The 144,179-nt window shown below is 42.3% G+C and overlaps 3 protein-coding genes and 1 long non-coding RNA gene across 16 annotated transcripts; 3 read left to right on the forward strand and 1 right to left on the reverse strand.

Annotated features, from left to right (window-relative positions):
* Window positions 1–5,830: 5,830 nt before the first annotated feature.
* On the forward strand, window positions 5,831–10,093 carry LOC139577162 (putative nuclease HARBI1). Of its 8 annotated transcripts, none has more exons than XM_071404051.1 (11): window positions 5,831–6,709; window positions 7,039–7,109; window positions 7,197–7,373; window positions 7,464–7,525; window positions 7,608–7,694; window positions 7,782–7,823; window positions 7,892–8,065; window positions 8,145–8,180; window positions 8,279–9,018; window positions 9,115–9,226; window positions 9,321–10,093. In XM_071404051.1, the coding sequence occupies exons 1-8, from the start codon at window positions 6,552–6,554 to the stop codon at window positions 8,178–8,180; spliced, it is 807 nt and encodes a 268-aa protein (XP_071260152.1). In that variant the 5' UTR covers window positions 5,831–6,551; the 3' UTR covers window positions 8,279–9,018; window positions 9,115–9,226; window positions 9,321–10,093. The 8 variants fall into 8 exon arrangements, with proteins under 8 accessions (XP_071260152.1, XP_071260150.1, XP_071260151.1 ...); XM_071404047.1 differs by having other exon boundaries at window positions 5,832–7,109; window positions 8,279–8,833; window positions 8,903–9,018; XM_071404049.1 differs by having other exon boundaries at window positions 7,892–8,180.
* A 6,127-nt stretch (window positions 10,094–16,220) lies between these two features.
* Window positions 16,221–16,889, forward strand: LOC139577163 (uncharacterized). Its single transcript, XR_011675227.1, has 3 exons — window positions 16,221–16,310; window positions 16,408–16,481; window positions 16,622–16,889. It is a non-coding gene; the product is annotated as an uncharacterized lncRNA (long non-coding RNA).
* A 1,207-nt stretch (window positions 16,890–18,096) lies between these two features.
* LOC139577166 (cyclin-H-like) lies at window positions 18,097–20,962 on the forward strand. Its single transcript, XM_071404058.1, has 4 exons — window positions 18,097–19,279; window positions 19,540–19,753; window positions 19,955–20,118; window positions 20,345–20,962. Exons 1-4 carry the CDS (start codon window positions 19,218–19,220, stop codon window positions 20,445–20,447), a joined length of 543 nt encoding a protein of 180 aa, XP_071260159.1. The 5' UTR covers window positions 18,097–19,217; the 3' UTR covers window positions 20,448–20,962.
* Window positions 20,851–66,951, reverse strand: LOC139577164 (ras GTPase-activating protein 1-like). 6 transcript variants are annotated; one of them, XM_071404054.1, is made up of 29 exons: window positions 66,351–66,951; window positions 65,492–65,972; window positions 44,477–44,629; window positions 42,559–42,694; window positions 40,695–40,765; window positions 39,137–39,254; window positions 38,819–38,850; window positions 38,187–38,239; window positions 37,800–37,950; window positions 37,421–37,499; window positions 37,172–37,295; window positions 35,341–35,497; window positions 34,927–35,014; window positions 34,750–34,830; window positions 34,248–34,405; window positions 33,974–34,050; window positions 33,654–33,826; window positions 32,805–32,964; window positions 32,439–32,581; window positions 31,580–31,695; window positions 31,271–31,375; window positions 30,805–30,888; window positions 30,549–30,616; window positions 30,351–30,439; window positions 29,976–30,053; window positions 29,716–29,850; window positions 26,191–26,270; window positions 24,440–24,479; window positions 20,851–21,475 (listed from the first exon to the last, which is right to left on the reverse strand). In XM_071404054.1, the coding sequence occupies exons 2-29, from the start codon at window positions 65,827–65,829 to the stop codon at window positions 21,074–21,076; spliced, it is 3,489 nt and encodes a 1,162-aa protein (XP_071260155.1). In that variant the 5' UTR covers window positions 65,830–65,972; window positions 66,351–66,951; the 3' UTR covers window positions 20,851–21,073. The 6 variants fall into 6 exon arrangements, with proteins under 6 accessions (XP_071260155.1, XP_071260154.1, XP_071260153.1 ...); XM_071404053.1 differs by having other exon boundaries at window positions 65,492–66,014; XM_071404055.1 differs by having other exon boundaries at window positions 21,236–21,252; window positions 21,394–21,475; window positions 65,492–66,951.
* Between the last annotated feature and the right edge of the window lie 77,228 nt (window positions 66,952–144,179).

Raw genomic sequence — 144,179 nt, forward strand, 5'->3', positions numbered from 1 at the left:
GCAAATTACAATTTGTATGATATGTTACGAATTACAATTCATATGATATGTTTAGAATTTGAAAAATGTTGTGGCTAACGTTAGCTGGGGCAAGGTGGCCAGTGGTGGAAAAAGTGCCCAATTGTCATACTTGAGTGAAAGTAAAGATACCTTAATAGAAAATGACTCAAGTAAAAGTCACCCAGTAAAATACTACTTGAGTAAAAGTCTACAAGTATTTGGTTTTAAATATAGTTAAGTATCAAAAGTAAATGTAATTCAAAAATGCACTAAAATTACAAAGGTATACGGGAAGCAGGGGCACACTCCAATACAGACATATTTACAAACGAAGCATTATTGCTTAGTGAGTACGCCAGATCAGAGACTGTAGGAATTACCAGGGATGTTCTCTTGATAAGTGCGTGAATTTGACCATTTTCCTGTCCTGCTAAACATTCAAAATGTAACAAGTACTTTTGGGTGTCAGGGAAAATATATGGAGTAAAAAGTACATTATTTTCTTTAGGAATGTAGTGAAGTAAAAAGTTGACAAAAAATATAAATAGTAAAGTACAGATACCCCAAAAAACTACTTAAGTACTTTACACCACTGTGGATGGCTAACACTTGCGTTAGCAAGGTGGCTAATGTTACCTAGGCAGCTAACGTTAGCTAGGCTATGTATTAGGGCTAAGGGTCGGGGGAAGGGTTAGCTAACATGCTAAGTAGTTGCTAAGTTGCTAATTGGCTAAAATGCTAAAGTTGTCTGTGATGAGATTCGAACACATCTTCCAATGTGGTTGCTCAGTGGGAGGGATGTCCTTTCTTCCAGCTTCTGTCATTCTGTGCGTATTATTGTTGTTTTGTTTATTCATAATACAAAATGTTCAATAACTTACCTACATTAGACATGTCTAACAAAACAAAACTAAGGTTTAAACAAGGAAATACATACAAAAAAGAAAAAATATAAATAACAAAAAATATATAAAAAAATATTTAAATATTATTTAATATTTTATTTAAAAAAATAATGACAATTCTAGTGTAATTGTATATAGTCAGACAAAAATCTCATTATAATGATTCAGGAAGATGTTATTCTTTTTGTTATTCTTAACAAGATGATTAAGTTCAATCAAAAATATTTGTAATTTTGTAATAGAATTCTGCAATTTTTGTTTGTGTATAAAGCATTTGGCAACAATTTTTAAAAAAGGCACAAGAATTTCAATGGTCTTGTTATCATTGCAGTAGTAACATATTACAGTATATCCTTCATGTCAAAAACATGGGTAGTGTTCAAAAAGGTAAATAATTATTCTGCAAGGTTTTCACAAAAATCTATCACAGTTTTACATTCATAGAACAAGTGAGTCAGATTTTCACCTTTTTAGCAGAAAACGCAGATATCATCAATAGCCACAAATTGGGAAACATAGAATTACATGGATATATCTTATGTTGAATCTTAAAGTGCACTTCCTTAAATTTGTTTGGTAAACAATATTTGTATGGCATCAACCAAGCTTTTTTCCAGACAATGTCCTGATTGTGTGGTGTTGGTCGTGTCTTACTCTTTAAAATACATTACACAAATTCTTGATATTTGAGAATGCAACTGAATTAACTTGAAAAAGATGCCACAATAACAGGGTGGACCAAGGTATAACAGGGTGGACAGCTATAATGGGACAGAACATAAATGAAACCCTGAACCCTGAACACTGTATAGACATGTACATAGTAATAGATGTAGTAACAACACTGAAACTGCTATTTAGTTACATACAGTTGAAGTCGGAAGTTTACATACACCTTAGCTAAATACATTTAAGCTCAGTTTTTCCCAATTCCTGACATTTAATCCTAGTAAAAATGTGCTGTCTTCGGTCAGTTAGGATCAGCACTTTATTTTAAGAATGTGACATGTCAGAATAATAGTAGAATTATTTATTTCAGCTTTTATTTCTTTCATCACATTCTCAGTGGGTCAGAAGTTTACATACACTCAATTAGTATTTGGTAGCATTGCCTTTACATTGTTTACTTGGGTCAAACGTTTCATGTAGCCTTCCACAAGCTTCCCACAATAAATTGGGTGAATTTTGGCGCAGTCCTCCTGACAGAGCTGGTGTAACTGAGTCAGGTTTGTAGGCCTCCTTGATCGCACACACTTTTCAGTTCTGCCTACACATTTTCTATAGCATTGAGGTCAGGACTTTGTGATGGCCACTCCAATATCTTGACTTTGTTGTCCTTAAAGCCATTTTGTCACAACTTTGGAAGTATGCTTGGGCTCGTTGTCACTTTGAGAGACCCATTTGAGACCAAGCTTTAACCTCCTGACTGATGTCTTGAGATGTTGCTTCAATATATCCACAAAATGTTCTCCCTCATGATGCCATCTATTTTGTGAAGTGCACCAGTCCCTCCTGCAGCAAAGCACCCCCACAACATGATGCTGCCACCACCGTGCTTCACGGTTGGGATGGTGTTCTTCTGCTTGCAAGCCTCCTTCTTTTTCCTCCAAACATAACAATGGTCATTATGGCCATTTCTCCAAAAAGTACGATCTTTGTCCCCATGTGCAGTTGCAAACCGTAGTCAGGCTTTTTTTATGGCGGTTTTGGAGCAGTGGCTTCTTCCTTGCTGAGCGGCCTTTCAGCATGTCGAAATAGGACTCGTTTTACTGTGGATAAAGATACTTTTGAACCGGTTTCCCCCAGCATCTTCACAAGGTCCTTTGCTGTTGTTCTGGGATTGATTTGCACTTTTCGCACCAAAGTATGTTCATCTCTAGGAGACAGAACGCGTCTCCTTCCTGAGCGGTATGACGGCTGCGTGGTCCCATGGTGTTTAAACTTGCGTACTATTGTTTGTACAGATCAACGTGGTACCTTCAGGCGTTTGAGAATTGCTCCCAAGGATGAACGAGACTTGTGAAGGCCTACAACATCAATACATCCACAGGTACACCTCCAATTGACTCAAATGATGTCAATTAAGCTATCAGAAGCTTCTAAAGCCATGACATCATTTTCTGGAATTTTCGAAGCTGTTTAAAGGCACAGTCAACTTAGTGTATGTAAACTTCTGACCCACTGGAATTGTGATGCAGTGAATTATAAGTGAAATAATCTGTCTGTGAACAATTGTTGGAAAAATGATTTGTGTCATACACAAAGTAGATGTCCTAACTGACTTGCCCAAACTATAATTTGTTAAAAAGAAATGTGTGGAGTGGTTGAAAAACAAGTTTTAATGACTCCAACCTAAGTGTATGTAAACTTCCGACTTCAACTGTATTCATTGTGAAAAACAACAACACAAAAATACATTGCCGGTAGAAAATCATTGGAATTAGCATTAAAATACATTCCTGTCCCTCTCTTCCTCTCCCCCTCTTTCCATCTCTCCCCCCTTTCACCCCAAATGCTCTTCCACGTACTTCCAGGTGGATTTTTCCATCTGCACAGAGTGTTCATTAACAGCCTATGTCTCTGGCATCTGACAAATTATCTGTCCATCAGAGTACCAACAAATATCTTCCTTTGGACTTGGCCAGAAGAATTTGTTGATGGCATTCCGGTGCATGCACTGCACCTTAATGTGATGTTCCTCTACATCCATGATGATGCCAGGGTACTCTTCATGGTCATAATTGACAACACACCACTCCCCTACGTGATTAAGTTCAATGGTGCCAGGTCGCCATGTGGTGTCAGCCTCGTCATGAGATGTAGGGAGCTGGTTAGATGCTGCAGGGTCACCAAGGGTTGCCTCTTTGAGCTGAAAACAAGGACAGTCCAACATGCCACTATCCTTCTTGCACAGACAAGTAATGTCCCAGTATTTTGTCTGGCCTGGTGAGACACTGATAACCTGATTAAACTTCATTGTTCCTTTAATGGCATCTAAGGCAGGCATCTGAGGTGAGAATAGATAGCATATGATAAGATATAAAGAGTAACAAACACCTTATACATTTCAATACTCAACCAGCTACTGTACAAGAAAAATGTATGTATGTGTGTATGGGGAGGAAGGAGGGTTACCTCTGCAGACTGCAGACTGAGTATCCTTTTTTAATCTCTCCATTTCTTCCTTTCTGCATGCTGCACTCTGTCACTGAGTTCAGCTATTGACTTCTTCTTCCCTGCCTCTTTATCTTTCCCCCATTTCTCCCTCTCTTTCTCTAGATACTCTCCTTCTTTCTGGGTCAGCATTATGTCGTTCTCTGTATTGCCGCTGTCTTTCAGCTGCACTAAAATGAGGTGCCATTCATTCAGAAAGACCTGATTCAATTGATATTTATTTATTCTTAAAATACTATACATGCTATATATACTGTAATTATGTAATACAATTTATGAACAAAAACATATTTTGCAACACATTACTGCAAGATATCCATTTGTCCACCCTGTTGAGTCCATGTCCACCCTGTTACGTGTACATGGATAACAGGATGGACAATAACAGGGTGGACATTTTGAGCAAAAATGTGCAACTATGCTCCAAGTGATTGTGATGACGCTAGGATAATGGCTGCCACTTGAAAAGGAATTTGCATTGTTTGACAAATATATTTAGAAATTATGAAATTTGATTAACGTCTTTTGTAATTTTGCTTAACAGGGTGGACATGTTATGCTTTCCCACATCACAACACCAACATATAATGAAAATGTAATAGTATGAAATCTAGATACTCACCAGGTTCACCACAGTTGTTTTCCCGCCAAGGAAGTGACATAATTTCCTGTTTGTGATCTCATTGTAGAAAATATATATTGTATTTTGATGTCAAAATATATAAAATATATATAAGTGCCAGTAACCACAATGTAACAGGGTGGACGACGACTGAGGATGTACAGAAAATAGTCAATATTCTTATAAAAAGTGCAGCATTTAACACAAAAGTCTATACATAGGATAACATTTAATGAAGAAAATTAGAAAATTAGGAAATGTTTTTTAAATGTATAATTTTTTCTCCAAATTATTCTCGTTGAAGTTGATTGAGCAGCACTTGGGACATTGCTTCCTTCCACTGAAATAAAATAGTCTAAAATGTATACAATTTAGTTTGAAGTCTATGTCATTATGCTTCGATTGTCATGAACGCATACACACATAAGGATCCTTTTGAAATCTGATCAAGTGTATATTTTTTATATACAATTTTGAATGATTTATCTTGAGGACAAAAAATAACACTTTTAGTGATATTTACCCACAAGCAAGAATATTACCCCTGCTGTCGAAAACATCAAGAATAAAGTCAATATTCCTCTCATGCCAGCTAGGGTAGAACAATTACTTATGTCTGAATTATAAAAAAATTAAAAAAAGCTTTATGTGGGGAAAAATTGTCCAGGAAACATATTTTTTTCCCAGGACATTAAAGCTTGTTGGCTAGCCAATTTAGCGGGTAATCTTTCAGGAATATAATTACATTTCGGTAAAAATTGAAGACCTCCAACTTATTAAACACATTGTTTGGAATGACATACCAAATTGATTATGTATTGACCAAACATCTTTTCAACCAATTGGTCTTGAAAGTGTTACTTACGTCAACAAAATCCAACACTTCCAGATGAAGTCAAGAAAGGTCTTGTTGATGTCTTTACAGGTAGAGGGATTTACAAATAAAGATAATGAGGGGTACAAAAAGCGAGACAGTCCCTCTGCCCTGGACAGAAGCACAGAAAGGAAGGACAGAAAGATCCCTTTGTAGCCAATTATTACATATTGTCTTGGTTTTCTTAATTTTAGGAGAGAAATGCATATGTTGTCTCACGCACGAATATATTTTTGCGCACTTTACCATATATTACGGTCTAACTACGTCATCATTAATAGACATGTTGACAATGAGTGAGAAAGCTATTTGCTATGATAGTTAAGGAAGACATCCTGCAAATATGTGTAGTTTAGTTATTGAGCTAGCAAGTTAGTTCTATCATAACGTTTATACGGATCATCTGGAGTTTGATTAGATAGCCAGTAGGAGCTTTGTTAGCAAGTCGACCAGCTAACGACTAGCTAGCTCGTACTAGCCTGTTGCCTTTGCTAGCTAGTTAGCTACCACCTAACGTTACTAGCTAGCCACACTTAGCAAGATAAAATGTATTAAGGTTGGAGCATCTTTCTTCAATGTACAATGTCACCAACCAGGTCTGGCTTCCACAAAAGCATCGTAGCACTAAGATCATGTTTTGTCCATTTAGTTTCAATGGAATTAAGAACCGAGGTAAAGCCAGTTTCAGGTTGGATATTCGCCTGTAGTTTTCCTTTTTTATTTATTTATTTATTTCACCTTTATTTAACCAGGGGCCTGTTGCACAAAAGTAGAATTAAGACATCCGGGATAAATGACTCAGCTGAGCTCAATGAAGCCAAAACATGTGCGTCCAGACTTAATTGGTTGCACAAAGACCAAGCCAGGATGAGCAGACACGGATTCATTAAGCCAGGTGAAACCAATCCTGGATAGGTGCGCGCTCACGGCTCACTCAAATAGACCCCGCCACAGATCACAGATTAACTGATTTACCATGGCAACTAGAGCCGCGTACTTTTCCCCGTCGGAAGCACAAATCCTCATGGAGGCATACGAGGAGGTAAAAGATATAATTAAGAAGAAAGGCAACACCGCCACAGTGATAAAGCAAAGAGAAAAAGCGTGGCAAAGTATTGCAGACCGCCTGAATGCGTAAGTAGTGCACAATTACACACTCACCGCTCCGCTGAAACATCACAATTACAATTCAAATATTTAATTCACATCTCCAAAAATGCAGTTGTACTGTAATTATGAAACGGTTAAATTTTTAATTGAAACGCACTGCAGATATGAGTGAAATTGTGTAAAGTAACTCCATCACACTGTATAAAGCTATGATAAATTTTTTGATATTTTTACTGAAAACAAGACAAAAATACCAAGTAATTTTTTGCAGTGTGACTCCATTAAATGTGTGTGTGTGTGTGTGTGTGTGTGTGTGTGTGTGTGTGTGTGTGTGTGTGTGTGTGTGTGTGTAGATTAAACATGAACGGGCCAAAACGGACATGGCAGCAGGTCAAAATCAAATACAAGAACATTCTGCAGAATGGTATGGTCCCTGACTAATATTTAACAAAGCACAAGCATATATTGTACCCAGAAGGTGCCTGCTCACACATTGTCTGTACTGTTTTAGCAGTGAAAAAGAATACCCACAGACAAGGCACGGGTGGTGGGTCACCAAAGGCTGACCTTACCCCAGCAGAGGACATGGCCTTGGAGCTAAATAAAGGCAGGCCCGTCTTAGAGGGGATCCCTGGGGGGAAAGAGACGAGCATAGGTTCCTCCCAAGATGCCACCCGCTTCATTCAAGGTATGTCCTTCCATCTCTACATGGGATACAACCACATTCATATTGAATCAATTTGGACTGTCTGACTTTTGTTTACCTATTGCCTTGCAGTGTCTGGCAGCACTGTGTTCCTGTTAGAGCCACCAGCACAAGCACCAGACGATGCTGATCCAGTGAGTACTCCATCAAAGGCATACTGTAGGCCTGGCATGTCTTGTCTACTAGCTTCAATATGAATCCGATTAAATGTGATAGGGTGAAGGCCCCAGTGCAGCAGCAACAGCACATGATGGAGACGATGATGAGGAGGAGACCATCTCTCTGGATTCCAGAAGGCATGAGGTATCATGTTAAGACTGTGAAAGTACTATTTACTCTACAATGGTGAGGAGTCCTCATCAAAATCAAAAAATCTAATTTCTTTTACAGGACCCAGATGCTATACAGTGGGAAAACCAGCCTGGCAACATAGTGCGTATTAATAAAAGGACACCACATCCTGCCAAATTCCAGCTGCGCTAATTGTATTGTGTTCACAGAGCTCACAAGCTATCAGAAAGTTGTATGGCAACCACCTCCGGCGCCAAATAGAACTGGCAGACATAGACATTCAGTACAAGAAGAAAAAGATGGAAAATCTTGCACTGGAGTCCGAAATAAAAAAGAGGACAATTAGGAAACTGGACCTTGAAATAAAAAAACTTGAGAGGGAGGTGAGATATGCCTTCAATGTACACTGTATGCTAACTGTAACACAAATGTATTAATCATTATTTTTCTTTCCTCCCCCAGCTCCAAGAAGATGACACAGCTCAAAATAAAAATTAGGTATATTCTCGTAAAGTCAAGTGAGCCATGACATATGAGCTCTTATTGTGAGCACACAGGACGGTGGCATCTTTCTAAGTTTTTTTTTATTTTCCCAGCAATCAGTACAACCAAGTCATCGTTATAAGGCATCGCCCTCTTTTGCCCACCCCCCCAGCACCAGGTGTGGCCACTAGCCTATATGAAGGCCCAAAATTGTGTGTTCCTTTCTGCTCTGACAATGGCATGCCCATTCGTGCGAGATGTGGTGGATGAAGAAGCACTTGTGCTGAGGAGAGCCTTCAGGCGAGAAAGGGTCTTCAGGGACCGGTTGGACCCACTGGCCTTCCCTGATGACCATCTATATGAAAGATACAGGTTTTCTGCAGATGGCATCAGGTATCTATGCAGACTACTGGGTCCCAGGATTAAGCACCGCACTGCACGGAGCCATGCACTGAGTGTGGAGCAAATGGTTTGTGTGGCCTTGCGCTTTTTTGCTAGTGGAGCCTTCCTGTACTCAGTGGGGGATGCAGAACAGCTGAACAAGGCCACAATTTGCCGCACAATAAGGAGTGTGTGTCTGGCTATCAAAGCATTAGCAGATGTCTTCATCTCCTTCCCTGGCCACAGAAGACTCTGTGACATCAAAGAGGAGTTCTATAGGATTGCAGGTAAGAGGATCTACAAATTACAGGACAACTGTTAACACATAGTAGGATACTCATTACTTTGTGTGACAGGTTTCCCCAATGTCATTGGTGCAGTGGACTGCACACACATAAGGATAAAAGCCCCCTCAGGTGCCCATGAGGCCGATTTTGTGAATAGGAAATCCTTTCACAGCATTAATGTTCAGGTGAACATAACTTTTTGATATTGTCCATTGACGAACACTCTGCATTGCCAGTGATGTGCATTGATTGGTGTAATATTCCTCATCTTATGATTTCAGATGGTCTGCAATGCTGACTGTGTGATCAGCAATGTTGTGGCAAAATGGCCTGGCTCAGTCCATGACTCCAGAATCTTTCGGGCCTCTGAAATCTATCAGTGCCTATCACAAGGTAAGCCACACAACCCCTATTTATAACCATCATGGCTGTGTCAAGAATATCACTGTGTTTATGAGGTAGTAATGATGAGATTTTGTGTTGACAGGTGAATTCTCTGGTGTGTTGCTGGGAGACAGGGGGTATGGCTGCCAGCCTTTTCTCCTGACACCTTTCACAGACCCCCAGGAAGCACAGCAGGCCTACAACCATGCCCATGCCAGGACCAGGGCCAGAGTTGAAATGACCTTTGGCCTCCTGAAGGCACGCTTTCACTGCCTTCACAAATTAAGGGTCAGCCCTGTTAGGGCATGTGATATTACTGTGGCTTGTGCTGTCCTCCACAATGTGGCCTGCCTGAGGAAGGAGAGGGCCCCCAGAGTGCCACCAGCCATGGACTGGGACAATCCGGCAATCTTCCCTGATGACGACAGTGGTCGGCTGCTGAGGGACCAATATGTGTTGAATTATTTTAGTTAGTATGTGTGCTTTCAATTTTGGTTAAATATGTCCTGCGGTGGCAGAGGAATTTGGTTTTTTTTGGGTTCGTTTTTTGACGAATTTGGCCTCTTATGATGTTTGTGCGGTATACTGTGTGTAATACAAGGCTGCAGGGAGGCTACTGCATCCATTCATTTGTCTGTTCAGTTGATGTGTATGGATTTGTCCTGCATTTATTTTAGTGTGCAGACATGCAGGGTGTGTTATATACAGACCTTTGAATGTGTATGTATCATTTTGTATAATATGCTTGGATTCTGTGCTTTCCATCTTGTAGAGTCACTGTGACTTCAGTTTCGAAAGGAGCTGATGGTTTACCTGCTTTGTTTTGTCCTTATTCAATAAAGGAACATAATGTTACACATTGTGTTTTTATATTCATATGGAATGTGTATTTGTTTATATGACAGAGTACTAGGGCCACACTGAAGAAAAAGGATAAAGTCATAAATTTATGAGGCTGGTTCTTTCTGCAGAAAAGCTACATATTGTTTTTACAGTTTTGATACTTATGACAATGTGATACTTAATATTCTGGCACATCAGCATGTCTTTGTTTATGAAACCATACTGAAGTACAATTTCACGAAATGCCCCACATCTGTCATTTTAACAACTGTCCTCCTTTAAAACAACTGGTTACAATATTATGACTTGTGTTTTTTTCCCCTCTGTGGCCCTAATATTCTATCATTTTATATATAGCCTTATAGTCTATGGGAAACTGTAAATTATCTAATGATAGCAACATCATCTAAAAATCATTTTTTATCCAAAATCATTGAAATTAATGATCACAAACGTTTAAATAATAACAGTGGGTCTAGTTATATGTGATAACAATGTATAGTGAGCAGTGAAATAACTATTGGTTTCCATTTGTGGTGACTGCTGACTGACATTAGGGATGAGATTAAATAGATCCTGGAATTTAGCCTGGTCTGGAGCAGGCTAGCTCCACAGAATAAATCTCCATGGTAATTTATACCATAACATATCCTCCTGCCCCCTATCCATCTTTAGTGCAACCGGATTACGGATCAATTGAGCCAGGATCACCAAGATATCCTGGCTTAATCCCTTATCCTAGTTTTGTGCAACAGGCCCCAGGTAGGCAAATTGAGAACACGTTCTCATTTACAATTGCGATCTGGCCAAGATAAAGCAAAGCAGTTCGACACATACAACAACACATAGTTACACATGGAGTAAAACAAACATACAGTCAATAATAAAGTGAAAAATAAGTCTATATACAATGTGAGCAAGTGAGGTGAGATAAGGGAGGTGAAGGCAAACAAAATATATATATAAATAAATAAAAATATAAAAAAGGCCATGGTGGCGAAGTAAATACAATATAGCAAGTAAAAAATAAAAAAAACACTGGAATGGTTGGTTTGCAGTGGAAGAAAGTGTAAAGTAGAGATAGAAATAATGGGGTGCAAAGGAGCTAAATAAATAAATAAATACAGTAGGTAAAGAGGTAGTTGTTTGGGCTAAATTATAGATGGGCTATGTACAGGTGCAGTAATCTATGAGCTGCTCTGACAGCTGGTGCTTAAAGCTAGTGAAGGAGATAAGTGTTTCCAGTTTCAGAGATTTTTGTAGTTCGTTCCAGTCATTGGCAGCAGAGAACTGGAAGGAGAGGCGGCCAAAGGAAGAATTGGTTTTGGGGGTGACCAGAGAGATATACCTGCTGGAGCGCGTGCTACAGGTAGGTGCTGCTATGGTGACCAGCGAGCTGAGATAAGGGGGTACTTTACCTAGCAGGGTCTTGTAGATGACCTGGAGGGCCTGTTGTCCGGACCTCTGGCAGTCTCTATGGGGGTGCCACAGGGTTCAATTCTCGGCAAGACTCTTTTCTCTGTATACATCAATGATGTCGCTCTTGCTGCTGGTGATTCTCTGATCCACCTCTACGCAGACGACACTATTCTGTATACTTCTGGCCCTTCTTTTGACACTGTGTTAACAACCCTCCAGGCGAGCTTCAATGCCATACAACTCTCCTTCCGTGGCCTCCAATTGCTCTTAAATACAAGTAAAACTAAATGCATGCTCTTCAACCGATCGCTGCCTGCACCTGCCCGCCTGTCCAACATCACTACTCTGGACGGTTCTGACTTAGAATATGTGGACAACTACACATACCTAGGTGTCTGGTTAGACTGTAAACTCAACTTCCAGACTCATATTAAGCATCTCCAATCCAAAATTAAATCTACAATCGGCTTCCTATTTCGCAACAAAGCATCCTTCACTCATGCTGCCAAACATACCCTCATAAAACTGACTATCCTACTGATCCTTGACTTCGGCGATGTAATTTACAAAATAGCCTCCAACACTCTACTCAGCAAATTGGATGCAGTCTATCACAGTGCCATCAGTTTTGTCACCAAAGCCCCATATACTACCCACCACTGCGACCTGTATTCTCTCGTTGGCTGGCCCTAGCTTCATATTCGTCGCCAAACCCACTGGCTCCAGGTCATCTATAAGTCCTTGCTAGGTAAAGCCCCGCCTTATCTAAGCTCACTGGTCACCATAGCAGCACCCACCCGTAGCACGCGCTCCAGCAGGTATATTTCACTGGTCAACCCCAAAGCCAATTCCTCCTTTCGCCGCCTCTCCTTCCAGTTCTCTTCTGCCAATGACTGGAACGAATTGCAAAAATCACTGAAGCTGGAGACTCATATCTTCCTCACTATCATTAAGCATCAGCTATCAGAGCAGCCTACAGATCATTGCACCGTTACATAGCCCATCTGTAAATAGCCCATCCAACTGCCTCATCCCCATATTGTTATTTTATTTATTTACAGTGGGGCAAAAAAGTATTTAGTCAGCCACCAATTGTGCAAGTTCTCCCACTTAAAAAGATGAGAGAGGCCTGTAATTTTCATCATAGGTACACTTCAACTATGACAGACAAAATGAGAAGAAAATCACATTGTTGGATTTTTAATGAATTTATTTGCAAATTATGGTGGAAAATAAGTATTTGGTCACCTACAAACAAGCAAGATGTCTGGCTCTCACAGACCTGTAACTTCTTCTTTAAGAGGCTCCTCTGTCCTCCACTCGTTACCTGTATTAATGGCACCTGTTTGAACTTGTTATCAGTATAAAAGACACCTGTCCACAACCTCAAACAGTCACACTCCAAACTCCACTATGGCCAAGACCAAAGAGCTGTCAAAGGACACCAGAAACAAAATTGTAGACCTGCACCAGGCTGGGAAGACTGAATCTGCAATAGGTAAGCAGCTTGGTTTGAAGAAATCAACTGTGGGAGCAATTATTAGGAAATGGAAGACATACAAGACCACTGATAATCTCCCTCGATCTGGGGCTCCACGCAAGATCTCACCCCGTGGGGTCAAAATGATCACAAGAAAGGTGAGCAAAAATCCCAGAACCACACAGGGGGACCTACCTCCCTATCTTTGGAGGGAGTTGAAAGTCTGTGTTGCCCAGCAACAGCCCTTGAAAATTAAGGAATTTAACAATATACTGTAGGTACAGCTTCCTTTTTAGTCACCATGGATGTGGAGTCTCTATACACCGCCATTGAGCATGAACAAGGTTTGGCAGCTATGCACCATTTCTTGAGTACCCGACCTGAAACTGAGATGCCTCCTACAGAATTAATTGTCTCACTGACTGGACTCTTAATCATAACATCTTTATCTTTCAGGACCGTATTTTTAAACAGGTCAAAGGATGTGCCATGGGAGCTTGCTATAGCCCTTCCTACGCTGGTTTGTACTTGGGTAAATGGGAAAATGACTTCATTTTGGATCCTTCTAATAACCATTTCTTTGACCGGATTATATGGTGGGGACGCTATATTGATGATGTTTGCCTGTTTTGGTCCGGCTCAGAAGAACTTATTTCCTTCCACCAATACCTTAACAGCATTAACCCTAACATCAAACTAACTATGGAGTACAGCAAGGATAACATACATTTTTTGGACCTCGACATTAGTAAAAATGACAAAGGTTGTTTGCACACATCAATCTTTAGGAAGCCTACAGATGGGAATACCATTCTGAGGGCAGACAGCTTTCACCCCAAAAGGCTAAAAGAGAATATTCCATATGGCCAATTCCAAAGAGTCCGCAGAATTTGCGATCAGGAAACAGACTACAGTGTCAAATCTGCTGAATTGAAGAATCGCTTCTTGAATCGGGGCTACAGCGTTCAGGTCCTGAAAGATGCAGTTATAAGGGCTGGATTACTTGACAGAGAGAATTTGTTGTGAAGGGGAGTGCCTCGTGATACATCAGAGAGAGTGTATTTTCTTACAAAATACAGCACTGAAGCAGAGAACATTCAAATAATCATTAAAATTAATTGGGGAATCATCCAAAGTGATACGCTTCTACGCCAAGTCTTTCCTGAGCCACCAGTCATAAGCTTTAAGAGATGTCCTACCCTAAATGACAAATTAGTCCACAGTTATCTTCCGGGTGACTCTCAAAAAACTTGGCTTGACCACAAACCCAAGGGCTCTTTTAAATGTAACCATTGCAGAAATATTGCACAGAAGAAGTATTTTGTTGACACAGCTTCCAAAATGGAGTATTACGTCAAGCATTTCATTAACTGCAAAACCACTCATGTGATGACATATAGATTGGAATGTCCACAGTGCAAGGTGTTCTACATTGGACGGACAAAGAGACGCCTTCAAGACCGCTTAGCGGAACACAAGTACGCCATACGGGTAGGCAATGAAAAGTACGCCATACGGGTAGGCAATGAAGACTACCCCATGGCAAGGCACTACAAGTCTTACACCATGGCAACCCTGCCTCCCTACAAGCTATGGGTATTGATCATGTTCCGGCCTCTATTAGAAAAGGGGACCGTCTTAAACAGTTAAACCAAAGGGAACGTTTTGGGATTTACAAACTACAGGCCACTAAATACCCTGGTTTAAATGAAGATATGGATTTCTCACCCTTCCTGTAGGGTTGTGATAGGTCCATTTGCTGTCATCCAGTGGACATTTTGCTCAATTGCCCTCAGCTATGTTTAGACTGTTGTTGTTCATGTTTTGCTGTGTTCTAGTGTACTATGGAATATATTGCTTTCTTGTTCTTGACACTTCTCCCAGTCATATTTAAGGTTAGAACTACCTTTCTAAGTGTCCTGATACTTCTAGCTTGGAGTTGTATTTTTATGATAACAAAGCTACAGTATTTCACTTTTTAATGTGTATAGTATTGCTTACTAGGTGTGTCCAATCAATTTTGTAACCACTCCCTCTTCTAATTAGGGCTAATTGGAAAAGCTGTTCAAAAGAGGACATTGTATTATTTTTTTGTACTTCCTGGCGAAGGCCATGCAGCCGAAACGCGTCGGATTTTTAAAACTTTGTTTCTATTGAACATGCCATACTAATAAAGGCATTTTAATTAATTATATGACGAGTGCCTTGGTCCTCCTTTCTTTTTGATCTCTACTTTCACATTCATCTTCTGCACATCTATCACTCCAGGGTTTATTTGCGAAATTGTAATTACTTTGCCACTACGGCCTATTTATTGCCTTACCTCCCCAATCTTACTTCATTTGCACACACTGTATATAGACTTTTCTATTGTGTTATTGACTGTATGTTTGTTTATTCCATGTGTAACTCTATGTTGTTGTTTGTGTCACACTGCTTTGCTTTATCTTGGCCAGGTCGCAGTTGTAAATGAGAGCTTGTACTAGCCTACCTGATTAAAGAAAGGTGAAATATATATATATATATTTTTTAAATACTGTATGTGGGAATGTCTTATTTTCATCCTACATGTAGTGTTGGTACATGGAATATTCCTCAACTGCATATATCATAAATTGCTATTGCAAATAGAAGTATAATGTTCAACAACTGATATTTTCAGATATTATTTTGACAAACACACTTTGGTGCTTACAATTCATTCTCTATTGTCATAGATTTGGTGGGCACTGTTATCTGTGATCTTTGTGATATGACTTTCTTTAAGCACATAATGATGAAAGTGTGACTTAATATTTTTTTCTTAAAGTCTACAACACTACATTTTTTCACTCTGTGATAGGGTTGGATCCTTTATGCTACTTTTATTTCCTGTAAATGGTTCAGTGCCTATAATTTAGGCTGTTTGTAGAATGGGGCATAAAGGAAATTACCTCTACTACTAAATTACTACTAGATTATAGTGATAAGGAAAACAGCATACAAATTTGGCCTGTGTATTAATTTGCCTATAACTAATCAGAATTCCATTATGTTTACATAAAAAACAGAATACTTCAAAATGAGAAGATCCTGCCATGGAAGAGACGACTGGGTGGACATAAAGTGGAAAGGAGGGGAAATAACTCACACCATGCAGCAGGACACCTTCAGCTGCGTGGTCTTTGTAATGCAGGTTTGATAGTTATATTTTCAATAATGAATGTTTAGCTGTTATGTGACAATTAGGTCAAAAACTCTATTTTATTCTTTGGTGTAGATGGCCAAGGAAGTTGCACAGAACTTCCCCAACATCCCCTACCATGGAGCAACTGCGAAAAGAAATGGCTGAGGGTATACTAAAAATGTCTGGTATGTAATGACATTTAATTCAAAGTAAATGTAAATTCTTTATTTTTATGTAGTTGTGTGGGACAGCCACATATTCAGTTCATGCCTATGATTTCAGAGTTCAACAAAGCCAACAACTGCTTCATGTGTGCCACTGATAAAGAACCTGGATGTGGCCCAAAGACTGACTGGGTTAGTAAGTTTATTTAACATGTTTATAATCTTTTTACAGCAATTCATGATGTAACACAATGGATGGCTAATTCGTCATTCGTCAAACTGCATTGATATTTGATATTATTTATAACGTGTTACGCTTTGTTCTGTTTTAGATTGAATGTTTTGCATGCCAACGGTGGTTCCATGTGCTGTGCCTAGGAATGAAGACAAAAGAGTTCAACAGAGTAAAGAACACAAACTGGAAGTGCTGTCTTTGTTGTTGAAATGTATGCTATACCCCATCCACACTGAAGAGGCTCTGAAATGTACATCAAACAGGGATAAAGAGAAAGTTAACACTGCGAAATGTTTCATACTTATTTGAAGTTAAGTGTCTGTTGACATGTTGGAAAAGATTAAAGGTCTACCATTTCTGTTTAATTTGTCAATATAACATTTTTATTCATTGATTTACTGGCCACCATTACTGTGATTACATGTTCAGTATATGTATTGACCAGCAAACCCACTGCAGCCTACCTCACCAGCTCACTCTCCATCCCTGCTTTGGACAATTAATAGCATGACTTTCGTACTTTGCCCTTTTCCTTTATGGTTGATATTAACGACGAAAGGAGATATTATCTGTCTCTCTCCTATTGTGTACCGCTGTTAAATACTGTGTGGCAAAAAAATGGGAAAATAAGTACTTAGAACTACCAATTATTATAGATAAATATTAAAGAAAAGGGTAAACACAACACTGGACTGAACCCCCTAATTGTCAAACTAATATTAATGTACAACAATATAGAATATACATGACGAGAGGTTATATCCACTGCACGCTTTTTAGGTGTGTAATTGACATGATCAAGGAGCTAAATGTATGTTACACCGCGTGATTTTACAGTACACAAAAAAGGGTGTGCAATATAGAAGGGTAGTCAGTGGACATTCTGAACCTTGATTGAATTCATTGGGTCACATGACCAAGGAGCTATTGACATTTTAAAACTTGAACAATTAATGTAAAAACGTGTGAGATGAAAATGGACAAACTAAATGGTGTGCAATGTTTAGGCCCACTCAGTGGATATTCTGAACCATGTTTTAAGTCACTAGGTCACATGACCAAGGAGCTATTGAAATTCTAAATTTCGAAAAATTTATGTCAAATCTTGTGAGATGAAAATGGACAAACTAAAGGGTGTGCAATATAGAAGGGTAGTCAATGGACATTCTGAACCTTGTTTGAATTCATTGGGTCACATGACCAAGGAGCTATTGACATTTTAAAACTTGAACAATTAATGTAAAAACATGTGAGATGAAAATGGACAAACTAAATGGTGTGCAATGTTTAGGCCCACTCAGTGGACATTCGGAACCTTGTTTGAAGTCAGTAGGTCACATGAAGGAGCTATTGAAATATTACATTTGGAAAAATTCATGTAAAATCTTGTGAGATGGAAATGGGCAAACTAAATGGTGTGCAATGTTTAGGCCCACTCAGTGGACATGCTGAACCTTGTTTGAAGTCAGTAGGTCACATGACCAAAGAGCTATTGAAATTTGAATGTAAAAAAAGTTTGTACTTGTTTATGCTCCCTAACTAATTCAACGAGGAATACAAAATGCTGCTCACATTTCCACATGTTTATTAGCTTTGGAAAGCGAATTAATGTCCAAATCGCGAAAAATAAGACCTATGCAATGTTGTGCGCTATTTTGTCCAACATCATGACACTTATTTGGAGTCTGTGGCTCAAGTGGTTTGAAAGCGCGAATATCCAATTTGAAAACTGTTTTTACCTCGGTGAATTAAGATTATTTTAGTGCTACGATGCTTTTGGGAGACCCAGCCCAGTTTGCTTATTTGAACTATCTAATAACGTTTTCAATTTAATAGGCAACAGTGGATGTCCCATGCTATTGTAGGTGGCTAAAGAATTTGCTAGCTTGCTAGGTAACTTACCTTGAACATGTCATGTTTGGTGTCAGTATCTGCGATTCAATGACATCCTGACAACCTACATGTTCTGTTATGTGCAGAGCTTTACCATGTTTCACAATAGCTCACAGAGAAAGTTCTGGACATTCGACAAAGAAGAAAGTATGAAACTGAGATATGAACCCAACCGGGAAATATTGCAACAAAATGCTCACCAGTGGGAAGGTAAAATTATTTGTAGCATGTTACATTACATGTGATAATGAGTCACAGTGTTTCGTTTTTTTTGCACTACAACTTTATGATTATATTTGCCACCTCCCAACGTTGTCGTCTCTCATCCTTTCCTTTATCCCTTCCTTAAAAAAGCCTGGGGTTAGTGACTCCTTGTTCCTGGAGGCTCATGAGGAGGACGTCCTCTTCAGGCACTATGAGAAGAGACTGCTTGACCTCTGTAATGCTTTCAAGCCTGTGATGCCCAAGTCTGTTGTATGTATTTTGTAAAGGTACACCTAATCACTCATGGAAATATACTGCATGTGAACCGAGAGAATCTGTAGGGACTGAATGGGATTCATAGGATAAGGCAGCAGTAGTTCCGGTGTTTGTGTTTTTCGTCACTGGTTATTTGGACAAATCAAGATTTCGCAGTTGTTGGCATCTTTTGAATTTTTAAACATGTATGGACCCAGAACTTATTTGAGCAGCTGACCAATTATGTGAGACTTTAGTTCTCAGTTAATCGACATTAGGGTACACCGTAAATCCGACCTAACCGGTTTTATGTAAGAGATCATCAACAGGGTACAGCCATCATGTATTTCTGGAGATTTTACCTGAACAACTCACTAATGGAATACCACCCCAGAACAATCATGTGAGTAGTCAAGGGCTTGATTTTGACTAGTACTCCTATATTCTTATATTAAGAAATACAGTATATAGGCTCCTCTGATTACTCCTATTCAGGTAAATACAGATACACTTGATTTCTGAACTAACTGTACATACCCTCAATGTCTCTCTCCTCATGCTCTCTTCACAACTTTTCCTTCCTCTGCTCTATTGTTTTGCTAACTTCCCACTCTTTTCATCCCACCTCTTCCCTGGCTTACCTCTTTCTTTTCTCTCTTTCAGGCTGACCTGTGCCTACCTGTCCTTTAAGGTGGATGACTTTAACGTGTCCAGCACCCAGTTTGTGGGGGATCTTGTGCAAGAGAGTGCGGCCGGACAGGAGAGGGCTCTGGAGCAGATCTTGGAGTATGTGCTCCTTCTCATTCAGCAGCTCAACTTCCACTTGGTGGAACACACCCTTTACAGACTGATGGAGTGCCTGCTCATAGACCTCAAGGTGGGTGGATGGAAATGGAGATACTTGCCAGGTCATTGAAGCTCAGTAGAGATACAGCAGATGAAGATAACCTAATGAAGTGTGCAGCTGAGATTTAAAGACCGATTTTGCAGACTTGTAGGTGTGTTAAATCTGTATGAATAGAAAACCAAGCGGGTTAGGCTTCAGATAACAGCACTGTATTGGTGACCTTTACCTCAGACAAGATACCCTCTTCTGGAGAACCCAGAGTCTCTGAGGAAGAGTGCTGATGACTTCCTGACTCGTGCCACCCTGATGGACACTGGCCTGCTGTTTCCCCCGTCTGAGATCGCCACGACGGCCATCCTGAACAGTGCGTCGCAGGCCGGCCTCAGCATGGAGAGGTAGGCCAGCACCAGGGCTCTGTTCTAGACAAGAGCATGGCCCCGTTTCAGGGGATAAGGGCTGAAATGGAATGAGGCCCTAACCAACATGGCCTTCGAGAACTGCAAGTGGCAACTAACATACTTTCATAGTGTATTGTAAAGCAGGGTAGTATTCTCTCACGTTTTCATTCAATGCAGTAATCTATTAAGTTTCAAACTAGTTTTGTTTTCCATTTTGTTATAGCCATCTGACAGAATGTATGGGACTGAAGGAGGACAAAGAGACTCTCTTATTAAAGATGTGCGACGCGATGATTCCAAATCCAACCGCAAGGTGGAAAGCTTGATCAAAGTTGTGACTGCAAATCCAAATTATACAAATGCTATTCATGGTGTTGTTTTACGGACAATCATTTTATTTTTACACAGGGATAAAAACTCATGAAAAAGCATGAATTTCTGAAACAAGAGGTGAACGCTCACAAAATGAACCTTTATTATTTTAATTGTTTCTTTTTTTTTTACCTTAGTTTGGTAAATATTTTCTTAACTCTTCTTGAACTGCACTGTTGGTTAAGGGCTTGTAAGTAAGCATTTCATGGTAAGGTCTACACTTGTATTCGGCGCATGTGACAAATAACGTTTGATTTGATTTGGAGAGGGCCCATGCTGACTTTGGCACAAACTCCAACATGTATGTTCGTAAACACTGAGTATACAAAATATGCGCTTTCCATGACAGACTGACCAGGTGAATCCAGGTGAAAGCTAGGATCTCTTATTGATGTCACCTGTTAAATCCACTTCAGTCAGTGTAGATGAAGTGGAGGAGACAGGTTAAATAAAGATGTTAAAGACTTGAGACATGGATTGTGTGTGTGTCATTGAGGGTGAATTGGCAAGACAAAATATTTAAGTGCCTTTGAACGGAGGTATAGTAGTAGGTGCCAGTCATACCGGTTTGTGTCAAGAACTACAACGCTGCTAGGTTTTTCACACCCAACAGTTTCTTGTGTGTATCAAGAATGGTCCACCAACCAACCAAAGGACATCCAGCCAACTGTGGGAAGCATTGTAGCCAACATGGGCCAGCATCCCTGTGGAACGCTTTCGACACCTTGTAGAGTCCATGACCTGACGATTGAGGCTGTTCTGAGGGCAAAAGGGGGTGCAACTCAATATTAGGAAGGTGTTCCTCATGTTTGGTATACTCAGTGTATTGAATTAATGAATTAATCTGTCGGTTACAAACACATGCAATTGTTGCATTGCGCAAAAAGAGTGTATACTTACATGGCTGCACTACCACACAACTGGGGAGGTAGAAATGATCAGCTGACTTGAGTAACATGTTCATTTTGTGTGATAGGAATGGCTGTCAGGTAAGGAGAAGATATTCTGTTAAAGACCACTTCAGAATAAATAGTCTTGCACAAATGAAGCAATACCTTTTGCCAAACATACTAACAGTTTTATTTAGCCAGGTCAAACAAGTGTATCTAAGATGCAAAAGATTCACAGTTCTGTCTATCAGGTAGAAAAATCTAAAATGAACACATCCGCTATATGAAATGAAGAGGAAGCAGAACAGTTACATTTGTACATTTTGAAGAGAGGAGCTGTCACCCATATCGATAGTCTAGTCTATGAACACTTGGGTCAGGTCTGTGTAATCTTCAGTGCATCTAAACTGAGAAACTACAGATTATCGGCTCCAAGTCTCTGACTTTGAGCGGTTCGGAAAAGCAGACGATGGTTGTACAAAATCAACCAGTTCTCATCCAAATGACAGGGTGGTGAATCTGGGCTTGGCCTGCACAGAAGTTCTCTGTATGATCTTGGTTAGTGTATCGCCAAGGAAGGTGGGTTAGTGAGGGTTACATTGAAGTTGCAATTATATGAAAGCTTCTGTTGATGAGCTCAGGCTTAAAAGGGAAGATTTGCCAGTTCCTTTAGTTTCTCAGGCCCAGACATCAGGTTAGTTTCCATAGGGTTACACATTCACAGGTTACAAATAGGTCCTACAAACTGTTAAGCTATGATACAAATATGAACCTATAGTACATCTCCATTTAGCAGTCATACACAAACACTGGTTGTCACATAAGCCTAAGTGTATCCTATCAACAGGTAAAGCAGCTCATAAAATATATAGCTAGTAGCTTCAGTGATGTGTATTTGTACATATATATATACACACACATACAGTACCAGTCAAAAGTTGACACACCTACTCATTCCAGGATTTTTCTTTATTTTTTACAATGTAGAATAATAGTGAAGACATTAAAACTATGAAATAACACAATTGGAATCATGTAAGCAAAAAAGTGTTCAACAAATCAAAATATATTTGTTATTCTTCCAAGTAGCTACCCTTTGCCTTGATGATAGCTTTGCACACTCTTGGCATTCTCTCAACCAGCTTCATGAGTTAGTCACCTGGCATGCATTTCAATTAACAGTTGTGCCTTGTAAAAAGTTAATTTAAGGAATTTCTTTCCTTCTTAATGCGTTTGAGCCAATCAGTTGTGTTGTGACAAGGTAGAGGTGGTATACAGAAGATGGTCTTTTACCAAATAGGGCTAAATCCAAATTATGGCAAGAACATCTCAAATAAGCAAAGAGAAACGACAGTCCTTCATTTCTTTAACACATGAAGGTCAGTCAATCCGGAAAATGTCAAGAACTTTGAAAGTTTCATCAACTGCAGTCGCAAAAACCATCAAGCGCTATAATGAAATTGGCCGCCACAGGAAAGGAAGACCCAGAGTTACCTCTGCTACAGAGGATAAGTTCATTAGAGTTAACTGCACCTCAGATTGCAGCCCAAATAAATGCTTTACAGAGTTCAAGTAACAGAAACACATCTCAACATGAACTGTGCAGGAGAGACTGCGTGAATCAGGCCTTCATGGTCAAATTGCTAAATAGAAACCACTACTAAAAGGACACCAATAAGAAGAGACATGCTTGGGCCAAGAAACATGAGCAATGGACATTAGATGGGGGAAATCTGTCCTTTGGTCGGATGAGTCCAAATTTGAGATTTTTGGTTCCAACCGCCGTGTCTTTGTGAGACGCAGAGTAGGTGAACGGATGATCTCCGCATGTGTGGTTCCCACCGTGAAGCATCGAGGAAGTGGTGTGGGGGTGCTTTGCTGGTGACGCTGTCAGTGATTTATTTAGAATTCAAGGCACAATTAACCAGCATGGCTACCACAGCATTCTGCAGCGATACGCCATCCCATCTGGTTTGCACTTAGTGGGACTATAATTTGTTTTTCAACAGAACAATGACCCAACACACCTCCAGGCTGTGTAAGGGCTATTTGACCAAGGAGTGATGGAGTGCTGCATCAGATGACCTTGCCTCCAATTGAGATGGTTTGGGATGAGTTGGACCGCAGAGTGAAGGAAAAGGAGCCAACAAGTGCTCAGCATATGTGGGAACTCCTTCAAGATTGTTGGAAAAGCATTCCAGTTGTAGTTGGTTGAGAGAATGCCAAAGGTGTGCAAAGCAGTCAAGGCAAAGGGTGGCTACTTTGAAAATATTTGTTTAACACTTTTTTTGGTTACTACACAATTCCATTAGTTAGTTCATAGTTTAGATGTCTTCACTATTCTACAATGTAGAAAATAGTAAAAACAAAGAAAACCCTTGAATGAGTAGGTGTCCAAACTTTTGACTGGTACTGTGTGTGCGTGCGCGCGCATATGCGGCCATTGTGGAGATAGGAAGAGGTTGGGTTGTAAAATCAAGTGAAGTAGTGGTGTGTAGAAAGGGAGTTAAGGCTTTCTTGGATCGGTGCTACATTAGATTTCCCTGAAGGTCGTTGTTATCGCTACGGTGCTTTGGCTAGCCTCTGACCCAAGGTCCTCCGGGAAGGTTCCACTGTTGACAAGGAGGCTAAATGTGTAGGGACCTCAAGGGTTCAAGTCAGCCCAAATTCAGGACAAAGGCCAAGCCAGTCAACATACAGGAGATGGTCCAGTTTATAGTTCTCTGTAAGCTATATAACTCTGCCATGTAGGCAAACAGTCTTCAAAGTGTCCTCTTGTCTGATTTGGCCCTCAAGCTTGAATATAGTTCAGGTTAGCATTAAGTAAGGAGTTACTCATTATTTCACCAGTGTCTGTTCAAGGGCTTTGGGACTGGCAAGAGATTCCCAGATCCAGTCAGTCACTTTCCCATTGCAGGACTCAGTCGGCCATAATGGATCATAATGTTCAGAAAGCTACATGCTCAATACAAAACCACCTAGCTTTTCGGTCCAGCGCTCCATGCCAGTACATGGTTGACTGACTGACCTCGTCCCATTGGTAAAAATCACATTACCTGGATGGTGGCAGCCAATGCCATGATGGTGCACTCAGTCCTGCAAGACAAAGTGCACACTGTTGAGGACTGTACATCAGTTACATCTTAATGCCATTTATTGACCATGCCACCATAACCCCTTCCACATCCATCCTGCTATGAACTCTGGACAGTCACTTCTCACAGTGTTTACCATGGAGCTGTCATGACACAGATGTACACTAGACAACAGGGGGGTGGGGGGGGGGGGGTGGTGTGCATGACTTGAAGGGATGATCATGAGGTGCAAACAAGGAAAACAGAGGTTCTTAAAAACAAATGTGGTGTACTAAAACATCTTCCAGCAGACCGATCTCCATGATTTACCTTGCTGCAGTCCAGTCAGTTAAAGCCTACACAGGTCAACAATACTACATATACCACCCGATTGTGCACTATGAGAAAAAGTACAAATATATATATTTTCAATCTCTTTTACAGGAAAAGAAAGAGGATACGAGGATGATCATGTAGTGAAAGAGCCCCAGATGACAGAAGGTGAGTCAAAACCACATCCAACACATTTTTGCTACCAGTGCCTCATGATTTTCAGGTCATTAAATAGCTCTGTCTGTTTTATAGGAGTGGACTGATCAAAATCTGGATGACCGATGACAAACATTGTATTATTTTTTTTTTCAAGTTGGGTGTCAACTTTGAAATGCAAATTAGTTTTTAAATTACTCTTATGTAGTAAAAATGTGTATATTCCATGGGCATAACATCACTAGGCTCTGAGCAGTGAACTTGCCAACATTCATTTGCCATACTTCAATACACATTTTTGAAAAGTTATGATACAAGGCTGCTCTTAAATCTCAAACCTGGGTTTCTAGGCCATAACAGAGCAGACAGCCCTGAAGGCACTTTAACAATCACTAATTACCTGGGGAAGAACGACTCCATTATCTACTTTACAAAACAACTTTAATAAGTGCATGCATGTCTGATACAATCGGTACTATTCAAAGATTTACTGCTGTAAACATTTAACTTTATTTTTTATTTATTCTGCATCTGTCTGGCATTGAGAAGTTAAGGAAGAGTGAACCAAACAATCAAAATGTGATACAATTGGGAGGGAAAAAAAACAAGTTTTTCAACTATATATACTCATGATTCCAGCAAGATTTTTTTATTTTTTATAGATAAAATAAACATACTTTCTGCAAGAATCTCCAGACAAAAATACAGAGAAATAGAAACGCTACTTTCAGCACTTTGGACATTGTCACAACCATAACAGTAAAAAGCATTACAGGGTTGACTGTAGCTTCTTCATGTCATTTGACTTTCCTCATATTGAGCAGGGAGATAGATATACTTTGGCAACCTGTGCTGTGTGGAAAAACATGTCTTGGGCATGCGAAGCTTTACTTTGAAATCAAATCTTTGACCCTCTTGATGAAGGGGAATGATACGCATACATGTACCCAAGTCACAGAATCATGAACACTGTTTTCAGAAGAAGAAAAAAAACATTTCCTGCGCATACAGCAGTCTGGTGCAAGTTTAGTTTTTTTGTTTAGGTACTGCGTTGGTTCAGTTTTCTGCTGCTTTCATTGCATAGCTCTCCTGGCATGGGCAATGTGGTGGGTGGGACTGTCGGAGGAGATGGGAGATGGAGGGGTGCCATGGTAATGATTGGAGCATGCTGAGTCAGGTCCCCTGTGCGTCTCTGTGCAGGGAGACAAAGGGAGAGAGCAAGAGAGAGAGGAGTGCTGTACTACCTGTTGCTGTTGGACATGGCATAGTGATCTTGTTTCTGCTGAAGGAGCTCAGTGATGGCCAGCAGCTTTTTCAGCACGTGCTACAAAGAGAGAAAACAAGCGAGACAGAGCCATGGTTTACAATCATGACGACATGGCATGTTTCTGGTACTGATTGTCATATTAAAAGGGGAAATCAGCATTTGTAACAATAAAGTGTATACCCTGCCCCTGTTTTGCTAAAAAGCAGAGGGATAGAGTGGAGAAATGTAACCACTAAAATTCATAGACATAGCTACGGATGGACTGACCATCCATGATAACATGGTTAAAACTATAATGTTGAGTTGAGGCTATATAGTGTTTGTTTACACACATTGGAGTGAAACAAGCTTAAATGTTTTGGGTTCTGATGGGGTATGACAGTTGAACTAAGCTCATGAGGAATGTGTAAGTTACAACGATGTCGCTCTTGCCGAGGGTGATCCACCTCTACGCAGACGACACCATTCTGTATACATCTGGCCCTTCTTTGGACACTTAACAAATCTCCAAACGAGCTTCAATGGCCTCCAACTGCTCTTAAATGCAAGTAAAAGTAAATGCATGCTCTTCAACCGATCGCTGCCTGCACCCGCCCGCACGACTAGCATCACTACTCTGGACTAGAGGTCGACCGATTAATCGGGGCCGATTTCAATCTTGCATTGATTACAATGCACTCCACGAGGAGCCTGCCTGTTAGCGAATGCAGTAAGCTAAGGTAAGTTGCTAGCTAGCATTAAACTTATCTTATAAAAAACAATCAATCAATGACTGTCATTGCTCCAATGTGTACTTAACCATAAACATCAATGCCTTTCTTAAAATCAATACACAAGTATATCTTTTTAAACCTGCATATTTAGCTAAAAGAAATCCAGGTTAGCAGACAATATTAACCAGGTGAAATTGTGTCATTTCTCTTGCGTTCATTGCACGCAGAGTCAGGGTATATGCAACAGTTTGGGCCGCCTGGCTCTTTGCGAACTAATTTGCCAGAACTTTACGTAATTATGACAACATTGAAGGTTGTGCAATGTAACAGGAATATTTAGACTCATGGATGCCACCCGTTAGATAAAATACGGAATGGAATAAACGTTTTGTTTTCGAGGTGATAGATTCCGGATTAGTCAAAGGTATATGGTTTAGAGAGAAATAGTCGACGCGTTATAATTCCTGTAATAACTTGCGTCTTCCATAGAGAATGTCTTGATCTACTTCAAATAAGGTCTGTGTTTCGTGCAGGCTTAAACCGCCTCGACGTTTTGATACCCGTGTAAATCTCACTAGGATAAGGTAACGTTTGTCAACATATTTTCATTAATCCACTCAATTCTTTTTATTTATCTTCGCTTATATTTAGCCAATATTGATCAGAGTTACCTTGTCCTATGGATATCTACACGGTGATGTAAGCCTACACGAAACACAGACCTTATTTTAAGTGAATTTAAAAATATCCTATGGAATAAATGAAGGAACCGCTTTCCAGATTTTGCTAGGTGTCATGGGAATTATGACTCGCACTTTGGTTGTCAATTCTTACCATGCCCATTATTAAAATAGGATTTCCTGCATATAGAAATTAAAGTTTTTGTTTTCAACATTCATCACAGGTAACTTAAACTCTATTTTTATTCAAACAGTTGAAAGTATTTGTCTCCTAAGCAGACTCTTCAGTATCATTGTCACTTCAGAGCTGTGTGCGTGTGTGTATTATATTAAGTTAAAATAAAAGTGTTCATTGTTCATTCAGTATTGTTGCAATTGTCATTATTACAATTTGTCATTATTGTGTATGATATATATATATATTTAAAAATTATTATTATTATTTTTAAAATAAATCGGCCGATTAATCGGTATCGGCTTTTTTTGTCCTCCAATAATCGGTATCGAAAAATCATAATCGGTCGACCTCTACTCTGGACGGTTCTGACTTAGAATATGTGGACAACTACAAATACCTAGGTGTCTGGCTAGACTGTAAACTCTCCTTCCAGACGCATATTAAGCATCTCCAGGTTGCAGTTGTAAATGAGAACTTGTTCTCAACTGGCCTACCTGGTTAAATAAAGTTGAGATTTTTTTTTAAAGAATCTATTTAATTCAGAAATCCCAAAATGGGTGAAACAGATTGTCCCTTTAACATAGTCAAAAAGCTGGTTAAATGCACTACATGATCAAAAGTATGTGGACACCTGTCGAACATCTCATTCCAAAATCATGGGCATTAATATGGAGTTGGCCCCCACTTTGCTGCTATTACAGCCTGTACTCTTCAGGGAAGGCTTTCCACTAGATGTTGTGACTTGATTCCATTCAGCCACAAGAGCATTAGTGAGGTTTGGTAGTGATGTTGGGCGATTAGGCCCGTCTCAGTTGGCATTACAATTCATCCCAAAGGTGTTCGATGGGATTGAGGTCAGGGCTCTGTGCAGGCCAGTCAAGTTCTTCCACACCCTTCTCAACAAACCATCGTGGTTTGTTGAGATGGGTCTGTTAGATGCATAGAATAGTCTAGAATGTCATTGTATGCTGTTGCGTTAAGATTTCCCTTCACTGGAACTAAGGGGCCTAGCCCGAACCATGAAAAACAGCCCCAGACCACCTCCACCAAATTTTACAGTTGGCACTACGCATACCGGGCAGGTAGAGTGCTCCTGGCATTTGCCAAATCCAGATTAGTCCGTTGGACTGCCAGATGGTGAAGTGTGATTCATCATGCCAGAGAACACATTTCCACTGCTCCAGAGTCCAATGGCAGCAAACTTTACCCCACTCCAGCTTGGCATTGCGCATGGTGATCTTAGGCTTGTGTGCAGCTGCTTGGCCATGGAAACCCATTTCACGAAGCTCCCGACGAACAGTTCTTGTGCTGACGTTGCTTCCAAAGGCAGTTTGGAACTCGGTAGTGAGTGTTGCAACCGAGAACAGACAATTCTTATGCGCTACACACTTCAGCACTCTGCAGTCCAGTTCTGTGAGCATGTGTGGCCTACCACTTCGCAGCTGAAAAGTTGTTGCTCCTAAACGTCTCCACTTGACAACAGCAGCACTTACACTTGTTGGAAAGGCGGCATTCTATGGCGGTGCCACGTTGAAAGTCACTGAGCTTGTAAGTAAGGCCATTCTACCGCCAATGTCTATGGAGATTGCAAGGCTGTGTGCTATACACCTGTCAGCAACGGGTGTGGTTGAAATAGCCAAATCCACCCATTTCAAGGGGTGTCCACATACTTTTGTATATATAGTGTACATATATAGTGTACATATCTACCTCTATCACTCCAATATCCCTGCACATTGTAAATATGGTATTGGAACTGACCCTGTATATAGCTTCCTTTCTCGTGTTCTTATTTCAATTTCTCGTGTTTTTATTCTACCCTGCTATTTTTAGTGCTACATTGATAATGATTACTGCATTGTTGGGTTTTCAGCTTGCAAGAAAGGCATTTCACTGTACTAGTGCATGTGACATTAAAACTTAACACACACCTGCTGTGCTCCCCTCTCGTTGCTCAGGGTGCGGAGGTCGTCTGAGTGTGAGACACAGATCTCATGCAGGGCAGCAAGGTCACGGGACAGGTCTGTCCTAAAGTGCTCTGTAGCTTCAGGGAGGTCAGGGACATTCTAGAAAGGACACAAATGCACACACATTAATGTCGTCCCTAGACATTGGGAGAGAATTGCTATGACGTCTACAAGTACCTAAGAGTTCCAATGATGTCTAAAGGAAATGAACACAGGTAACCTACACCCAACTCATCCAGAAACATGATCATCCTATGTTTGTTGTTTTTGATGAAGGGGTTCACTCCCTCCATGTAGGGCTCCTGGATTGAAAAGAGGAACACTCCATTACTTTCTGACATACAGATGGTAGAGTTATGAATGGGCGAGTCTGTTTTGCATGGCCCCATGTCCTGGGTAGGTGGAGATTTCACTTGAGCCCAATGGAATGGTCTGAAATATACAAACTCCAGTCCCCACGCCATGCAAAATAAACTCTCCCAATATAATAACTACTGTTCCCTGAACCAGGTACAACACAAAGCTGTGAAGGATTACACTTTGGTTTGCCTGTGCTTAGATGACACAGGGATAGAAGCGTAGGAGCTTTGAGGTCTTACCTTAGCACCAAACTCCACCAGGTTAGCCAGGTTCTGGACAGACTTGGCAACCAGAGTGAGGGTACGTCCCGCTGTTGCAGAGGGAGGGTCTACACAAAAAAACAATTGAACACACACAGATATTAAGTAATGTATGGACATCATACTGTTCATTCCAAGCTAAGCAATAATCAATTTCTGAAATACATCGAAGCTCACCAGTGATGATGTTGAACATTCTTGGGTTGAGGATAGCAGGACAGATCAGTCTCAGGAACACAAAGCCACTGGAATAGCCAAACAAGAAATCAGTACTTCAAATCAAAATTGTATTCATCACATGTAGAACTTACAGTTAAATGTTCCCAATAGAGCTCCCCCTTGACCAAGGGCTTCACCATTCCAATTCTATGCAATGCCTATACATGAGGCTTGCAGATAGCAAAGTAGATTTATGGTGTCTATAGTTAGTTACCTGACCACCCGGGTTCTCATAGTGGTGTTGGGCCATTTCTGCTGCACTGACTTCTGTAGACACCCATAGATATATCGTAGAGTTCTGGAAGGGTCAATGAGAGAGAAAGTGTGAGTACTGGAATATGACTTAAATATACACGTCAAACTACCCTTTGGATCTACTTTCATGTGTTCAGTTAATTTGTTGGTTTGCCCGATGACATAATAAATTGATTGTACAACAGAAGAACGTCATGATATAAGGTTCAAACTATGGAAATGGTTTCTTACTGGCAGTGTATATTTTACTGGCAGAAAATTAATGGCGGTGGGTGGTGGTACTCTAACCCAATGTTACTTTTCCCTAACCTCAAACTATACCCAACCTTATTCTGACCCTCATTCCAAAACCTAACATAAGTGATTTCGACCCCTATGCCTAAACTTAAGTTTGTGTTCTGCTGGTCGAATATACACTTCCTTACTTATTAGGGTTGGGCCGATGAACGATGTCATCGGGTGTCGACAATGATTGACAGCCATCGTCGATGGGGACGTCATCGTCGATGACAGACGAAAGCCTATTTACACTTGACAAAGCAGAACAGTACAGACAGTGAAATGTTTTAATTCTAGTCAAATGATCAACTGGGATTGATTCGTCTTTTTGTTAGTCCAAATAAACGAGTCACAATCGACGATATGACTAAAGTTCGTATATCACCCAACCCTAATATCACATGTGGATGGTTCCCGTGTTAGTATATGCACCGTGGAGTGGTGTGTGTGCTTACGGGGGCAGGATCTCAGCAGCCATGAAGATCTTCTCCACCAGTTCAGACAGGATGAGGAGGAGGTGGGCCAGGTTCAGATGCACATCCTCGTTCTTCTCCAGTTTGGAGGGGTTCAGCTGGAGGGAGGGAAAAAGATGTTTCATCATAGACATACACTGAGTGTACAAAACATTATGAACACCTGCTCTTTCTATGACAGACTGACCAGGTGAAAGATATGATCCCTTACTGACGTCACTTGTTAAATCCACTTCAAAATCAGTGTAGATGAAATGGAGGAGACCGGTTAAAAAATGATTTTCAAGCCTTGAGACATGGATTGTGTATGTGTGCCATTCAAAGGGTTTGAGACTGTTCTGAAGCAAAAGGGGGTGCAACTCAATATTAGGAAGGTGTTACATGAGACCTCTTCTTTCACTAGAGTAGGATTTGATGTTGAAAGCAACTGTACAAGAACAATGTTCAATGTCACAGTGTGTGTAATGCCCTCTGTCTCAGAAGAAGAGAGATTCAGAGTCCTGCGGGATCACAACAGAGACTGGGGAATAACAAGCAGGAACCAAAGTTGAATCGGTGTCATGAGTTACTGTTTTGTCTTCTGCGTAGCCAAATTACTAATATGATGTTACAAATGCCAAGTGCTCCATTCCACTCAGGAGATAACATGAATAAATAAATGGGTTGGAGCCCACACACACTTCTCAGCTGGAAGAGTTGTGACTAACGTAACTTCACAGATGTTGCCAAAACTATTTTACAAGCCAAAACAGATACAGTAGGTAGAGCTTGGGCTAAAAGAAAACAAGGCTACCTCTAAGTATGAAAAGCCTTTCTGCATAAATAGAAAGTGTGCGTTTACCTCGCAGGACTGCTTGCTCTCCATGATTTTGAGGATTGTATCTTTGAGGGCGTGGTGGACGAAGGGTGTGGCCGTGGCCTTCATGTACTGCTCCATCAGCGTGCTGGCCAGAGTGGTCGCTCGGAACAGGGTTGTCGCCTCGTCTGGGAAACGTCAGAGAGAGGGGACTCTGTCAGCCAACGGTGTGTGTGTGTGTCTCTGTCATAGTGTGATTTCAACATGAAAGCTAACACAATCTGCCTCCAAGCATCTACAAATAGAGATACTTCAGGATGATAAAGACCCAGCCAAAGCGAAATGCTATGTCACTAAAATAGCATGATGTCGCTAGAACAATAGAATATCTGTAAATATTCATCTCAATACCCTCCATGTTGATCTCTCGGTCGTTGAGTGTCCTGAGTAAGGGGGCCTCTGTCTTCTCGTGTCTGAAGATGCGCAGCAGAATGCTGGCCAGCAGGGTGCGGTCCTGCCCACACACATGGGCCAGAGCATAGATCACATGGAACTCCTTCAGCAGGATCAGCTGAGGGACACGGACAGACGGACCGAAGGACAGACTGGGGTCAGTGACGCAATGTAAAAACAAGTGGGCGATCATTTTCCACTTATCTTTTTCCAGTACACGTACTCTGCACATCACAATACACTATGTAACCAACTGCTGATCCTTGTTTTGGATGTCTCACTGAGTATGTGTATTGAATCAAATTTTAGTGGTCACATACACATATTTAGCAGATGTTATTTCAGGTGTAGTGAAATGCTGGTGTTTCTAGCTCCAACAGTGCAGTAGTATCTAAGAATTCACAACAATACACACAAATCTATGTAAAAGAGTAAAAGAATGGAATTAAGAAATATATAAATATTAGCTCGAGCAATATTGGAGTGGCATTGACTAAAATAAAGTAGAATAGAATACAGTACATATGAGATGAGTAAAGCAGTATGTAAACATTATTATAGGGACTAGTGTTCCGTTGTTAAAGTGGCCAGTGATTCCAAGTCTATGTAGATAAGGCAGCAGCCTCTAAGGTGCAGGGTTGTGTAACCAGGTAACTGCTAATCCTTGTTTTGGATGTTCACCGAGTGTGTGCTGGTCATTATACCTTTGTTGGAGCTGGAAACAAGCCTTTTGCTAAACTTTGATTTGACTGTTAATCCTACATTGATGAAATCATTCATTATCTTCATTAGTAGGGTATGTCTGACCTCTTTGAAATCACTGTACTCCTCCTCAGGCATGATCTTCTCCATGGAGTAGCGGGCTCGGACCCTCAGAGAGCCCGGCTCGATGCCCTTCAGAGGCACGTGGGAGCTCAGAGGGAACCACTCGTCTATCATCTGGCCCTTCTGTAGGCGGCTCAGCTGGCAACGCATGAACACTGAGGCAGAGGGAGAGAGAGATGGAGATTGAGTGGAACACAGGGTCACTAACACACTGCCGCAAGTCATTTCTCATATCTATATGGAATGGGATTATAAAAAGGAGAGGGTTTGAGATGGCTAGTCCAAATAGAACGGCGACTCACAGATGTCACTTTCTTTGCTCTTCTTTGTCTTGTTGCTCAGGCTGATTTCAAACCTGTTGATTTCACTCGACAAGTCACTGAGGGGAATACAAAAAATGTCTGTCAATGTAAGGAACCCAAACATGACAGCTAATCATTGTATCAATGCAATATTATGGACATATTACTAAGTGCAGTGAGGAGTGATGGTATAAGTTATAGTATATGGAAGCCAAATACAAAATGTCCATTTCACACTAAATTGCCATTGAATGGAGTTGTAATTGGGACTGACTCAAAGATGAACTCCTCTGTGAAGACGGGGTTCTGGCCCTCTCGGGGGTGGGTCTTGGCCACCTGCACATTGTTCAGGTAGATGTTGCAGTAGGGGTTGGTGAAGTGCTTCACAGGCAGCTTGTGGGCCTCCTCCACATACAGGACTAGGCTGCTCACCTGATGGGACACACACACACCAGGACGACAGGAGTAAGGTGCATGGAACACCACAGTAGTGGGTTTGAATCTCGCATTGGGTCACATACAAGCCACTTTGGATAATGGCATAATATCAAATGAACATATTGGTAAACAATCTTTCTTTTAAACGAGATGAGTGATGCATAGGGTTTGTTCTTTGGGAAGTTGAGGCCCAACTTGCATTTCAAGATTCAATACTGTATTGCCATATCAAACAAATTTGTTATGAATTTGATTTACCATGCATACATTTGTGGCAAATGCATTTTCTGAAATGCACAATGCAAACAGCATTTGACTGGAATTGCCAGTGTTTGTACCTGTCGGAGCCTCTTGTTGGGAGTGGGCTGGGTGGGTTTCCTAAGGTTACTGCAGAACGTGTGCAGACATTTCATCCAGTCCTACAGAGAGGAAAGAACACTGTTAGACTAAAGAAAAGGTGTGATTGGGACAGAACATCCAGACAGACATACAAACAAAGAGGGATCGGTACAAACCTGTGCCTGTTCAGGAGTCTCGCCAGCAAAGTAGAATATGTACTGTTCCTCGCTGAAGTGCTGGACCACAACTTGGAAACAGTTTGGTCTGCAAACAGGAACAGCCAGGTATTACTGAACAAGTACGTGCCCAATCGAATGTATCCAATTGATCAAACTCAGAATTTATCAAATTCAGACTGCGGAGAACTAAGTACAAAACTCAGCACAAGAACAAAAAGAAAAAAGAAATGACATTTTACTCTTATCCAGAGTGAATTACAATTAATGCAGTCATCTTAAGATCGCTAGCTGAGACAACCACATAATATCAGTTGTAGTAAGTACATTTTCTCTCCATAAAGTAGCTATTATGTTATTTTGCAATGATTAATTCTTGTCGATGTCCACTCAGATCAACGTGGAGTGTCTCACCTGCCAAACAGACTGTCGTGCACACCGTACACGGAGCACACACTCAGGTCAATCAGACCTTTGGGTTTGGTGGCTCTCTTCTCACTCTCAAAGTAGATGAGCTGGGCGTCGTTCCCCTCCAGGATGAAGTAGAGGTTCTTCCACCGCTTACCTTTGCCTGGAGATGGTGAGAGGATTAGGGAGGATAGGAGAAAACGTCAGGTCAATTTCCAAATTCTCTCATCTGCCTGCACTTCTTCACTCCCTCAAGTTTATGGGGGAGTTTACACCATATTTAACACACTAGTCCTTCACGGTTGGGATGGTGTTCTTTGGCTTGCAAGCCTCCCCCTTTTTCCTCCAAACATAACAATTGTCATTATGGCCAAACAGTTCTATTTTTGTTTCATCAGACCAGAGGATATTTCTCCCAAAAGTACGATCTTTGTCCCCATGTGCAGTTGCAAACCGTAGTCTGGCTTTTTATGGCGATTTTGGAGCAGTGGCTTCTTCCTTGCTGAGCGGCCTTTCAGGTTATGTCGATACAGGACTCGTTTTACTGTAGATATAGATACATTTGTACCCGTTTCCTCCAGCATCTTCACAAGGTCCTTTGCTGTTGTTCTGGGATTGATTTGCACTTTTCACACCAAAGTACGTTCATCTCTAGGAGACAGAAGGCGTCTCCTTCCTGAGCGGTATGAGGGCTGCGGTCCCATGGTGTTTATACTTACAAATAATAGTACGCACAGATGAACGTGGTCATCTTCAGGCGTTTGGAAATTTCCCCCAAGGATGAACCAGACTTGAAGGTCTTGGCTGATTTCTTTAAAATTTCCCATGATGTCAAGCAAAGAGGCACTGAGTTTGAAGGTAGGCCTTGAAATACATCCACAGGTACACCTCCAATTGACTCAAATGATGTCAATTAGCCTATCAGAAGCTTCTAAAACCATGACATCATTTTCTGGAATTTTCCAAGCTGTTTAAAGGCACAGCATCCTGACTGGTTGCATCACTGCCTGGTACGGCAATTGCTCGGCCTCCATCCGCAAGGCACTACAGAGGGTAGTGCGTACGGCCCAGTACATCACTGGGGCTAAGCTGCCTGTCACCCAGGACCTCTACACCAGGCAGTCTCAGAGGAAGGCCCTAAAAATTGTCAAAGACCCCAGCCATAGACTGTTCTCTCTACTACCGCACGGGAAGCAGTACCAGAGTGCCAAGTCTAGGACAAAAAGGCTTCAACAGTTTTTACCCCCAAGCTATAAGACTCCCGAACAGGTAATCAAATGGCTACCCGGACTATTTGCATTGTGCCCCCCCAACCTCTCTTTTTACGCTGCTGCTACTCTCTGTTCATCACATATGCATAGTCACTTTAACCATATCTACATACTACTTCAAATCAGCCTGACTAACCGGTGTCTGTATGTAGCCTCGCTATTTTTATAGCCTCGGTACTATATATAGCCTGTCTTTTTACTGTTGTTTTATTTCTTTACTTACCCATTGTTCACCTAATACCTTTTTTGCACTATTGGTTAGAGCCTGTAAGTAAGCATTTCACTGTAAGGTCTGTTGTAATCGGCACATGTGACAAATAAACTTTGATTTGACTTAGTGCATGTAAACTTCTGACCCACTAGAATTGTGATGCAGTGAATTATAAGTAAAATAATCTGTCTGTAAACAATTGTTGGAAAAATTACTTGTGTGTCATGCACAAAGTAGATGTCCTAACCGACTTGCCAAAACTATAGTTAGTTAATAAGAAATTTGTGGAGTGGTTGAAAAATTAGTTTTAATGACTGCAACCTAAGTGTATGTAAACTTCCGACTTCAACTGTACCTTTGTTGAATAGGAGGTAGCCTTTCTTGACAATGTTTTTGTAGAATGCATCTTTCGTTTTCCGTCTGATAGTGTTATAGATCTCCTTGCCGTCCACCAAGTCTGAGAGCACTTGTTCCTGGTGCTGAAATACAAACATGTATGTCAATAAAACACCACAATTAAATGAAATACATGTAAATCTATAGCCTTCTCAAAGTGATATGACAGGGGTCGCACAACTATGGAGGTGTCTGAACTCCGGCTTACCTGCACCGAAACAGCATCTTTCAGGTTGTAGCCCTCCACGATCTGCTCCTTCTTATAATGGTCCATAATGTCATCAACACTGTCAGAGTGCGCGAGAGAGAGGGCGAGAGTGAGAGAGAGCGAGAGAGAGCGAGAAAAGAGACTGAGCACGGCAGTTATTTCTACTGACCAGCAGTGACCATCATAACGCTTCAGACTTAATAGTATTTAGTACTTTCTGTATAAGCTATATTTCTATGTGGGACTGTAAACCTGGATATCACAACATCTTTATACGTAAGGCCACAGGGTTTTCCTAACCAGTTATTTTCTGATTCTATTGAATGCCTGCCTCATAGTTACTGCACTGGAAGACAGTATGAGCCCCCATCACACATACCTGTTGTAGTACCTCCCCCCCATCATATACTGATTGTTTGGGGTGGGGCATATCTTAAACCTTTGGATGTTCTCATTAGTGCGAAAAAACAGTGAGTAATCCCCGGGTGTGTTGTCTGACGGCCGGACCAGGAAGCTGCACACTTGACCAACTAAATGAGAGAGAGATAGAAATTCACTGATATTGTTGGCATTAACATGTTTAGTATTGATGTTTTACTACCAATACATTATTGGAACATATATTTCGGCAACAGAACATTTTGTTGATAAGAACATCACATAGAAATGGGAACGTAACCCCCACTGTGCAGAGAGAGTATACCCGTGGTACCCGTCATCAGAAGGTTATAGTGAGGATCATGTAATATGTGAAGTATAGTGGTACCTGTCATCAGAAGGTTATAGGCCTCCTGTTTGCTGATCTTGCCGTGATACCAGCTAAAGACAGGATGGACCATTGGAGAGAGTAGAGGGAAAGAAAACCGACAGATCAATATGTCTTGGGTTAAAAAGGGGCAGTGAGGGGTTTAGAAGGGTCAGGTCAGTCTGGGATGATGAATCACAACTTGATAGATCCTGTTGGACTTGGTCAATTGTGACATCACGTCTTTGGGAGGCTGGCAAACAAAATAAACACACCTAGATATACAGCCATATTGTGTTTGTATCAGAGTCACTAACTACGTCATAGAGACTCGCTGAGCCGCATGGATGCAAACATCGACTATGTCAACGTCACTAACGACGTATGCTGTATACACCACACTCCCCTTCCCTGCACAACAGGAAGACATATGTTGGATAGAAGATAGTGTAACCATGGTTTGCGTGCACAGAGGCAGCCAGAAGGTAGGGACATAATGAACGTCAAATAATAGCCATTTTAACAAGTGAAGCTCTCCTATTAAGTTGATGTTCTGTGTGTGTGTGTGTGTGTGTGTGTGTGTGTGTGTGGGGGGGGGGGGGGGGGTTGGATAGTATGGCCACCTAGGAGAATAAAAATAAATCCAAACTTACACTTCGCCCTCATGTGGGTCCTCCTCCCGTCCCTGAAAACAAGAACAATGTCAGTTCAACCAAATCAGTGGAGCAGTAATGACAAATTTAAAAGACAGAAAATACTTATAAAATGGCTACCATTTTTTTATACCAAATGGCTGGGTTAAAAAAAAGAAAAGTTTTAAAAAAGTTGAGAAGGTGTTTTCAACTGGCAAACCACAACAGTTTCCCATTTACTTTAGTAGTGCACAACATGGTGCACCGTTTGGGGCACAATGAATGGTGTCTGGTTAGGGCTGATCTTAAGCCTGTGCAGAGCACTGATCTTTAACTCACCACCTCCTCCACTAGATCCTCTACGATGAGGCCCTGCTCCTTCGTCCTCACGTTGGTCACCCACATCCAGCCGTCATCCAGTTCATTGTGAACGATAAACATGTCCCCTTTCAGGAAGCTGACGGACAGGAGGAACAGGTCAATGTTTTGCTACAGATGTACTTATACTTGCGTCTCCTTTTACACAAAAAATAACACTGTTCTCCTCAATAATGATTGTCTATTTAGTTAAGAGATCTAAAGGCCGTGGGGGTTCCTTGAGGCTTTACAGCTAATCGCCGACTGAACTAGTATGTGGACACCCCTTCAAATTAGTGTATTCGGCTATTTCAGTCACACCTGTCAGGTGTATAAAAATCGAGCACACAGCCATGCAATCTCCATAGACAAACATTGGCTGTAGAACGACTGAAGAACTCAGTGACTTTCAACGTGGCACTGTCATTAGATCCCACCTTTCCAACAAGTCAGTTGTCAAATTTCTGCCCTGCTAGAGCTTCCCCGGTCAACTGTAGGTGCTGTTATTGTGAAATGGAAACATCTAGGCGCAACAACGGCTTAGCCGTGAAGTGGTAGGCCACAAAAGCTCACAGAGCGAGTGCTGAAGCCTCTGCAAGCAACGTCAGCACAAGAACTGTTCGTTGGGAGCTTCATGAAATGGGTTCCCATGGCCGAGCAGCTGAACACAAGCCTAATATCACCATGCGCAATGCCAGTGCACACACCCTGTCGGCTGGAGTGGTGTAAAGCTTGCCGCCATTGGAGCAGTGGAAACACGTTCTCTGGAGTGATGAATCACGCTCCACCATCTGGTAGACAGACAAATCTGGGTTTGGCGCATGCCAGGAGAACTACCTGCCCAAATGCATAGTGCCAACTATAAAGTTTGGTGGAGGAGAGATAATGGTCTGGGGCTATTTTTCATGGGTCAGGCTAGGTCTCTTTGTTCCAGTGAAGGGAAATCTTAAAGCAACAGCATACAATGACATTCTAGATGTTTCTGTGCTTCCAACTTTGTGGCAACAGTTTAGGGAAGGCTCTTTCCTGTTTTAGCATGACAATGCACAAAGTAAGGTCCACACAGAAGTGGTTTGTCAAGATTGGTGGAAAAACTTGACTGGCCTGCACAGAGCCCTGACCTCAACCCCATCAAACACCTTAGGGATGAATTGGAATGCTGACTGCGAGCCAGGCTTAATCGCCCAATATCAGTGCTGAATGGAAGCAAGTACCTGCAGCAATGTTTGGGTGTAGTAGCACCAATTCACCACAAGGTGTCTCCTGTAAGCTACACACCATTGTAAAGAAAAATTGCATGGTTCTATCCAGTCAGCTAAGACTGAGCTAGCAGTGTCTCTGTGTTAAGGCTTGGATTCAGAAAGACATTTCTCAGATCTGACAAAGAATAGACAGATTCACCTGTTAATGTGCTGGGTCTTGCTAAATGACAGGGAAAGGTCTGTTTTTATATTATTCGGATTATGTGCTTGTCAGTCCTCTCCTTCAACAAGGCAAACATGCACTCACATTCCATAAAATGTGTCTTTGTAGGTTTTACCTGATCTCATCGGTCTCTGGCACTTTGGTGTATGGAAGAATGGCTCTCACTCTCCTCCTGTCCTCTACAGGCTACACACATAGGCAGACAGACAGAAGCACACTATTAAAAAACAACTGCACTATTAACCAATGCTTCCACTAAAATCTTCAAACCCTCCCCTCAGCAATCCAAATGAAAGTATTCGACTAGACACCCTCCAGGACACCTCTCATTAGTATTTTCCTGGCTTCTCTCTTGAGAGTAGTTATGAAATATGGCCTGGGGTGTAGGGGAAGTTGGGACAAATCCCAGATACAGTGTCTTCAGAAAGTATTCATACCACTTGCCTTGTTCCACATTTTGTTGTTACAGCCTGAATACATTTTTTATTAAAATAGATTTTTTCTCTCTCACTATGACTATGTGGATTTCTGCCCACTTGTCACGAACATGCACACTGTCTAATCTGGCCATATTTTAAAATGTTGTATTTTCCTTCTGCATTTAGCCATTTCTTTCTAGAAGCATTATACTGAACTACTATATTATTCTATAGCTCCTTTGTTAGCAGTAAGCTACTGTTTATATTTCATGCCCAGTTTGGTAGGAAAATGTTTGTATGGAAAGATTTGTATAAATTGATTCCACACATAAATGTGGTTATTTTCCTGTCTCTAGCCTACCAGAGTAAAATGTTATTTGCATTTATTTTTTTAGTATTAGTTCAGTGCTTTGTTGCAAACAGGATGAATATTTTGGAATACTTTTTATTCTGTACAGGCTTCTTTCTTTTCACTGTCAATTAGGTTAGTATTGACAGTGGAGTGGAGTAACTACAATATTGTTGATCCATCCTCAGTTCTCCTATCACAGCCATTAAACTCTGTTTTAAAGTCACCATTGGCCTCATGGTGAAATCCCTGAGCGGTTTCATAACTCTCCGGCAACTGAGTTAGGAAGGACGCTTGTATCTTTGTAGTGACTGGGTGTATTGATAGCTCATCCGAAGTGTAATTAATAACTTCACCATGCTCAAAGGGATATTCAATGTCTGCTTTTTAAATCTTTACCAAATCTTTACCTTTATTTAACTAGGCTAGTGAGTTAAGAACAAATTCTTATTTACAATGACGGCCTACCAAAAGGCCTCCTGCGGGGACGGGGGCTGGGATTTAAAAAAAACAAGACAAAAACACATCACGACGAGAGACAACACTACATAAAGAGAGACCTAAGACAACAACATAGCATGGAAGCAACACATGACAACCCAGCATGGTAGCAACACAACATGGTAGCAACACAAAACATGGTACAAACATAATTGGTTACAGACAACAGCACAAAGGGCAAGAAGTTAGAGAAAACAATACACCACGTGAAGTAGCCACAACTGTTAGGTTACCAATAGGTGCCCTTTTTTGCGAGGCATTGGAAAACCTCCCTGGTCTTTGGGGTTGAATCTGTGTTTGAAATTCCTTGCTCAACCTTACAGATAATTGCATGTGTGGGGTAGAGAGATGAGGTAGTCAAAAATAAAATGTTGAACACTATTGCACACAGAACGAGTCAACTTATTTAAGTTATGCAAATTTTTACTCCTGAACTTATTTAGGCTTGCCATAACAAAGAGGTTGAAAACTGATTGACCCAAGACACTTACGTAAATATTTCTAAAAACATAATTCTACTTTGACATTATTGGGTGTTGTGTAGGCCAGTGACCAAAATAAACTACATTTAATACATTTTAAATCTGGCCTATAACAACTAAATGTTAAGTCACGGGGTGTGAACACTTTGAAGGCACTGTAATTGAGTATGTAGGGGGGGAAAAATAGTCTAACCTCCGTTTCTACTCTTGAGCGTAATGGAATCTTACCTCTGGGGGAGCCACAGGTGATAGCAGCTTTTCACCTTTCAGCAGGCAAGACACATAGCTGTAATAACCAATCAGGTCCGACAGGGACGAGAACCGGCGCCCGCCAATGTAATAGTCTCCACACATGGCGATTATCCTGTAAACATGCACAGATACAGAGCACAATATCAAATTGATTCGCTAAGCAAAATGTGCAGAAAAAATGAAGTATGAAAACAAAGGCCTAAATTAAATTGACAGTTTGAACAATTCAAATCAGCAGAAATAACTAGGCTACACTTTCCACAAATTATACTCAAACCATCAAAAAGTACAAGAGCAGATCAGCACAGTGCTAAAATTAGGCCCAGTTGCCCTGGGATCTATGAAACAAAAAGGAGAACAGATGCATTAAACTATCATGACTCAACTGATTATAGTCTGGTGTGAAATTACTCCAGTAATGATGACAATGGCATGATTAAAGTCTTGGCGAGCCAGCTAACAGTGGGGAGCCCAGAATAATCCTTCAGTCGCAGCCCATCTGTTGAGCAAATCTCTGTCTGACTAATGTACAGTAGATTAGACACCATTCAAGGACATCTTCACAAGGTTAGGCTATTGTTTAACCTTGCCTTCCTAATACCATTCCACAAGGGTTTCCAGCATCAATGCTATCATGTCTCTAAAGAAATTATGTGAATGAGATGTCATCATTTCCCCATACGTTAATCAATCGTCTATTGAAATGCTTGGTGTTGATCTGATCCAGGCGGGGTTGATGTCATGAATGCAGGCCGGGCCTTATCGACAGATATATCGAACTCACTGGAATGAATACAGTTGAATGTACAGTGCACACACCCTGAAGGTATTAATAAATAATATCCCATTTAGCAAACGCTTTTATCAAAAGCGACTTGCATACATTTTACGTATGAGTCGTCCCGGGATTTTAACCCACTACCCTGGCGTTACAAGTGCTATGCTCTACCAACTGAGCTACAAAAGGACCCTACAGTATTGTGGACACAGAGCCTAGATAGGGCAGACAGAACTGCCATTTGTGGATGGCTGCATGCATGTTCTGACTAACATCTACTCACAGCCTCAGAAAGCCATCCAAAGCACTGGAGAAACCCAGAAAACTTCACACACCAGGAGTGCTGTGAAAAGGTCATTACTTCTCCACATTTCAGTAGATGCGAGTGGGTAGTGTCGTCAGGGGCTAATGTCTGATGGAGACCCAATACCAAGATGAGGGTATGGATTTTTTTTTTTTTAAAACAAGTTCTTATTTACAATGATAGCCTACCGGGGAACAGCGGGTTAACTACCTTGTTCAGGGGCAGAACAGATTTTTACCTTGTCAGCTCGAGAACTCAATCCAGCATCCTTTCGGTTACAGGACCAACGCTCTAACCACTAGGCTACCTGAGCCCCAAAAGGTAATGGGGGGGTGGAGGTAATGTCCTGCCTGCTGGTAATCGGAAACATGGTTGCCGGGCCATCCACCCACGCACCCCTCTGTCAAAGACAAGTCTCACCTTCACCCACGCACTTGCCCCAAAGGAGCCAGCAATGGGATCCTGAATGTTATGTCTAACATCTGCATTGGCTCACTTTCTGTTCTGCTCTGTGATGCAGGGTGTTAGAGACATGGTGGCTAAGGCTATAAACTTAGACTCGGTGGTCTGTGCAGTATTCATAGCATCTGTATCTGTAACCCACAGAGATAGGTCACAGGATAGCGGTTCATTTCTTGTTTGGGTCTCGAGCTGAAAAAGTTTAAGAACCATGGGACTACAAAAAAAGGTTTGTAGCCCACGATATGCAGGTCATGGAGACATACTTCTGCGTCTGTGCGATTGACCTGCGTCATGACTTATACATTGTGAATTAATAAACTCCGTGTGTGCACGCGCATGCTTTGACTGACCTGAAGTGGTTGACCACGCTGGTCAAGCTGAGGAAGGACAGGACAAAGGAGCCGGGCCGGCGGTCACTCTCCCTGATGAGGTAGCTGCCAGGGGTCTTGGCCTGCCGCAACCGCTCCTCAGCAATGGTCCGGTCCAGCTTCCCATGGTACCACCTAAAACAAAGGGAGGGAGGGACGGACATCGACAACCTTGGATACCTAGGCCTACATGTACACCATTTTGTCCTCTGTATTCAGCTCTCAATATTACACTTTTTTTCTCTCTCTGGGAGACATTGTCAACACTAAGGCTGTGTTCTATGAAGCATACCACCTGAGAGAACTCGAGGGGGGAGGGACATACGCACAGTAACACACAAACAGTCTTTATGTAGGCTTGTTGCACAGCGTGACATTAGCCAGAATGTGATTCAAATACACTTTTGTTTTTGATTTAAAAAAGTGTAACACTTTTGTGATGCAAAAATAAATCAGCCTAATAGCTGTGCAAGTTCAAATTGGGTTCACTTTGTAAAACAATATGAATAATAAATAAAATCACTGAATTTATGATTAACTGTGCTGCAGTGTCATTCATAAATTGACTTACCACATTCATCCAAACACCCACTCCATTGTTCACCCCATCTATCATTATCTTAGGCTATTCCATTCAGTCACATGAACTCTTTCAGTTCCCAACATCTCAAACCATTCTCAGTTTGTTAGTCATTCGCTCCCACACACAGACTCAATGGAGTCACATATTCAATTAACCTTTTACTCGTTGGTCCATCATTAGTAATCATTCAGTGGTTAACACTCATTCATCCATGTCTCCTAAAAAAACGTCTGAATCAAAGAGTTTAATAAATTAGACCATTTCTTCTTTACTAACCCTCATTCATAAAACCCTAACAACCACACAGGGATTATTTGTGACTGATTCAAGGCAAACAAATAGGCCTAGCCTGCTGCTCAAAATAACCCTGTACTAGACTGGGTCTGTTATGTTAGTCTTGACTTGGGACTAGGCTTTGTTTTGGGGTTCTTGGTCTCGCAGAGATCGTAGTATACGGCCTTGCCCTTGGACTTGATAGAATGCTCTTGTCTAGTCTACATACAACTAGATAAGACTAAAATGCCAGCAAACTATGCTAGCCAAAACAAGGAGGGATCACCACTATTCATGTTATGCGTTTAAAAAGACACCACTGAGTTTGAGAAAGTGTCTAGGACTCTAGGGTCAATTCTCAAGTCAACAGCGAGTGTGAGCATAACATTACATTGACATCTTCTGAAATATTAAGCTAGTAAGAAACTGCACCAAGATTTCACCCTCTAGTCTACCTATATAGAGCAGCCACTAAAACAGGCGAGAGGAGTGGAACGGAGCGTAAACGACAAAAGCTTTTTAAGCTTCAGCCGCACCATTAAAAGCAGGCTGCTTTTTTAGTCAAACAGAAGCTTTTCTACCACTGGTTAAAGTTTCAGCAGGTCACCGACTTAACGTTCCCGCCAGATGGGTGAAACATTTACACGTTGGCCCAGATTTTGGGCTAACGCCTCAGAACGGGGGGGGGGGGGGGGGGGGGGGTGAGATGAATGAGTTGTCACAGTTATTTTCAAAAACAAGACTTTAAGGGCTCCCATCTGGTTTAGAGGAGCAGGGGTATGCTATTGTAAAAAAAGATAATGAGAGCGATGAAGTCTGGTGTGGGGGTATGTGTGCTGTGGACGGGGAAAGGGCCAGTGGAGCTCCTGGGAGGGGGTTAAGAGACTGGCAGGCTGAAGGTTTTGTTTGATGGAGAGATTACGGTAGACAGATGTGAGAAGTGAGCGTATGATTGACTGCTAAATAGTTAATATCTGTATTGACCCTTTTTACACTAACTCCTTTGACTCATCACATAGTCTGCTGCTACTGTTTATTATCTATCCTGTTGCCTAGTCACTTTACCTCTACCTATATGTACATATCTACCTCAACTCGTACTGGTACCCCGTCATGTATATAGGGGCATGGAGACATCTGTCAGCATGGAGACTGACTATAGTACAATGCCTACAAATGGTGGGGTGGAAGATAAATGTTGGCCTGAACCAACAGTATTGCTGTTGAATTGGACGTTCAGGTCTTCATTAATGAGATGGTCCAAACAGCCGAGGGAACGAGGCAGGTGTCGGAGGGAGGGAGAGTGAGAGAACTCACTCTACTGTCAGGTTTGCCGACTTAGTTTAGGCAGATGTTGGAAAGATGCTAAAAGGTGTATATATTGAAAAGATGGGGTTTATCAAGTGTCTAAGCAGGCCTAAGCCTAATGTAATTTCAAACTCTGAAACAGCTGAAATTGATTCATGATCATTCTCATTTCAAATGCATCTTTCCTAGTGTATAGAGAGCCATATTATTCAAACATTTGCATAGAGCAAATATCCTGCCCGTCTCAATCTGAAACAACGACAACACAATAACAGCAGAGGAAAGAGTCTGATCCAGGGGTGAGTCATTTGGTGTTTGCCTACGCACACAGTCTGCTTTGTAGCTCGGGGTCAAATAATATCAGCACAACCGGGGTTGTGATTCCACTAAAGATGGAACAGCTCCAGGATTTTTTCCTCTCCATCTCCACTGTTGGTCACGGTTGTTAATTTATTTATCCAGCAACTATTAACCCCTCAGCCTGAAAAGGGAACACCACACGGCTTGCCAACACACGCATTACCTGCACCATGAGATATGTGCACAGAGCATCCTCTCACCATCATACTTTACAGGCCAGAAGACAGTGGGGGTTCCATCCGGAGGAAGCAGAGCGAGAGCTGTGCATGGACTGACCTCCTTATTAAACCTTCCAGTGAGGATAGGGTCAAAGGACTGCTCTATAAAAAGGTCCACAGTAAACTCAGTGCTGCTGTGCAGATTCACAGGGAGTGGAGTGTTAATGCTAAGGCAGGTGGGTTCCTACAGTGAAACTCCCCCAGGCTGTGTGTCTTTCTTCCTGAGCGGAGCTGTACTGGCCAGCTGTGGCTTGGACAGACGTCCAGGTTTGCTAAACTACACTGTAGCTGCACTGGAGAGAATTTAATTGCCTTAGATCAGAACTGTCTGTATAGCTGTTATAGTCACGATGGTGTCTGATGGTGGATGTGTGAGTAGAAAGAGATGGCTGATTAGCCTAGGGTCCACGGTGTGAATGTTTTTTGGGCAAATTATCTTGCATACATTCTAAAAGTGCAACTCTTGCAAATATTAGATTATCATTGAATAATTTCAGTGTTCCTTTTTATAGTGTTAGACCGATGCTTCATATTTTTCATTGCAACACCCGTCATAAGTGTTCCACTCCCACCACGTCTGAAAACGCTTGCGTGCGTAAGTTTATTCAGTGAGAGATGAGTTCGTAGAAACACTTTCCATTTCCCATCCTTAAAATTAAAAACGTCTATAAATATTCCACCGACCTATGTGCAGTAACCAGCTAAAAGTTACTTAAGCTACTGCATACAGTTACTTTCAAAGCAACAAAAGCATGGAAACTAACAAAATTAAGAAATTGTTACACCCTATGACAACGCAGTCCTCACTAATGTACAAGCTTATTTTTTTATATAGGTGTACTTTAGCACGTTTTGGGGGAGGCCGGGGTTAGCCAGGGTGTTGTGATGAATGGGGTATGAATATCAACCACAACAGCAGCGATAGGACACGCTGGTTATCAGCCTGAGGAATGCCTCGTTGTGTCAGTGCATGAATCAAGAGCAGCACAGTGAAGCTCTGCACTGGCTGTTCCTACTGGCAGCTACTAGTTTAACCCTTAAGCACTACTCTTAAAAAAAAAAAAGAGCCTAAAATAAGGCTGCTCTGTATCCTGCATACTGTGCACTAAAAGAACAAACTAAACTTGTCAACAATAAAACTGACTGGTCATGATGCTGAGCTGCCAGCGGTCATGATGGGAAACAAGCCAATCACGCTTTCCCCGCACGGATGGGATTGTCCTCCTTAACTGGTGCCCACAAGGTCCAGCAAACATATAGCCTAGAGCTGGGCAAAATGCCTGTGGTAAGTGATCAATATGGTCAGTGTCAATAATATTTGGTTTATCATCCAATCTCTAACATGCCTATTTCAATTTATATTAAACTTCCTCAATCAACGGTTTTCTTTAGTGGTCATCAATTTGAGTTGGGAGTTTGCTTTATTCCAACGTAAAATAAAAGGTTTTCATGTGCAATTTTCTAAAAACAAAAATGTGATATTTGGAGCCATATTCAAATGAGATAATGTAGAAAAACTCAAAGGAGCATCAAGTTGTAAGTGCAGGAGGAGAACCTAGGGTACATTTGCTACATCAATGGATCCAATTAATGTGGACTCCAACAATCGATCAATGAAATATAGAATCATAGCATTAACTCACCCAAACAAAAAGCAAAGCCTTACAAAAATATATTTAGGGGAATAAGGTAAGGGTAATTCCAAAAACCTTACTCTGTCTGGTAGAGATGAATAACAAAGAGAGAGAAAAGAGATGGAGCATCATCCACCTCCGTCTCCTGTCCTACCAGCCTGTTAGGAAAGTAAGGAGGGCTGGATGGCTAGGTGCCACACTTACGCGGAGTTCGCTCTCTGCTGCATCTCCTGGTCTGTCCCGCTCTCTCACAAGGAGTTCCCGCTCCACTGATGCTGATTGTTCTGCTGCCGAGTTGGAGTGACTAGGGTCCGAGTGCTCCGGTGCGGAAAGCAATGCAAACACAACTCTAAATCCATCTGTGCCATGCTATGAACCTGCTGCCCAGATAAAGTAATCTCCGCACTCTAGGGTCAGTAAGCAGCAACCAAAGGAGGAAGAGGGCTAGTGGAATGGACCTCACATAATGCTGGAAGAGTTGCTAAGTGATTAAAAAAATATTCTGATCAGTTGTCCAGTATTTTTTAATCGTCTAAACATTGAGCGAAGAGGTTTGTCTTACAGGATGAGGAGGCTGAGTCCGTCTGCATCTTCAAGCCAAGCAGAAAGGATGAATCTCTCTCCATTTCCCTCGCTCCCTGGAGCCTAAAATAAAGCCCCGCATCATGAGCACGCAGCCTATAGGTTTAATGAGAAGTGGGGCAGTGGGGGTAAGGAGTGGTATCACACGAGTGAGGTTGCATGGCAACACACATAATCCCATGACCTCTGGGTGCTTATGTGAACGGCTTACATACAACCACACCTGAAGCTAGCGGTGTGCATGGTTCAAAACACACTCACCCCGAAATTCCGTATTGGTTACAAACCCCAGGATTATTTAGGTAAATGTACAAAACGCCACAGCTTCAAAACACTGCATGGATTTATGCACTAACCAGACCCTTCTTCAACTTGTCTAAAACCAATTTGTTTGTTTTTACTTTCCACAGTGGGGAAAAAGGGAGCAGATGTGAAAATGCTCTATTTTTCTTCACACATGGAATGTCACAGCTTGTTACCCTAAGTCAGAGCGAGAGTGACGGCACACGGACTCGTTTGACGCACACTAGGGATGGGCATTTGAAATTATTTGTGATATTTTTGGTATATATATATATATATATATATATATAAATATGGATAGTTGAAATGCATGTGTTTTAAAGAAGAAAAAAAACTGGAGGGGGGTGGGTAACCTTCAATGGAGAATTTCTCCTGCAACTCGAGAGCCGATCTGCTGAAACAAGCAAAGTGCAGCACAAGGGTGGGGGGCGAGAGGAGTAGGGGCCTGTGTGTGGCATGGAAGTAGAGTGCCCGTCTTGACCACATCAAATCATTGACTTGCCTAGGTAAATAAAAATAAAATAGTAAACAAGCAAAGATGGCAGGAAATTTGTAAATGGCAGGAAATTTGGCTCCAGTGATGTACTGGGCCGTATGCACTACCCTCTGTAGTAGAGGTCGACCGATTAATTAGGGCCGATTTCAAGTTTTCATAACAATCGGTAATCTGCATTTTTGGACACTGATTATGGCCGATTACATTGCACTCCACGAGGAGACTGTGTGGCAGGCTGACTACCTGTTATGCGAGTGCAGCAAGGAGCCAAGGTAAGGTGCTAGCTAGCATTAAACTTATCTTATAAAAAAATAAAAAAATCTTACCATAATCACTAGTTAAACTAGTAATATCAACAACCATGTCTAGTTATCTAGCTTGTCCTGCGTTGCCTGTTAATTTATCATTGAATCACAGCCTACTTTGCCAAAGGTGTGATTTAACAAGTGCATTCGCGAAAAGCACTGTCGTTGCACCAATGTGTACCTAACCATAAACATCAATGCCTTTCTTAAAACTTCTTTGGGATAGCGGGCAGCATTTTCACTTTTGTATGAATAGCGTGCCCAAGGTAAACTGCCTCCTACTCAGTCCCAGATGCTAATATATGCATATTATTATTTAGTATTGAATAGAAGACACTGAAGTTTCTAAAACTGTTTGAATGATGTCTCAGTATAACATAACTCATATGGCAGGCAAAAACCTGAGAAAAAATCCAAACAGGAAGTGGGAAATCTGAGGTTTGTAGTTTTTGAACTCAGCCCCTATCAAATACAGTGGGATATAGGTTATTTTGCACTTCCTAAGGTTTCCACTAGATGTCAACCATCTTTAGAACATTGTTTCAGGCTTCTACCGTGAAGGGGGGCCGGATGAGAGGTCTTTGACTAAGGGGTCTGGCAGCAGCCTCGTTCTCAGTCACACGCATTTCACATGAGGTAGCTCTCGTTCCATTGCTTTTCTACAGACAATGGAATTCTCCGGTTGGAACATTATTGAACATTTATGATAAAAACATCCTAAAGATTGATTCTATACTTAGTTTGAGAAGTTTCTTTGACCTGTAATATAACTTTTGGAACTTTTTGTCCGACTGGACCTGAACACGCATTTGGATTTGTTTACCAAAAGCCCTAACAAAAGAAGCTATTTGGACATAATTGATGGACTTCATGGAACAAATTAAACATTTGTCGAACTGGGATTCCTGGGAGTGCATTCTGATGAAGATCAAAGGTAAGTGAATATTTATAATGCTATTTCAAACTAATGTTGACGGCGCAACATGGCAGATATTTATTTTGGCTGTTTTGGGCTCTGAGCGCCGTACTCAGATTATGCTTTTTCAGTAAAGTTTTTTTGAAATCTGACACAGAGGTTGCATTAACCTCTCTGGGATAGATGGGACGCTTGCGTCCCAACAGCCATGTCAAAATGTAGAGCGCCAAATTCAAAAAAATTATATAAAATTAAACTTGATTAAATCACACATATAAGATATCAAATTAAAGCTACACTCGTTGTGAATCCAGCCAACATGTCAGATTTCAAAAAGGCTTTTCGGCAAAAGCAAACGATGCTATTATCTGAGGATACACCATAGTAAACAAAGAGAGAGAAGCATATTTCAACCATGCCGGCGCTACTCAAAACGCAGAAATAAAATATAAAAAACGCATTACCTTTTATGAGATTCTTTTGTTGGCACTCCAATATGTCCCATAAACATCACAAGTGGTCCTTTAGTTCGATTAATTCCGTCCATATATATCCAAATTGTCCATTTATTTGGCGCCGTTGTACCAGGAAAAACAGCGTTCAATTTGAGCAAAATCACGACACAATATCTAAAAAAAATTACCTCTAAACTTTGCCAAAACATTTCAAAGTACTTTTGTAATACAGCTTAAGGTATTTGTAAACGTTAATAATCGATCAAATTGAAGACAGGTCAATCTGTTTTCAATACAGGATATCAACAAACTCACGGAACATTTCATGTCTTGCCCAAATCTCAAACATAAACAAACGACGTCACTCCACTTCCGGGTTAATATCTTTTTCACCTCACTAAGAAAAAACCTTAACCATTTTCCATACAATGGCGACATCCAGTGGAAGCAGTAGAAACTGCGCATTTACTGATTAGAATTCTGGTTTGCCCAACACAATCCATTGAACATAGAGGAACTGAACAATAAAAAAGTTAGTCCTCAGGGTTTTGACTGCTATATAAGTTCTGTTATACTTACAGATATGATTCAAACTGTTTTAGAAACTTCAGAGTGTTTTCTATCCAAATCTACTAATTATATGCATATCTTATATTCTGGGGATGAGTAGCACGAAGTTGAAATTGCGCACGCTATTTTTCCCTAAGTGAAAACTCTGCACCCTATCCTAGAGAAGTTAAGGAGAAGATTTATCTATATTTCCATGTATAACACATATATTTTCATCAACATTTATAATGAGTATTTCTGTAACTTCATGTGGCTCTCTGCAAATTCACTGCATGTTTTGGAACTACTGAACGCCAATGTAAAATGAGATTATTGGATATAAATATTGTGTGACATGAAGTCCTATGAGTATCATCTGATGAAGATCAAAGGTTAGTGATTCATTTTTCTCTCTATTTGTGCTTTTTGTGACTCCTCTCTTTGGCGGGAAAAATGGCTGGGTTTCTCTGTGACTTGGTGGTGACCTAACAATCGTTTGTGGAGCTTTCGCTGTAAAGCATTTTTGAAATCAGACACTGTGGCTGGATTAACGAGAATGAATTTTATCTTTAAAAATGGTGCCTAATTTGATTTATGCGATTTCTGTTGATTTGTATTTGGCACCCTGCAATTTCATTGGCGAGGGGTTCCGCTAGCGGAACGCCAGTCCTAGACAGGCTAAAATCAATACACAAGTATATATTAAACATGCATATTTAGTAAATATTGCCTGCTAACATTAAAATAAATTAACTAGAGAAATTGTGCCACTTGTCTTGCGTTCTGTGCAAGCAGAGTCAGGGTGTATATGCAGCAGTTTGGGCCGCCTGGCTCGTTGCGAACTGTGTGAAGACCATTTCTTCCTAACAAAGACCGTAATTAATTTGCCAGAATTGTACATAATTATGACATAACATTGGTTGTGCAATGTAACAGCAATATTTAGACTTAGGGATGCCACCCGTTCAATAAAATACGTAACGGTTCCGTATTTCACTGAAAGTATAAACGTTCTGTTTTTGAAATGATAGTTTCCGGATTTGACCATATTAATGACCTAAGGCTTGTATTTCTGTGTGTTATTATATTATACGTCTATGATTTGATAGAGCAGTCTGACTGAGCGGTGGTAGGCAGCAGCAGGCTCGTAAGCATTAATTCAAACAGCACTTTCCTGCATTTGCCAGCCGCTCTTCGCTGTGCTTCAAGCATTGCGCTGTTTATGACTTCAAGCCCATCAACTCCCGAGATTAGGCTGGCAATACTAAAGTACCTATTAGAACAGCCAATAATCAAAGGTATATGAAATACAAATGGTGTAGAGAAATAGTCCTATAATAAATACAACCTAAAACTTCTTACCTGGGAATATTGAAGACTCATGTTAAAAGGAACCACCAGCTTTCATATGTTCGGAGCAAGGAACTTAAGTTAGCTTTTTTTTATTTTTTTACATGGCACATATTGCACTTTTACTTTCTTCTCCAACACTTTGTTTTTGCATTATTTAAAACAAATTGAACATGTTTCATTATTTGACTAAATTGATTTTATTGATGTACAGTTGTGGCCAAAAGTTGAGAATGTGAATTTATATTTGTCAAAGTCTGCTGCCTCAGTTTGTATGATGGCAATTTGCATATACCCCAGAATGTTATGAAGAGTGATCAGATAAATTGTAATTAATTGCAAAGTCCCTCTTTGCCATGCAAATGAACTGAATCCCCCAAAAACATTTCCACTGCATTTCAGCCCTGCCACAAAAGGACCAGCTGACATGTCAGTGATTCTCTCGTTAACACAGGTGTGAGTGTTGACGAGGACGGAGCTGACTCTGTCATGCTGATTGAATTCGAATAACAGACTGGAAGCTTCAAAAGGAGGGTGGTGCTTGGAATCATTGTTCTTCCTCTGTCAACCATGTTACTTGCAAGGAAACACGTGCCGTCATCATTGCTTTGCACAAAAAGGTCTTCACAGACAAGGATATTGCTGCCAGTAAGATTGCATAAATCAACCATTTATCGGATCATCAAGAACTTCAAGGAGAGCGGTTCAATTGTTGTGAAGGCGGCTTCAGGGTGCCCAAGAAAGTCCAGCAAGCGCAAGGACCGTTTTCTAAAGTTGATTCAGCTGCGGGATCGGGGCACCACCAGTACACAGCTTGCTCAGGAATGGCAGCAGGCAGGTGTGAGTGCATCTGCACGTACAGTGAGGCAAAGAATTTTGGAGGATGGCCTGGTGTCAAGAAGGGCAGCAAAGAAGCCACTTCTCTCCAGGAAAAAACATCAGGGTAGACTGATATTCTGCAAAAGGTACAGGGATTGGACTGCTGAGGACTGGGGTAAAGTCATTTTCTCTGATGAATCCTCTTTCTGATTGTTTGGGGCATCCGGACAAAAGCTTGTCAGGAGAAGACAAGGTGAGCGCTACCATCAGTCCTGTGTCATGCCAACAGTAAAGCATCCTGACACCATTCATGTGTGGGGTTACTTCTCAGCCAAGGGAATGGGCTCACTCACAATTTTGCCTAAGAACACAGCCATAAATAAAGGATGGTACCAACACATCCTCCGAGAGCAACTTCTCCCAACCATCCAGGAACAGTTTGGTGACGAACAATGCCTTTTCCAGCATGATGGAGCACCTTGCCATAAGGCAAAAGTGATAACTAAGTGGCTCGGGGAACAAAACATTGATCTTTTGGGTCCATGGCCAGGAAACTCCCCAGACCTTAATCCCATTGGGAACTTGTGATCAATCCTCAAGAGGCGGGTGGACAAACAAAAACCCACAAATTCTGACAAACTCCAAGCATTGATTATGTGAGAATGGGCTGCCATCAGTCAGGATGTGGCCCAGAAGTTAATTGACAGCATGCCAGGGCAGCTTGCAGAGGTCTTGAAAAAGGGTCAACACTGCAAATATTGACTCTTTGCATCAACTTCATGTAATTGTCAATAAAAGCCTTTGACACTTCTGAATTGCTTGTAATTATACTTCAGTATTCCATAGTAACATTGACAAAAATATCTAAACACTGAAGCAGCAAACTTTGTGGAAATTAATGTGTCACTCAACTTTTGGCCACGACTGTATTATATTAACTTAAAATAAGTGTTAATTCAGTATTGTTGTAATTGTCATTATTACAAATATTAAAAAATAAAATCTGCTGATTAAATCGGTATCGGCCTTTTTTGGTCCTCCAATATCGGTATTGAAAAATCATACTTAAATCGGTCGACCTCTACGCTTTAGCGCCTTACGGTCGGATGCCGAGCAGTTGCCATACCAGGCAGTGATGCAACCGGTCAGGATGCTCTTGATGGTGCAGCTGTAGAACTTTTTTGGGGAACCATGCCAAATCTTTTCAGTCTCCTGAGGGGGAAACAGTGTTGTGCCCTCTTCACAACTGTCTTGGTGTGTTAGGACAATGATAGTTTGTTGGTGATGTGGACACCAAGGAACTTGAGGCTCTCAACCTGATCCACCGCAGCCCCGTTGATGAGAATGGGGGCCTGTTCAGCCCTCCTTTTCCTGTAGTCCACAATCAGCTCCTTTGTCTTGTTCACATTGAGGGAGAAGTTGTTGTCCTGGCAGTGTGACCTCCTCCCTATAGGCTACCTCATCTTTGTCGGTGATCAGGCCTACCACTGATGTGTCTTCAGCAAACTTAACGATGGTGTTGGAGTCGTGCTTGGCCACGCAGTCGTGGGTGAACAGGGAATATAGGTGACTAAACACGCAGCCGAGGGGCCCCAGTGTTGAGGATCAGTGTGGCAGATGTGTTGCCTACCCTTACCAACTGGGGGTGGCCCATCAGGAAGTACAGGATCCAGTTGCAGAGGGAGGTGTTTAGTCCCAGGGTCCTTAGCTTAGTGATGATCTTTGTGGGCACGATGGTGTTGAACGCTGAACTGTAGTCAATGAACAGCATTTTCATATACAGTGGGGAGAACAAGTATTTGATAACCTGCAAAATCGTCAGTGTTTCCTACTTACAAAGCATGTAGAGGTCTGTAATTTTTTATCATAGGTACACTTCAACTGTGAGAGAGTTCTTGACCAGGTTTGCACACACTGCAACAGGGATTTTGGCCCACTCCTCCAAACAGACCTTCTCCAGATCCTTCAGGTTTGGGGGCTGTCGCTGGGCAATACGGACTTTCAGCTCCCTCCAAAGATTTTCTATTGGGTTCAGGTCTGGAGACTGGCTAGGCCACTCCAGGACTTGAGATGCTTCTTACGGAGCCACTCCTTAGTTGCCCTGGCTGTGTGTTTCGGGTCGTTGTTATGCTGGAAGACCCAGCCACGACTATCTTCAACGCTCTTACTGAGGGAAGGAGGTTGTTGGCCAAGATCTCGCGATGCATGGCTCCATCCATCCTCCCCTCAATACGGTGCAGTCGTCCTGTCCCCTTTGCAGAAAAGCATCCCCAAAGTATGATGTTTCCACCTCCAAGCTTCACGGTTAGGATGGTGTTCTTGGGGTTGTACTCATCCTTCTTCTTCCTCCAAACACGGCGAGTGGAGTTTAGACCAAAAAGCTCTATTTTTGTCTCATCAGACCACATGACCATGCTCCGAATTCCTCCTCTGGATCATCCAGATGGTCATTGGCAAACTTCAGACGGGCCTGGACATGCGCTGGCTTGAGCAGGGGGACCTTGCGTGCGCTGCAGGATTTTAATCCATGACGGCGTAGTGTGTTACTAATGGTTTTCTTTGAGACTGTGGTCCCAGCTCTCTTCAGGTCATTGACCAGGTCCTGCCGTGTAGTTCTGGGCTGAACCCTCACCTTCCTCATGATCATTGATAACCCACGAGGTGAGATCTTGCATGGAGCCCCAGACCGAGGGTGATTGACCGTCATCTTGAACTTCTTCCATTTTCTAATAATTGCGCCAACAGTTGTTGCCTTCTCACCAAGCTGCTTACCTATTGTCCTGTAGCCCATCCCAGCCTTGTGTAGGTCTACAATTTTATCCCTGATATGCTTACACAGCTCTCTGGTCTTGGCCATTGTGGAGAGGTTGGCGTCTGTTTGATTGAGTGGGTGGACAGGTGTCTTTTATACAGGTAACGAGTTCAAACAGGTGCAGTTAATACAGGTAATGAGTGGAGAACAGGAGGGCTTCTTAAAGAAAAACTAACAGGTCTGTGAGAGCCGGAATTCTTACTGGTTGGTAGGTGATCAAATACTTATGTCATGCAATAAAATGCAAATTAATTACTTAAAAATCATACATTGTGATTTTCTGGATTTTTGTTTTAGATTCCGTCTCTCACAGTTGAAGTGTACCTGTGATAAAAATTACAGACCTCTACATGCTTTGTAAGTAGGAAAACCTGCAAAATCGGCAGTGTATCAAATACTTGTTCTCCCCACTGTAGGTGTTCCTTTTGTCCAGGTGGGAAAGGGCAGTGTGGAGTGCGGTATGCGAATTGGAGTGGGTCTAGGTTTTCCGGGATGAAGGTGTTGATGTGAGTCCTGACCAGCCTTTCAAAGCACTTCATGGCTACCGACATGAGTGCTACGGTGCGGTCGTCATTTAGGCAGGTCATCTTTGCTTTATTGGGCACAGGGACTATGGTGGTCTGCTTGAAACATGTGGTTATTACAGACTTTGTCAGGGAGAGGTTGAAAATGTCAGTGAAGACACTTGCCAGTTGGTCCGCGCATGCTCAGAGTACACTTCCTGGTAATCTGTCTGGCCCCGCAACCTTGTGAATATTGACCTGTTTAAAGGTCTTGCTCACATTGCCTACGGAGAGGGTGATCACACAGTCATCCGGATCATATCAAGCAGTATAGTCCATTCTTGAACACACCGCCCAGTCAACTATCAACTTCCAGCAAGGGACATTTGTTTTTTACTCTCATTAATCCACACAACATACGTTGGCATAATTGTCACTAATTGACACTGGTGGAGGGCGAAGTCTTTAGAGCCCAGTCTGAATGTTGCCCCATATCCATCACAGTGCCCACACGGGAAACAAATATACAACCTTATGGTTGCCAATCAGGTTCCCTGGAATAACTCAAACCTACCCAGAGCTTTTGACCCATTTAAAATCAGTGGGACATTAGAGTTCCAAGAGCTTTGCTCCTCCAAAAATGACTAGTAATCATGTCCCATCTGATTTAATTGACAATGGGCTAATGAGGGAAGAACACCCTGAGGGTTGTTCTATCGCTCTCAAACTCAAACAGAGGAAGTGTTTCAGTGTAGTCATACGTTTGATTAGTCATAGTTAGGTAAAATATTCAGTAGCTAAATGTGTTTGTTCTGTGACAATTGAGTAAAAGTTCTGAAAAGGAATGATAAAAAATTAAATCCCAAACTATTGTAGAATGCCTGAAGATCCTGTGGCGGCCACAATGAGAAGCTCAGAAGTCTTGAAAACAGGATGCAGGAGAGAAAAGGCAGGCCAGTGTGGGTATGGAGGGGCATGACAGGACATTGCACAACATGCAGAAAATGTATGGAAACTGCATGCCTTATCAATGCACAGTGTTTGACCAAATATGAACGTTACCATTATTGCACTGATGTATGCATTTAGTTTGTAAGACGACAAAAACCTAAGAATGTAGCTACAACCGAGAGGACTGTCAACCACCATTTAGTTTTACGGCATTTAGTTTTAGAGTGCCGTCTTGTGGCTTTTCAGCGTTGCGCATTGCAGCAATTTCAAAAGCTTAGGCCAAGGAAATTAGGCTACATTAATAAGGTTCTTATAGGCCCAAGCTAATTCTAATTGTTGGGATCACCACTCAGCAAATCTGTGTAATTACTGAGACTTTTAAAAAAAATGTAAAGTGTGTATTGTTATAAAAAGGACTGTAGTATTTGGCTCTAAAGATAAGTCTCAGCAAGGGGATAGGTATGTAACTTGATCCTTGTGCCATTAGGAATTCCACCAGTGACAAGTTTCAAAAGGCAATTAGGGAGCGTGGGTGCTCAATTAGCACTTCAGCAAGAGACATTTTCATGACCAACTGCTTATCTGGTGGGGTTTTTTTTTTTTGGGGGGGGGGGGGGGGGTTATTGACTAAATCCTCTCTAATCTTCGAGGTACCCTGTTTGTTTTGGCTCAGGCACTGGGCTGGCGTTCTCCGAGGTGGGGTGAGCGACATTAGGCCTTCTGACATCTTCGTTATGCAGTTGTTAGTGTGAAACATTGATCCCACCGCTGCCGCCATTGTTTATGAATGAGCCTTTGTTGTACAGAGGCGTGAATGAGTCTGCTGCTGGTTGCGTTGCTCTCCCTCTCCATGGCATTCTACAAAGTGCTAAGTTAAGCACCTCTAAATGAACATGAGAACTAAAGACTATAGCTTCTGACAGTCTCCAGGGATGATGAACCTATGCTGCAAATACCAGGTCACCTCAGAAGTGACCTTCTATGATAACATTTTAGCAAGACATTCTCCAGTGAAGTAGGCCAGGCCTTGTATTTACCCATCACCACCAATACCGGTAGAAATGTAGGCTATTAAGGCCTAGCCTACATGAGTTTTACAATGTGTTTAAGACACCACACAATGGGTTGATTTAACCTCACCAAAACTGTTAAGTTCACTGACTCTTGGGCTATGCACCGTGTACTTGACTGACTGCCTTTAGAATCAGACTACGTATCATCCATGGGACGGCACCACTGCTTCAGACAGTCACCCTGCCAAGGCTCCAGTCGACAACCCTCTGTCACAGTGGATCACTGCCACATGCGGAGGAGACCCGCATCTTAATTGGGTCATCATTTCATAGCAAGGGTGGAGTCCTCGCAATTACACTGTGGTCCATTAGGCTCCCAGGGAAGTAAGGGTGTGCAGCTCTGAGTGTGACATTGTAAAGAGTCGCCTATGGACTTGTGTGTAGATGGTGTGTGCATTCCAATTAGCGAATTAAAGCATTAGTTAAAATGTGTTAGGGCCTCAACTATAATGTATCAATGAAAAGTGATGATGAAACTGCTATCTTTCGCTAGGTAGTGGATCTGTAGTGTTAGGCTTCATTGAAAATAAATATAAATCACTCAATAAGAAAAATTACTTGATATGAAACTATTTTGCTCTGGTATTTGAAGTTGAATTGCAACGCACTGTGTTATACATGATAAGATGAGGTGGGGTAATTTGTAACCACTGGCACAGTACCTCACACCACATGCTAGTTTGCAGCAGCCAGGTCACCGCAGCTCAACCAACACACACACCACATTAAGATACATAATACCAGCTAAAGAAGAGGAACTTGTGTTTCATCAGACTCCAGTCGTGTGAAATGTCTCACATTGAGTCAGTGTAGTGGACTGATGAGTGGCTGGTTAAATAAATAAACAAACACCTCACTACCCAGGTTTCCATCCAACCATGTCATGTAGATTAATTACCTGACCAGGGCTCCAAATAAAAGTTAGGAGCACCAGAAAATACATATTTAAATTTTAAATTTTTTTGAGATACAGGCTTTATTGGGCCTATATCAATTAGTTACTTTTGAAGCAAGCTGTACCCTAGAAACTAATATATAACTGTAAATAGTACATCACTGGGGCTAAGCTGCCTGCCATCCAGGACCTCTACACCAGGCGGTGTCAGAGGAAGGCCCTAAAAATTGTCAAAGACCCCAGCCATAGACTGTTCTCTCTACTACTGCATGGCAAGCGGTACCAGAGCACCAAATCTAGGACCAAAAAACTTCTCAACAGCTTTTACCCCCAAGCCATAAGACTCCTGAACAGGTAATCAAATGGCTACCCAGACTATTTGTATAATGCGTGTGTGTCCCCAACCCCTCTTTTACACTGCTGCTACTACTCTGTTTATATATGCATAGTCACTTTAAACCATACCTACATGTACATACTACCTCAATTAGCCCGACTAACCGGTGCCTGTATATAGCCTCGCTGTTAACTTTCACTGTTTTTTTATTTACTTCTATTGTTCACCTAATACCATTTTTTTTACTTAAAATTTGCACTGTTGGTTAGGGCCTGTAAGGAAGAATTTCACTGTAAGGTCTACTACACCTGTTGTATTCGGCACACCTGACAAATAAACTTTGATTTGAAATACATTAGTTTATTAGGAAAGGTAAATTAGTAATTTCTATGACAGGTATTTATATTAACAAGTCATTTGTGGAATATTAGGTTCCTACATTATGTAAAAATAACTATTTTCCTATTGAGATACATTACATAGAAAACACTTAAATGTCAGGTTTGTGATGGGAACGCATTTTATATTCATGTCTATGATCATTGATCTCCGGAAGAACAAGCTATCCCTTTTGCTTTCTTTGTGCCCCCAAATGTTTGCATATGCTGGTAAATGTACCAGGTTGTTAGCTAGCCAGCCAATGAGGTAACATGACTGAACAAAGTATAAACAAACAGTTAACACGCGAGTAGTTTTAGAACAGCACACATGGTTTATGAATATAAAATGTGTTCCTGGCGATCCTCTATAGGAAGATAAAAATGTTGCACCAGTAATATGGGTCAGATCGTTGCGCTAGATGCAAGCTGTTTTCGCTGTAGTAATGGTGCTACTGTGCCGCTATTGAATCTGCACTTTTTTTTTTTTTTCTAGTGCACTCGGAGAAAAAAGTTTAAAAAAAAAAGTTTTAAAGGGTACAGCAAAGCCTTATTACAACAATTATAAAATCTGAGCTTTTCCTTCCTAGTCTCACAGTACTCCCAAAATAAAACTCCTGGTCGCACAACAAAATATTTAGTCCCCAAAAATATTATAATAAAAATAATAAAAATCGGTTGCACTATATATATCTGACGTATTAAAAAAAGACTGGGCTGATGGAAACAAGAAATGTCCGTACAATTTCATAAAATGTCGACAGAATGTTTTCCTTCAACATGGTGGGATCTTTTTGTAAATTAGGCGAGAAATGGTGTTGGGAATGCCTTAATCCTCAAATATTGATATAATAACCATCATATGAAGGTAAACTTGGAGTCACGTGAAGATATGTTGTCAGGTCCTCCCACTAAAGATAAAATAAGTTACGAGTCACTTCACAGGGTGGTGAAAGTCCACAGCGATGAGCATGATGCTCCTTTCCAATAGAGGAAATTATTTTGGTGACATGATGATCGGCTGCCATTTGACAAATCAAAATTCTCGCTCTTATTCATAATAATTCCTGATGTAGGCTAGCCTACCGGCACTATTTGAGAGCTGATGGATAGAACGTATGTGCCAAGACCAGAGTGCATATATGCTATTTAACGCAACAGTTTGTGACAAAACTAAAATAGGTAGTGTTGAAAATGCAATGGAAACACATTGAACTTTAGATTTTTATTCAGGACATAACTTACGCAAAAAAAGTACCTTCTATGCACTAAATTGTCGCGCAATGCTTTATATCCGCAACAAGTCAGTTTGGTGGAAATACCCCACTGGTGGGAAAGTGCATGTTTTCTTTATGCCGATTTTAGAATAAGTGCATGAAAATCTGTCACCAATTGGATGGAAACCTAGCCATTGTGGAAAACAAGGGGGGGGAATTTAAATCAGTCCCCTTCATTACATCTTTGCTACTGCCTGGTGCCCCGGCAGAAAGGGATGTAAAGGAAACCAGAGGAGAATCCACTGACTGATTGAGCTCAACATTTATTTTTTCAGCTAAAAAGCTGGCCAATCTGACAGGGAGATATGTAACTCCTAAAATAAGAGCTGATTTCACACTCCAGCCCCAGTTATTTCCATATCTCACAGCGTGAGGCCAGAAATGATAAAGCTCAGCACTTCACTAATGAGACTGACAAAAACGAGTGCCACACACACACTACAAAGATATAGGCTAATATGATTGTGTAGGGAAACCCAATATGTTTAATCTCCCACAATGGATAGTCCTACTGCAGCAACACTGACACAAAAGCCTGCAGCAGCAGACATTGGCTACCCTTACTCAGGAGCAGGATGTGAGAGGAATTATTATTCCATGAGAAAACATTTCCATTGAATATGGTTATGACCACACGATTGTGTGGTTAAAAAAGAAAACTCTAATTTGTGGCCAGAACAATTAATATAAAAACATTTATTGACAAGTGCTGGATAGATTTCAGATTTGCTACACCTGCCGCATTACAATGATTCTGGGAATTACAGTACCAGTCAAAAGTTCAGACACACCTACTCAAGGGTTTCTTTATTTGTACTATTTTCTACATTGTAGAAAAGTGAAGACATCAAAACTATGAAATAACACATATGGAATCATGTAGTAATCAAAAAAAGTGTTAAACCAAACTATATTTTCTATTTGAGATTATTCAAAGTAGCCACCCTATGCCTTGATGACAGCTTTGCACACTTAGCATTCTCTCAACTGGCTTCACCTGGAATGCTTTTCCAACAGTCTTGAAGGAGTTCCCACATATGCTGAGCACTTGTTGGCTGCTTTTCCTTCACTCCGCGGTCCAACTCATCCAAAACCATCTCAATTGGGTTGAGGTCGGGTGATTGTGGAGGCCAGGTCATCTGATGCAGCACTCCATCACTCTCCTTCTTGGTCAAATAGCTCTTACACAGCCTGGAGGTGTCATTGTCCTGTTGAAAAACAAATGATAGTCCCACTAAGCCCAAACCAGATGGGACGGCGTACCACTGCAAAATGCTGTGGTAGCCATACTGGTTAAGTGTGCCTTGAATTCTAAATAAATCACTGACAGTGTCACCAGAAAAGCACCCCCACACCATCACCCCTCCTCCTCCATGCTTCATGGTGGGAACCAAACATGCGGAGATCACCCGTTCATCTACTCTGCGTCTCCTAAAGACAAATTTGGACTCATCCGACCAAAGGACAGATTTCCCCCGTCTAATGTCCATTGCTCATGTTTATTGGCCCAAGTACGCATCTTCTTATTGGTGTCCTTTAGTAGAGGTTTCTCTGCAGCAATTTGACCATGAAGGCCCGATTCACAGTCTCCTCCTGCACAGATCATGTTGAGATATGTCTGTTGCTTTAACTCTGAAGCATTTATTTGGGCTGCAATTTCTGAGGCTGGTAACTAATGAACTTATCCTCTTCAGCAAAGGTAACTCTGGGTCTTCCTTTCCTGTGGCAGTCCTCATAAGAGCCAGTTTCATCATAGCGCTTGATGGTTTTTGCAATTGCATTTGAAGAAACTTTCAAAGTCCTTGAAAATTTTCCAGATTGACTGACCTTCATGTCTTACATTGGACTGTTGTTTCTTTTTGCTTATTTGAGCTGTTCTTGCCATGATATGGCCTTGGTCTTTTACCAAACAGGGCCATCTTCTGTATACCAACCCTACTGTATCTGGTCACAACACAACTGACTGGCTCAAACGCATTAAGTAAAGAAATTCCACAAATTAACAAGGCACACCTGTTTATTGAAATGAATTCCAGGTGAAGCTGGTTGAGAGAATGCCAAGCGTGTGCAAAGCTGTCATCATGGCTCGCTACTGAAGAATCTCAAATATAGTTTGATTTGTTTAACACTTTTTTGATTACTACCGGATTCCATTGTTTTGATGTCTTCACTATTATTCTAAAATGTAGAAAATAGTAAAAATAAAGAAAAACCCCTTGAATGAGTAGGTGTCCAAACTTTTGACTGGTACTATATATTGCATTCATAATTGCATACAAACTGGCTGAGTTGGGAGAATAATCTAACCTGTAGGTATGCAAATATTTCTCTACAGTATGAGATATGGAAATTGTTTTCAGGACAGGTTCATGCATTATTCACTACATGGCTAGATTGATGATCAACAGCCTGAAGCCCCTCCTTCAATTTGACTGCCTACCTGTCATTTGGGGCATGTTAAAACTGCAGTAGTCAATACGTTGAATAGATACTTGAGCACTGGTGGTGGCTGCAGCAGGAAGGAAATATACCCAGGACGTTTCAATAAAACCCTCTTTTAGATTGTTAGCTAGGTGTCAATGAACAATAGAACAATTTGAGTGAATATGAAAAGTCCTTACTGGTTAGTGGGCGGCGCTGAGAGCGGGAAGACCACCTCCTCTTCCTCGTATTCTGGTCCATCCTGCATGTCGCTTTCATCCACAGTGCCGAGTCCCCCGTAGCCTGCGGGCAGCAGAGGTGGTGGTGGTAGTGGGGGGAAGACACTGGGCCCGTCTGGACACGCCGAGGTGGGTGATATCCGGCTGCCGGGCCCCTCTGAGGTGGGGGAGTAGCACACACCGCCAATGGTCCCTGAGCTTGTTCCTTGACAAATTGCGTGTCCACCACCACCATTCCCTGTAGCGGACAGGACTGGTCCGGTAATATCTCCTCCAGAAACGGGGTAAATCATACTCATATCAGGGAGGGGGTCCGGTGAGGTTTTCGACTGGTAGCGGGAGTTTGGTGCTGATCGCTGGCCAAAATCAGTGACCCGCACTCTGGTCTGGTTGGGATAAAACGGAAAATGGGCCGTCTCGGGGCCTCCGCCGCCTGCCACCCCTGTCGAGACAGAGCCCGTGTCCTCACTACTGACCTCCGCAGCTATCATTTTAAGGAAATGTGTAGAGGGGAATATGTCAAGAAGGGAACCTGCCCTCCCCCTCTAGTCTTGAAGCACTCCCTCACTGTTCGGGTTATTAAAAACACCACCAAAAGTTTATTGGAAAACAACACGTTTAGTCAACTAGCGTAAATTAGCTAGCTAGCTTAGCTAACGTTAGTCGCTAGCAAAACGCTACTGTAGCTAGCGAACACCACTCACTAGCTAACTAACGTTAGCTACTACAGAGACACTTGATGAGTTCTGGCTAAGTCTTCATTGTTTCATGAATTTAAAGTTCAGTGAGAATTGATGTTTTGAAAATAACGTTTAAATACCTTAAGGGAGAAGCAGATGACGTATTTATTTCCCTTTTCCTTGTCCTGCCTGCTCTTTCGGCAGCTAACAGACCACTTGTCAGGGAGTGTTGTTTTATTGTCACTGCCTGTGTTAAATCCCGTATTTTTGCTTTTGTTGTTTTGTTCCTACGGAGTTCCCAAACGGTCTCCTCTGTCACCTGAGCCTCTGGTGGACTTAATTTACCCAATGTAGCCCAGCAGGTGAGAACATTACAGCAATTCTTTCTTGCGTAACTTCTCTTTTCTTTTCTTTCTCGATTACGGGGCTGATGGCTTGCTGCCGCCGATGTTAGTTCGCTCCCTCCCTCTCCCTCTTCTCGCTTGGCGCGTGCTTGCTCACGCGCAGGCCCAGCCAAGCGAGTACCGAGTAAAACCACGACACGAGCTTCACCCATTATATCTGGCATTATATCCTATCGGTGGTCAAGAAATCTGAAAGAGGTAGTTGTACTATTCAATTCTACTCTATTATATTCAGCTTTTAATCTAGAATAGAATAGTTTATTGTTTTCAGGAGGAAATTATTTTCTACACGCTTATATCAAACAAACCAACCAACATAGGCAATAATTAAGCAATAAGGCCCGAGTGGGTGTGGTATATGGCCAATATACCACGGCTTCTTTGCACGACGCAACGCGGATTTTCACAAACCCCCGAGGTGCCTTATCGCTATTATAAACTGTTTACCAATGTAATTAGAGCAATACAAATAAGTGTTTTGTCATACCCCTGATATACCACGGCTGTCAGTCAACCAGCATTCAGGACTCGAACTACCCAGTTTATAAATTAAATGTAGGCCTACTGGTATTTTAGTTTAGTTTCAGGGGAGAGGAGGGGGAGCCTAGTCTTTTCAATAAGACACATTTTGTCAGAAGTATCCCCCCAAATCTATAAATGATTAATATCTCCAAATGTATAAATTATTAATATATTTATTATTATTGTTATTATTATTACCTGCTGATTTGAAACACAACCAAGCTAGCACATTTGGTTCATTGGAAGTTGTGGGAACGTACATTTTCGGATTCTCATTGGTTCTGGGAACGAAGCCATACGTTTCCTGATCGATAAAACAGAATGTTTTTTTAAACGTTCTGAGAACGAAAGTAAAAATGTAGCCTCTTATGGGAACTTTCATTTTTAGGTTGCAGGGAGTTTCCGAGAACGTTTTACTATGGTTTCTTGAAAGCTTTCCTGGGAAGTTTTATTAACGTTCTGATAATTTTTTTATAGATTATTTGAAGATAATTAAATAGCACTCTGAGAACATTCTCTAAATGTTGTATTTGTATTTTTGTATTTATTAACGATCCCCATTAGCTGCTGCCAAGGCAGCAGATACTCCTCCTGGGGTCCAGCAACATTAAGGAAGTTATATACACAATTTAAAATATTACATGACGTTACATTTTATAACACTTTACCCAATACATGTAGTGTGTTCCCTCAGGCCACTACTCCACTATCACATATTTACAATACAACATCCATGTGTACATGTGTGTAGAGTGTGTCTTATCATGTGTATGTGTGTCTGTGCCTGTGTGTGTGTCTCTTCACAGTCCCCGCTGTTCCATAAGTATCTGATTCTACTGCTTGCATCAGTTACCTGATGTGGAATAGAGGTCCTTGTAGCCATGGCTCTATGTAGTACTGTGCGCCTCCCATAGTCTGGATTTGAGGATTGTGAAGAGACCTTTGGTGGCAAATGTTGTGGTTCCCAAACTTTTTATAGTCCCGTACCCCTTAAAACATTCAACCTCCAGCTGGGTACCCCTTCTAGCACCAGGTTCAGCGCACTCTCAAATGTTGTTTTTTGCCATCATTATAAGCCTGCCACACACACACACACTATATGATAAATTTATTAAACATAAGAATGAGTGTGAGTTTGTCACAACCTGGCTTTTGGGAGGTGACAAAGAGCTTTATAGGACCAGGGCACAAATAATAATATAATAATAATCAATCGTTTTGCTATTTATTTGGCCATCTTACATATAAAACTTTATTTGTTCATCGAAAATTGTGAATAACTCACCACAGGTAAATGAGAAGGGTGTGCTTGAAAGGATGCACATAACTCTGCAATGTTGGGTTGTATTGGAGAGAGTCTCAGTCTTAAATCATTTTCCACACACAGTCTGTGCCTGTATTTAGTTTTCATGCTATTGAGTGCCGAGAATCCACTCTCACATAGGTACGTGGTTGCAAAGGGCATCAGTGTCTTAACAGTGTGACTTGCCAAGGGAGGATACTCTCAATCCAGAAATCTGGCAGTGGCTTCTGATTAAATACAATTTTCACTGAACTGCGTGTTGCAATTTCGACGAGGCTCTCTTGTTCAGATATCGGTAAGTGGACTGGAGGCAGGGCATGAAAGGGATAACGAATTCAGTTGTTTGTGTCATCCGTTTCGGGGAAGTACCTGTGTAATTGCGCACCCAACTCACTCAGGTGCTTTGCTATATCACATTTGACATTGTCCGTAAGCTTGAGTTCAATTGCACACAAAAAAAATCATACAATGATGGAAAGACCTGTGTGTTGTCCTTGTTCGGGATTACATTTACATTTAAGTCATTTAGCAGACGCTCTTATCCAGAGCGACTTACAAATTGGTGCATTCACCTTATGACATCCAGTGGAACAGCCACTTTACAATAGTGCATCTAAATCTTTTAAGGGGGGGGGGGGGGGGGGGTGAGAAGGATTACTTTATCCTATCCTAGGTATTCCTTAAAGAGGTGGGGTTTCAGGTGTCTCCGGAAGGTGGTGATTGACCCCGCTGTCCTGGCGTCGTGAGGGAGTTTGTTCCACCATTGGGGGGCCAGAGCAGCGAACAGTTTTGACTGGGCTGAGCGGGAACTGTACTTCCTCAGTGGTAGGGAGGCGAGCAGGCCAGAGGTGGATGAACGCAGTGCCCTTGTTTGGGTGTAGGGGATAGGGGGCATTTTCACTTTGGACGAATTGCGTGCCCAAACTGAACTTCCTACTACTTTGTGCCAGATGGTAATATATGCATATTATTATTACTATTGGATAGAAAACACTCTGAAGTTTCTAAAACTGTTTGAATTATGTCTGTAAGTACAACATAACTCATATGGCAGACAAAAACCTGAGAAGAAATCCAAACAGGAAGTGAGAACTCGATTTTCATAACAGTGCCAAATGATATCCCTGTTAGTTATGGATGTGCAAACACTTCCTAGTGCTTCCACTAGATGTCACCGTCTTTAGATTCTGGTTGTAGGATTCTACTATAAAGGAAGGGCTCATAGGAGCTATTTTACTGAGTGGTCTGCAGAAATCCTCGGTCTCATTATGCGCGGTCACGAGAGAGTATGCTCTCGTTCCAATGCTCTTTCTTCAGACAATGAAATTCTCCGGTTGGATCCTTATTGATGATTAATGTTAAAAACATCCTAAATATGGATTGCATACATCATTTGACTTGTTTCTACGACCTGTAACGGAACTTTTTGAGTTTTTGTCTGGAGGGATTGCTCGTGCGTCATGAAGATGGATTACTGGGCTGAACATGCTAACAACAAGTGGCTAAATGATGGGCTTTATGGAACTTTATGGAACAAATCAGTCATGTATTGTCGAACTGGGATTCCTGGGAGTGCCTTCTGATGAAGTTATTCGAAGGTAAGTGAATATTTATAGTGTTTTTGTAGCTTCTGTTGACGCCAAAATGGCGGCTATTTCTTTGGCTGGATTGGGCTCTGAGCGCCGTTCTCAGATTATTATTTTTCCGTATTTAAAAAAAAAAATCTGACACAGCGGTTGGATAGAGGATAAGTTTATCTTTAATTCTGTGAATAACACTTGCATCTTATCAATGTTTATTATGAGTATTTCTGCAAAATCACCGGATGTTTTGGAATCAAAACATTACTGCACGTAACGCGCTGTAAGAAATTGTAATGGATACTGGTAACTTGTTTTAACAACTTCTCAACACAAGCTATACTTGGCACAACATGCACCCATCCCCCACTATACCCCCACACTTTGTACCCTTATAAATAACCACAGACCCACACACACTCCCCTCCCCCATGAATAGGCCCCTGTTAAAACAAGCGCACATGCATTCTGCTCAAGGATGAGACTTTAAGACAAAGAACTGTGTGAAGAGCCAATGGAACGTCAACATCAGGCCCGGACAGGACTACCCACGACCCAGATCGACCAATCGGAAGGCCAGACTACAAGATCAACCTACTTTACTTGTTGCCTATATAACCAGTACAAACTGTTTAGAGCGCTCTCTTTTCCGACGATCCCATACGAGTCAGACAGAAGGGGCCGTGCTGCACGATTTCAAAGATATCATTACCTGTGAATAAACTGCCTTATTATACAATTATCCACCTCGTCCTATGTCTCAACTTGATCTCCTGTCTCCAGTAAACGTTTTATCAACAGCGCCAATGTAAACTGAGATTTGTTTTATATATATATGCACATTATCGAACAAAACACACAATACATGTATAACATGATGTCCTATGACTGTCATCTGATGAAGATAATCAAAGGTTAGTGATTCATTTTAACTATATTTCTGCTTTTTTTAACTCCTATTGTTGGCTGAAAAAATGGCTGTGTGTGTTTGTGACTTGGCTCTGACCTAACATAATCATATGTTGTGCTTTCACTGTAAATCATTTTTGAAATCTGACACCATGGGTAGATTAACAAGATGTTTATCTTTCATTTGCTGTATTGGACTTGTTAATGTGTGAAAGTAAAATATTTCAACAAAAAAAATATTGAATTTTGCGCGCTGCCTTTTCAGTGGAATGTTGTGAGCTAGAAAAGTTAATGCAGACAGAGAAGAGCTCCAACTTCTTAATCATAGCCTCAATTTTGTCCCGCACATTGAATAAATCTTCTTAGGGCTAGGCACCTTTTTTCTCAATTTCCGCCTGAATGACGCGCCCAAGGTAAATTGCCTGCTGCTCAGGCCCTGAAGCCAGGATATGCATATAGTTGGTACCACTGGAAAGAAAAGAATTTGAAGTTTGTAGAAATGTTAAAATAACGTAGGAGAATATAACAAAATAGATATGGTAGGAGAAAATCCATAGAAAAATCAACCAGATTTTTTTGTTGAGAGACCATCTTCTTTGAATGGCAAGTGTAAGGTCATATTGAAAATTAGCTCCCTGGATGCAATTCCTATGGCTTCCACAGGTTGTCAGCAGTCTATGTTCAAGGTTTCAGGCTTGTAACTTCAAAAACGAATAAGAAATATCAGTTTTAGTACAGGGACACAGTCTTGGAAATTTGTGTTTGTGCACGCCATGAAGACAGGACGCACCTGCTAAAATCGGTGTCCTATTGAACATGCCTCTTTCCGTTAGAAATATTATAGTTTGATTACATTTTAGGGTATCTGTGGAGTAAATAGAAACGTATTTTGACTTGTTGAAACAAAGTTTAGGGGTAGATTGTCACGTTCCTGACCTTATTTCCTTTGTTTTGTCTTTGTTTAGTATGGTCAGGGCGTGAGTTGGGGTGGGCAGTCTATGTTATTTGTTTCTATGTTTAGGGTTGTTAACTAGCCTGATATGGTTCTCAATCAGGGGCAGGTGTTTTACGTTTCCTCTGATTGAGAAGCATATTTAGGTAGGCTGTTCACACTGTTTGTTTGTGGGTGATTGTTCCTGTGTCAGTGTTTGTGCCACACGGGACTGTTTTCGTTCGTTTAGTTTATTTCATTCGTGTGTTCCTTCCTGTTCATGTTATATGTTCACAAGTTCAGGTCTGTTCACGTCGTTTATTGTTTTGTAGTTTGTTTAAGAGTTTTTCCGTCTTCGTCTTTCTTAAATAAACAAATATGTATTCAACCCACGCTGCGTTTTGGTCCGATTCATGCTCCTCTTCAGACGAGGAGGAAAACGACCGTTACATAGATTTTTGGATTCCTTTCTCTGCATGTTGAACGAGTGGATTACTCAACTCGATGGCGCCAACTAAACAGACTTTTTGGGATATAAAGAAAGATTTTATCTAACAAAACGACACTACATGTTATAGCTGGGACCCTTTGGATGACAAATCAGAGGAAGATTTTCAAAAAGTAAGTGAACATTTAATCGCTATTTGTGAATTTATGAAACTTGTGCTGGTGGAAAAATATTTTGATGTGGGGCGCCGTCCTCAAACAATCGCATGGCATGTTTTCGCTGTAATAGCTACTGTAAAATCGAACAGGTCAGTTAGATTAACAAGAATTTAAGCTTTTAACCGATATAAGACACTTATATGTACCTAAATGTTTAATATCCATAATTGTATGATTATTTAATTGAATTGCGCTCCCTCCAGTTTCACCGCTAGCAGGACACCTATCCTAAAAAGGATAAAGTTGCTGAGAGTCCCTGTAATCCTAGATTCAGATCATTCAGGCGAGAAAAAACATCACCTAGATAGGCCAGTCATGTGAGAAACTCGTCATGTCAGACAAGTGAAAATTATGGTCAGTAAAGAAAACTTTAAGCTTGTCTTTCAATTCAAAAAAATTTGTCAATAATTTGCCCCTTGATAACCAACCAGCACTTCTGTATGTTGTAAAAGCGTTACATGGTCGCTGCCCATATCATTGCATAGTGCAGAAAATACACGAGAGTTCAGAGGCCTTGCTTTAACAAAGTTAACCATTTTCACTGTCCAAAATGTCTTTCAAGCTGTCAGGCATTCCTTTGGCAGCAAAAGCCTCTTGTTGGATGCTGCAGTGTACCCAAGTGGCGTTGGGAGCAACTGCTTGCATGCGCGTTACCACTCCACTATGTCTAACTGTCATGGCTTTTGCGCCATCAGTACAGATACTAACACATCTTGACCACCAAAGTCCATTTTGATGTCACAAAGCTGTCCAGTACTTAAAAAATATCCTATCCTGTTGTCCTGGTTTGCAGAAGAGGATGTCTTCCTTACTTGACCCCCCATAAACATAATGGACATACACCAGGAGCTGTGCCAGATCTGTTGACTCATCCAGCTGTAACGCATAGAATTCACTGGCTTGTATGCTAAGCAGTAATTGTTTCAGAACATCTCCTGCCATGTCACTGATGCATCGTGAAACAGTGTTGTTTGATGAAGGCATTGTTTGTATAGTTTTTTTGTACTTTTCCCCAAGCATTGTCCCAGCCATATCCGCGGCAGCAGGAAAAATTATGTTCTCCATAATAGTATGGGACTTGCCTGTCCTAGCCACTCGGTAGCTCACCATATAAGACACTTCTAGCCCCGTCTTATTAATGGTGTCTGTTGCTTTTATACATGTCTTACTACTCGAAGGTCGTCTTTATTCTCACTCCAAAAACTCCCGTGGCTTATTTTTCAAATTTGCATGTCTTGTTTCTAAATGTCTGCACAAGATTGAAGGTTTCATCGAGTTGTGAGATAGTACTTTTGCACATATAACACACTGTGGCTGAGGAAAGGCACTACTCCCAATATAAGTGAACCCCAAATCAATGTAGTTCTCATCATATTTGCTCCTCTTCGATGGTCCAACGTCCCTGTCTGTTGTTCGGTGCTTTCCCGGGTAAGGGGGCAGTAGCTCTTCGGCTGCATCAGATTCACAACTGTCAGTGTCCATGCTAGCTGGGCTAACAACAAATGTAGAATTACTGATGCTAGCTTTGCATGTGCTCGTGGAAGCAGAACAACTTGTGTCATCGACAGGTGCATGTGTAGTACTGCTGGTAGTAACAATACTACCAGTAGAGCTGGTATATGTCTCTATGGACGCGGGCCTTACTTTTTTTTAACCATTTATCAATTTTCGAGCGAACTGAATGAGCAGCAGCTACATTTGGCTACATACGGACCGTTAGTGGAATTCCCACGAGAGAGTAACGGTTAATGTGATTGGATGTTCATGATTTGACTAGGCTACCTGTATTTGACATTGTGTTGTTATTTCGCTGAACACTAGATGGTTTAGTTTTATTTTTGGCAGTGAAACGAGGCTACTCAGGCGAGAATAAAACCTCACCCAAATGTATAGCCCCGTTGGAAAATATAGATGGACTGTTTGAAAATGTTAAGAATTTAAAAAATATATATTTTATTTTTATTTTATTTATATAAAAAAAGTGAAACACATTTTTATTTGACGTACTCCCGACGGCATTGCGCATACCACTGAGGGTAGTCATTGTCTCCTCCACTTTGAGCCATGAGAGATGTACATGCATGTTATTAACATTAGCTCTCCGTGTGCATTTAAGGGCCAGCCTTGCTTCCCTGTTCTGAGCCATTTGTAATTTTTCGAGGTCCCTCTTTATGGCACCAGACCATACGACTGAACAGTAGTTCTGGTGCGACAAAACTAGAGCCTGTATGACCTGCCTTGTTGATAGTGTTGTTAAAAAGGCAGAGCAGTGCTTTATTATGGACAGACTTCTCCCCATCTTAGCTACTGTTGTATCAACATGTTTTGACCATGACCGTTTATAATCCAGGGTTACTCCAAGCAGTCTAATCACTTCAATTTGCTCAATTTCCACATGATTGATTATAAGATTTAATTGAGGTTTAGTGAATGATTTGTCTCAAATACAATGCCTTAGTTTTTGAAATATTTAGGACTAACTTATTCTTTGCCACCCATTCTGAAACTAACTTCAGCTTTTTGTTAAGTGTTGCAGTGATTTCACTCACTGTAGTAGCTGATGTGTATAGTGTTGAGTCATCCGCATACATAGACACACTGGCTTTACTCAAGGCCAGTGGCATGTCATTAGTAAAGACTAAAAAAGGAAGGGGCCTAGATAGCTGTCCTGGGGAATTCCTGATTCTACCTGGATCATGCTGAAGAGGCTTCCATTAAAGAATGCCCTCTATGTTCTGTTAGACAGGTAACTCTTTATCCACAATATAGCAGGGGTTGTAAAGCCATAACACATACATTTTTCCAACAGCAGACTATGATCGATAATGTCAAAAGCCGCACTGAAGTCTAACAAAACAGCCCCCACAATCTTTTCATCATCAGTTTTTCTCAGCCAATCATCAGTCATCAAGTGCCATGCTTGTTGAATGTCCTTCCCTATAAGCATGCTGAAAGTCTGGTTGTCAATTTGTTTACAGTAAAATAGCATTGTATCTGGTCAAACACAATTTTTTCAAAACGTTTACTACGGGTTGGTAACAGGCTGATTGGTCTGCTACTTGAGCCAGTAAAGGGGGCGTTTACTATCATTGTGTAGCAGAATTACTTTAGCTTCCCTCCAGTCCCGAGGGCACACTTTCTAGTAGGCTTAGATTGAAGATATGGGAAATAGGAGTGGCAATATCGTCCACTATTATCCTCAGTAATTTTCCATCCAAGTTTTCACTTCTTCCACATTCACTTTACAGAAGAAAAAATTGCAATGCTTGTCTTTCATAGTTTGATCAGTTATAGTTGGATGTGTATTGTCAGCATTTGTTGCTGGCATGTCATGTCTAAGTTTGCTAAAAAATCATTAAATTAATTGTCAATATCAGTGGGTTTTGTGATGATTCAATGAATGATGGAGCTGAGTTTGCCTTTTTGCCCAACATTTAATTTAAGGTGCTCCAAAGCTTTTTACTATCATTCTTTATGTCATTTATCTTTGTTTCATAGTATAGTTTCTTCTTTTTATTCAATTTAGTCACATGACTTTTCATTTTGCAGTACGTTTGCCAATCATTACACCCACAGACCTGCACAAGTCTCGTAGCCAGTTATGGAGGGCTAAAAGTCTAGTGGAACGTTCTATGCCAAGATTTCAGGAGGGCACAGGGACAGATATTATGGGGCGTTTGTTGGTGTCAAGCAGAGACCCAATCAGTTCTTTAAAATCCATCTTCAGCTGTTCTGAGCTGTCCTTCATAATGTCATTGAATCCCACATGCAATATAATTTAGTCAATTAACTGATGCAGGTTTGAAATGTTTGGGAGCAGCTTATTGATGTACTGTACTCGTGCTCCTGGATAGCACACAACTTTTTATTCAGGAACTGAGACATTTCTCACCATTGATTTCTCACATTGCCCAATAAATCAAATCAAATTTTATTTGTCACATACACATGGTTAGCAGATGTTAATTCGAGTGTAGCGAAATGCTTGTGCTTCTAGTTCCGACAATGCAGTAATAACCAACGAGTAATCTAACCTAACAATTTCACAACAACTACCTTATACACACAAGTGTAAAGGAATTAAGAATATGTACATAAAAATATATGAATGAGTGATGGTACAGACCGGCATAGGCAAGATGCAGTAGATGGTATAGAGTACAGTATATACATATGAGATGAGTAATTTGGGGTATGTAAACATTATATGAAGTGGCATTGTTTAAAGTGGCTAGTGATACATTTTTCATACATTTTTACAATATTAAAGTGGCTGGAGTTGAGTCAGTATGTTGGCAGCAGCCACTCAATGTTAGTGAGTTTAAAACTTCTTGTCAATAGGGGGGCGCTATTTTCACTTTGGAAAAAATCGTGCCAAATTAAACTGCCTCGTACTCTATTCTAGATCATACATTATGCATATTATTATTACTATTGGATAGAAAACACTCAAGTTTCTAAAACTGTTTGAATTATATCTGTGAGTAAAACAGAACTCATTTTGCAGCAAACTTCCATACAGGAAGTGAAAAATCTGAAAATGAGGCTCTGTTCCAGGGCCTGCCTATTCAACTGGCTTATATTTATCGATATGCATGCACTTCATACGCCTTCCACTAGATGCCAACAGGCAGTGGAAGGTGGAATGGGGTGTCTAGCTTGATCTGAGGTCGAACAAGAGCTTTTGTAGTGGCAGGTCAGGAATTTCCTTTACCTAGGCGTGCGAAGCACCTCCATATTGTCTTCTGATAAGCGTTCGGTATACACGGCTAATATCTCCGGCTCTGATTTTATTTGATACATGTGATAATAACATCGTAAAGTATGTTTTTTCAACCAAGTTTTATCAGATTATTCAACGTTTATTGGGACTTTTGGAGTTTTCCGTTCTTTGCGTCGAGAGAAACTGGGAACATCATCAACATTGGCTAGCATTGTGGCGCGAATTCGACAGGAGAAAAGGACATTCTAAAACCAAACAACGATTTATTCCGGACCAAGGACTCCTTGTACAAGATTTTGATGGAAGCTCAGCAAAAGTAAGAACAATTTATGATGTTATTTCATATTTCTGTGGAAAATGTTATTTCTATTCTCCGCTGTCTCGCAATAACGCAAGCTGTTTGTTATGGTAAAGTTATTTTTAAAAATCTAACACGGCGGTTGCATTAAGAACCAGTGTATCTTTCATTTGCTGTACAACATGTATTTTTTAGTAAAGTTTATGATGAGTTCTTTGGTCAGATTAGGTGAGTGTCCAAAATAGCTCCTGACATTCTGGGGAAATGTTGCTACATTTTCACAATGTATAACCACGGTTTGCAGCTCTAAATATGCACATTTTCGAACAAAACATAAGTGTATTGTATAACCTGATGTTATAAGACTGTCATCTGATGAAGTTGGTCAAGGTTAGTGATTCATTTTATATCTTTTGCTGGTTTTTGCGAATGCTATCTATGCAGTGAATAAATGCGTTTGTGTGTTTGGCTATTGTGGTAAGCTAATATAATGCTATATTGTGTTTTCGCTGTAAAACACTTAAAAAAATCGGAAATATTGGCTGGATTCACAAGATGTTTATCTTTCATTTGCTGTACACCATGTATTTTTCATAAATGTTTTATGATGAGTATTTAGGTATTTCACGTTGCTCTCTGTAATTATTCTGGCTGCTTTGGTGATATTTGTGATGGTGGCTGCAATGTAAAACTATGATTTATACCTCAAATATGCACATTTTCGAACAAAACATACATTTATTGTATAACATGTTATAAGACTGTCATCTGATGAAGTTGTTTCTTGGTTAGTGACTAATTATATCTCTATTTGGTCGGTTTTCTGATAGCTACCTATGCGGTAGAAACATGGTGAAAATATGCGGTTGAGTCTTTGGCTATTGTGGTTAGCTAATAGAATACATATTGTGTTTTCGCTGTAAAACATTTTTAAAAATCGGAAATGATGGCTGGATTCACAAGATGTTTATCTTTCATTTGCTGTATTGGACTTGTGATTTCATGAAAATTATATTATATGATATCCCTGTCCCGTTAGGCTAGGCTATGCTAGTCAGCTTTTTTGATGAGGATGCTCCCGGATCCGGGATGGGTATTAAGTAAAGTTAACAGTCTGATGGCCTTGAGATAGAAGCTGTTTTTCAGTCTCTCGGTCCCTGCTTTGATGCACCTGTACTGACCTCGCCTTCTGGATGATAGCGTGGTGAACAGGCAGGGTGAACAGGCAGTGGCTCGGGTGGTTGTTGTCCTTGATGATCTTTATGGCCTTCCTGTGACATCGGGTGGTGTAGGTGTCCTGGAGGGCAGGTAGTTTGCCCCCGGTGATGCGTTGTGCAGACCTCACTACCCTCTGGAGAGCCTTACGGTTCTGTGCGGAGCAGTTGCCGTACCAGGCGGTGATACAGCCTGACAGGATGCTCTCGATTGTGCATCTGTAAAAGTTTGTGAGTGCTTTTGGTGACAAGCTGAATTTCTTCAGCCTCCTGAGGTTGAAGAGGCGCTGCTGTGCCTTCACCACGCTGTCTGTGTGGGTGGACCAATTCAGTTTGTCCGTGATGTGTACGCCGAGGAACTTAAAACTTACTACCCTCTCCACTACTGTCCCGTCGATGTGGATAGGGGGGTGCTCCCTCTGCTGTTTCCTGAAGTCCACGATCATCTTGTTGACGTTGAGTGTGAGGTTATTTTCCTGACACCACACTCCGAGGGCCCTCACCTCCTACCTGTCGGCCGTCTCGTTGTTGTTGGTAATCAGGCTTACCACTGTAGTGTCGTCTGCAAACTTGATGATTGAGTTGGAGGCGTGCATGGCCACGCAGTTGTGGGTGAACAGGGAGTACAGGAGAGGGCTGATCACGCACCCTTGTGGGGCCACAGTGTTGAGGATCAGCGGGGTTGAGATGTTGTTACCTACCCTCACCACCTGGGGGCGGCCCGTAGGGAGTCCAGTACCCAGTTGCACAGGATGGGGTCGAGACCCAGGGTTTCGAGCTCGAGGACGAGTTTGGAGGGTACTATGGTGTTAAATGCTGAGCTGTAGTCGATGAACAGCATTCTCACATAGGTTTTCCTCTTGTCCAGATGGGTTAGGGCAGTGTGCAGTGTGGTTGCGATTGCGTCGTCTGTGGACCTATTGGGCCGGTAAGCAAATTGGAGTGGGTCTAGGGTGTCGGGTAGGGTGGAGGTGATATGGTCCTTGACTAGTCTCTCAAAGCACTTCATGATGACGGAAGTGAGTGCTACGGGGCGGTAGTCGTTTAACTCAGTTACCTTAGCTTTCTTGGGAACAGGAACAATGGTGGCCCTTTTGAAGCATGTGGGAACAGCAGACTGGGATAAGGATTGATTGAATATGTCCGTAAACACACCAGCCAGCTGGTCTGCGCATGCTCTGAGGACGCGGCTGGGGATGCCGTCTGGGCCTGCAGCCTTGTGAGGGTTAACACATTTAAATGTTTTACTCACGTCGGCTGCAGTGAAGGAGAGTCCGCAGGTTTTAGTAGCGGACAATGTCCAGAGAAGTGGATGGAGAAATCCACCCATTCTTACCCCTCACACAATTAGTTCAATCTTTCACGGGCCTACGAGAAGTAGGATAGCATACACCCTGTGCTCCCAGTGATAGGTCCAGACGTCCCACAGCAGGCAATGCCGTGTCAGATCCAGAGAGGGAAAGGAGCCGAATTCGACGATGACGCCACTGCTGGAGTCAGCGTAGTTGGAGTCAGCACAACCGTCGCAGGCACAGGCAGTCCCAGCGATGAAGGAGCAGGTACAGTAGATCAGGCACCAGTGCAAAGCTATTCCTTATGTCAATCTGCTCTGAACCTCTTGCAGACACTGAATCCGCTTAGCAGCATGCTGTTGCCTTCAGTTTCCACGACTTGTGACATGGGACCTGCGCTGATTGGAACAATCCTCTTGCTGATCTCCATCTACTCCACTACAAGATGGAGGAGGAGAAGCAGATGGAGACAACTTCCTTGGCAGACAAGTTCCAGGTAGCACAGGCCATTTGGATAGGGACAGATGACAAGGAAGGGATACATCCATCAGGCCAGAGCGGCGACCAGCCACAGGAGTTGAGAACGAGAAAGTTACAAATACGTTTTCCCCATAAGTTTGTGCAGAATTGAAATTTGCTTGCTAAGGATAGCCACCTCATTTCTGTAATTCTCTGCAAGCAAAAAATTGCTGCATTGGAACTCTGGATTGTCAACACTGTCCCGGACAAGAGCGTAATTAACACAGCTTTTACAGCGCTGGAAGTGTTTGTTAGCTATTCCAGGTGAAGCGGGCTCCATTTCAACCTTGCTGGGTAGTTGGTAGCAGGTGTTGACACAAACATTACATTTTTTTATGAAGTTTATAAACAACTGGCCGAAACAACAGGTCGAGGCACATGAGGCATCTGAGTTTGTGAATGTTTTGACAGAAATTTCAAGGTTATTTGGATGTTTTTGAGTAACTTCCTTAAAACTTTCACCGAATGTTTCAATAAGACTTTTAAATGCACTGCTTTAATAACTGTTTTGAACTCGAAGCACAGATAGGACACATGGAAATGAATTTGCTTAGGCATTAATGTATTTTTTTGTGACAGCGTCAGTGAGATGAAAAGTTATGGGCCCCGTTTCAGAAAACGGGTTTAGTGAAACTCAGTTGACTCACAGTTGAAGGAAACTCGGTTTCAGAAAGCAAATTCAGATTAACTCTGAGTCAGTTACTATGGCAACATACTCTGTGAAGTTAACCTGCCAGCGAGCAAGTTTTCTTCAACTAACCCAGAGTTTCTCCTCCTCTTTAGCTGAAGCCTGCAGACTGAAGGAGGTGTCAGACACAGCATTTCCTTTCCTTGAAGAGCCAGTTGATATTGAAGCACAAATACTCCGCAGAGTAATGTGACTCTTGCACTGAAACGTTTACTGTACACTTTTGTGGTGTTCCCAAGTCACAGACCCACAAGACTCAAAGAATTCCAGGTATCAGTCTAAGCAAAAATGTATTTAGTATGAAGCTTTGAGACTTGAAGCACTAATCAGTTAATTTGATATTTTAGGGTTTCCACGTGTGATTGGCTGCATAGATGGCACTCATATTCCTATCACAGCTCCTTCAGTAAATGAAGGAGATTATGTGAATAGGAAGTCTTTCCACAGCATTAATGTGCAGGTAGGCCTAAAGAGTAGCCTTTAGCATTCCAAATGAAAGATACTTCCACAATACAGCTACTGCAACTAATTAGTGTTCTGCACTGTGAAGATCATATGTGATGCAGCCTATATCATCAGCAATGTGGAAGCCAAGTGGCCTGGGTCTGTGCATGACTCACACATTTTTCGTGAGTGTACCCTGACCGCTAGATTTGCCCGTGGTGAGTTATACATCTATCTTATTATAATCAATATTTTGTTTCCTCCTATTGCAACTGAAAATGTAAACTTGTATGATCATAGGAGCGTTCCATGGTTACCTGCTCAGTGACATAGGGTACCCCTGCCAGCCCTATTTGCTGACCCCTTACCCTGATCCTGAGCCCATACCGCAGCAACGTTATTGTAACGGTCTTCTTCGTCTGATGAAAAGTAGTCAGGATCAGACCAAAACGCAGCGTGGTAAGTGTCCATGTTAAAATTTATTTAACTCAGAACACTAAGACAAAATAACAAAAATAGACCAACACGAAACAGTTCTGTCTGGTGCAGACACAAAGACAGAAAACAACTATCCACAAAACCAACATGGAAAATGGCAACCTAATTAGGCTCCCCAATCAGAGACAACGAGAAACAGCTGTCTCTGATTGGGAACGAACTCAGGCCACCATAAACCTACAAACCCCTAGACAATCCAAAATCCCCATAGAACCAAAAACCCTAGACAAGACAAAAACTAAACAAACCACCCCTTGTCACACCCTGACCTAACCAAAAAATAAAGAAAACAAAATATAACTAGAGTCAGGGCGTGACAGTACCCCCCCCGAAGGTGCGGACTCCAGGCATCTATCCGCGGTGGCGGCTCAGGCGCGGGACGGGGACCCTCGCCGCCAACCCCGGACTGGGGACCCTTGCAGCGGGCCCCGAAAAGGAGGGCGACTCTGGCGGCTCCGGACAGGAGGGCTACTCTGGTGGCTCCGGACAGGAGGGCGACCATGGCGGCTCCGGACAGGAGGGAGACTCTGGCGGCTCCGGACAGGAGGGAGACTCTGGCGGCTCCGGACTGGGGATCGTGGCTGGAGGCTCCGGACTGGGGATCGACGCTGGAGGCTCCGGACTGGGGATCGTCTCTGGAGGCTCCGGACTGGGGATCGCCGCTGGAGGCTCCGGACTGAAGTGCGTCACTGGAGTGGAGAGACACACAGGAGGCCATGGATCATCACTGGGGGCTTCTTGCCATGGATCATCACTGGGGGCTTCTTGCCATGGATCATCACTGGAGGCTTCTTGCCATGGATCATCACTGGAGGCTTCGTACCATGGATCATCACTGGAGGCTTCGTGCCATGGATCACCACTGGAGGCTTCTTGCCATGGATCATCACTGGAGTGGAGAGACACACAGGAGGCCTGGCTCTGGGAGAAAGCACAGGACTCACCAGGAAAACGAACCATTTTGGGGTTGTACTCTAACCCATTATGAAAAATCTGGGTAGTATTAAGAGTACTTAAAACTGCATGGAGGTCAGTTATGGCAGAAGGCTCCACCAGACATTACACCATCAGTAACTGGTAGAAGATTAGACAGTTAAATAATAACTTTACCCAAAAGTGCCTCACCTAATTTGAATTTTGTTTTTGTTTTTACAACAGTGTGCAGGCCACATCAATTTTTCAAAGATGTAACGCTGAGTCACCTTAAAATGGATTATGATATCTGAAGGACAACTAAGAATCTGAAAAAGTAACAGCAGTCAATTACAAATAATTGTATCGCTACAAGAAACTCAGTGTGTCAAGTTGTGTCTAAGATGGATGGGTGGGAGCGTCACTGAGGTAACACTGGTAAAAGGATGAATGTACATATACCGTTAATTTGAATAACTAACCTCTTATGTAGGCCCTTCTGGGGGTGGTTGGGTCAGATGAGCTTCTCCAGAGATGCCTTCAGCAATAGGTCAGCCACTGTTTTGACAGGGCCATCTCTTCAGCCTCTGAGTGGTGGTGGACCCCCACAGTTTTCAGCCCTCAACCTTTTTTCTATTGGCTATAATGGAGGTCAAATATGAACATGTCCAGTAAGCACACATTTGGAGACTTGTATGTATAAAGGCATTTAGGTGTTACTTTTAACTAGACAATATTAAATACTTGCAGTGTTGGGATGGCTGAAAAAAAATATTTTTTTGCTTAGAAATGTTCACCAACTACTTAAATATATCCCATGTTGAATGTAGTCTCTGAATTCTGTTTAATTAGGTAGGTTAGGCTAAACAACATCACAATTGCTTGTAATGAAATTATACCTATACCTTACCTTTGAAGTATATTTTTATATTTCATATTCAGTTGCTGCCAAGTACATTTGTGCCTGTTGGGTTGCACCTGCATAAATATTAACACACACACACACACTATAAATGTTGAATAAGTGGAACACTCGAGATAAAACGTTTATTTTTTTTCAATGAACACTCACGCATTGACTCGGTCAGCAATTTTCTGCCACGCCAGCTCACATTCTTTTTCTGCTGCTACTGTATTGTGTTTTTTTCTTAAATATTTACTCATATTCCGCATCCACATTCATTAATATTTCTAAATCCACTGGGGAGAAGTAGGAGGTTTGAGCCCTTTTCTCTCCTGTTTCCATGATGAATCATGTTATCTGCGTTCTATTGACGAGGGCTTTTTATCTCCTCATGCATGTACTTTACTCAGGGTTAACTTAACTCAGAGTTGATTGAACTAATTGTTATCACCTGTTCTGAAACTGAAAACTCTTGAGTTTGACAGCTCAGGGTTAGTCAACCCAGAGTTCAGGTTTAAACCTGCTTTCTGCAACAGGGCCCTGATCTTCTGTTGTCTATCGATGGAACTAGTCCACTGCAACACCAGGATGGAGCTAGCATACGCATAGAAAACTGTTCTTTAGTCTACTCAAACAGACCCCATTTCAAAGGAAACAAGCACTCATTAATATCAGATGTGGCCAACTTAAGTGTGATCACACCTTAACACACTTAAAGCTACAATCACTTTTTGGGCGACCTGACCAAATTCACATAGAAATGTGTATTAAAAATGTGTGATCTGTCATTGTCATTGAAAGCCAGTCTTAGAAGTGGTAGATTTGTTCTATGTAAGCAATTTTATGCTTAAATTTTGTTTTTTGGTCTTTTACTTTCAGTTTTGAACTCCAGCTTCAAACAGCTAAAAATACAATATTTTTGGTTATGGAAAATATATTTCACAGCGGTTTAGATGGTACAATGATCCTCTACACAATTACTGCTTGTTTTGTCACATAAACTATTAGAATTTTAGCAACCTGGAAATGGCAGGGTGATTTCTGCATATGGTATTTTTACCTAGATAGAGGATAGAGAGAGTTTTGTTGAGGCTGAGAATGGAATGTGTGTCCTTAAATTCTTTTTTAGAACGTTCTTTGAACGTTACTATTGTTTTCTTGTCTTCTGAGAACGGAATTTATGTTTTTAAATAATATTCCTAGAATGCTCTCTGAATGTTTCTAAAGTTTTCTGAAATTCCCACAGAAGAATGTTCTCTGAACATTTTGAGAGCATGACTGTATTTTGAATCACGAGGAAACATGTAGAAAAAGTTTTGCTGAAGTACTGACAATCCCACAGAAGAACGTTTCTTAACATCTGAATGCAAAATAACCATAGGACAAACACACTCTCACCAAGTTCTAAGAAACATATGGTTCTCAGAACGTTATGTGCTAGCTGGGTATGGTTCATGTGATATGAGGGATGATGGTCTTTACAAAAGTCAGTAACATTGCTATCATGCTTTATGGCAGTTGTCGATCAAGTGTTATAGATAGTAGACTACAAATATCTGTTTTGCTTGAGGATTATTTTTTGAATTTGCATTGATATTGTGTTCCTCATCTTTCCTTAAAAAAAGCTGCCATCTTAGTGAGTTTCTCTTTCATTGTTTTTGACAATTTGAGCTTCCCCATTCTCTTCGACCATACCTGAGTGGATGTTTCCCGATTTGACTAACAAAGCATAAATGTAATGTAGTCATGGGAACCGGGAAGCTGCTGCCTGTGCATCTGTGTGTCATCTCATTTAACCCGTGCTTTGATCTGATAGTACTGCAAACTCCCCCTCTAGTCATCCTTCTAATGACCATGTCAATACACATTAGCTAAATGTCTGAGTACCATGTAGTTTAGGTTATGGCCATGCACTTAATTACGTAGGCCTGTACAATAGGCATCAAAAACATGCTCTATCTAAAAAAAATATTTGACAAACCCTGCTGTTGAGGTTAAGACACCACATTTTCAGTCCTCAATGTCTGACGTGATTATGTTTACTGCCCTCATCTAGACAATGTTTTGTTTCAAATAACCCCGCAGCAGCAACTAGGCTAGTCCACCATACTTTCTCAGACACTAGGCTGTTTTATCAATTTCACTTTAGGGTGCCGTAGATCTGTAGAAGCATAGAGGAGATAAAAAGCCAAGTGTGATTAATTTTGACAGGAAGTGCAGGCCAGGTGTGAGGTGACATCGAATACCTTTCTCACCCGCTCAGCAGGATGTGATTGGCCTAGTGGCATACACTATGCGACAGCCACCTGCTGAGTTGGAGGAAGTTGCCTCAAGACATTGATCTTAGGGCAGTTTTGTATCTTTCTCCCGAATGGTTAAGAATAGGGTTTGGGTAGGTAAGCTGTTCTTTAATATGCAACTTTTACCCGGAGTGACAGGCTTCAGAAGTGGGCGGTGGCCTCCTGTGGCGCTCCTCTCACCACTTCCTGTTGTGTCCTCTGGGCTTCTGTCTACCATGACCTTCCTTCCCACCACCACAATGTTGCTGCTCTGTCTGAGAGCTACTGACACAAATACAGCATTAAGCAGGTCTTGGTGTCACTACTTTTCTCTTTTCATTGCTAAAGGTTCATTGCTAAAGGTTCTCCCTCTCTCTCTTTGACTCCATTTCTCTGTATGCCTCGTTCTCTCATCTCTCATTCCCCTCTAAGAGAGAGAGAGAGAGAGTAAGTACTGGGTGACACTTTTTGAAGAAATGTTCTCTGGTCTGATGAAACAAAAATAGAAATGTTTGGCCATAATGACAATTGTTATGTTTGGAGGAAAAAGGGGGAGGCTTGCAAGCCGAAGAACACCATCCCAACCCTGATGCACGGGGGTGGCAGCATCATGTTGTGGGGGTGCTTTGCTGCAGGAGGGACTGGTGCACTTTACAAAATAGATGGCATCAAGAGGATGGAAAATTATGTGGATATATTAAAGCAACATCTCAAGACATCAGTCAGGAAGTTAAAGCTTGTTCGCAAATGGGTCTTCCAAATGGACAATGACTCCAAGCATATTTCCAAAGTTTTGGTAAAATGGCTTAAGGACAACAAAGTCAAGGTATTGGAGTGGCCATCACAAAGCCCTGACCTCAATCCTATAGAAAATTTGTGGGCAGAACTGAAAAGTGTGTGCGAGCAAGGAGGCCTACAAACCTGACTCAGTTACACCAGCTCTGTCAGGAGGAATGGGCCAAAATTCACCAAACGTATTGTGGGATGCTTGTGGAAGGCTACCCGAAACGTTTGACCCAAGTTAAACAATTTAAAGGCAATGCTACCAAATACTAATTGAGTGTATGTAAACTTCTGACCCACTGGGGATGTGAAATAAAAGCTGAAATAAATAATTCTCTCTACTATTATTCTGACATTTCACATTCTTAAAGTAAAGTGGTGATCCTAACTGACCTAAAACAGGGAATTTTTACTTGGATTACACGTCAGGAATTGTAAAAAACGGAGTATAAATGTATTTGGCTAAGGTGTATGTAAACTTCCGACTTTAACTGTATGTTTCCAGTGCGTGGTGGCCTTCTGTCTAGCCTCCTGCTGTCTCCCAGTGCTAGCCCCCCACTGTCTAGCCTCCTGATTTGTAGCCCCTTACTGTCTAGCCTCCTGCTGTCTAGCCCCTTTCTGTCTATCCCCCTGCTCTCTCCCAGTTCTAGCCCCCTGCTGTCTAGCCTCCTTCTGTCTACCCTCCTGCTGTCTAGCCCCCCGCTGTCTCCCAGTGCTAGCCCCCTGCTGTCTAGCCCCCTGCTGTCTAGCCTCCTGCTGTCTAGCCCCCTGCTGTCTCTCAGTGCTAGCCCCCTGCTGTCTAGCCCCCTGTTTTCTAGCCCCCTGATTTCTCCCCCCTGCCATCTAACCTCCTGCTGTATAGCCCCCTGATTTCTAGCCCCCTGCTGTCTCCCAAAGCTAGTCAGCTGCTGTCTCCCAGTCTGTCTAGCCCCCTGCTGTCTATCCCCCTGCTGTCTATCCCCCTTCTGTATCCCAGTGCTGTCTAGCCCCCTGCTGTCTATCCCTCTGCTGTCTATCCTCCTACTGTATCCCAGTGCTGTCTAGCCCCCTGCTGTCTTGTCCCCTGCAGTCTCGCCCCCTGCTGTCTAGCCCCCTGCTGTCTCGCCCCCTGCTGTCTCGCCCCCTGCTGTCTCGCCCCCTGCTGTCTCGCCCCATGCTGTCTCGCCCCATGCTGTCTCGCCCCCTGCCATCTATCCCCCTGCTGTCTATCCCCCTTCTGTATCCCAGTGCTGTCTCGCCCCCTGCAGTCTAGCCCCCTGCTGTCTCGCCCCCTGCTGTCTAGCCCCCTGCTGTCTCGCCCCCTGCTGTCTCGCCCACTGCTGTCTAGCCCCCTGCTGTCTCGCCCCCTGCTGTCTCGCCCCCTGCTGTCTCGCCCCCTGCTGTCTCGCCCCCTGGAGTCTCGCCCCCTGCTGTCTCGCCCCCTGCTGTCTAGCCCCCTGCTGTCTCGCCCCCTGCTGTCTAGCCACTAAGAGGGTTTGGACGTTCACGGGACGTTGTGAAAAGATATACCACCACTCAGGAGGAGGCCATGACCACCTTCTCCTCCCATGGGTCAACTAGGAAGCCCTGAATGTGTTCATGAGTAAAGAAAGCATCGGTTTGGTTTTCCCTCCGTAACACAGAAGGCCAGTGAACTGTAAACCTGACAGCTTGATTTGACAAGCCCCCATGTAGAAGCCAGACCATTTTCTGATGCACGAACACACACACACACACACACACACACACACACACAAACAAATTCAATGCATCAACGCGCACAACAAATAGATGCTTGAATGGACAACAAAGCCCCATGTATTTGTGGCTTGCGCTTTGGCTAATGCTCCAGCAAACATGGTGAGACCTGGCAGCCCCCAGGCCACCATGTGTAGTTTGGCCTGGTTTGGTGGTGTAATCTGGGGTAGCATAATCAGGATCCCCTATACCTCTGCCTGTGTGGCTGTGTCCTGTAGAGCCTCCCAGGTTGAAGATAATTAGATTCCAGGCAGGATCTGGCTAATCACGTTTCCCTGGAAGACAGACTGTGTGGAAGAGGACCAAGACCTGCTGAGAAGTGGAGAACTCTCCACTCATTCTCACTGATGGATAGAGGAACTCATGAGTTAAAACCTGGAAGGTGTTAGTAGAGACTGAGAGAGCAGGGTGGTTGGATTCTGACAGGCAGCCAGAGGGTATGTGAAGGAGTGTGAGGGCAGACAGAGTCACCGTTCTGCTCTGTTTCACAGAAACTGGGTTGTCAGATGTGAATGGGCACTGATTTGAGAGTAGCAGGAGCTTGACAGTGCAGAGATGTTATCATTCATATTCAACACTGTATCAGGGTTGATTTCCATGGAATGGTCTCAATAGTAGCTACTACCAAACAAAACATCCCTGGGATGGTCCAGCTTGTGCATGGCAGAACTCAGTTAAGACTGGCAACATTCTGACATTCATCATACACTCTCTGGTATGTCACTGACATCCTTCATGTCTGTTTTAGGGGCCTAGGTAAGTGGTGGACATCTGAAGGGGAATCCTCTATACACATTGACACATCGTCTCCAAGCTTCTGGACCGCTGACCTTGCCAGTTGCCTTTTCCTCTCTAAATGAATGGGGGGCACTGGCACCAGGACTCTGAATAATTCAGTCCATTAGCATAACACTTTAACAGAGACTGAGTGACGCACGAGGGTTGGCGTAAGAGAGGGTTTTTAGGGAGGAAACGACTTGGTTCTTCAACATTACTGTCCAGGGACCTATAAAAATGTGCCATGTCCAATGTTAACCGCCTGCTTAAAAATAAATGCTATGTGCACTTTCGATTACAGAATGAAGGAGTGCTATGAAACTTTAATCAGTAGGCTAGTCCTCCACCGACAAACACATATGGATGAGTTCCTTCGATGTGTGTGCTGAAGAAGATCGTGCAAGGACAGATAGACGTGTTCAAAAAGTCACACACACACACACACACACACACACACACACACACACACACACACACACACACACACACACACACACACACACACACACACACACACACACACACACACACAATGGCTCTCCGTCATGCATCCTTAGCATTACATCTTACCATCACATCATGTTTTATCATTTTTATCTTCATTGTTCATTGCCAAGACTGCTTATGTTACCTACCGAAAGCAGAAAAGTATACTCAGTTAATACTCTACTACTGTATTCTCTACTACTGTACTCTACTACTGTACTCTCTACAAAACTCTACTACTGTACTCTCTACTACATTTTACTACTGTACTCTACTACTGTATTCTCTACTACTGTACTCTACTACTGTATTCTCTTCTACTGTATTCTCTACTACTGTACTCTACTACTGTACTTTCTACAAAACTCTACTACTGTACTCTCTACTACACTTTACTACTGTACTCTACTACTGTACTCTCCACTACACTTTACTACTGTATTCTCTACTACTGTACTCTCTACTACTGTACTCTAATACTGTATTCTCTACTACTGTACTCTACTACTGTATTCTCTACAACACTCTACTACTGTACTCTCTACTACACTTTCCAACTGTACTCTACTACTTTATTCTCTACTACTGTACTCTCTACTACTGTACTATACTACTGTACTCTTTGCTACTGTACTCTACTACTGTACTCTCTGCTACTGTATTCTCTACAACACTTTACTACTGTACTCTCTACTACACTTCACTACTGTATTCTCTACTACTGTACTCTCTACTACTGTACTCTACTACTGTATTCTCTACACCACTCTACTACTGTCCTCTCTACTACTGAGCTCTACTACTGTACTATATTACTGTGCTCTCTACTATTGTACTCTCACTACTGTACTCTTTGCTACTGTACTCTTTGCTACTGTACTCTACTACTGCTGTACTATACTACTGTACTCTCTACTACCCTATTCTACTACTACTGTACCTGCTACTCTCTACCACTTTACTACTGTACTCTCTACTACACTCTACTACTGTACTCTCTAGTACACTCAACTACTCTACTCTCCACTACTGTATTCTACTACTGTACTCTCTACTGCTGTACTCTACTACTGTACTCTACTACTGTACTATGCCACTGTACTCTCTACTACTGTACTATACTACTGTACTCTTTGCTACTGTACCACCTACTACTGTACTATACTACTGTACTTGCTGTACTTGCTACTACACTCTGCTACTGTACTATACTACTGTACTCTACTACTGTAATCACTACTGTACTCTACTACTGTACTCTCTACCACTCTACTACTGTACTCTCTACCACTCTACTACTGTACTCTCTACTACACTTTACTACTGTACTCTACTACTGTATTCTCTACTACTGTACGCTCTACTACTGTACCTGCTACGACTGTACTCTCTAGTACACTCTACTACTGTACTATCTTCTACACTCTACTATTGTATTCTACTACTGTACTCTCTACTACTGTACTCTCTAGTACACTCAACTACTCTATTCTCCATTACTGTATTCTACTACTGTACTCTCTACTACAGTACTCTACTACTGTACTCTCTACTTCATTCTACTACTGTACTCTCTACTTCATTCTACTACTGTACTCTCTACTACACTCTACTACTGTATTCTACTACAGTACTCTCTACTACTGTATTCTACCACTGTACTCTCGGCTAATGTTCTCCCTACTACTGTACTCAACTACTGTACTCTCTAATACACTGTACTACTGTGCTCTCTAGTATACTGTACTCGCTAGTACTGTATTCTACTACTATACTATCTACTACTGTATTGTCTACTACTGTACTCCCTACTACACTCTACTACTGTATTCTACTACTGTACTCTCTACTACTGTATTCTACTACTGTACTCTCTACTGCTCAATCAATCAATCAATCAAATGTATTTATAAAGCATTTTTTACATCAGCCGATGTCACAAAGTGCTATATAGAAACCCAGCCTAAACCCCAAACAGCAAGCAATGCATATAGAGAAGTACAGTGGCTAGGAAAAACTCCCTAGAAAGGCAGGAACCTAGGAAGAAACCTAGAGAGGAACCAGGCTCTGAGGGGTGGCCAGTACTCTTCTGGCTGTGCTGGGTGGATATTATAACAGTACATGGCCAAGATGTTCAAATGTTCATAGATGACCAGGAGGGTCAAATAATAATAATCACAGTGGTTGTAGAGGGTGCAACAGGTCAGCACCTCAGGAGTAAATGTCAGTTGGCTTTTCATAGCCGAGCATTCAGAGTTAGAGACAGCAGGTGCGGTAGAGAGAGAGAGTGAAAAAAACAGCAGGTCCGGGACAAGGTAGGACGTCCGGTGAACAGGTCAGGGTTCCATAGCCGCAGGCAGAACAGTTGAAACTGGAGCAGCAGCACGACCACATGGACTGGGGACAGCAAGGAGTCATCAGGCCAGGTAGTCCTGAGGCATGGTCCCAGGGCTCAGGTCCTCCGGGATGGAGGGAGAGGGAGAGAGAGAGAATTAGAGGGAGCATACTTAAATTCACACAGGACACTGGATGAGACAGGATAAATACTCCAGATATAACAGACTGACCCTAGCCCCCAACACATAAACTATTGCAGCATAAATACTGGAGGTTTTTAATATACTGTGTACGCGTGTGTAAGTTCATGAATTTATGAGTGTGTACTACTGTGTGAGTGTGTATTACTTTGTGAGTGTGTATTACTGTGAGTGTGTACTACTGTGTGAGTGTGTACTACTGTGTGAGTGTGTATTACTGTGTGAGTGTGTACTACTGTGTGAGTGTGTATTACTGTGTGAGTGTGTATTACTTTGTGAGTGTGTATTACTGTGTGAGTGTGTATTACTGTGTGAGTGTGTATTACTGTGTGAGTGTGTATTACTGTGTGAGTTTGTACTACTGTGTGAGTGTGTACTACTGTGTGAGTGTGTACTACTGTGTGATTGTGTACTACTGTGTGAGTGTGTATTACTGTGTGAGTTTGTACTACTGTGTGAGTGTGTACTACTGTGTGATTGTGTACTACTGTGTGATTGTGTACTACTGTGTGAGTGTGTACTACTGTGTGAGTGTGTACTACTGTGTGAGTGTGTACTACTGTGTGAGTGTGTATTACTGTGTGATTGTGTATTACTGTGTGATTGTGTATTACTGTGTGATTGTGTATTACTGTGTGAGGGTGTATTACTGTGTGAGTGTGTATTATTGTGTGAGTGGTCCCCACTCTCCTAATTGGGTTGGTGGAAGCCCTCTCCTGCTTCTCTCTCACAGAGGCCCCGCCCTCCTTGTGTCATACAGATATGAATGTGTCTGAGAACGTACGGCGCAGGCTGCTGCTACGCACCTCCCACAATTCCCTGAGGGGATGGGGGAAGCAGATGGGGATACTTCTGTGTTATTAGTGGATCACCGGAGGCTGTGTGTGTGTGTGTGTGTGTGTGTGACGTTTCTGTTGTGTGAAAAACTTTGGAATGTAATCCAGTCCAAGCGATGAGGCAGAAGGTCGCTAATATAATGATGCTTTTTCTGATGGACACCGCAAACCTCTGTTCAGCCATTTTGTCTTCTCCTGACATTCACATTGTACGTTTCAGTGAGTTTGAGCAGAAGGAATCTCCCTGTAAAGTACACCCACTTTCACTGGGCAGACTGGACAGCTGTTTCTCTTTTTTTGGGAAGGGGGTTGGCGGGAGGATTGCAGCTGCCACTCGATGGCACATATGGGCAGCAGGGTGGTGGGACCGGGTAGAGGGGGAGGCACATGGCTCCCCCAGTCAGTCACCCCTATGAGAGGGATGACAGATTGGAGGAACTGGGCTGAGGTCCACTAGGCATTTGCTTCAGTGTGTGGTATGAAAGAGGACACTGTCCAAATACAGAAAGAGAGAGAAAAAGAGAAAAAGGAAGAGAGGTTGTGACAGCAGAGGAGGCTGTTTTACAGTCAGACAGAGCCACACTAGGCAGAACAAGGCCTGTTACAGTTCAAGTCGGAAGTTTAAATACACCTGAGCCAAATACATTTAAACTCTGTTTTTTTTTACAATTCCTGACATTTAATCCAAATAAAAATTCTCTGTCTTCGGTCAGTTAGGATCACCACTTTATTGTGAGAATGTGAAATGTCAGAATAATAGTAGAGAGAATGATTTATTTCAGCTTTTTTTTTTTTCATCACATCCCCAGTGGGTCAGAAGTTTACATACACTCAATTAGTATTTGGTAGCATTGCCTTTAAATTGTTTAACTTGTGTCAAATGTTTCGGGTAGCCTTCCACAAGCTTCCCACAATAACTTGGGTGAATTTTGGCCCATTCCTCCTGACAGAGCTGGTGTAACTGAGTCAGGTTTGTAGGCCTCCTTGCTCGCACACGCTTTTTTAGTTCTGCCCACACATTTTCTATAGGATTGAGGTCAGGGCTTTGTGATGGCCACTCCAATACCTTGACTTTGTTGTCCTTAAGCCATTTTGCCACAACTTTGGAAGTATGTTTGGGGTCATTGTCCATTTGGAAGACCCATTTGCGACCAAGCTTGAACTTCCTGACTGATGTCTTGAGATGTTGCTTCAACATATCCACATATTTTTCATCCTCATGATGCCATCTATTTTGTGAAGTGCACCAGTCCCTCTTGCAGCAAAGCACCCCCACAATATGATGCTGCCACCCCCGTGCTTCACGGTTGGGATGGTGTTCTTCAGCTTGCAAGCCTCACCCTTTTTCCTCCAAACATAAAGATGGTCATTATGGCCAAACAGTTCTATTTTTGTTTCATCAGACCAGAGGACATTTCTCCAAAAAGTACAATCTTTGTCCCCATGTGCAGTAGCAAACCTTATTCTGGCTATTTTATGGCGGTTTGTAGCAGTGGCTTCTTCCTTGCTGAGCGTCCTTTCAGGTTATGTCGATATAGGACTTGTTTTACTGTGTATATAGATACTTTTGTACATGTTTCCTCCAGCATCTTCACAGGGTTCTGGGATTGATTTCGTGTTCATCATCTTATAGATGAACACAAAAAAAACAATAAACTACATACAAACAAGATCTCACAAACAAAAGGTGGAAAAAAGCCTGCCTAAGTATGATCCCCAATCAGAGACAATGATAGACAGCTGCCTCTGATTGGGAACCATACCCGGCCAACAAAGAAATAGAAAAACTAGAATGCCCACCCAAATCACACTCTTACCTAACCAAATAGAGAAATAAAAAGGCTCTCTAAGGTCAGGGTGTGACACATACACCTTAGTCAAATACATTTAAACTCAGTTTTTTACAATTCCTGACATTTAATCAAAGTAAAAATTCCCTGTCTTAGGTCAGTTAGGATCACCATTTTATTTTGAGAATGTGAACCTTGGTCTGATTCTTCCGTCAACGAGCGTGACAGAAGATCCCACTACAAACGGACCAAGCAGCGTGGCCAGGAGGAGCAGACATCCTGGACATGGGAGGATATCTTGGACGGTAAGGGATCCTGGATGTGGGAGGAGATCCAGGCCGGAAGGGATCACCTTCCCTGGGAGCAGACGGAGGCAGCAAGGGAGGAACAACGACGACACCGGGGTTCGCGACCATGAAGGTAGCCCGAGAGGCAGCCCCCCATTTTTTTTTGGGGGGGGGGCACACGGGGTGGTTGGCGGAGCCAGGTTTCAGACCAGAGTCAACTCCCCGCACTCGCTTTAAGGAGCGTGTGACCGTTCAGGCACCATGTTATGCGGTGATACGCACTGTGTCTCCAGTGCGTATTCACAGCCCGGTGCGCTCGGTGCCAGCTCCCCGCACTTGCCGTGCAAAAATGAGCATCTAGCCAGGACGGGTTGTGCCGGCTCAGCGCTCCTGGTCTCCAGTACGCCTCCTCGGACCAGGATATCCTGCGCCGGCTCTACGCACTGTGTTTCCAGTGCGCCTTCACAGCCCAGTGCGTCTTGTGCCAGCGCCCCACCCCCACACTTGCCGGGCTAAAGTGAGCATCCAGCCAGGACGGGTTGTGCCAGCTCTACGCTCCAGACCTCCAGTGCGCCTCCATGGCCCAGTATATCCTGTGCCGGCTCCACGCACCAGGCCTCCAGTGCGACTCCGCAGTCCGGAGCCTCCTGTGAGGGTTCCCAGTCCGAAGCTTCCAGTGATGATCCATGGCCCGAAGCCTCCAGTGATGATCCATGGCCCGAAGCCTCCAGTGATGATCCATGGCCCGGAGCCTCCAGTGATGATCCATGGCCCGAAGCCTCCAGTGATGATCCATGGCCCGGAGCCTCCAGTGATGATCCATGGCCCGGAGCCTCCCGTGATGATCCATGGCCCGAAGCCTCCAGTGATGATCCATGGCCCGAAGCCTCCAGTGATGATCCATGGCCCAGGGCCTCCAGTGAAGATCCATGGCCCGGGCCTCCAGTGAAGATCCATGGCCCGGAGCCTCCAGTGATGATCCATGGCCCGGAGCCTCCAGTGATGATCCATGGCCCGGAGCCTCCAGAGACGAACCAAGGTCCGGAGTCTCCAGCGACGGTCTGCAGTCCGGAGTCTCCAGCGACGGTCTGCAGTCCGGAGTCTTCAGCGACGGTCGGCGGTCCAGAGCCTCCAGCGATGGTCTGGAGGCTCTGGAGGCTCTGGCTCTGTATATAGTTGCGTTCTGCACTGCATGTAGCTTCACGTTCGGTTGTAGTTTATTGTTTTTTTTCGTGTTCATCTATAAAATGATGTACGCTTACCACGCTGCACCTTGGTCTGATTCTTCCGTCAACGAGCGTGACAGTATGTGAACTTCCGACTTCAACTGTAGCTGCAATAACACAAAATGTAGACTTTTTCATGTAGATGCAGAATCAATTATTGTGTTGAGGATTTCAGATTTCAACAACTTATTTTTGTTAAAGCATCACAGACTATATATAGACAGAAACACAGCAATGAACATCCCAGACCATCAGTGAGAACAGCCTATAGGCAGACAGAAACACCACAAAGAACATCCCAGACAATCAGTGAGAACAGCCTATTGGCAGACAGAAACACCACAATGAACATCCCAGACCATCAGTGAGAACAGGCTATAGGCAGACAAACACCACAATGAACATTCCAGAACATCAGTGAGAACAGCCTACAGGCAGACAGAAACACCACAATGAACATCCCAGAACATCAGTGAGAACAGGCTATAGGCAGACAGTCTCCTGAATCTCATGTATCCTTCACACAGTTATTTGAGTCTCTTTCGGTTTCACACCAGCTAACACAACATGTGAATGTCTTTAGAGGGCTGCATAGATAACAAGATAAATTAGATAATGTAATTTAACCCCACTAACAGCCACTCGCACATAACACCAGCTTATTATGAGAGTCGTCACACTAAAAAGAGAGGTGTCAAAGCAAATTACACGTGTGAGCATGGTTAAGGAACGTTCATTGGGAAGGATACTGTGAACGTGGTTAATGAACGTTCATTGGGAAGGATCGTGTGAACATGGTTAACTCTAGGATAGGGGGCAGCATTTTGACGTTTGGATGAAAAGCATACCCAAATTCAACTGCCAGCTACTCATCCCCAGAAGATAAGATATGCATATTTGGATAGAAAACACTCTGAAGTTTCTAAAACTGTTTGAATCATGTCTGTGAGTATAACAGAACTTATTTAGGAGGCGAAACTCCAAGGACAAACCATTCAGAATTTTTCTTTTTGAGGTCACTCTCTTTTCAATGAGGTTTCATTGGGAATCCAGAATTCTAAGGGACCTTCTTGCAGTTCCTACCGCTTCCACTGGATGTCAACAGTCTTTAGATATTGGTTGAGGGTTTTTCCTTTGTGTAATGAAGAAGTACGGCCATCTTGAAGGAGGGTCACTCGAAGTGTCCTGTTTGTTAGAAGCGCGTAACCAGAAAGCTAGCTACAGTTGGTTTTAATCCTGTATTGAACACAGATCATCCCATCTTCAATTTTATCGATTATTTACGTTAAAAAATACCTAAAGTTGTATTACAAAGTAGTTTGAAATGTTTTGGCAAAGTTTACAGGTAACTTTTGAGATATTTTGCAGTCACTTTTCACAGGTTGGAACCGGTGTTTTTCTGGATCAAACGCGCCAAATAAATGGACATTTTGGATAAATATCGACGGAATTAATCGAACAAAAGGACCATTTGTGATGTTTATGGGACATATTGGAGTGCCAACAACAGAAGGTAAGGCAAAGGTAAGGCATGAATTATATTTTTTATTTCTGCGTTTTGTGTCGCGCCTGCAGGGTTGAAATATGCTCCTGTCTCTTTGTTTACAATGGTGCTATCCTCAGATTATAGCATCGTTTGCTTTTGCCGAAAAGCCTATTTGAATTCTGACATGTTGGCTGGATTCACAACCAGTGTAGCTTTAATTTGGTATCTTTCATGTGTGATTTAATGAAAGTTTGATTTTTATAGTAATTTATGGCTTTTGGCCAAGTGAGACAGTAGTGTCTCGCCTAAACTCATATTTTTGGATATAAATATGAACTTTACCGAACAAAACATACATGTATTGTGTAACATGAAGTCCTATGAGTATCATCTGATGAAGATCATCAAAGGTTAGTGATTAATTTTAACTCTATTTCTGCTTTTTGTTACTCCTCTCTTTAGCTGGAAAAATGGCTGTGTTTTTCTGTGGCTATGTACTGACCTAACATAATCGCAAGGTGTGCTTTCGCCGTAAATCCTTTTTGAAATCAGACACTGTGGCTGGATTAAAGAGAAGTGTATCTTTAAAATGGTGTATAATACTTGTATGTTTGAGGAATTTTAATTATGAGATTTCTGTTTTGGCGCCCTGCAATTTCACTGGCTGTTGGTTAGGTGGGACGCTACCGTCCCACATATCCCAGAGAAGTTAATGATGGTTAATTGGGAAGGATCGTGTGAGCATGGTAATGAAGGTTCATTGGGAAGGATCGTGTGAACATGGTTAATGAACGTTCATTGGGAAGGATCGTGTGAACGTGGCTAATGAACGTTCATTGGGAAGGATCGTGTGAACATGGTTAATGAACGTTAATTGGGAAGGATCGTTAAGTGGTTTGGAGGGTTTGACATTTCTGTCTGTTTGTATGAATATGTAAGCAAGGCTTTCATGTTTCATGTTTTTGTTTCCATGCTGCAGTAGGATTTGCTGTGTTTGTATGTAGGGCTATATTATTTACTGTAAGACAGTAAATGGAAGGTTTCATGGAAGAAACAAGTGTACATTTGCTTTGTAAATGCATAGGCATTATGGCTGATTGGTTACACTTAGATTACTGTGTAATTATTCCTGTAAATAAAGTGTCACAAGTATTGTAACTACTCATTATTACCCTGTACTTAGACTGTACTCCAGGTTACTTAAGGTTAGGGTTATAATGGCTGAAGTAGAGAAGAGTGCATGTATGCTTAGTATTTATGTTTGAAGATGTTTATAATAGTAAGAGTGTGTGTGTGTGTGTGTGTGTGTGTGTTTATATGTATTTCCTCTGATATTTAGCATTGCGGCATGTCTTATAACCTACCCTGTTTGAAAATGCTGTTGTCCAGATGGACTCTTATGGGAAGTCAGAGCACTCAGGCACGAATAGAATGACATCTGATACCAATCCATAGCCAAACAGACTCCTCTCCCATCTAATGGCGTAAAGCAATAAGCCACTGAACTAGTCAGATGCAAGCTTTATGGATTAGCTAGCCACTGATTTGACTATTTTGCCGTGACCCAACTGTCTCAGGGGGAGTTGGGATATGCAAAGAACACTTTGTAATTCACACATGCCCCTTAATACACACTTGAAGATGTGTGAAATAGGACAAATATAAAATAGAAGCACTCACCAAATTATTGTTTATTATTATCATTATTCCGAGGTACTAAGTATTATTTTGACACTGAGAGAGTTAGTACTGTGCATGGCTTTCCATCTTTGAGTTGTATTACAACCCAATTTGATTCCTCATGTAGGATCAATATGTGGAACACACACACACACACTTGAGGTTGATGGCATTATCAGATGATATCACCCTGGCATCGCTAGTCAGGGCGGTTCCTCTTCCCGCCTGGAGATGCCATGGGAGATGGACAGCAGCACTATGGGGACTAATGACAGGGGTCATTATGAAAAGCACTTCCTGTAAAATGTTTACTATGCACAAATATCAGCACTGATATTTTTGATTAATTCACAGAGACAGAGACAGAGACAGAGACAGAGACAGAGACAATTTGTCCTAGCAGGCCCAGAGCAAGAATGTATCATCTTATTTGTAGCTCACATATGACAGAGAAAATTATGACCCCCTCTGAGATGCAGCAAACGGTGACTCGTGGTCGATACAGTTTCAATGAGGCTATTGCATTCATCAGGAGCAGCTGACAACAGGAGCCGGCCTGCTTCACCACCCAGTCAATTAGGAGGCTCTGCGAGCAACAATTGTGACATCATCCCCCACAACAGGCCGATGATGTCATCTCCCCTGTGCTCAGATATCTCACCACGAGTCAATGGCTTCTCACTGGTCAAGGGAGCAACTATCCCTCCCTCACTCTTTCCTCTCTCTCTCTCTCCTATTTTCTGAACACATCTTTCTAAATCTCTGTTTCTCTCCCTCTCTCCTTCTATTTCTCTCTCCATCCCCTCTACCTCTCCACACACACCTCCTCTCTTCCCCTCAACTCCTTTTTCCCTCCAGTCCCCTCCAGCCACAGTGACACATATGCGTTGCAATCTGCGGCCCATCCACCTCCTGCCCCCACTACCCCTACCTCCTGCCCCCATCTCTCCCTCCTGCTTTTAGGCCACTGTGTTTTATTCATGTTCTCCATATGGCTCCTGTCAAGTCACATCAGGTCCACGGGAAGGCAGAGTGTAAATAATGGAGAGTCCCCAAAGAGATGTTCAACGCTGGCCATCCCAGCTCCCCGGCACACTCTCTTGTATAGGGGGACAGGAGCAACACTCTCTCTCTGTCTCTCTCTCTCTTTCTCGCTCTCTTTCTTTCTTTCTCTCCCTCTCTGCCCCATCTCTCTCTCTTTCTGTCCTGCTTTTCACTCTCCACCTTTCTCTCGTTCTCTCTCTCTCCCCCCCTTTCTCTCTTTCTCTTTCTCTCACTCTCATTCTCTTTCTTTCTCTCTTTCTCTCTCTCTTTCTCTCTCTCTCTATGTCTCTTTCTCATTCTCTTTCTCTCTCTCTCTCTCTCATTCTCTCTCTTTCTCTCTTTACCCCCTCTTGTTCTCTCTACTCTCTCTCTTCTCTCGTTCTCTCTACACCTCTCTACACCTCTCTCTCATTCTCTCTCTTCTCTCATTCTCTCTACCCCCTCTCTCTCTTCTCTCGTTCACTCTATCCCCCCTCTCTCGTTCTCTCATTCTCTCTACCCCCCTCTCTCGTTCTCTCATTCTCTCTACCCCCTCTCTCTCTTGTTCTCTCGTTCGCTCTCTACCCCCTCTCCGCCTCTCTCTTCTCGTTCTCTCTACCCCTCTCTCTCATTCTCTCTCTTCTCGTTCTCTCTACCCCTCTCTCTCATTCTCTCTCTTCTCTCGTTCTCGCTACCCCCTCTCTTTCTCTCTCTTCTCTCGTTCTCGCTACCCCCTCTCTTTCTCTCTCCTCTCTCGTTCTCTCTACCCCTCTCTCTCTCTTCTCTCGTTCTCTCTACCCCCTCGCTCTCTCTTCTCTCGTTCTCTCTACCCCCTCTCTCTCTCTCGTTCTCTCGTTCTCTCTACCCTCTCTCTCCCGTTCTCTTGTTATCTCTACCCCCCCTCGTTCTCTTGTTATCTCTACCCCCCCTCGTTCTCTTGTTATCTCTACCCCCCCTCGTTCTCTCGTTCTCTCTACCCCCTCTCTCTCCTTCTCTCGTTCTCTCTACCCCCGTCTCTCGTTCTCTCCACCCCCTCTCTTTCTCTCTCATTCTCTCGTTCTATAATATATAGAGTGAAGGTTAACCTGTGATGTGTAGACATAACGAAATCCCCTAATATGAGAAGATTGTGGGCCTACAATATACCGACCGTGGGACATATCTGTGTATATCTTTTCACTGTCTCAGATCTCGTGTAGAGTAATGGCTGTGTCTGTAGAAGGCAGGTAGCCTAGCGGTTTAAGAGGCTCGAATCCCTGGTCTGAAAGGAAATACATCTGGCAGGAAGTGAGCTGGCAACTGGAGGGTCGCTGGTATTACATCACAGATGCCATTGCTTGCCATTGTGCCCTTGAGCAAGGCACTTAACCCCCCAAAACAACTGCTCCATGGGCGCTGTAGTATGGCAGTTCCCCACTCCAACCTGATCTTAAGCTTCTCTCCCTCTATCTCTCTCTCTCTCTCTCTCTCTCTCGGCATGTGATAATACTGTACTGTGTGTCACATTCTAAATCATCAGACACATGTTGTGTGCACACATGCACTAATTCACACACCAGAGACACACACACTGACACACATCTATGTGTGCCACATTCTGTATCTATGTCACGTGTATAATACACACACATCCACAAACATTGGAAAGTAGCTGAAATATAATATATTGCATATAAAACACTATCTCTCGCATACATTAGATACAGTAATGCCATGCCATGTCATAAACTAACAAAATCAACTTATTGTGTCCTTGTCAACACACATAGCTTAATGTATTCACTATACTAGTTTTAGTTTTTAGAAGTGTTTTTAAATTATATTTTTTGCACAAAAGAAAACACGTGATAGACAACAATACAGATAAATAATAAAATAAAACGATGTGCAGGTTGGAAGCCCAAGGGTTTATATATAAAAAAACACTACACAAAAAAACAATATTCAGTACAAAAATAAAAAAGTTTTGTTAAAACAGATAACAAAACCTACCATTTATAAATGTATAAATGAATTGATTAGTAATCATGTTTTGTTTAAATGTGTGTGTGCATGTGAGTGTGTGTGTCACGGCCGTCAACAGAAGTAGACCAAGGTGCAGCGTGGTAAGCGTACATATGGGCTATGTGCCACAAACAGAGTTAACTTTCCACAAAGAAAGGAGGGAAAAGGGCTACCTAAGTATGGTTCCCAATCAGAGACAACGATAGACAGCTGTCCCTGATTGAGAACCATACCCGGCCAAAACATAGAAATACAAAATCATAGAGAACAAAACATAGAATGCCCACCCCAAATCACACCCTGACCAAACCAAATTGAGACATAAAAAGGCTCTCTAGGGTCAGGGCGTTACAGTGTGAGAGTTAGGCTCTATGGAGGAGATTACTGAGTAGTTTGGTTCATCAGGCTGACCCCCAGTCTTCATGGAGGAGATTACTGAGTAGTGTAACATCCGGCGCCGAAACGAGATGGCCGCCTCGCTTCGCGTTCCTTGGAAAATATGCAGTATTTTGTTTTTTTATGTGTTATTTCTTACATCGGTACCCCAGGTAATCTTAGGTTTCATTACATACAGTCGGGAGGAACTACTGAATATACGATTAACGTCAACTCATCATCGTTCCTACCAGGAATATGACTTTCCCGAAACGGATCCAGTGTTTTGCCTTCCACCCAATACAATGGATCTGATCCCAGCCGGCGACCCTGTGCGACGCCGTAAAAGGGGCAAACGAGGCGGTCTCCTGGTCAGGCTTCGGAGACGGGCACATCGCGCTCCACTCCCTAGCATACTACTCGCCAATGTCCAGTCTCTTGACAATAAGGTTGATGAAATCCGAGCACGGGTAGCATTCCAGAGAGACATCAGGGATTGCAACGTGCTCTGCTTCACGGAAACATGGCTAACTCAAGAGACGCTAACGGAGTCGGTGCAGCCAGCTGGTTTCTTCATGCATCGCGCCGACAGAAACAAACATCTTTCTGGTAAGAAGAGGGGCGGGGGGGTATGCCTTATGATTAACGAGACGTGGTGTGATCATCATAACAACACACAGGAACTCAAGTCATTCTGTTCACCTGATCTAGAACTCCTCACAATCAAATGTCGACCGCATTATCTACCAAGGGAATTCTCTTCAATCATAATCACAGCCGTATATATTCCCCCCCAAGCAGACACATCGATGGCCCTGAACGAACTTTATCTGACTCTTTGTAAACTGGAAACCACACACCCTGAGGCTGCATTCATCGTAGCTGGGGATTTTAACAAGGCTAATCTAAAAACAAAACTCCCTAAATTCTATCAGCATATCGATTGTGCTACCAGGGCTGGAAAAACCCTAGATCATTGTTATACTAATTTCCGCGACGCATATAAGGCCCTCCCCCGCCCCCCTTTCGGAAAAGCTGACCACGACTCCATTTTGTTGATTCCAGCCTACAAACAGAAACTAAAACAACAAGCTCCCGCGCTCAGGTCTGTTCAACGCTGGTCCGACCAATCTGAATCCACGCTTCAAGACTGCTTCGATCACGCGGATTGGAATATGTTCCGCATTGCGTCCAACAACAATATTGACGAATATGCTGATTCGGTGAGCGAGTTCATTAGGAAGTGCATTGACGATGTCGTACCCACAGCAACAATTAAAACATTCCCAAACCAGAAACCGTGGATTGACGGCAGCATTCGCGTGAAACTGAAAGCGCGAACCACTGCTTTTAACCAGGGCAAGGTGACCGGAAGCATGACCGAATACAAACAGTGTAGCTATTCTCTCCGCAAGGCAATCAAACAGGCTAAGTCCCAGTACAGAGACAAAATCGAGTCGCAATTCAACAGCTCAGACACAAGAGGTATGTGGCAGGGTCTACAGTCAATCACGGATTACAAAAAGAAAACCAGCCCCGTCGCGGACCAGGATGTCTTGCTCCCAGACAGGCTAAACAACTTTTTTGCCCGCTTTGAGGACAATACAGTGCCACTGACACGGCCCCCTACCAAAACCTGCGGGCTCTCCTTCACTGCAGCCGAGGTGAGTAAAACATTTAAACGTGTTAACCCTCGCAAGGCTGCAGGCCCAGACGGCATTCCCAGCCGCGTCCTCAGAGCATGCGCAGACCAGCTGGCTGGTGTGTTTACGGACATATTCAATCAATCCTTATCCCAGTCTGCTGTTCCCACATGCTTCAAGAGGGCCACCATTGTTCCTGTTCCCAAGAAAGCTAAGGTAACTGAGCTAAACGACTACCGCCCCGTAGCACTCACTTCCGTCATCATGAAGTGCTTTGAGAGACTAGTCAAGGACCATATCACCTCCACCCTACCGGACACCCTAGACCCACTCCAATTTGCTTACCGACCCAATAGGTCCACAGACGACGCAATCGCAACCACACTGCACACTGCCCTAACCCATCTGGACAAGAGGAATACCCATGTGAGAATGCTGTTCATCGATTACAGCTCAGCATTTAACACCATAGTACCCTCCAAACTCGTCATCAAGCTCGAGACCCTGGGTCTCGACCCCGCCCTGTGCAACTGGGTCCTGGACTTCCTGACGGGCCGCCCCCAGGTGGTGAGGGTAGGTAACAACATCTCCACCCCGCTGATCCTCAACACTGGGGCCCCACAAGGGTGCGTTCTGAGCCCTCTCCTGTACTCCCTGTTCACCCACGACTGCGTGGCCATGCACGCCTCCAACTCAATCATCAAGTTTGCGGATGACACTACAGTGGTAGGCTTGATTACCAACAACGACGAGACGGCCTACAGGGAGGAGGTGAGGGCCCTCGGAGTGTGGTGTCAGGAAAATAACCTCACACTCAACGTCAACAAAACAAAGGAGATGATTGTGGACTTCAGGAAACAGCAGAGGGAGCACCCCCCTATCCACATCGACGGGTCAGTAGTGGAGAAGGTGGAAAGTTTTAAGTTCCTCGGTGTACACATCACGGACAAACTGAATTGGTCCACCCACACAGACAGCGTCGTGAAGAAGGCGCAGCAGCGCCTCTTCAACCTCAGGAGGCTGAAGAAATTCGGCTTGTCACCAAAAGCACTCACAAACTTCTACAGATGCACAATCGAGAGCATCCTGTCGGGCTGTATCACCGCCTGGTACGGCAACTGCTCCGCCCACAACCGTAAGGCTCTCCAGAGGGTAGTGAGGTCTGCAGAACGCATCACCGGGGGCAAACTACCTGCCCTCCAGGACACCTACACCACCCGATGTCACAGGAAGGCCATAAAGATCATCAAGGACAACAACCACCCAAGCCACTGCCTGTTCACCCCGCTATCATCCAGAAGGCGAGGTCAGTACAGGTGCATCAAAGCAGGGACCGAGAGACTGAAAAACAGCTTCTATCTCAAGGCCATCAGACTGTTAAACAGCCACCACTAACATTTAGCGGCCGCTGCCAACATACTGACTCAACTCCAGCCACTTTAAAAATGGGAATTGATGGAAATTATGTAAAAATGTACCACTAGCCACTTTAAACAATGCCACTTAATATAATGTTTACATACCCTACATTACCCATCTCATATGTATATACTGTACTCTATATCATCTACTGCATCTTGCCATCTTTATGTAATACATGTACCACTAGCCACTTTAAACTATGCCACTTTATGTTTACATACCCTACAGTACTCATCTCATATGTATATACCGTACTCTATACCATCTACTGCATCTTGCCTATGCCGTTCTGTACCACCACTCATTCATATATCTTTATGTACATATTCTTTATCCCTTTACACTTGTGTGTGTATAAGGTAGTAGTTGTGGAATTGTTAGGTTAGATTACCTGTTGGTTATTACTGCATTGTCGGAACTAGAAGCACAAGCATTTCGCTACACTCGCATTAACATCTGCTAACCATGTGTATGTGACTAATAAAATTTGATTTGATTTGATTTGATTTAGTTTGGTTCATCAGGCTGACCCCCAGCTTGAAGTTATTGAGTGATGATGATTCAAGACTATGGTACCGTTGTATCTAGTATAAAGTCAGGAAGCAAGCCTGATGAACCAAACCACCAATCTTTCTGATGATACCAACAGATTTCATCACTTTGCTGCAGACAAATTGAATATGATCTTTCCAGGATACCTTTTCATGAACTAAAACTCAGAGGAATCTAGTACATTTGACTTGTCCATTCCCACCAATTGAGATTCTGGATCTTTATTTTTTAAATGTTTTATTTTTACAATATTTCTTATTCTTACTAGTGAATACAATAAAGTTAGATTTTTTGTTGTTGACTTAAAGAGAATTTGTTTATCTGGAACCATTCAGAAAATGTGTCCATAACTGTGTTGGCTTCCTTAATAAGTGAATAAAAATGATTGTGTGATGAAATCAAATTGGTATCATCAGCGAAGAGAATGGTGAAGTACAGTAACACATGTCTATAACACTTCAAATAACCATTCATACTGTACTGCGCCGCAACTGATGTAATGACCACGATCCATAAATCCAATTAGTGCAACATCCAGCCATCACCAGAATCTGAAACATAGATAACCTTTTAGTATTCTAGTGACATGATCAGTGGCAGGGGTGCTGTGAAGGAGCCGTCCATCAATGGCAGTCTATGGGATCCAACATTAAGACATTTAATGAAATTCATAGATCAATGTTTTTTTCCTTCTTGACTAACACATGGAGAAATCAGGCCAGGGCTGAGGAGTGTGTGTGACCCCCCCCCCCCCTCTTCCATCCCCACAGCGTGGCCCAGGAGACAAACACTAACTTGATGATGAAGTGGTTGTAGTGCATTGTGAACTAGTCCCCTTGGTCTTGATGGAGGAGGAGTTTTGTGCCTCCAGATGTTTGTGTTGGGCACTAATCCAATATGGAAGGAAGTTGGGACAGGATCCTCATCGCTCACTCTAAGAATCCTCCATTGTCAATTTGCAGGGGCTCAGACAAGTTAATGGCCTACTAGACATATGATATACAGTACAGACTACATCATGAATCCAATGATGTAATGTACAGACGGGTTAGCTAATAATATATAGAGTGAAGGTTAACCTGTGATGTGTAGACATAACGAAATCCCCTAATATAAGAAGATTGTGGGCCTATAATATACCGACTGTGGAAAATCTCTGTGTATATCTTTTCACTGTCTCAGATCTCTGTGTAGAGTAATGGCTGTGTCTGTAGAAGGCAGGTAGCCTAGCGGTTTAAGAGGCGAGCCAGAAACTGGAGGGTTGCCAGCTCGAGTCCCTGGTCTGAAAGGAAAAAATTCTGTTGGGAAGTGAGCTGGCAAACGGAGGGTTGCTGGTATTAAATCGCAGATGCCATCGCTTGCCGTTGTGCCCTTGAGCAAGGCACTTAACCCCCCACAACAACTGCTCCACGGGTGCTGTAGTATGGCAGTTCCCCACTCCAACCTGATCTTAAGCTTAATGAATGGAACTCCCTTCTAAGCAGTTGTCAAATATATATTGTGTGTGTGTATAGCCTCCAGGGGCACACATTCACTACATGACCAAAAGTATGTGGACACCTGCTCGTCAAACATCTCATTCCAAAATCATGGGCATTCATTTTTTATTTAACTAGGTGTAACGGATGTGAAATGGCTAGCTAGTTAGCGGTGGTGCGCGCTAATAGCCTTTCAATCGGTTACGTCACTTGCTCTGAGACCTTGAAGTAGTGGTTCCCCTTACTTTGCAAGGGCCGCGGCTTTTGTGGAGCGATGGGTAACGATGCTTTGTGGGTGACTGTTGTTGATGTGTGCAGAGGGTCCCTGGTTCACGCCCGGGTCGGGGCGAGGGAACGGACTAAAGTTAAACTGTTACATAGGCAAATCAATTAATAACACGACCAAACCCTAACCCGGACGACGCTGGGCCAATTGTGTCGCCCTATGCAACTCCCAATCACGGCCGGTTGTAATACAGCCTGGAATCGAATCAGGGTCTGTAGTGATGCCTCTAGCACTGAGATGCAATGCCTTAGACCGCTGCGCCACTCGGGAGGGCAAGTTCCATGTAGAACTTAATATGGAGTTGGTCCCCCCATTGCTGCTATAACAGCCTCCACTCTCCCGGGAAGACTTCCACTAGATGTTGGAACATTGCTGAGGGGACTTGCGTCCATTCAGCCACAAGATTATTAGTGTGGTCGGGCACTGATGTTGGGTGTTTAGGCCCAAAGGTGTTCGATGAGGTTGAGGTCAGGGCTCTGTGCAGACCAGTCAAGTTTTTCCACACCGATCTCAACAAACCATGTCTGTATGGACCTTGCTTTGTGCACAGGGACATTGTCATGTTGAAACAGGAAAGGGCCTTACTCAAACTGTAGAAAGCACAGAATTATCTAGAATGGCATTGTATACTGTAGCGTTAAGATTTCCCTTCACTGGAACTAATGGACCTGAACCATGAAAAAAATCCCCAGACCATTAATCCTCCTCCACCAAACTTTACAGTTGGCACTATGCATTGGGGCAGCTAGCGTTTTCCTGGCATCCGCCAAACCCAGATTTGTAAATTGGACTGACAGATTGTGAAGCGTGATTCATAACTCCAGAGAACCTGTTTCCACTGCTCCAGAGATCAATGGCGGCGAGCATTACACTACTCCAGCTGACGCTTGGCATTGCCATGGTGATCTTAGGTTTGTGTGTGGCTGCTTGGCCATGGAAACCCATCTCATTAAGCTCCTAACGGACAGTTCTTGTGCTGACGTTTCTGCCAGAGGCAGTTTGTAACTCGGTTGCAACTGTGTTGCAAATGAGGACAGATGATTTTTAGCTCTTCAGTAAGGCCATTCTACTGTCAATGTTTGTCTATGGAGATTGCATTTTTTGAATCAGCTGTGTAGCGGTACTGCAAACTTTATACATCAATATCATAGAGTACACTCATAGAAAAAAGGGTTCTAAAAGGGTTCTTTGGCTGTCCCCTAGGAGAACCCTTTTTGCTTCCAGGTAGAACTCTTTCGGGTTCCATGTAGAACCCCCTGTGTAACGGGTTTACCTGGAACCAAAAAGGGTTCTTCAAAGGGTTCTCCTATGGCGACAGCCAAAGAACCCTCTAGGTTCTAAATAGTACCTTTTTTTCTAAGAGTGTATGTTGATGTTCCCGCTGGGGCCACCCATTCAGAAAATGTATGCACGCATAACTGTAAGTCACTTTCGATAAAATTGGCGGCTAAATGGCATACATTGTTATAAATTATTATTTATTTATTATGATATAATTATATTATTTATGTTAATTTGTCATGGTTTGTCAAATTAAGTTTATACATGGCAACAAACCATCTCTTATTTTTCTCATTAAGTTTTCAAACAACAGTATTTAGATCATGTCTTGTTTGAGATCCATCTGTTTAGTTAATTAAGTAAGGATAAATACATCCAAGTATGAATAATGTAAGATCATTTTTGCTTAACACAGATTAGATTGAAGAACCTTCCGGACAACATGGAGCTAACGGGTGAACATACTTTCTTACAGGAGCAAAATAAGATAAAATATGCGTTGTGCTTAATTGTGATGAAGTTATACCTCAACAGAATGGCTCCCATGGGTAAGAAGACTAACAGGCAAATGAGATGTGGTGGTTGTGTATTAGCTGGAATAATCATTACGGGTTAGACACCACTGTGAGAAATATTTCCACTGCAGGTGGGAAAATAGGACAAGCCATTATGAGACCACAGGCTGAATATTCATCAGGATACCCATGGAAGAGTTTCAACAACTATGATTCATTAAAGTTTTTTTTCAAACCAGGGATCTAATTTAATTCATGTGTACATGTGTTAACCCTCAGATGGAGGAGACATCTCCAGCCAACAACAGGCTATATCATGTCTGATGACTACAAAGCTTTTCTCTGGCAGTATTACACTGAATAAGTTGAAAGATGACATATTAGGGAAACAAACAAATAAACCAATTATAGAGGTTGTAAACCAGCTTGTTAATGAAACTGTACTGATGTGATTCTCAGACTGGGGCAGGCGATGTTGACCTCACATAATGATGTTTGGACATTTCTAAATTTGAATGCTCTTTTCACAAGTTCCTTTCTTAATTAACTGAGGTTAGGAGCACTTTTTAGAAGCGTGTGGAATTTGCACTGCAATACGAGAGCTCTCTCTCTCTCTCTCTCTCTCTCTCTCTCTCTCTCTCTCTCTCTCTCTCTCTCTCTCTCTCTCTCTCTCTCTCTCTCTCTCTCTCTCTCTCTCTCTCTCTCTCTCTCTCTCTCTCTCTCTCTCTCTCTCTCTCTCTCTCTCTCTCTCTCTCTCTCTCTCTCTCTCTCTCTCTCTCTCTCTCTCTCTCTCTCTCTCTCTCTCTCTCTCTCTCTCTCTAACCCTCAAGTGATTTTGTCGGCCTAGAAGTTGGAATGCTTCCCTGATTAAACGATTGCATTAATTCATATTGAATATTTTAAAAATGATGGTTCCCCTCCAAGCACCCCCAAATGTAAGGATGCAAAGCAGGAATTGAGACATTCCATTAAATCCTGCTAGTGTTCTGTACATGAATTAAGGGAAATCCCTGATTTGGCTTTTTGTCTTCAAAGATGATGAAGGTTAGCTTCCGGATCAGCAGGTATGGTTTTGTCATTACTGACTAGACAGGAACTATTTTTATCCACCCTTTCCCAGTGTCTTCCTAAATTACAATGAAATGTTTTCTGAGATGCTTGAATGTGCAAAGCAGTGTTGTGTTCATTTTGACATCACTTTTTGGATGTAGTATGGGCTTTTCTATACAGTACTATTGTTCTACAGGTTGTCACATCATTTGGTGAATATGGTGTGTTTCGTGTTGACATAGCGAATATGGTGTGTGTATAGTGTTGACATAGTTAATATGTTGTGAGTATGGTGTTGACATAGAGAATATGGTGTGTGTATGGTGTTGACATAGTTAATGTGATGTGGGTATGGTGTTGACACACAGAATATGATGTGGGTATGGTGTTGACACAGAAATATGGTGTGTGTATGGTGTTGACACAGAGAATATGGTGTGTGTATGGTGTTGACACAGAGAATATGATGTGGGTATGGCGTTGACACAGAGAATATGATGTGTGTATGGTGTTGACACAGAGAATATGATGTGTGTATGGTGTTGACACAGAGAATATGATGTGGGTATGGTGTTGACACAGAGAATATGATGTGTGTATGGTTTTGACACAGAGAATATGGTGTGTGTATGGTGTTGACACAGAGAATATGGTGTGTGTATGGTGTTGACACAGATAATATGGTGTGTGTATGGTGTTGACATAGTTAATGTGATGTGGGTATGGTGTTGACATAGTGAATATGATGTGGGTATGGTGTTGACATAGTTAATGTGATGTGGGTATGGTGTTGACATAGTGAATATGATGTGTATGGTGTTGACACAGAGAATTTGATGTGGGTATGGTGTTGACACAGAGAATATGGTGTGTGTATGGTGTTGACACAGAGAATATGGTGTGTGTATGGTGTTGACACAGAGAATATGGTGTGTGTGTATGGTGTTGACACAGAGAATATGGTGTGTGTATGGTGTTGACACGGAGAATATGGTGTGTGTATGGTGTTGACACAGAGAATATGGTGTGTGTATGGTGTTGACACAGATAATATGGTGTGTGTATGGTGTTGACATAGTTAATGTGATGTGGGTATGGTGTTGACATAGTGAATATGATGTGGGTATGGTGTTGACATAGTTCATGTGATGTGGGTATGGTGTTGACATAGTGAATATGATGTGTATGGTGTTGACACAGAGAATTTGATGTGGGTATGGTGTTGACACAGAGAAGATGGTGTGTGTATGGTGTTGACACAGAGAATATGGTGTGTGTATGGTGTTGACATAGTGAATATGTGTGTATGGTGTTGACATAGGGAATATGATCTGTATGGGTTTGACATAAGGAATATGATGTGTATGGGTTTGACATAGTGAATATGATGTGTATGGGTTTGACATAGTGAATATGATGTGTATGGGTTTGACATAGTGAATGTGATGTGTATGGTGTTGACATAGAGAATTTGATGTGGGTATGTGTTTGACATAGGGAATATGATGTGTATGGTGTTGACATAGTTAATGTGATGTGTATGGTTAGCAGATGTTAATGCAAGTGTAGCGAAATGCTTGTGCTTCTTGTTCCGACCATGCAGTAATATCTAACAAGTAATATAACCTAACAATTCCACAACAACTACCTTATACACACAAGTGTAAAGGAATGAATACGAATATGTACATACAAATATATAAATGAGTGATGGCCGAACGGGCGGCGGCAAGATGCAGTAGATGGTATAGTGTACAGTACATACATATGAGATGAGTAATGTAAGGTATGAGAACATTATATGAAGTGGCATTGTTTAAAGTGGCTAGTGATACATTACATCAAGATGGCAAGATGCAGTAGATGGTATAGGGTACAGTATATACATATGAGATGAGTAATGTAGGGTATGAGAACATTATATGAAGTGGCATTGTTTAAGGTGGCTAGTGATACATTTAATTACATCAAGATGGCAAGATGCAGTAGATGGTATAGTGTACAGTATATACATATGAGATGAGTAATGTAGGGTATGAGAACATTATATGAAGTGGCATTGTTTAAGGTGGCTAGTGATACATTTAATTACATCAAGATGGCAAGATGCAGTAGATGGTATAGCGTACAGTATATACATATGAGATGAGTAATGTAGGGTATGTAAACATTATATATAAACTGGCTAGTGATAAGTTGATTACATCAATTTTTCCATTATTAAAGTGACTGAAGTTGAGTCAGTATGTTGGCAGCAGCCACTCAATGTTAGTGATCGCTGTTTAACAGTCTGATGGCCTTGAGATAGAAGCTGTTTTTCAGTTTCTCGGTCCCCGCTTTGATGCACCTGTACTGACCTCGCCTTCTGGATGATAGCGGGGTGAACAGGCAGTGGCTCGGGTGGTTGTTGTCCTTGATGATCTTTTTGGCCTTCCTGTGACATTGGGTGGTGTATGTGTCCTGGAGGGCAGGTAGTTTGCCCCCGGTGATGCGTTGTGCAGACCTCACTACCCTCTGGAGAGCCTTCAGGTTATGGGCGGAGCAGCTGCCGTACCAGGTGGTGATACAGCCCGACAGGATGCTCTCGATTGTGCATCTGTAAAAGTTTGTGAGTGTTTTTGGTGACAAGTTGAATTTCTTCAGCCTCCTGAGGTTGAAGAGGCACTGCTGCGCCTTCTTCACCACGCTGTCTGTGTGGGTGGACCATTTCAGTTTGTCCGTGATGTGTACGCCGAGGAACTTAAAACTCTCCACCCTCTCCACTACTGTCCCATCAATGTAGATAGGGGGCTGCTCCCTCTGCTGTTTCCTGAAGTCCACGATCATCTCCTTTGTTTTGTTGACATTGAGTGTGAGGTTATTTTCCTGACACCACACTCCGAGGGCCCTCACCTCCTCCCTGTAGGCCGTCTCGTCGTTGTTGGTAATCAAGCATACCACTGTAGTGTCGTCTGCAAACTTGATGATTGAGTTGGAGGCGTGCATGGCCACGCAGTTGTGGGTGAACAGGGAGTACAGGAGAGGGCTGAGAACGCACCCTTGTGGGGACCCAGTGTTGAGGATCAGCGGGGTGGAGGTACTCTCACCACCTGGGGGCGGCCCGTCAGGAAGTCCAGGACCCAGTTGCACAGGGCAGGGTCGAGACCCAGGGTCTCGGGCTTAATGACGAGTTTGGAGGGTACTATGGTGTTAAATGCTGAGCTGTAATCGATGAACAGCATTCTTACATAGGTATTCCTCTTGTCCAGATGGGTTAGGGCAGTGTGCAGTGTGATGGAGATTGCGTTGTCTGTGGACCTATTGGGGCGGACATAGGGAATATGATGTGTGTATGGTGTTGACACAGTTAATGTGATGTGTATGGTGTTGACATAGTTAATGTGATGTGTATGGTGTTGACATAGTGAATATGATGTATATGGTGTTGACATAGGGAATATGATGTGTGTATGGTGTTGACAAAGTTAATGTGATGTGTATGGTGTTGACATAGCGAACATGATATGTAGTGTGTTGACATAGTTAATGTCATGTGAATGGTGTTGACATAAGGAATATGATGTGTATGGTGTTGAAATAGTTAATATGATGTGTGTATGGTGAGAGAGAGAGAGACCTGCTCTCTCTTCTCAAGAGAGCCACAGATAAATACACTTCCAGCACCAGGAAATATGCTTAATGATAAATAGACAGTTGGACTTCCAGAAGCCAGTCTCTTGGTCTCTGTGCCAGTAGTGTCCCGTGACAGGTTAATCCAGGCTCTATGGTCCGGAACACTGTCATTTTGTCTTCTTCCATTCTTTCTCTTTCTTTCATTAGCGTTTCTCTCCGTACATCCCCAAGCCAGGGGCATCCAAGAGCCTCTTTATCAGAGGCCACAATGGCCATAATGAGTATAAGAGTTCTGCATTCAGCTGTGGAGCCCCAGGGCCTGTTGCATTTCCAAGCTGAGCTTCCTATCTGGTCCTATTTAGTGGGTTGAAAAAAAGACACAATGCACATCAACAAATAAGCAAACAGCAGGCTATTCTTAGGAGGCCAGAGGACGGCCTGTTGCTAGGGACAGGGACATTCTGTGGGCTCTGTTTCTTTCTGTTGAGATCTAATATGACTCAATAGAGTAGTGGTATAGCTATAGCTAATGGTATAGCTGCAAATACTAATGGAAATACAATAATATAAATATAATAAAGGCCTATGTCATGTCTAAGGCCAATGGAGAGGATTCCTCACGAAGGCCATAGAACCAGAGGTGTAGGAGTGAAAAAGTGACTCTGCAGATGAGTGTCTTTCTTTATATCCCAACATCATAATCTCTGTTATCATGTGCTACATTTCTATGTGATGTACTGTCCAAGGACCGGGAGTCTCGAAAATGGAGGAATAGTATGTTTAAAGTACCCTCTTGAGGTCAGATGTTGTAATGCACCTAATTTAGCCACCCTCAGAGAGCTCCTGGATGGAGACGGAATGGGGAAACAAGGTATATCCAATAAAATAAAAAACACTATAAAATAGCATTTCACTCTGATATTGGTACTTCAATGTATAATATTAAAGAACAAATATTTGACTTAACAAGAACAAAAGTATTCTGATCAGTATGAGTGCCAGTTCTAATCTGATTATTAAATAGCTGAGGGTTAATTCATTATTTCAATCAATTACTTGTGCTTGCATTGAGTTCTTATAGAAACCTCAATTTGCAAAGAGCAGGAAGTCAGACAATGCTGACGTGAAGCCATTAATGGAAACAGTACACAGTTGTGTCTGTGTGTGACACTGTCACAAAGACCACGTTGATGGGATACATGTCATCCTCAGTGACAACAGTCATAATGGTGACAGTGTGTTTACCACAGTGCTTCTGGTCTGTACAAACAAGCACTTATTGTAATTTGTTGTGTTGCTCATTCAGAGTATATAATAGCTATAAATAAAGGGCCACTGGAAGAAAAGACACACACACACACACACACACACACACACACACACACACACACACACACACACACACACACACACACACACACACACACACACACACACACACACACACACACACACACACACACACACACACACACACACACACAGTTTCGTCACTTCTTTGTATTTGTCTATTGATAACAATGTCCTCTATTGGTAACATAATCACATTTATGTTATACCAGAATATGTATAATTACCAATGTACTGAACTTCATAAAAACTTTCTTTCCACCTCACAATATTGCACAACATAGTTTGTCCAACAGAGGTCACTATAACATTATGGAAGAGAAACACTCGGCCCTGCGGAATATGGTTAGTGCTATCCGGGATCCTTGGGACGTCGCTACCCTAAACCTTAACCCGAACCTTAACCCCTACCCTTAGCCTAACCCTAACCATATTAAATATCAACTTCAATTGGATAGGGACGTCCCAAGGATCAGGATAGGTATCTTTCGTTTATCACTACGGCAATATCTTCCAGGAACTACACAATATTTACATCTTACAGTTATTCAGAAGATAAGGAAAAGGAAAAAACAACAATATGTACATAACATAGTTTTTGTCCTCAAACCTTTATGGAAAGACCCATACACTATGTGCCTCTCACATCCATTTATTATAACAATACTTTGATACAAGTTGGATCTTCATCAAGGTGAACAGCTTGACAGGCATACATCCTCTACTGCTCATAGGACAAATATAAGCACCCACCTAATTATTATTATTATTATTATTATTATTATTATTATCATACAGCAAAACCAATCAGCGACAGTCTGAATTTGTTGTTGAGAAGACAAGCATTTTTCAATCACAATCTTGATACAATGTTGCAAAAAGGATCAATCAACAACATTCACTCATCCCAAACCAATGTGAACAACCCCATCTGACACATTAGCTATATACCTCTTCTTTATTTACTACATAAAACATATCCATTTCCAAGGTAAATATTTTATAATTATCATGCCTATGCTGGCCTCTCATGGTCTTTACCTTTGTAATCAAACAAAGCAAGACAATCGCTTGCTGTTTGGGGTTTTAGGCTGGGTTTCTGTACAGCACTTCGAGATATTAGCTGATGTACGAAGGGCTATATAAAATAAACTTGATTTGATTTGATTTTGATTTGAATCCCATTGGAGAAGCAATGCCAGGACTGAAGCAAATACCAAACCATTCCTAGCCCAGCTGTAGGTACACAGGCGTGATGTTCTCACCACTGGGGAAAGATGAGAGAAAAAAGGACAGAAATTACTACCCCTTCAGTTGACTGGTCCAGGCCTGCCCGGATCCCCACAGCCAGCATGGAGTGTCCCGCCCTGCAGCCGGAAATAAAGGTGATTTTACAAATGCTTAATTAAATGACAAATGTTATTTATGATTCCTTGGCACAGGAAATCTTTCCTGGGCCACTGAACTGGGAAGTGTTGGTGCTGGTGGTCTCTCTCTCTCTTTCTATCACTCTCTAACACTCTCACTCTCCACCATCTGCTATTCTCATAGTTTCCTGTCCTCCCCTGTTCCGCCTTCCCATTCCCCCTCTCTGTATCTCTGTTCCTGTGTTTAAATATATTTTCTCTCTCTCTCTCTCTCTCTCTCTCTCTCTCTCTCTCTCTCTCTCTCTCTCTCTCTCTCTCTCTCTCTCTCTCTCTCTCTCTCTCTCTCTCTCTCTCTCTCTCTCTCTCTCTCTCTCTCTCTCGTTGTGCTGAGTTGTGTGTCTGGAAAACACTGGGGACTTAGAGCAATGATTCATCTGTTTCATTAAAGAGCTGAGTGTGCAGGGCTGAGCGCTCGCTGTTCCAGCCTGTGCCAGGGCTCTTCAACACTGCTCCAGATGACTCACAACTGTCCCAGCCTCCACCAGCCCACTGCCCGTGACCCTGCAACCTTCTGAAGGGAGTGATACATTGAGTGGGAAAATTGGATGGACACAGCTAAGGTCAAGTGAAATTCATAGGTATAGTTTATTAGCTGGATGAAATGTTAATCATACACTTCAGATGGGAGGTGGAGTGGTTGCTTTCATGCCACAGTCTGGAACAAGTAGATAAATCTGTTCACATTTGCAGGAACACAGCACTTCATCAAACCCTTACCAGTCCTATGCATTTCACCACTGTACTTTATCTCTGAAATAAAAAGGCAAGACTTCAGTTCTTTCTTTCTTTCTTTCTCTGATGTTCTTTCCCTCAGTAGTTTTACTCAATGAGAACCAGCCCCTTGTGATTGATTGATATTATATTGAACTGCCTGTTGTTTCAGCACCATTGAGTCTAGGCAGAGTTGCAAACCAAGATTACAACAATGATTGTATTTACATGTTTTTATAGAAGGTGCTGTAATAACTGAAGTTCTCTGTCGGGTTCATTCGGCGTGTTTCGTGCCATTAGCCGCACTCAGAAAGACAAATTGGATGCATTATCACCCGTCGAATGTTCATTATTATTGGTATAATGAAGTGGCTTGTGTTTGTGGCGCTCCTGAAATTGATTATGTTGTACATCACACCGTTCAGGGGATGATGCTTTTTCCACAACCCCATAAGTCATTTTTGGGACTGCTTGGCGGTTATTCATGTCTTTGTGTGATGTGGAACTGAAACGGCTGTGTCTGCTCTGCTTGGATATGACGGGCCACAAAGACGTCGGCTTGAGTGTGGTGGCTTCCTGTTGAATCATCTGTAGACCATTAGACGTAGACGGTTGGATTCTTCCCACATGTTGCATAGGAAGAAGGTATACCCATTAGCCTCTCTAACAAGTGAAGTGCCACTTGTCTTCTGGAAAAGGATCAGATTACACAACCAGACTGAAGCTATGCTTCAAGCAAATCTGGGTTCATTGTGAATAGGGAAAGAGATGGTCAAGTATGCCAATGAGTCCATTTCAGATTCTTATTCCCCTATTCCATTGTATTGCAAGGCACACTTTAAACATAGCGCAGGCTTACTCCCAACCAGAAAGGTTTTTGCTGGAAATACAATAATTACACAATAACACATTCTATTGTAACACAAATTGTTCTGTAACATGTAAAAAAATAAGTGCGTTCACAACCACCTCAAAAGCTAAATAGGAGTGCATTTTAGTTTCTAAATACATTTCTAATGTATTGGAAACAGGTTATCAAGTCAATTCACATGCCATGGACAGTGGCGGCCCGTCATTCAGGGCAGGTGGGGCAGAGCTTTGAAGCTTAAAAAATATATATATACTTTGTTGCATGTTTTGCATGTTATTTGGGCATTAATACATGTCACATAACAGTTTGCAAACAATGTGATTTATTTTTTTATTGAGTTAATAAAGCCGCATACAAACATGGTCTCCTTTATGCTTCTTGAGTGAGGCAGCTCCGAAATGCAGGTGTTTCAGCCTAGCTCAGTGCTTTCTGTGGTGGTGGGACAGCCAGCGGAAAATACAGAGCGTAGGAGTTGGTAATCTTCTCTAGTTGCGCTGTGATTGGCTCAGTGGTCTGTCACTCATGGGGACACTACGTCACCGCAAAATCTACAGGGAGAGCTACATAGTTCAAGCCCCCTTGTACGCTGCCATAGATTTACATTAGAGGTGCCCATCCAAGAAGGCTCAAGGTCATTGGCCACAGACAAAATTACGTCAAATCACGTTATATCTACCATAGCTTTGATTGGACTAATCATGTCAACATCAAATTTTCTAAATCTTAGCTAGCAAGCTAGACAAGCAGTCATCATGAATTGCAGTGACAATCTACTGGCAAATCCTTTTCAATCTTTGTCATATGAAGAGAAATTATAGATAAAACGTGTCGTTGCTCATCGACCATTGGACAAACATTACACAACAAGTTGGAAACCGCAAATTCAACAATGAGTGGTTTGGAAGGAATCAGTGGCTAACTGCAAACGTTGCAAAGCGATCACCATTTTGCTTCCCCTGCCTGCTATTTGGTGGAGAGGGTTTGTGGTCCAATTCTGGGTTTAAGGGTCTCTTTTCCAAGCTTATTAAAAGGATAAACATTCACACACAACACCATGGGCCAGAAAAGGTTGAATACATTGGCCATGCTGTCAATCCAGAATGACTTTTGCCGGGTTTAAAACAACTGGAAACTCGGAACTGGGAAATCTCAGACTTCCAAGACAACTGGGAACTCCGAAAAAAACAAGCTCCGACTGGGAAAATACGTTTTGAACGGTCATCCAATTCGGAATTCCAAGTTGGGAAGACCTGAAGTTCACTGACATCATGATTAGATTTTTTTTTTTTTTATCCATGTTCCCAGTTGCCTTGAAAGCACCATAAATCCAGAGAATTACAGACTTTGATAACAAGGTTTCATGACAAAGTTTGCCCACAAGAAGGACTGCCGCGCCACCTTCCTGTTCAAGTGAGTACAGCACAACTGTGAGTCCAAATATTTCTTGTATGCTGCTGCATAAATGATGTAATATGCCAGGGAGATTTTTTATTTCACCTTTATTTAACCAGGTAGGCCAGTTGAGAACAAGTTCTCATTTACAACTGCGATCTGGCCAAGATAAAGCAAAGCAGTGCGACAAAAACAACAACACAGAGTTACACATAAACAAACGTACAGTCAATAACACAATAGAAACATCTATGTACAGTGTGTGCAAATGTAGAAGAGTAGGGAGGTAAGGCAATAAATAGGCCATAGAGCGAAATAATGACAATTTAGTAAATTAACACTCGAGTGATAGATGTGCAGATGATGATGTGCAAGTAGAGATACTGGGGTGCAAAAGAGCAAGAGGATAAGTAACAATATGGGGATGAGGGAATTGGGTGTGCTATTTACAGATCGGCTGTGTACAGGTACAGTGATCGGTAAGCTTCACTGACAGCTGATGCTGAAAGTTAGAGAGGGAGATATAAGACTCCAGCTTCAGTGATTTTTGCAATTCGTTCCAATCATTGGCAGCAGAGAACTGGAAGGAGAGGCGGCCAAAGGAAGTGTTGGCTTTGGGGATGACCAGTGAAATATACCTGCTTGCTACGGGTGGGTGTTGTTATGGTGACAAGTGAGCTGAGATAAGGCGGGGCTTTACCTAGCAAAGACTTATAGATGACCTGGAGCCAGTGGGTTTAGAGACGAATATGTCGTGAGGGCCAGCCAAGGAGAGCATACAGGTCGCAGTGGTGGGTAGTATATGGGCCTTTGCTGACAAAACAGATGGCACTGTGATAGACTACATCCAGTTTGCTGAGTAGAGGGTTGGAGGCTATTTTGTAAATGACATCGCCAAAGTCAAGGATCGGTAGGATAGTCAGTTTTACAAGGGTATGATAGTCAGCATGAGTGAAGGAGGCTTTGTTGCGAAGTAGGAAGCCAATTCTAGATTTAATTTTGGATTGGAGATGCTTAATGTGAGTCTGCTTAATGTGAGTCTGGAAGGAGAGTTTACAGTCTAACCAGACACCTAGGTATTTGTAGTTGTCCACATATTCTCAGTCAGAACCGTCCAGAGTAGTGATGCTAGTCGGGTGGGAGGGTGCGGGCAACAATCGGTTGAAGAGCATGCACTTTTTACTAGCCTATAAAAGCAGTTGGAGGCCACGGAAGGAGTGTTGTATGGCATTGAAGCTTGTTTGGAGGTTTATTAGCACAGTGTCCAAAGAAGGGCCAGATGTATACAAGATGGTGTTGTCTGCATAGAGGTGGATCAGAGAATCACCAGAGCGACATCATTGATATATACAGAGAAAAGTGTCGGCCTGAGAATTGAACCCTGTGGCACCCCCATAGAGACTTCCAGAGGTCCGGACACACTGAACTCTATCAGAGAAGAAGTTGGTGAACCAGGCAAGTCAGTCATTTGAGAAGCCAAGGCTATTGAGTCTGCCGATAAGAATGTGGTGATTGACAGAGTCGAAAGCCTTGGCCAGGTCAATGAAGACGGCTGCACAGTACTGTCTTTTATCGATGGCGGTTATGATATCGTTTAGGACCTTGAGCGTGGCTGAGGTGCACCCATGACCAGCTCTGAAACCAGATTGCATAGCGGAAAAGGTATGGTGGGATTCGAAATGGTCGGTGATCTGTTTGTTAATTTGGCTTTCGAAGATTTTCAATATTCAGGGCAGGATGGAAACAGGTCTATAAAAGTTTGAGTCTAGAGTGTCTCCCCCGTGGCAGCTTTCCAATCTTTGGGGATCTCAGACGATACGAAGTGGGAAGCTGGGAGGAGGTACTCTTATTCTCCATGGACTTTACAGTGTCCCAAATATCTTTGGAATTATTGCTATAGGATGCACATTTCTGTTTGAAAAAGCTAGCCTTTGCTTTCCTAACTGACTGAGTATATTGGTTCCTGACTTCCCTGAAAAGTTGCATATCGCGGGGGCTATTCGATGCTAATGCAGAACTTCACAGGATGTTTTTGTGCTGGTCAAGGGCAGTCAATTCTGGGGTGAACTAGGGGCTATATCTGTTCTTAGTTCAACATTTTTTGAATGGGGCATGCTTATTTAAGATGGTGAGGAAAGCACTTTTAAAGAGCAACCAGGCATCCTCTACAGACCGGATGAGGTCAATATCCTTCTAGGATACACGGGCCAGGTCGATTAGAAAAGTCTGCTCGCTGAAATGTTTTTGGGAGTGTTTAACAGTGATGAGGGGTGGTCCTTTGACCACGGACCCATTACGCATGCAGGCAATGAGGCAGTGATCGCTGAGATCCTGGTTGTAGACAGCAGAGGTGTATTTACAGGGCAAGTTGGTCAGGATAATTTTTAAGAGGGTGCCCATGGTTACGGATTTAGGGTTGTACCTGGTAGGTTCCTTGATAATTTGTGTGAGATTGTAGGACGGCTGGGGTGTTAAGCATGTCCCAGTTTAGGTCACCTAACAGTATGAACTCTGAAGATAGATGGGGGGCAATCAATTCACATATGGTGTCCAGGGCACAGCTGGGGGCTGAAGGCGGTCTATAACAAGTGGCATTCGTGAGAGACTTGTTTCTGGAAAGGTTATTTTTTTAAGTAGAAGCTCGAATTGTTTGGGCACAGATCTGGATAGTATGACCGAACTCTGCAGGCTATCTCTGCAGTAGATTGCAACACTGCCCCCTTTGGCAGTTCTATCTTGGCGAAAAATATAATAGTTAGGGATGGACATTTCTGGATTTTTGGTGGGCTTCCTAAGGCAGGATTCAGACACGGCTAGGACATCCGGGTTGGCAAAGTATGTTAACCTCTTGACGCTAAGGGTCAGATTATTCTTTTTTTTTTTTTAAATAACGTTCCCAAGGTAAACGGACTATTTCTCAGGTCCAGATCGTAGAATATGCATATAATTTACAGATTAGGATAGAAAACACTCCAAAGTTTCCAAAACTGTAAAAATATTGTCTGTGAGTATAACAAAACTGATTCTGCAGGCGAAAACCTGAGAAAATCTAACCCGGAAGTGATTATTATTATTATTTTTTAAATCTGTGTTTCCTGGCCCGTCTTTCTTCCATTTAAAGGGGTATCAATCAGATTCCTTTTCCAATGGCTTCCTCAGGCTGTGACCAGGCTTTAGACATAGTTTCAGGCTTTTATTTTGAAAGATGAAGCTAGCTAGGTAGCTCTCCATTTTCTTCCTCTCTTTTATTGAATAGGTTACGGTCCGGTTGATATATTATCGATTATGTTTGTTAAAAACAACCTGAGGATTGATTATAAAAAACATTTGACATGTTTCTACGAATATTACGGATACTTTTTGGAATTTTCGTCGAACGGAACGAGGCTTTGGTTTTCTGAACATAACGCGCAACCCAAATGGCGTTTTTTTGTTATAAAAGTAATATTTATCAAACAAAAAGAACATTTGTTGTATAACTGGGAGTCTCGTGAGTGCAAACATCTGAAGATTATCAAAGGTAAGCGATTCATTTTATTGCTTTTCTGACTTTCGTGACCATGCTAATTTGGAGCTAGTGTAACGGATGTGAAATGGCTAGCTAGTTAGCGGGTACGCGCTACTAGCGTTTCAATCAGTTACGTCACTTGCTCTGAAACCTAGAAGTAGTGTTGCACCTTGCTTTGCAAGGGCCGCGGCCTTTGTGGAGCGATGGGTAACGATGCTTCGTGGGCGACCGTTGTTGATGTGTGCAGAAGGTCCCTGGTTCGCGCCCGAGGTCGGGGCGAGGGGACGGTTTAAAGTTATACTGTTACATTGGTGCCGTGACCCGGATCACTGGTTGCTGCGGAAAAGGAGGAGGTTGAAAGGGGGGTGAGTGTAACGGATGTGAAATGGCTAGCTAGTTAGCGGGTACGCGCTACTAGCGTTTCAATCAGTTACGTCACTTGCTCTGAAACCTAGAAGTAGTGTTGCACCTTGCTTTGCAAGGGCCGCGGCCTTTGTGGAGCGATGGGTAACGATGCTTTGTGGGCGACCGTTGTTGATGTGTGCAGAAGGTCCCTGGTTCGCGTCGGGGCGAGGGGACGGTTTAAAGTTATACTGTTACCCTAGCTGTTGTAGCATTGATTGATACACTCACAAAAGCTTGGATTGCTTTCGCTGCAAAGCATATTTTCAAAATCTGACACAATAGGTGGATTAACAACAAGCTAAGCTGTGTTTTGGTATATTTCACTTGTGATTGCATGATTATAAATATTGTTAGTAATATTTTGCGCCCTGCAATTCAGCGGTTGTTTAGGAAAATGATCTAGCGCAGAGAAGTTAAAGCAGTGAATAAAACAAACTTAGGAAGGTGGCTTCTAATGTTAACATGCATGAAATCCAGGCTTTTACGGTTACCGAAGTCAACAAATGAGATCGCCTGGAGAATGGGAGTGGTGCTGGGGTCTGCAGGGCCTGGGTTAACTTCTTATGGTTGCATCCCACTAACGGGATCGATATGACAACAGCCAGTGAAAGTGCAGGGCGCCAAATTCAAACAACAGAAATCTCATAATTCAAATTCCTCAAACATACATGTGTTTTATATCATTTTAAAGGTAATCTTGTTGTTAATCCCACCAAAGTGTCCGGTTTCAAATATGCTTTTCAGCGAAAGCACTACAAACGATTATGTTAGGTCACCACCAAACCACAATAAGCACAGCCATTTTTCCAGCGAAATGTAGTCACAAAAAGCAGAAATAGAGATAAAATGAATCACTAACCTTTGATGATCTTCATCAGATGACACTCCTAGGACTTCATGTTACACAATACATGCATGTTTTGTTTGATAAAGTTCATATTTATAACAAAAAATCAGAGTTTACATTGGCGCGTTACATTCACTAGTTCCAAAAACATCAAGTGATTTTGCATAGCCACATCGTTTCAACAGAAATACTCATCATAAATGTAGATGATAATACAAGTTTTACACATGGAATTATAGATATACCTCTCCTTAATGCAACCGCTGTGTCAGATTTCAAAAAAACTTTACGGGAAAAGCAAATCATGCAATAATCTGAGACGGCGCTCAGAACAATAGCCAAATTAGCCGCCATGTTGGAGTCAACAGAAACCAGAAAATACATGATAAATGTTTCCTTACCTTTGATGAACTTCATCAGAATGCAGTCCTAGGAATCCCAGGTCCACAATAAATGTTTGATTTGTTCTATAATGTCCGTTATTTATGTCCAATTAGCTACTTTGGTTAGCGCGTTTGGTAAACAATTCCAAAGTCACAAAGCGTGTCCACTATAACGTGACGAAATGCCCAAAAGTTCCATAACAGTCAGTAGAAACATGTCAAACGATGTACTGAATCAATCTTTAGAATGTTGTTAACATACATCTTGAATAACGTTCCAACCGGAGAATTAGATTGACTTCAGTTGAGCGATGGAACGGAGCTGCCTATCACGTGAACGCGCATGGTCAAAGCATGGTCAGCTCGTGGCAGTGGTGACTAATTCCTGTCTCCTTCGGCCCCCCTTCACATTAGAGTCATCAGACAAAGTTCTATTGACTGTTGACATCTAGTGGAAGCCGTAGGAAGTGAAAACTCATCAATATCTCGCTGTAATTTCAATGAGAGCTTGGTTGAAAATCTGCCACCTCAGAAAAAATCCAAACAGGAAGTGGAACTTCTCAGGTTTTTGCCTGCCATATGAGTTTTGTTATACACACAATAATACGCAAATATTAGCAACTATGACTGAAGAGCAGGCCGTTTACTCTGGGCACCTCTGTGCACCTTTCATCCAAGCTACTCAATACTGCCCCTGCAGCCATAAGAAGTTAACCTCTACATCACCAGAGGAACAGAAGAGGAGTAGGATAAGGGTACGGCTAAAGGCTATTAGAACTGGTCGTCTTGTGCGTTCGGAACAGAGAGTAAAAGGAGCAGATTTCTGGGTGTGGAAGAATAGATTCAAGGCATAATTTACAGACAAGGGTATGGTAGGATGTGAGTACAGTGGAGGTAAACCTAGGCATTGAGTGACGATGAGAGAGGTTTTGTCTCTAGAGGCACCATTTAAGCCAGGCGAGGTCACTGCATGTGTGGGGGGTTGAACAAAAGGGCTAGCTAAGGCATATTGAGTAGGGCTGGAGGCTCTACAGTGAAATAAGACAATAATCACTAACCAAAACAGCAATAGACAAGGCATATTGACATTAGGGAGAGGCATGTGTAGCCGAGTGATTATAGGGTCCAGTGAGTAGCAATAGATGAGTCAGGGAGCCAATTCAGTAGTCGCTACTACGCTAGGCGAGCTGGAGAAACGGCGATTCAGACAGCTAGCGGGCCAGGGCTGGCAGATGGGCTTCCAGGTAGTTCGCAACGGAAGAGCTTGTTGAAGCCACCTCGGACAGTTACGTCGGCAGACCAGTCATGTTGGATCGGAGGGGCTCCGTGTCGGCAGTAAAGGGTCCAGGCGAATTGGCAAAAGAGGTATTGTAGCCCAACAATTGGCTGATGGACCTCTTCGGCTAGCCAGGAGATGGGCCTAGCTCAAGGCTATCTCCAGGCTAACTGGTGCTTGCTTCGGGACAGAGACGTTAGCCAGGAATAGCCACTCGGATAGCAGCTAGCTAGCTGCGATGATCCGGTGTAAAGGTTCAGAGCTTGCGGTAGGAATCTTGAGATGTGGTAGAGAAAAAGCATTCCGATATGCTCTGGGTTGATATCGCGCTGTGCAGACTGGCAGGAATTGACCGGGCTGAGGCTGGCTGATGTCTGAGTTAACAGTGATGACCGCTAGCAGTGGCCAACTGACTACTAACTAGTAGCTAGTTAGCTGGCTAGCTTCTGATGGGGGTTCCGAAAGTATAATAAATAGCAGATCCGTACCACATTGGGTGAGGCGGGTTTCAGGAGAGTATGTTCAGTCCGTAGATTGAAATTGAGATTAAAAATATATACGAAATACATACGAAGAAAACAATATATACACGGGACAGGACGGGACAAGACAAAACAGACGTCCGACTGCTACGCCATCTTGTATACTGTAACTAAGAAAGTAATACCAAGTGTATATTGTGCAGTAAGCTGTTAGTAGCCCATATGCCTCACACTAATAATTGTGGCCCTTTCCCCTTCATAACTTACATTTACATTTACATTTAAGTCATTTAGCAGACGCTCTTATCCAGAGCGACTTACAAATTGGACTTCGCCTACTGTTCTGACTTGGGGGTGCACATGTAGCCTATAGCCTGTTTTAGAGAAATGTCATCATCGAATATTGTAAAAGCTTTCATTGTCTGCTTATACAGTGGGGAGAACAAGTATTTGATACACTGCCGATTTTGCAGGTTTTCCTACTTACAAAGCATGTAGAGGTCTGTAATTTTTATCAGCTGTGAGAGACGGAATCTAACTACAGTTCTACAGAAGTTCTACAGTAGAACTACAGGAAACGTATGATCTCTGTGATTGCAAACAAAGGTTTCTGTACCAAAATATTAAGTTCTGCTTTTCTGATGTATCAAATACTTATGTCATACAATAAAATGCTAATTAATTACTTAAAAATCATACAATGTGATTTTCTGGATTTTTTTTAGATTCAGTCTCTCACAGTTGAAGTGTACCTATGATAAAAATTACAGACCTCTACATGCTTTGTAAGTAGGAAAACTTGCAAAATCGGCAGTGTATCAAATACTTGTTCTCCCCACTGTATGCCCCCTTTATTTATCATATGGTTCTGACATGGTGTACAGGGAGAATACTGTGAGAACGGCCCATGTTCTGAATTCTGTCGCTGTACATTTGAAACATGCTGAACAAATAGTTATATTGACTATGTCCGTCTTAGCTCGCTCATTAATGTCTTAATCTAAATTAAGGATTGCCTCTTATCCGCTCTTCGTTCCCTTATACCATAGTTTGTACATCTCAATTGTCAATAGAAACCATATTTGTTTAAAACTTCTTCGGGATCGGTGTCCCCTTCCACGGGACGGTTGAGCTAACGTAGGCTAATGCGATTAACATGAGGTTGTATGTAACAATAAAATTTCCCAGGACATAGACATATCTGATATTGGCAGAAAGCTTAAATTCTTGTTAATCTAACTGCACTGTCCAATTTACAGTAGCTATTACAGTGAAAGAATACCATGCTATTGTTTGAGGAGAGCGCACAATTTTGAACATGAAACGTTATTAATAAACAAATTAGGCACATTTGGGCAGTCTTGATACAAAATGTTGAACTGAAATGCAATGGTTCATTGGATCAGTTTAAAACTTTGCACATACACTGATGCCATCTAGTGGACAAAATCTAAATTGCACCTGGGCTGGAATAATACACTATGGCCTTTCTCTTGCATTTCAAAGATGATGGTACAAAGAAAAATACAAAATAATGGTTGGTTTTTTCTTTGTATTATATTTTACATCTAGAAAACATCTGGGGGAGTTTGCCCCACCAAGATGTACATGCTAAAATTGCCACTGGCCATGGAATATGTTAGAAATGGAAACGTAATGCATTCATCTTATGTGAAATCTCTGGTAGGGCTTTGCCATTGAATTTCACAGGTGAAAAGGACTATTTTTTCCACTGAGAAGATATAAATAATGTATTTAATGCAATAGATGCATTATTCACAACAGGAAATTGTAGCGGAGCACCAATACATCCTGACTTCCCACTGGTGGTGTCTGTAATTGCTCAAGGCGTAGGGTTGTAGTTAAAGCCCAGAACACTGTGGATCAGAGTGCACTGCACACCACAGTGAGACAGGACAAGAGCCCAGCCCAGTCAGTCACGCTAACCTGCTATAACACTCTTAAAGAAACACACACAGGCCCCGTCCTGCGGTACTGGTCTGGCCCCCAAAGTGGATCGAGTGTTTTTATTCAACAAAATACTGGCGAGTGACAGCATTGTTGAAAAGACACCTTTTTGGTGTCCTACATTGAACTACCAGTATTTATGTCTTTAGGTCTGCTTTTTATGTGGAAGGGGCAACTGGGGTGTAACATAGTTACAGAGCAACTCCCCTGTCAATCTACTTCCTTTTGTTGTTTTCTACAAGCATTTAGTTTGAGCATTACAACTTCATTTTCTCTATTTCCCATCCATTTCCCTCCTATACAATGTAGTTCTACTTGGCAAAGTAAAATTACATCTTTCTTATGAAACTTCTCATACCCTTCAGGGTGCAGAATGACGCCCATAAATGTTGAATATTTCTTTCTTGACATCCGGGATATGAGATATTGAATATGCGGTGAAAAACAGTGATTTTGTGGTTGCTGACTAAGATGAATGGCTCTTGTTGATCATTTGTTTTGTTGTGCTGAGCTGAGCTGCTGCAGTGCTCAGTCTGGTCCCACACCTCTTGTCTAAAGCCCAGGTATAGTCAGTCATCACGTCTTCTGGCACATTCTGCAGCTCCTCCTCTCTCCCAACTCCTGTCTATCTAGTATGGATCCTATCCTCAGCCCTAGTCTGTTGTTTTGTTGCCCACATTAGATGTAATATGATTGAAATGAGAATGGAGAAAATAATGAAACCCATTAATGATTTTCTATAGTATTGAGTGAAACCCTGGCACAGTTCCCAGTGACAAACCGTGGAAAGAGATGAGCTACACATGACTGGTTCCTTAGTATTGTAATGAAGTGAACATTTATTTTGATGTTTAGATTGCGAAGTAAAAAAATAATCAACTTGATATTGAATGCAAATAGAAACAGTAGTTCAGTGGTCATATCCCCCTCTTTTTTTCCAGATTCATTGAGCTGTTCAACTGACATTGTAATATGTAATAATTTAAAAACAATATGGCATAGTAATATTTGTTCACCTTTCAGTAAATCCCCAATATTATGGCAGGCTCAGCTTTACCCCTCATCTACCTAACAGCTCAGGTCAAGCTCTCTGTTTTTATTTCATTCTTCCCCTTCTCTCTCCCTCTCTTTTTGTTTCCCAGTAGACACTAACCATAAAGGAGACTCTCATCCAAAGGCTATATCTGTAACAGTAGTTTCTTACACCCTCTCTTCCTCTCTCTTGCAGCTGGTAGTGTAGTGCTGATTTGATTCAGCGATGGTGAAAAGGCCCTGTTCCCCGTAGCTCACTCAGCTCAATCCATAGATGGTTGCAGAAGAGGCCCCTGGGACGTGGGCTCCGGTTTGTACCGACTGGGATTGCCATCTCCGGTACACTCACCAAAGCTACAGTATATAAACTCACGTACAGTATCTGAATGTGGTAACACTCTGCTCAGGGATAGAATTTTCCACATGACTAATCGAGAAAATGTGATTGTCACACACACACACATATATATGAATGTGTGTGTGTGTGTGTGTGTGTGTGTGTGTGTGTGTGTGTGTGTGTGTGTGTGTGTGTGTGTGTGTGTGTTTTATTAATCAGACTAGAAATGGAAGCAGTAATTCATTTTGACTGGGTCAGAGGTTAAACACAATGTAGTGGAGGAGAGCACAGTGAGACCTCTCTCTAATTGCGTTTCCTGTATGTACTCTTAGATACAGTATTTCCCCAACTTTAAGGAGCCAGATGACATCTCAAAATAAACTGAATTGAAGAACTACCGACACGATCGACCACCGCGTCATTGAAGTGGCTCCAAGTAGACTTCTGATGTGAACTTCAAATGGGACCCAAAGCCCAAATAAACAACAGAAAGTGACAGAATACTCACAGAGCTGCTATGTACACACCAGCTAGATTCACAGCCCATCAATCAACTCTCTATTAAGAAAATATTACATTTTCATTTAGATCAAGTAAATGGTAAGCTGATAATGATGCTATTTTGCAACAGATTTGATCTGAAGTCATAGACATTAGATGTCTAATCATGAAAGCTTATTTCATATTGCAGACACCCTCTGAAAAGCAATTAACTTCTTGGAATACACTTTCATATTCTCAAACAAAGAAGCTTATGAGAAAATCCCATGGTGGATGTAAGATACAATAACAACTTTCTTATGTAAAAAGTTATATTGGACTTCAAAGATAATTCAAATCCGGTTTTAAAGTTTTATAGAACTCAAGAACATTGAATTAGGCCTAGTTTTATCTAATTTATTCCTGTAACAATTACAGCAAAGTAATTGATATGACAATTGTGAAAGCTTGTAGGTTTTGAACAGTTTTTGTTCCGACTAAGCTATGGCACATTCCTGTTATATGATAAAATGGCTTTGTGTTATCATCTTAACTGAAAGAATATAGGATCATTTATAAAGATTAGAAAACCCCCAGTGTTGATGACTTTAATGGAGAAGCCATTTGATCTAACTGGACAACAGTAACATTTGATGGATTCTATGCTTGTATCAGTTGACTAGAAAGATAAGTCTCTCTGGTCATCTTCCTCCTTTGTCTTCTTAAAACCTCTCTTGGGTAGGGAGCAGTATTTTGACGTCCGGATGAAAAGCGTGCCCAAAGTAAACTACCTGTTACTCAAGCCCAGAAGCTAGGATATTCATATAATTGGTAGATTTGGATATAAAACACTCTAAAGTTTCTAAAACTGTTAAACGTATGTCTGTGAGTATAACAGAACTGATATGACAGGCGAAACCCCGAGGACAAACCATCCCAACAAAAAATAAATTCAGCCTACCACTATTTTCAATGGCTATCACTTTTATTATAAGGCCAAGTCCTCCCAGATTGCAGTTCCTAGGGCTTCCACTAGATGTCAACAGTCTTTATAAAGAGTATAAGGCTGGTTTTTGGAAAAATTTGTCAGAAATTGTAGTTTTTCTAGGTGGCTCCCATTTTGGCTGTAGTGTTTCCAAGCGCGTGGAAGAGAGCGCGTTCTTTAGTATTTTTCTTCGGTAAAGACAACAACGATTCTCCGTCTTAAATTTGATCGTTTATTTACGTATTAGGGTACCTAAGGTTTGATTATAAATGTTGTTTGACTTGTTTGGAAAAGTTTATTAGTAACGTTTGGGATTCATTTTGTATGCATTTTGATGGAGGGAAACTCGGTGGATTATTGACGGAGTTTGTATGGATATAAAGAAGGACATTATCGAACAAAATGACCATTTGTGATGTAACTGGGACCCTTTTGGAGTGCCAACAGGAGAAGATCGTCAAAGGTAAGGCATTTTTTATATCGCTATTTCTGACTTTCGTGTCGCACCTGCCTGGTTGAAATATGTTTTTCATGTGTTTGTATGCGGGGCGCTGTCCTCAGATAATCGCATGGTGTGCTTTCGCCGTAAAGCCTTTTTGAAATCTGACACAGCGGCTGGATTAACAAGAAGTTAAGCTTTATTTTGATGATTTACACTTGTGATTTTATGAAAGTTAAATATTTATAATACTGTAGTTTGAATTTCCAGCTCTGCAATTTCACCGGATGTTGGCCCATAAGAAGTTAAAATACTTTGTGAGCATCTTTATGGAGAGTGATCCATAAATATATCCAAATTGTCACACTTTCTGCCATTATACAGACCCTTCTGTTTTGAAGACTTTGAACGTTTCGAAATATCATGTTCCAGAAGATTCCGGGATATTCTAGGCCCTTAGGAGTGATGGGCCACATGCTATATTCCGAGCTTTCACTTTATGAAAACTTTAAAAGTCTGCCTCTCATCAGCTTGGATTTATAAACCAAAGCTTGAGCTGTGAGGGAACTACAGTATCTAAATGTGAGGCGATGGAGAAAAAAAGACGCTAAACATGCATACAATATCTCTCAGGCAGCGAGTCCCTGTCAATGCCGAATGTCTGTCGGGGAATTTGGGAACAGTGGGTGTTCTCTTGTGTTTTTCATCAGTGAAGGGACCCGCTCTCGGCCCGATGAAGTGACAGTGTATTACTGATCAATCTCATATGCACAAAATAGCCACTCACTTTGGGGGATAAAGGAGCGACAGAATCCTGAGAAGAGTCAAGTGAGTAATGCGTTTGAATGGACGCCCGTATGACCGTCTGAGGGGAGGGAGTGGGGCGGCGCTGGGCGTGTCAGAGCGAAATCCTCTTGAAGGACTACGGCTCTGTGTAGTCATCAGAAGGTGCTGTACTGTTCCTCCATGGAAGGGAAAAACAGTGATACATTCATTACCGGTCAAAAGTTTTAGTACACCTACTCATTCAAGGGATTTTCTAATTTTTTTACTATTTTCTACATTGTAGAATAATAGTGAAGACATCAAAACTATGAAATTACACATATGGAATCATGTAGTAACCCCAAAAATGTTAAACAAATCAAAATATATTTGAGATTTTTCAAATAGCCACCCTATGCCTTGATGACAGCTTTGCACACTCTTGGCATTCTCTCAACCAGCTTCACCTGGAATTTCTTCCCAACAGTCTTGAAGGAGATCCCACATACAGTATGCTGAGCACTTGTTGGCTGCTTTTCCTTCACTCTGCGGTCCGACTCATTCCAAACCATTTCAATTTGGTTGAAGTCGGGGGATTGTGGAGGCCAGGTCATCTGATGCAGCACTCCATCACTCTCCTTCTTGGTCAAATAGCCCTTACACAGCCTGGAGGTGTGTTGGGTCATTGTTCTGTTGAAAAACAAATGATAGTCCCACAAAAACCAAACCAGATGGGATGGCGTATCGCTGCAGAATGCTGTGGTAGCCATGCTGGTTAAGTGTGCCTTGAATTCTAAATAAATCACAGACAGTGTCACCAGCAAAGGACCGTCACAACATAACACTTCCTCCTCCATGCTTCACGGTGGGAAATACACATGCGGAGGTCATCCGCTCACCTAATCCGCGTCTCACAAAAACACAGCGGTTGGAACCAAAAATTGCAAATTTTGACTCCAGACCAAAGGTCACATTTCCACCGGTCTAATGTCCATTGCTAATTTTTTGGTGCCCAAGCAAGTCTCTTCTTCTTATTGGTGTCCTTCAGTAGTGGTTTCTTTGCAGCAATTCGATCATGAAGGCATGATTCACGCAGTCTCCTCTGAACAGTTGATGTTGAGATATGTCTGTTGCTTGAACTCTGTAAGCATTTATTTGGACTGCAATTTCTGAGGCTGGTAACTCTAAAGAACGTATCCTCTGTAGCAGAGGTAACTCTCGGTCTTCCATTCCTGTGGTGGTCCACATGAGAGCCATTTTCATTATAGCGCTTTATGGTTTTTGCGACAGCACTTGAAGAAACTTTCAAAATTCTTGAAATTTTCCATATTGACTGACCTTCATGTCTTAAAGTAATGATGGACTGTCATTTCTCTTTGCTTATTTGAGCTGTTCTTGCCATAATATGGACTTGATCTTTTACCAAATAGGGCTATCTTCCGTATACCACCCCTACCTTGTTACAACACAACGGTTTGGCTCAAACGCATTAAGAAGGAAAGAAATTCAACAAATTAACTTTCAAGAAGGCACACCTGTTAATTGAAATGCATTCCAGGTGACTACCTCATGAAGCTGGTTGAGAGAATGCCAAGAGTGTGCAAAGCTGTCATCAAGGCAAAGGGTGGCTATTTGAAGAATCTCAAATATAAAACATATTTTGATTGTTTTTTGGTTACTACATGATTCCATATGTGTTATTTCATAGTTCCTAGTCTTCACTACTATTCTACAATGTAGAAAATAGTATAAACAAAGACAAACCCTTGAGTAGGTGTTCTAAAACTTTTGACCGGTAGTGTATGTTCTCTGGAACATACTGTAGAATAAAGACAAGATCACAACATGGAAGAATAGACCATTTAAAGAGATTCGGATTGGAGAACAGTGATTTACACATCGTGATGCTTCAAACATGATTTGTCGTTGCTGTATCACAGTCCTTTCCATTGACATTCATGTGATCTGCTTAACTGTACCATAGTACCTCTCTATTACAGATTTGGACAATGTTTATTACATTTAAAAAAAATCTCTGCTTCCTTATTAGCCATGCAAGCAGAGTTGTCAGGGGTCCATAGTCTTTCCTTCAGCCCTTATTACGTTTCCTCTTGCCAGTCCTCCTCGCTTCCGCTCCTCCTATCCCTCCATGGCCACCAACCAGAGGGTGAATTAAGGGGGGCCCAGAGGGGTCTCAGACCCCCTGAACAACAAAGTCAAACATTGGGTGGTCTCTAAATAATGGTAATTTAACCATTCTCCTTTTTGTTTAAAATGCAATATGTACTGCTGGTAAATATTAAAATAAAAGCTTATTCCAAATTAAACTAATACCCCTACCTCTGTTTGATGTATACTTGTCATCCTGGGACACAGTATCTCAGCCACTTTTCAGAAGTCCCAAATGTTCTTTCTACAAAAATAGGTAATTTTGTCAGCAAGGCGCATCAAATCATTCAGGTGTAGACCCAATGACAATCGGCGAATGTTAATACACTTTTTGGTGTTTTGCAACAGATGTCTCTCTTTCTATTCATCAAATGGCGTGAATGCACAGTGCACTGTTTAGATGCTGGAATTAATATGGACTGGACAAAAATGCACAGGTAAATCACATTTTGTTTGTCTCATGCACCGAATTCAACAGGTGTAGACCTTTGTAACGGCTGTTGGAAGGAGAGGACCAAGGTGCAGCGTGGTACGTGTCCATGTTAATATTTATTTAAACTCAAAACACTAAGACAAAATAACAAAAATAGACCAACACGAAACAGTTCTGTCTGGTGCAGACACAGAGACAGAAAACAACTACCCACAAACACAGGTGGGAACAGGCTACCTAAGTATGGTTCTCAATCAGAGACAACGATTGACAGCTGCCTCTGATTGAGAACCATACCAGGCCAAACACATAGAAAAGGACAACATAGAACAAAACATAGAATGCCCACCCCAACTCACGGCCTGACCAAACCAAAATAGAGACATAACAAAGGAGCTAAGGTCAGGGCGTGACAACCTTACCGTGAAATGCTTACTCACAAGCCCTAAACTAAAAAAAATTTAAACTGCATTGTTGGTTAAGAAAATATTTACTAAATAAAATAAATTGTATAAATTATTTTAAACATTCATAAAAAAGAAATACAATTAAAAGAAAAAATAATATAAAAAAATAGCCTACTTGTTTAAGATGAATACATCATGACTGGTTGTGTTCATGCCAAATTAAAAGATAATTTAACGTTATGTGCGTGCACACATAGGAGGTCCTGTGAAAAAAAAAGAGACCCCCGAATGTCACTGTATAATTCACACTCTGCATCATGTCGTTGTTCACCCTTTTAATTAACCAGCACTCCTACTGTGATTGGGCCGAGCCGGGAGAGACTCCACTCTGACCCCTTCATAGGCTTCATAGCAGGAAGGTGATGGAAGAGAGGCTGTCTGTATGACCACCATTGACTTCAGAGCATCATGTTCTGATCAACTCCAGGGGTGCATGATTCCATTTTGGTGGATACCTTTTGCCTAAGCTCCAACATAGTGTCTAATTTATTTTTAATCACGCAGAGGGGAAAGGAAAGATGGGAAACTTTTTCTCTCTCTTTTGATTAACCGCTGTGGGAACACAAAACCAAAAGGAATGAAGAGAAACCTTTTTAAATTGAAAAGTTCATTTTCCTTAGCTGGTTGGAAAATGTTAATTACTCAAATCTACCAGTTTTGGGGGTCATTAGTGTACTTCAGAAAGTTCTGCTCTTTGCCAAACTTTGCTCTAAAATTAAGCCTCACTAGATGGATGTCTGAGGATGTCCTGAGAGAGAGGTTGGCATGGGGATACTCCACGTTTGCTGCCTGCGTGCCTGCCTGCAGGCTTACTGCTGCTACAAAGAGACCCACATTTACACAGTAACTCAAATCCAAATTATAACGCCATCAGATGAGACATTACTTCAACCCACATAGATGGTTTCCCATTCTCCCATGATGTGTACAGTGTGTTGTTAATGAAGTGTGGTGCTGGCTGAGGTCCTGGGAGCCCTCTGGTCCAAAGGGCTTTGAAAGAAACTATTCAGAACATGGCTGAACCGAGGCCAAGTAAAACGATGCCTGCTCCTTTCATCACAACATCTGGGGTGCCGCAAAAACATTCTGGAAGGATCCAGTCTGCAGAGACCCAATCAGCTCCCAACACATCCGTCTCCATCCCACCTCCTCCTCCTCCTCAAACCCCATCTTGCCATCCTTCCCCCGTTCCCTGCAGGACACAAACCTCTCATTCATACTGGTCAGTTCTGTTCCTTGGTGCCAAGGAAACTGTTGTTGTACCACCCCCACCATCCCACCACCGACACACAAAGGACGGTATTAAGATGTCTGTGTATAAACCCTCACTGCATACAATGCTGTAAGTCAATGTGGCGGGTGAGCCCTGAGCTGCCTGCCCTCTGCCATCCATGCTTCAGATGACAAGATGAGTATGTAGGCATCCATTAAAAGTTTGGCTAGTGGTTCCCTCATATACGGCAATTGGAGCTATTAATATACAGTGCATTTGGAAAGTATTTAGGCCCGTTGACGTTTTCCACATTTTGTTACGTTACAGCCTTATTCTAAAATGGATTAAATAAATAAATAATCCTCATCAATCTACACACAATACCCCATAATGACAGAGTGAAAACGGGTTATTAGACATTTTAGCAAATATATAAAAAATAACAAATAGAAATACCTTATTTGCATAAGTATTCAGACCCTTTGCTATGAGACTCACAATTGAGCTCAGGTGCATCCTGTTTCCATTGATAATATTTGTTTTTGTACTTTTACCCCTTTTTCATGATATCCAATTGGTAGTCACTGTCTTGTCCCATCGATGCAACTTCCCTACGGACATGGCAGAGGCAAAGGTCGAGAGCCATCTGTCCTCCGAAACACGACCCTGCCAACCCGCACTGCTTCTTGACACACTGCTCACTTAACCCGGAAGCCAGCCGCACCAATGTGTCGGAGGACGTCCAAACCCTCCCATAAACCGGGCGACGCTGGGCCAATTTTGCGCCGCCTAATGGGTCTCACGGTCAATGCCGGCTGTGACACAGCCCGGGATCGAACCCGGGTCTGTAGTGACGTTTCAAGCACTGCAATGCAGTGTCTCAGACTGCTGTGCCACTTGGGAGGCTCCCGTTGATCATCCTTGAGATGTTTCTACAACTTGATTGGAGTCCACCTGTGGTAAATTCAATGAAGTTCCGGCAGTTGACAGTGCATGCCAACGCAAAAACCAAACCATGAGGTCGAAGGAATTGTCCGTAGAGCTCCGAGACAGGATTGTGTAGAGGCACAGATCTGGGGAACGGTACCAAAAAATGTCTGCAGCATTGAAGGTCGCTAAGAACACAGAGGCCCACATCATTCTTAAATGGAAGAAGTTTGGAACCACCAAGACTCTTCCTAGAGCTGGCCACCCGGCCAATCTGGGGAGAAGGGCCTTGGTCAGGGAGGTGACCAAGAACCCAATGGTCACTCTGATAGAGATCCAGAGTTCCACTGTAGAGATGGGAGAACCTTTCAGAAGGACAACCATTTCTTCAGCACTCTACCAATAAGGCCTTTATGGTAGAGTGGCCAGACGGGATCCACTCCTCAGTAAAAGGCACATGACAGCCCACTTGGGAGTTTGCCAAAAGGTACCTAAAGGACTCTCAGACCATGAGAATCAAGATTCTCTGGTCTGATGAAACCAAGATTGAGAACTCTTTGGCCTGAAAGCCAAGTGTCATGTCTGGAGGAAACCTGGCACCATTCCTACGGTGAAGAATGTTGATGGCAGCATCATGCTGTGGGGAGATTTTTCAGTGACAGGGACTGGGAGACTAGTCAGGATCGAGGGAAAGATGACTGGAGCAAAGTACAGAGAGATCCTTGATGAAAACCTCCTCCAGAGCGTTCAGGACCTCAGACTGGGGCAAAGGTTCACCTTCCAACAGGACAACGACCCTAAGCACATAGCCAAGACAACGCAGGAGTGGCTTCCGGACAAGTCTCTGAATGTCCTTGAGTGGCCCAGACTTGAACCTGATCATTATGGGGTATTGTGTGTAGATTTATGAGGGGGGAAAAAAACTACTTATCCATTTTAGAATAAGGCTGTAATCTAAAACAAAATCAGGAAAAAGTCAAGGGGTTTGAATACTTTCCGAATGCACTATACCTACTACTGTACATATGTAACAGTATAACTTTAAACCGTCCCCTCGCCCCAACACGGGCGCGAACCAGGGACCCTCTGCACACATCAACAACGGTCGCCCACGAAGCATCGTTACCCATCGCTTCTCAAAGGCCGCGGCCCTTGCAGAGCAAGGGGCAACACTACTTCTAGGTTTCAGAGCAAGTGACGTAACTGATTGAAACGCTATTAGCGCGTACCCGCTAACTAGCTAGCCATTTCACATCCGTTACACTCACCCCCCTTTCAACCTCCTCCTTTTCCGCAGCAACCAGTGATCCGGGTCAACAGCATCAATGTAACAGTATAACTTTAAACCGTCCCCTCGCCCCAACACGGGCGCGAACCAGGGACCCTCTGCACACATCAACAACGGTCGCCCACGAAGCATCGTTACCCATCGCTTCTCAAAGGCCGCGGCCCTTGCAGAGCAAGGGGCAACACTACTTCTAGGTTTCAGAGCAAGTGACGTAACTGATTGAAACGCTATTAGCGCGTACCCGCTAACTAGCTAGCCATTTCACATCCGTTACACATACCATTTTCCTTCCAATTGATATTCTGTCTATACACACCACATATTTATATTCTGGATTCTGACACAGGCTCACTCTAATGTATCTGCTCTGGATTGTTAATTAGACTTGTTCTGTTATTTCTTGATTTCTTGTTTTGATGTGTTATTATTTATGTTTTAGTATTGTATTTGTGAGTCATTTTACTGCCCTGTTGGAGCTAGAAACATAAGCCTTTCACTGCACCTGCTATAACTCCTGCAAATCTGTGTACACGAACAACAAACGTTGATTTCATTTTGATTCGATTCTGCCTTACCAAGGTCTGTAGACTTTTACTTCAAATTCCAATAAATGGAACCTCCATGAACACTTCAACCATTAGGCCAGCTGGTGGAGCTATGGAGCCAGTCTGTCTACCCCAGATATGAGCCCTTCACTGCCTGACCCTGTTCGTACCATGGCCTTGCTGGGAGATGCTACAGCACAGTTGCAGACACTCCCAATCTGCTTGTTTGGACCCGTTTCAACATCACCCGTGGGGAAGTTCTGATTCTACAACAGCAGCGTTTAGTCTGCTTGATTTGTTTCCTTAACTTCCAACAAATACAATCAGTACAGACGCACTCTTACGAATCCCAAAGTTTGCAATGATGTTAGTAGCAGTGCATGGTCTCTCTTGTCAACACAATCACAAACTGCACGCACGCACGCACGCACGCACACACACACACACACACACACACACACACACACACACACACACACACACACACACACACACACACACACACACACACACACACACACACACACACACACACACACACACACACACACACACACACACACACCTCCATTAAGCAGATCTCCAGCTCTGAGACGGGCTGTGTGTGTGTGTGTGTGTGTCTTTTAAAGCCCTGAACACCCTCACAGACCCTCACAGAGCCCTTACAGAGTCCGTTTCAGAGCTGGAGATCTGCTTTATGGAGGCGGTTGTGTGTGTGATATATAATATATACACAGTGTACAGTTGGTGTTTGGCGGATGTCTGTGGCAGTGTGAGACGCCGCGGGTAAGCACTTATAAGTAGCGAGGGAGAGAGGCAAAGAACGAGACAGAGCAGACACAGCTGGCACGGCAAGGTTCAAACCTATTCTCTATCCGTAGGAGGAGAGCAGCGCTGTGAGACGAAACAAAATGATCCACCCTCACACAAACAAACACCATGAGAAATATGACTGGCATAGACAGTACCATCACATTCAGTTACTTTTGACATGTCCTTTGGATTCTAGAATGTAAATCATTTGGAGCCAAGTCCTTAGAAAATGACACATTACAGTAAATAAGGCCCCTGACATTGTGTTTCTGTGTAAATGTGGATGTTTTGAGGCCATTACATTATTTCAAGGATGGATGGGCACTGGATATCCAGGACAAACAACAATGATGATGCCCCTCCAGGCACTCTATTGTTATTGGGATTTTGATGAAGATTCAAAAGCTTATTTCAAGGCTGACAAACTGCAATAATATAATCCTGTGTTTCAGTATAGCCCAAATACAAGCATAACTGTCTTGGCAAGCATGGCTTGTTTGAGGTTTTCATTGTTCATTCAGTATGATCATTTTTGTTGTTGTTGCTGAAGTCCTCCACAAAAGATGATAAGATACGTCTCCATTTAACTTGGAGTGTATACGAATGTTTTACAGACAGTTTTCTAAATTGAGAAGGGAAATCTCAGATTTTTCTTAAAAGGATAATATAGAGACTGACTGTAACCCAAATGTATATTGCATGAAGTAAGAGATAAAATTCACATTCAATCCCTTCAGAGGTATTAGCACTCATGAGAGGATGTTCTGTTTTTGGTTGCTATGACAGAGGATAAATATGATATAGAGGTGACTCTCATCAGATAAATAGAAAAGTATGAAAGCCGTTTGAATATTCTTCATTATATATTTTGCATGCATGACATCTGACTGAGCCTACCGCCGCCTTCTCTGAAGTGCAAATTAGTTTATAATTAGATTGCAAGATACAGGGGGAACCATTACTGTCTACTGAGACCAAACTGTAAGGCAACAAAACTGAAAGTCCACAAAGATTCCTCTTTTTCCCAACACACACAATTTTACAAATGTTGGTTTTGAAAAAGCAAAATAAACAACCTCAGACAATTGAAAGGAGACAATATCTAATGGGTTTCACCTATTGGAGCTCTTTTAAAGAAAACGCTAACCCATTAATTGAATGATGGTGCATGATCGTACATAATCGTTAAATGTTAATTCGCTATTATGGAATTGATCTTTAATTAGTGCACTTAGTTTTAATTAGTACCTGTACATTGGGAACCATAATGCATTTGGACAGATAATTAGGGTAGGGCATTTACCTTATCTTTTCCATCCTATATGGCAACACAGATTTAGCACTCACTCTATCCCTCTCCATACACATACACTCTCTCTCTCTCTCTCTCAAGCATTCCAAATGCAACATAACAAACTCCTCCAAAATGCCTTGGCATTCTGAGAGCGTAACACTCCTGTAATATATCCCCCCTCCTCCACTACCTTTCCCAGAGCCCCTTGCAGTGTCACGCAGCTAAGACGTGCCAGGCCCATCACAAGGCGTGATGTATTGTGGCATGCCATACAAATGGCCCGATCAACCGACATCCCCCTCGCCAACGCAGCTTCATGTACAGCTTTGTGTACGTACTTTCCATAAGCCGTGGGTGTTGCAGTGCAGCTTGGATTTCATCTAGATAACATAGCACCATTGTTTTCTAATGTTTCAGAAGGCTGGAGCATGACTGTCAAAGTGAAGTGAATATTTTAACTACTGTTTACTTCTTATTGTATCACCAAGTTGAGGTTGCCCGATATTCTGCTTGGCTCCTGGGGTAATTCAAAGGGTGAAGAAGTCCCTTCCACCTTTTGGACACCACACAACAGAGGCAAGTCTGTATTCACAGCTGAGCTAACAGTTGTGTTTTTGTTGATACTCCACCCTGGTATCGTCCATCATTTCTTTCCTGTCATCTATTTTATGCACTGCTATATTACAATGACCAAAAATATAGACACAACATGTAAAGTGTAAATAGGTCTGTCACAGCACCTCAAACACGAGCCCAACATCAACCTGGACAACTGTAAGATAACGTTTCATAACTTCTTGAGATGTGTAGAAATGGGGCAGGTCAATTAGTGCAGGCATTCAAGAGTTGACAGCAGAGCTCTTTGTGAGGCAGAATACGTAGTCATTGAGCAGCAATCCACAGAGAAAACTCCTGCAAGATTGTCTGAGACCAGCCAACCGGACAGTTGATGAAACTGTGGGTTTGTACAACCAAAGAATTTCTGCACAAACGGTCGTCCTCACCAGGGTCTTGACCTGACTGCAGTTTGGTGTCGTAACCAACGTCAGTGGGAAAATGCTCACCTTTGATGGCTACTGGCACGGTGGAGAAGTGTGCTCTTCCCGGATGAATCCCGGATTCAACTTTACTGGGCAGATGGCAGACAACATGTATGGCGTCGTGTGGGCGAGTGGTTTGCTGATGTCAAGATTGTTCACAAAGTGCCCCA

Source organism: Salvelinus alpinus, chromosome 5 (assembly GCF_045679555.1).
Source record: "Salvelinus alpinus chromosome 5, SLU_Salpinus.1, whole genome shotgun sequence".
In the NCBI taxonomy this organism is placed as follows: Eukaryota; Metazoa; Chordata; class Actinopteri; order Salmoniformes; family Salmonidae; genus Salvelinus; species Salvelinus alpinus.

Excerpts from the sequence above, each read along its gene's own strand:
- LOC139577166 (XM_071404058.1), top strand. The coding sequence starts at position 19,218 with ATGTATTTCTGGAGATTTTACCTGAACAACTCACTAATGGAATACCAC. Across the intron at positions 19,754-19,954 it reads GCCTGCTCATAGACCTCAAG|ACAAGATACCCTCTTCTGGA; the intron begins GTGGGTGGATGG and ends CCTTTACCTCAG. Across the intron at positions 20,119-20,344 it reads GCCGGCCTCAGCATGGAGAG|CCATCTGACAGAATGTATGG; the intron begins GTAGGCCAGCAC and ends ATTTTGTTATAG.
- LOC139577164 (XM_071404052.1), bottom strand. The coding sequence starts at position 66,021 with ATGATAGCTGCGGAGGTCAGTAGTGAGGACACGGGCTCTGTCTCGACA. Across the intron at positions 44,630-65,491 it reads TCAGCGCCGCCCACTAACCA|GTGGTACCATGGGAAGCTGG; the intron begins GTAAGGACTTTT and ends CCTTTGTTTTAG. Across the intron at positions 31,376-31,579 it reads GCTGCTGAGATCCTGCCCCC|TGTAAATAGGCTTTCGTCTG; the intron begins GTAAGCACACAC and ends TGCTTTGTCAAG.
- LOC139577162 (XM_071404043.1), top strand. The coding sequence starts at position 8,362 with ATGAAGGCCCAAAATTGTGTGTTCCTTTCTGCTCTGACAATGGCATGC. Across the intron at positions 9,019-9,114 it reads TTCACAGCATTAATGTTCAG|ATGGTCTGCAATGCTGACTG; the intron begins GTGAACATAACT and ends TTATGATTTCAG. Across the intron at positions 9,227-9,320 it reads CTATCAGTGCCTATCACAAG|GTGAATTCTCTGGTGTGTTG; the intron begins GTAAGCCACACA and ends TTGTGTTGACAG.